At 39.2% G+C, this 133102-nt stretch overlaps 4 protein-coding genes across 5 annotated transcripts; 1 reads left to right on the top strand and 3 right to left on the bottom strand.

Annotated features, from left to right (window-relative positions):
• Window positions 1-1486: 1486 nt before the first annotated feature.
• On the bottom strand, window positions 1487-18458 carry agpat3 (1-acylglycerol-3-phosphate O-acyltransferase 3). Its single transcript, XM_018682025.2, has 10 exons — window positions 18249-18458; window positions 9303-9360; window positions 8834-9066; window positions 8221-8390; window positions 7890-8051; window positions 6656-6809; window positions 6460-6562; window positions 5237-5312; window positions 4833-5031; window positions 1487-4652 (listed from the first exon to the last, which is right to left on the bottom strand). The coding sequence occupies exons 4-10, from the start codon at window positions 8380-8382 to the stop codon at window positions 4561-4563; spliced, it is 948 nt and encodes a 315-aa protein (XP_018537541.2). The 5' UTR covers window positions 8383-8390; window positions 8834-9066; window positions 9303-9360; window positions 18249-18458; the 3' UTR covers window positions 1487-4560.
• A 1584-nt stretch (window positions 18459-20042) lies between these two features.
• Window positions 20043-28219, bottom strand: LOC108886902 (pyridoxal kinase). Its single transcript, XM_018682024.2, has 11 exons — window positions 27946-28219; window positions 25764-25818; window positions 23672-23776; window positions 23207-23290; window positions 23092-23126; window positions 22851-22936; window positions 22724-22769; window positions 22523-22634; window positions 22069-22205; window positions 21887-21953; window positions 20043-21485 (listed from the first exon to the last, which is right to left on the bottom strand). The coding sequence occupies exons 1-11, from the start codon at window positions 28024-28026 to the stop codon at window positions 21358-21360; spliced, it is 936 nt and encodes a 311-aa protein (XP_018537540.1). The 5' UTR covers window positions 28027-28219; the 3' UTR covers window positions 20043-21357.
• Window positions 28220-31229: 3010 nt separating this feature from the next.
• chpfa (chondroitin polymerizing factor a) lies at window positions 31230-38935 on the top strand. The gene is made up of 4 exons (XM_018682020.2): window positions 31230-31741; window positions 33101-33665; window positions 35290-35472; window positions 35635-38935. Exons 1-4 carry the CDS (start codon window positions 31452-31454, stop codon window positions 36895-36897), a joined length of 2301 nt encoding a protein of 766 aa, XP_018537536.1. The 5' UTR covers window positions 31230-31451; the 3' UTR covers window positions 36898-38935.
• A 1674-nt stretch (window positions 38936-40609) lies between these two features.
• On the bottom strand, window positions 40610-109560 carry asic4a (acid-sensing (proton-gated) ion channel family member 4a). 2 transcript variants are annotated; one of them, XM_018682021.2, is made up of 10 exons: window positions 108649-109560; window positions 53946-54090; window positions 53423-53550; window positions 53159-53312; window positions 49800-49853; window positions 47674-47827; window positions 46113-46204; window positions 45874-45953; window positions 45161-45271; window positions 40610-44558 (listed from the first exon to the last, which is right to left on the bottom strand). In XM_018682021.2, the coding sequence occupies exons 1-10, from the start codon at window positions 109222-109224 to the stop codon at window positions 44439-44441; spliced, it is 1614 nt and encodes a 537-aa protein (XP_018537537.1). In that variant the 5' UTR covers window positions 109225-109560; the 3' UTR covers window positions 40610-44438. The 2 variants fall into 2 exon arrangements, with proteins under 2 accessions (XP_018537537.1, XP_018537538.1); XM_018682022.2 differs by having other exon boundaries at window positions 40610-44555.
• Between the last annotated feature and the right edge of the window lie 23542 nt (window positions 109561-133102).

Raw genomic sequence — 133102 nt, 5'->3', positions numbered from 1 at the left:
AAGTTCAGTGTATTACCAAAACAATAGAACCATTTACTGGTTATTTAAGGCACTTAAAACCATGTTTTCTCAGTCAGCCTCTTACTATGAATGCCGCCATTTTTAGCAGTTAGCCCTGGTCCCTATGACCTCTTATGCTTGGTAGTAACCCCTGTTTTGTGCTACAATCCAAGAAACATTTCAGCATCACTTTTTGTTGTGTCCTGTTCTCTCTAATTGAGGCTGCACAGAGTTCATTAAACAGCTGCCTGTGTTTACTGCTTATGAAGCTTTAGTGAATTATTCACATTCTAGGTGTTGAGCCTTGACCCTGTGAGGTGAGGAAAGGTCAGTGACAATATTGAGTAAATCTTTCACCTGTTATTTCGTTGCACCTCACATTTCTGTTCTGTAATAAGCAATCCTATCTGACACCTTCACAGTTCAAATAAAAGTCATTTGGTATTAATTTCTTCTAAATCCTTCATCCTACAGCACTAACAAAAACAAGAATCACACTCTTTCAGCTTCCTCAGAAAGCTTTTTTATTCAGATTGAAATTCAGAGTTAATGCCACAGCTGTTGCATTGCCAGTCTTTAAAAGAGTCCCTGAGTCAGAATTAACTCGATTCAGTGACTGTGCAATAATGCACATCATGCAAAAAGTAATGACTACAGTAAGAAACCATGATTAATTACAAAGTCTGAAAAATGCTTTGTAAGCATCATCTGTGACTACAGCCTTCTGTCTGTGGCTTTAATTAGAAGAGAGGCGTTGCTGAAGGTATTTACAGCTCCAAACCTGGTAGGTGAGATAGTGTTGGGTATAATGACGTCTGCAGATAATTTTGTAAACTGCACCTGTGAGGCCAGCTCAGTTCAACTCTTGCTCTGCTGTAGCTTTTCATCATTGGTACATTTGGTTGTAGCCTGAATGCATGGCCCTGTCATTCAAAAGAGCTATTGCAAAAGAACAGAAGAGCAACTCGGCCATTTCTAAAACTGTATGTCATAGTCATCATTTACATTATGTACACATTTATACAGTCTCTCAACACCGTGTCACATTCTTGTGACTTATATACCTAAAATGTCCTGTTGGGCATCTGATGGAAAATTGGTTTGTCTCATTCAAAAGGTCCACTGCAAAAGAACAGCTAAATACATCTCTACAATTTCTAAAAGTGAATGTGACATTCATCATTTACTTTATGTACATATTTTTCACTTTACAGTCTCTACATACTGTCACACTTGTGTGACTTTATGCTGTATCTCAATGGAACATTGTGGCTGTGTCATGATGAAAGGAGGATGGATGCCAGTGTGTCTCTGAAAATGGCTGCTGATGAAGGAGAAAAAACATGGAAAGAGGAAAACATATTTTGTGTGGATTGAGCTACCCCTGTCCCTGTTCCTGCATTGTGCTACAATCCTTTTTATCCAAACTGCAGTGCAACCAGAGAAACTCACACAAATCCAAATAAGTCAAAAGAGTAAGAGTTGCTTTGTGATTAAATCCTTTAATATTCTCAAGTGTTTTAATTGAAGAAAACATAAAAATAGCCTTAGAAAACAAAAGCTAACGCAAGAGGTGCCACTGACTGAATTATCTTTGTGATTTAAAAAAGTCATTAAATGGTGTCAATTTGAAAAGTTATTCGATTCCAGTAGAGAATTCAGAAAAGAAAAAAAGCAGCCACAGGTTAGTTATATTTCTTTACTGAATATAAAACATCCAGTGTAAAAAAAATGCTCTAAATACTGATTTGAACTTCTCTGAATCCTTTCTGCTTTGGAAAATGATTTTTACCGAGTGACAGGATGGATTGGAGTGCATTTTTATCTAAAGGAAAAATGGATCTCTTGAAGGAAATGCTAATGGGCTAAAATCCTAACGCTTTTCACAAATATCTGAGGTAATGCAACTCCAAGAATCTTTGTGTAAAAAGAGTGTGGATTAATTACGGACTGGACTTTCTCAGTTCTCCATTTTCAGTTCTCTTTATTTCTTTATGCTAAAACTCTAGAACAAGTCACTTGACAGCTAATCCCAGCAACTTGCTTGCCATACTGGAGGACATTTTCAACATTTCGATCCTTCACTACAACAGGGGCTCAGTTAGCGATCTACATTTTCACACAAAATTTAAGCAGCGCTGTCTATTAAGGCTTGCATGAAATCTGTCTGGATTGAGAAAACTCTACAGAAGGTACACAACATATTGCTGCTGAGGAGTGATGATCTCAAAAAATTAAACCAATGAAACAAAATATGAGATTTAAACTATGTGTGGCACGTGAGGGGAGAGGGGAGGAGAGAGCAGGACACAAAATATTCCCTCCATATCTTGCTACCACTTTTTGTTTTTGGGGACCAGGAAATGTGGCTCGTCACACTGGGAGAGATCATCTCATGTACTGCAGCAGCAACATTTAGTCTGAGACAATTAAAAACAACCAACTTAGGGACGACCAATTCTAAAATTGGTAAATATGTGTCACTGAAAGCGCACCAACAATGGTCAAGTGTTGCTGTGCTGACATCCAAAAAAACAAAGCTGCCCTGCAGATGACGCGTTAGCAGCTTTCTTTGACTAATGACAATCTACGCAGACGCCTTTAATTAAAACCAACACCTTCCTAACTTTCCACTTTAAAGACTAATAATGGTTTTCAATTACTCATTCATTTTGGTGATCAAACCAAATGAATGTGCGCTACTCCACCATGCACTGTTGTAATGGGAGGAGGAGAGGGTGAAAATTCAAACATAAGAGAGGTAAAAGGAGGGTGCTGTTTTAAAGGGCTGGCGAATAAAGCAATCCCTTGCCTGAGCAAGCTTGATTTAAGGCAAAGGTTAAAACATCACTACTACAGCCTATATCAGGAAAGCAAAACAATATGCTAACAGCTGTGAGGCTACATGAAGACAGTTGGTGACCTTTTTCTGGAATCTGTGTCCACTGCCATTCAACAGCAGAACAGTCACGTCAACCCGAGCAGTTTGAGCTGCACTTTAACTGGCATCAGAGGGGGAGTGGTGTGTTGGACTGCTTCAGTGTTCAGACTGGGATTGCTGGTTGAACTAAAAATCACATTTAGGGTTTCAGGGATGGTCCAGCTACGTTTAAAAACAAAAATAAAGATAATAACATGTATGCAAATTCCTATTTGTGTAAAGCAGGTGAAAATAGGAATAGAGAACTGAAATGATTTTGAATGAATCTGTGGTTGTTGGTGCTGCGGGCTACAAATGAGACCTGTAACAGATGGTAGGTATCCTTGATAAGGACATTTTTCACATGTAGAGCCCTTGATATAGTTTAACAGACACCAGCATCTCCAAACCAGGACGTTAACGGGTCTCTTCACCAAGATCAGGAGATTAAAGTAAAAAAATGATCTTCCCCACTTTACCCTTGCGATATCTAGCCCTGAAGATGATGTGAGATTTATATTTTGAGGTCTCTGCCTTGAGTCTTCTGCTCATAACCTAATACAATTGAGGTGAACTGGATGTCACTGGTGGTGCTCAAATTACATAAAATGGTATTTGGAAAACTCAAGAGTAATGTCACTTCACAGAAACAATCTGCTAACTACTTGGATAATTCAGCGATGTCAATGTGGACAGTTTCCACTATTCTTTACATTCATGAAAACTGTCAGTAATTATCCAAGTAACTCAGACACTGTTTCTGGGAAGACGCTCTGCTGTCAAGTTTTTCCAATATACTGTACTTTTACAATGATCTGAGCACCATGAACAAAACTATACTCACCTCCATTTTTTGGTATGGTAGTGGAAACCTCAGTGGCAGTTATCTTAGACCTTGAGCATATAAAAACCAAAACTATCTGCATTGCTAGATACAAAGAAGTTAAATGGTACATTTTTTATTTTTTGTGATTTAGGTGAATTGACCCTTTAAGATTAATGAAACCAGGCTGGGCCTCAAGGCACCGGTTCCCATTACAAGTCCCACTTAGTGAAAAAAGGGAGGGAGACGCCCTGTCTAGTACAGATTGCTGTTGCAGTAACGCACTGCCCCTGGATGGAGGTTAAGATTACAAAAAGAACAGTTATGGATCGGTTTGTGTTCTGCGGGCAAAAAAGAAAGAGCATGCCCCCACTCCCTGATCAGCTGATGACTGTGACAGGAGGCGTGAGGGAGGTAGTGCAGAGCAGAAAATGGGTGGACTAGCTGTCCATGTGACCTCAGACAGGTTAGGAACTTGACTTCTGGTGTTACCAGGATTTAAAAGGGGCTGGGATGGGGACTAAGTGGATTAAGAAAAATGCAGCAGAATACGGTTACCTCATCTCCCCCTCCTTTTGTTCTGTGTTACACCAGAGAGCTTGAACCCCCAGACCTTCCATGCTCTCTCTCTCTCACTCTAGTGCTATTTGTATTTCTAACTCTGGTCTCTTTTATGTTTTCACAGCTGGGTCTCCTCCCCAGCCTACCAACTGACTCAACAGTAGGAGGAGAATGGAGTTGGGTAGGGGTGAGACACCGCAGGTGCCACACAGAAACGGCCGTACACAGGTGGTGGGGGGTGGGGGTGTGACACACTTTAGTTTTGTTTCTTGGCCTCTTGGTTTCCGTAACTGGAGCCTGTTTTCTTCACTTCGGTGACCCCTATGAGGCGGCGGATAGCTATGGAGGCTGAGGAGAGAACAAAGGCCAAAAAAAAAAAGAAGAAGAAAAAGAAGTGGAGTGAATGAGGACAGCAATTCAAATATTAAATACCACTGAGCTGTCCATGAGCTTCAAATCTAATCTCTTTTTTTCAGGTAAGTCACTGAGAGCCACTGTCTCCTGCGTCACTGGTGCAGAGTTCCCTACCTATGATGAGGAATATGATGAAGCCAATGATGAGGAGAGGGGAGCCACTGACGGCCACACCACAAGCAAAGTTGATCAGGGGAGAGAGCAGCAGGGTGGCCCAAAACAGGAAGTTCAGCAGCGTCCATGGTCGGCGACTTGGGATTACTGTGGGTCCGGGGAATTTGCCTTCCTTGTTGTAGAGTTCCTGTAAAGCATCCTGAGAGGGACAGGAAGAAGAACTGGTTTGCACTTCATTAAGGGAAAAAACACTAAACTTCTCCATATTGACATTACATTACTGTACAGAACATCATAAATGATGAAATGTATAGCTTCTTCATGTACAAAAGACCTGTCAATTTAAGAGCGATATGTGCTCCACTCTGTATTGTGCCTTTAATGGCAGCTTTCATCTGTTTTACCTTCTCCTGGTAGAGCTTGTGCAGCCAGCTGGCGCACTCCTTTTCATCATCTGGTATGTCCTCCACAGGGAACCGCCTGGATGGGAAAGAGTAAATAATTATATAGGACTAAATACGCAGTGTCATTTACAATTTTAGCCTTGACGGTCATAAATGAGCACATAATGAATGACTGAGAAAAATACAAAAGGACAACACACTGGATGGAGGTCGCCTACAGTTAGAGCACAGTCACTAAGCAACCACCTAAATCCTGTGGGAGGACAAATTCAAAAGCACAGAAATGTCCATCACAAACAATCTGACTTGCTAATTTATGCTGCAATTTGTGTGGAAGCAGCAAAGAAAAAAGGCAAACATGAAATATTTAGATGAGGTGGTGTATACACAGAGATAATCTAAATTATGCATAGAGAGCTGATGTTAAGTGACCTTTGTAAGAGTGATGTGAACTTAAGGTGATGTGGGCTCTGCACTGAAACTTTTCCTCATTATTTCTCCCGCTCACACGTTACACTGGATTCTAGTAGTGAAAAATCCTGATGTGAGTAAGAGACTGCGACCGGGATAGAAGAATATATAAACACCACACCGAACAGCATCGGTGTGTTGACCTGTCAGGATGCGAGAGAAAATGTTTTGTAATAACACCGTGCATCACATGTGGCCTGTAATGGCAGTTTCTCACCACCAGAGGACTCCCTCACCTAAAACTCACTTCCATTCTGCCTCATTGATTATCTCTTTTTCTGCTCTTCTAAGTCTATGTTTAACTGACTCTGGTCTGTTCAACCATGTTCCCACAAAAGTAAGTATCCACCAGTATTCTCCTTTTCCGGTTTATTCGAGTAAACCCAAAAAACACTATTTTTCTGATTTGTTTATGCTGTCCAGATTAAAAAAATGGAATGAATTGCCTTTCCCAGTCCTCTCAGTGGGAGTCGTCCCAATCTGTTTCCATCTCCTGACCAGTTCTTTGCTCAGTAGGAGAGCCCTACCCATTAGAGTTATTGTTCTGAAACCATAAACATGCTGGGAAACTAGCCAACACTCTTGAGTGCTCTCACTGTCTCTTTCCTTGTTATGGGAGAAGGAGGCCAAAAGGTCTAAAATACATACATCATCTTCCACTTGAAGAGACCCAGTACAGCTGGCAGGGTAATGCATCATTATTACAAAAACTGATTATACAGAAGTGAATGGAAGGTATCAGTGGCACTCACCTTACGCTCATGTCAGCCTTGTATTTCTTTCCGTTGACGATGCCCAGCAGGGTGGGAGTTTGGTTGTCTTTGAAGTTGAGAGTCACATCATACACAGCAGTTACTGTAAGACAGAAAACAAAGAAGATTAAGAACACAAAAACATGTGTGTTTTGAACACTTTGTGTGTGTGTGTATGTGTGTTTGTTTACACCACCTGTGCCCTTAAGACACTGCAGTGTTGTGGTGAATCCTTTGGTTCGGGGTAGTAGGTGGTATTTGAGCTTGGGTAGGCCTTTACTCTCTGCAACCTGCATACTGATTTGGTGCTTCTGCTCTGTGAAGCGGGTGCCCTCGCAATACAGAAGAAACTGCGAAGAGAGAAGAGCTGTGTTAACATACACACACACCTATAAAAAAAGAAGCGCTGCACAGACTTGAGGTGACCTCCTTTCTCCTGTCCCATCCCCTATCCCTCTTCTGCTTGGCTGAATCACATATCAAGTTAACCCCAGTGTAACAAAAAATGAAGTCACTATCTTCTCTCACTGGTATTAATGCAGGCAGGTGGATGACAGCTCTGCCAAAGACTGCTTAATTTGTTTATGTGAATGCAAAAAGCTATGCCATTAGCAGTGGCGTGATGCTTAACTTAAGGGGTAATTAGATCAACTGCTGATCTGCCTAATCTCAGCAGGCAAACTGGTTGAGTCACTATGAAAATCAAGTTGCTTTACACCTCCAGCAAAGATCTTACAACAAACGGCTGGCCCTACTGCCACCAGGTAAGACGGCTCGAATGTAAGCCACTTGTTTATTTAAACAGAACAGAGCTGCTTTGCATCACCAATATGACAGGATATTGAAAGGGTGTATTTAGTTTATTTTATATAAACACTGAATAACTACTTAATATAATGTAATAAATAAGTAAAATGTTAATATTGTCATTTATTATCTGTATACTGCTAAAACTAAGAGAATTAGACCCATAAAAGTGGAATTTCCCTTTAAATAAATGAAACAACCTATCCACATTGTGCAATTAGAATCCTAAATGGAAACAATCACACCTACACTTCACTGAAATAATGCACTCAGGCAGCTACATGTCTGTCTATTTCTAAGATGTCAATGCTGAGAAGATATTTCAGAAACTTGATTGTGCAACCAGGCTAGAGTTCACTAGCTTCTAAAATACCTGGTGGTATTGTTCAGACATGGTTCACTCTTTCCCCATACCATTTTCTTAGCAGCCCTCCCAAGCAACCAAACAAAAAAAATAAACACACAAACACAAAAGTCAAATACTATGGTATTTATGCAAATGGATATGTAGAAGCATGAAAATAAATAAATAAAACTCCTAACTTGCTTTTTCTTTTTTTTTTTTACACTTAAACTCATACACACATCAGAGGATAAACACAGTATGTCTGACGTGTACCTACCCACATATACTCAGGGTAGTCTTTGAGCCTGCTCAGTCCTTTGAAGACAGTCTTTCGGTCTTCCTCCCACTTTCTTTTGCAGAAGACTATTTCTAGGAAGTACCAGGTCCAGCCAATCAGAGGAACCTTCAGCAGCTCATGTTTGGCTAGAACTTTTGAACTCTACAAAGAGAGGACACGTGTATGGTTTTAATAATGATGCATGGGTTTCTCATAACATTGGACTGCATATGATGTTGACAAACGTTAATACAGAGGCATAAAGACATGTGTTTGAGCATCTTTTTTGAAGCATAAAATTCACCAAGTCATATTTTGCAACAGCACTAACCCCTAAGACGCCAAATCTTTCACACATGGTCCAGCCACAGAGGAAGTCGATTTCGAAATTGTGGTTGAGGATAACGATGACATGCTCTTTGCCAAACTTGTCCACCGTAGCCTGGTCGGTGTATAGGGTGCATTCTGTGCCCGACCACCACTCCAGCAGCATCACCAGCTCTGTGTAGAGATGATAGCACATCATGTGCATCAGGAAGGTATTTAATGAAATCTAAAATAAGGTCTACAAGCAAATTATTAGCAACCTCTGCAGCTATATGAGTGTTTCAGCTTTTTAGATCATTATTTTAGTGCCAATGTAACGTCTAATTGATCCTCAGCTGCTCTCATTATTCCACACAGGGAGCCATTTGCGGCAAAAAGCTCTGATAAACACACGGTACACTCAATGCCCAGCATGAAATGGCAGATAGATTAAGTTAGTTGGGACCTGGTGGGATAGTGCATTTATCTCAGAGGAGGAGATTGTATATTAGAAAGGTGGCCAGCCAAGTGTGACAAGACAAGAAAGCATGGTGTCTTTTCTTGTTAATGTAACTTTGTATTTGCATTCAAGAAAAATCTATCTTACAGGAACAACATATTAGGTATCATCTACTCACGACTCCAGAGGGAGTAGGAGAGCCGGCAGTTGATTCTGCGGTAGAGCTGTTTGTTGATCGGCCAGAGGATGCAGGTGCAGAGCTGGTATGAAGTTTATGATGAGGCCGCTCACCACAAACACAAAGCCCATCAGCAACTGCAGGATAAATAGGCTCTTCAGGTAAGGCCAGCAGAGCCATGGCTGAGGAGCCTGGAGAGCTGAGTAGGCTCCTCTCTATACACCACGACCAACCTGAGAGGGGGCAGAAACCGCAGAGGCAGTGCCACAGCAATGAGAACAACTTCGTTGAGAGATGTGGACACAGAACGAAAGAATACGGAGGGAGGGAGGGGGACAGCAAAATAATGGGTGGGTATTAAACAAGAGGTTCATTAGAACACTGTAGACAAAAGGATGTGGCCTGTTTAAGACTGTTATTTGGGCGAACATGCTTTCATAAATTCATAAAACACAGCAGTGTTTCTTACCACGGTGGGATCCTTTTACAAGCCGCGTTTACACGGTCCTTCGGCCAGTACTACAGACCTGGGAAAGACAGCAGAACAGAGGTTGAGGTAACAGTGGCAGTAATGACACAAGACATAAGACATAAAAGGCTACAGTTTAGCGTTATTACAGTAGAATTTGATAACATATGCTGTTGTGTCTTTCATCAAACAGGTTAACTTGTGTTAGCTAGGAGAACAGAAACAGCCTCTATCATTCTTAGTGTGGGTGACAAGGTAAACAAGATGTAAACTCTGCGACAGATGGTTCATATTGGAGCACATGCATTATCAGACCAACATGATTTTTAAACTACAGCCTCTTTGCAGCTGTCCTGGTATTGACGTCAGCAGCACTGTGACTCCAGTGGTTAGCACTGCTGTAGATTTGTCTACAGATCTTAAGAAATTAGAAAAGTTATTTAACAAGATGGAGATTAAACAGAAAAACTCTGCACAGTTCAGCTCCAGGGTGCACATTTGGTCACTGCAGTATTTCAAATGTTAAAATCTACAGTTTTTCCTAATTTTAATTCTTAAATTCTTAATTAAAATTGGCTTCGGATTGAAGGTCAAACTGAATGACTCACATAAGGACATCACTTTGACTCTGACAGACTAGGGACCCATCTAGGGTGTTTTCATATTCAAGCACAGTATGTTGGGGCAGGCTGAACAAGAATGAGCAGATATAGAGAATGAATGGATGGCGGGGGTGGGGGGATCTGTATCATGCAAACACCTATCAAAGACAAAATGTTTACTAAGTTTGTGTGCTGTCAAAAGACAAGGAGCTCACATTACATGATGTTCTGACCAGAGACACCAATTCTTTAACCAGTATCACCATAAGACTTTCAAGCATATGAAGTATTTTTGGTAGAAGTGACAATTACTATGAATGAGCACCCATCAAGATGACTGCAGGCCAACTGGCCTTGAATGGACTGTTCCCACATCTGCACCAAAGCCCATTAAAGTGTAGGTCAAGCCAGTTTAAAGCTGTTCTCAGAAACATTTCTAATCTGCTCCATGAGAAGTTGTTCCCTTGCAGATCTGTGTAGAAATCTGTGGTTGACGGGGCCTTCACCTGCTTAGTTTAACATTATAACTTTCTCTGTTTTTTAGTGACAGTATCAACTGTCGAGATAGTAGAATATGGCTAAAATCATGTGCTGATATGCTATAAATGTCTTTGAATTTGGTCTAAAAAAAATTTTAAATAAAGGTTTACTAAAGAAAAACAAGCTAATTTCATTAAATCAAGTCTTTGTTCACATGAAATCAGTGTCTTCTTATATATAAACATCTAATAAATCAATAAATGAATTAAAAAAGAGACAATTTTAATACTGACTGAAGCAAATGCCTGTGGTTAATCAGACAATTTACCTGTAAACAGGGGGCACTTGATTTGATTCACCACAACAAGAATTTAATACTTTAATTCAATTCATTCTGGAAGCTAAGACTTGTTTGCTTCTGACTGTTATACGATTAACTGTGCAGTGCCAGCACCATCAGCATATGTACAGTCACCTGCATTCACTGCTATAACTGTGTCAGCAAATCAGTTTAAAAAAAAAGAGGCTTTCTGGTGTTTGCTTTTAAGAACAACAGCCTGCAAAGCTAGACAACAAAGGAGAGACAGAAACATTATGTGCCTGTGCATCATTCTGACATAATGGTCATCAACCACAGACACTGTCTTGTTTGCAGGACATCTGTGATGATTACTCCAGCCTCGTCTAGTAACTACAGAGGACTGTTAAAAACTGTTATTTAATGTGCTTTATCTATCCTAAGAAATTACAGACCACCAGAGATCCAAGAAGCCTCACTGTAATTTTGAATCAATCTAAATATATTTACAGCCACTTTTCCTTCTTATACTCCTTAAAGAACTAGCTCAGTGAAAGTCAAACCAACTGACCTAAAATTAAAGCACATAGTTGACACAATTCCAAGTCATTGTGGGGAGGCAACAGGCCTTGTCCAGTGCAATCAATCCCCCACACAACTCTGCAACACAATACACAGAATAACAAGGTGGCCTGGGTGTGAAGAGAAGGAAATCTTAGATGCAACCCCACAGAACTTCAGATCAGTCTCTTGGGCCAACGAAGACAAAAATGTTGTCAACAAAGTGCTGAAATACAGTCTCGTCTGCATGCGTGTCATGTGTCGCCTGATAGTTCTGACTATGAGTCCAAACATCCACAGCTGCCTCTGTGTTATGTTAGAGACGTGACCTTTGTTCCTACTTGGAAAGGGAAAGTTACACTATTGCACATTTCACTTGTGGCTCCAGTGGGCAAGCTACAACACAGAGAATCAAAGAGGCCAGTGTATATTAAATACTCAGTACATCAAAGTGTGTTCTCTGTGTAATGGAAGAAGGTATAGGGGGGAAATATTTAATAATCAATTTCTACAAAGTCTTTCAACCTCATAGTTCCTCTATATTTTTCTATACTAACACTGCTCGTCAGAATAATCTATATAGGCTTAAACCTTTGCCCCAGTTCCTCAGCTCCATTATCAAATTAGGGGTAGGGTTTTTTTTTTAGAAATACTCATATATCCCCTCACAACTTCAAACTGTCTAACTCTTGGTATTTTGTTTCCAAAGTGGTTGACAAATTTCCTAAGTACTGTTACTCTTGGTTCCTACTGTGCGATGTTGGGGTTGGATTAACCAGCAATGTCCAGAAGGTAAACACACTTCACACGTCATATGTGAGAATTACTGTAAACTAACTCTTTGTATTAGGCTACGCTTATTCACCATTAACTAGTTGCTTATTAGCATGCATACTGGCTCATATTAGTCATTGTAAAACACTTATTAATCTCTTATTCTGCCTAATCATATTCTACAGCTACTAGGACATTAACTAGGAGTTTTCCCTCAGTAACCTCCTAATAACTGCTTATTGATATTAAGTAAGTTAGTTGTTGTACATGAATTATGATCTTACTATGCTTTACTTTGTAGTAACACTAGAAAAGTAATTCTCCCTTATTGAATATGGTCTATTATTTCATAAAACACAAAACTACAAAGGTTAATGATGTCCTAATAAGTTTAAAGTAAGTTCTGTAACTCAGAATATGTTCCCTTTTCTAAAGTGAGGTCTTGATTATAAATAATTTGTTAGTACGTTGACACTTATTAACCCACTCGGGATCTCTATTCTAAGAACTAATGTGCGTGCTAAAAAAAATTAGTTAATGGTGAATAAGTGTAGCCTAATATAAGGTGTTACCAAAAATATTAACCAGATTTGGAGGAACAGATAAATTATTTTAGGGCTAAACTTATTTCTGAATGTTTGCCTTTCCTGTCAGCTGCTGGTTTTAGTTCACATCACTACTGTATCAAATTAACTTGGAGACTTGAAACTTGCTAGAGACAAGACACAAGACATGTTGCCTTTTTTTGGGTTAAAAAAGACAACAGGAACAAGTTCCTCGGCCAACTTTTGCTGTGACAACAAGCAGAAACTCTGTGTGTGACAGCTCACACAAACATGCCGTGAACTTTGCTCTCATTTTCCTTCTCACTCCTCTTTCTGCTCCCATCTCTGGAGCCATGCAACTTTGAAAAACCACATATTTTATCTCAAGCTGAAATAGAATCTTCTTCACAGAGTAAAATATGTCCTTCCACAGACTTTGTGCATATTCATGCCACCCGTAAATGTAACTTCAGCTTGCAAAATGCAACTAAGCAGGAGCACTTAATATACTTGCTGTGAGAACTGGTATTAAGTAGCAAACTAAATGTTAACTAAAGTGTTAATCCAACCAAGTTCATGCATTTTTAAATTCATCTTCATTAGTACATCTTATATTTAAACAATGTGACTGTTTGCATTTGAGAATAAAAGGTGTATGTACATTGCTAACATTAAAAATGGACTTCCCTTTACATGACAGCTTTATCCTTCAAGTATCTTAACTATACTGAGGTTTAAAACACTGTATTTTTGAGGCTGATAAAATACACGCTTACATAAAATTAACATATGTGATAAGGACTCCTTAAGTTTGGTTACAGTGGTAGCCAGCATATGTGCAAAGCGGAATGTTCTCTGGTGACAATATTTCAAACTTTTGTCAAACACTACAATTTCTTTTACTTATTTTTTGACAGATGCAGCCATAGTGACTTATATGCAATAAGAAAATATCAGCCAATAAAATATGCTTGCTCTTATACAGACAGATGGAGACTGCTACACATCTACATAAACATTACAAAAGCTTTTATTTGCTTTTCAACTTTTTCTACAGAATATATGGTGACTACTACAATGTACAAACAAACAAATAACCATGCCAAGCTAAATCTCAAATGTAACTGATTGGATCAGTGCTCCATTTCAGCTATTCAGGTTAGTAGTTCAGTATTAAGAGTGAGCATTAAAAACACCCTTTTTAAACAGAATATTCACTCAGAACATCATCAATACTGAGCTTTAAAACACCATGACTTCATCACGCCATCTCACAAATCAAACAAATCAACACTGCCTGCAGCGTGGTGGTTTAACTGACTTTACACAAACCACATTTGTCTTGAATTGAAATACAAACAGTGCAGAAAAACATAAACATGGTTTGTCATAGAAGTCGTGTTTGAGTAACAAATATTGGGTTTGACTGAGAAGGCGTGCCTCCCTGAGGGTGCAGGGTCCACCTGTGACCCCACTAGGCCTGAAGAAGAGGAGAAGATTAGAGATGCTGACTGAGTTAAAGCTACTTAAGGCCGGACAGCTGCTTCTGCTTTGAATCACCTGAATACAGCTTCTGTGCCAACAAATAAACATGGGTTGCTATGCAATCCTTGTTGGGAGAGGACTGTTGAAATCTACCTTAACAGATGCCAGTTAAACACTGGCAATGCTCAGCCACATCTTGAAAGGTACCACACCCATGTTAAGTTGTTTTAATTCTGAAAATTTCATTTGACTTGCAAAAGTCTGCAGCTCATTTCCCCTCAATGTGATGAGAAAACCAAGTCATCCTTCTGGTATATCATTACTCTTACCACTGTGACAAGCTGAGTTATGTCCTGGGGTGTTAAGCTGACTTCCATCTCTTTTATAAATGCTAATTAATCTAGTAGGACCCATCCTAGCCTGCTGTGGCCACAGGCCAAACCATCTCTCTTGCGTTTAACTTACCAGTAGACGTAATAGGCCATTGCCATGACCACCAACGCCCCACAAATCCCAGTGAAGATCATCACAGCGCTCTGGTTCAGCATTTTGGCTTCTGGTATCTCACCAAATCAAAGCCAGAATAAAAACATACAGAAAGGCCTGCAGAGAACAGCGTATAGTCACAGGCTGTCCTGCTTCATAGCCATGATAATCCCACAGAAGGAAAGGGAGAGATTATGATGATGACAGCAAGATCCCAGATCTTGCTGGAGGAACTGCCTAATCAGCGCAACAGTTTACTGAGGACCAAAGAATTTCCTACCACCAGAAAAATTACCAAGAGGAGTGGATGTCCATTGAGAACAAATGCAAAAAGAATACACTAAAAACTCCTCAAGACTGCAGTGGATTCTTACTAAAGCCCAATGATGAATGCTAGATAGACTGAAAGATGTCTCACTTCTGGAAGAAAGGAGTCACACATGTACTGTAAGCAGTGTCTTACATGCATTCCCATCCTCTAATCCAGTGGATAAGATTAGTGCTGATTAGCAGGCTATGGGTACCCTGGAAGTGTCACATTTAATTAACATTAACAAAGAACAAGGCTAGGCTCTGCCCAAACAAGGTGGAGTTAGCAGAATGGCATCTGTTGCGCTAGAGGAACCAATGATAATGTAGAATTTCCTGCCTCACCTTGCCATTGGCCACCTGTAACACACTGCATTAGACAGACATCCACTTCTTGTGTGTTACCAAGCTTTGTTTTTCATTGGTCATGTGTAATTAGGAATTAATTAACGCAACACCTGGAAAGATGTTCTTCCTGCATCCTCACTCCCTCCTGTCTTCCTGACAGTACCTCAGGTACTGGAATTTATTTACAAGAGATCTATATTACTTAGCCACACAAAGATGACAAACAGGGCTAGACAACAAAAGCCTCTGGGTTCTAGACACAGAGCAGATGTCCACTGTGGTTCACACAAGCTGGCAGAGAGACGCAGAAATAAACTGTCAAGCATTTACTGAAGCAAATAGGTCAAAAGTTAGAGTACAGTCCTGGGGGCTTGCCACTGGGCATTAAAGCCAAATATAAATAGAGATAAAAATACATTGTGATAGCTAGACAATGAAGGTCATTCATGTTTCAATGCACATAGTGCTCCCAATCCTGCATATAGCCCAACACTTGATAGCAACTTGTGACACCAAACCACTTACAACCACTGCAGGCAAAAATTACATCTGGTGTTACACTTTGCAGGAAAAACTACAGGTATAAGATAAACTGAAATGATCACTGTCATGTTAAAGCAATTCATGGCAATAATACAACCAATATGCAGAATATACAGAATACTGTTGATTCAAATTCATATAGAAAAAAAGTGGGATTTGATATCGAGGAAAACATCCCACCCAAAACCTCTACACAAGAGTTTATCTCAGAGAGGACAAAGTACTTAATATGCAAGGTAAAGAGCAGGACTTGTATCACTTAAACACAGTTAGACATAGTTCAAAGTTCCCTCTGGGATCTGGGTGTGGCCAAAGAGAGAAGTGATGACTGATAAGAACTGAGGATATATAAGATACTCATTGCTGAAGTCAGCTAAAAAAATGGACCAGTAACAGAAAGAGGGGAAGTAGGTGACAGGTAAAATTGGCAGATTGACTGAACCGCTAGTTTGAGTATGACCAGTCAAAGTTACTTTGCAGTAAGTCACAAAAAAGATGAAGATGGTTCACAAATTCATATATTGCTAGTGTGAGATTACAGTCCAAGATGGAACTGCCCAGATAAAGGCTTATCTACAGACATGTCCACACGTTATATGTCTCAAAGTCCTAGAGGGCAATACTTTGGCTTGATTAACAGATAAAGGAGTTAAATAGTTTACTACAAGTAAACAGACATGTCACTGGACTTTACACCAACAGTGCATTTGGATGCTATGCATAAAGTTATACAACCTCAGAAGATTTGAGGTCAATGTTTCAATTTGGGCACCAATGCAACAAATGCACTGTCTTACTAAACAGTCATTTCTGTTTGCACTTTGGATTAGGAGGTCCAAATGTATTGTGGTCCTCCTGCAAGAGAAATCACAATAAAATAGAACAGACTTGGCTTATTCTTGAGAAGAAACTAAATAACCACAGCGCAATAGAATTGGGTGTTTAAAGTAAATATCACAGTTGCTGAGCTGTTGTTCGAGAGATTCTTACCAGATTGAAAGCTGAAATGTTAACATGTTTCCAGCTGTCTCCACTTACTATGTATTATAGTTATAATTAGTGTTTGTTACACATATTATCTAATTAATTGAAGGGATGGCCATTAGGACTCCCTGTGGTCAGCAGGAAGAACTCATCATTACCACCATGGTGAAAACATTAGACAGTAAAGTGGTAATTATCTCAACAGAAAATTAACAGAATGCAATTTAGATAACTGGCTATTTCTGTTAGTAATTTATCGGATAACCCAAATCCATAAACATAGACACTCCTAGTAATAACTGATGACTTCTTACAAATAATCATTTAAAATAAGTAATGGCCAGCACTACAGCAGTCTACACATCTCCCTGTCAAGGTCTTCTGCATTCAGACAGTCTTAACATGTGGCTCTACAATGCTTGTGTGCAACCAATGTTCCAATAAGTATTTTCCTATTTAATATGTATTATTGCTTTTTCCATCAAGCAAAATGCTGTATCAATGGACTAACCATATACAGCTGTAGTCTACGTGGGAAGCACTGTGGGACCACTGCTGCCTCTTGCACAGAGCATGTACAGTCACAGCATTACTGTGATTACTGGTAAACATCAGAAAATAGCTCACAACACTGCTAGCAAAATGTCAGGAATGATCACGGTAACACTACTTGCCTGTCTCGTACTGCCTGGCCCCGCCGGTTAAAAATGAGGTTCAAGCCTAAGGTTAGCACTGGCTTTAGAGAGCCGCAGACTTGAATGAACTCCAGTAACCTTACGTCTGGTGTGTGTGGTACGACGCAGGTCAACTCGGAGCCAGCTGGCGCACATGACGTACAGTGGGGCTACAGGGCAGAGACGCCTTGCAGTGTAAAAGCACTTTTTTTTTTTTTTTTTTTTTTTGCAATGAACCCACTGACACTTTTGCTAGCAACTCTAGCATACCACTCTGTGCCACTTCATTATCTACCTGTGCTAGTTTTGCAGCCTCGTGGCCTCGCACTGAAAATGCTACGAGTGGATTGCATGCACCAGTGCGGCATGGCTAGCGTACTAAGGGCTCAATATCCACATATTCAGCTAGGTGCAGTGACTGGGCTTATCTTTTGATACACAAGTCGTAAGCTAGTTGTCCCGTGAACTCTAAGTTACAAGCACACATTCTACAACTCATACATGAGAAAAGAAAACTAACCAGCCTGTCTAACTATTGCTTTTAGAGTTAACGCTAGCTGACACCTGACGTTGGACGTCTGGAACTCAACCTAGCCGCACGAGAAGGACAGAACCAGCTGCTAAGTTAGCTAGCATGCTAACTTAGCAAAAAACAGTGCAGCTAGGGAATAAATTGTAAACGGGGAGGAGTATAGAGTCGGATAGTTGGACTGTCCAGTTGACACATGAGTGCCAGATTTCCCCACATATGTCACATGTTGGTAGTGAACCGACCTGTGCCGCTTGCTAACGTTATGCTAGGCTAGTTAGCCAGCTAATGGTAGCGGTCAGTGTGAGTAACGGTACTCTGGACTTACCTGAAAATTATTCACTTGGGAGTCGGTAGATTTTGTTGTACTTTTTCCGCTGCTTTCTGGCCTTCGGGGGCGTAAATTGCGTCTTTTAAGAAGCCCTTTTCACTTCGTCTGTTTCCCAAAACGCAAAAAAATGACTTGAGGTAATGCGATTTGCAGGAGCGCTATTGTTTGTCGGTTAAAGCCCCACATTTCCTCAAAGCCCATCTGAGGATAGTGTGCCATACATCCGGTCCGGCCCCTCATTCATTCTCAGAGAAATAAATAAAATACACAATCTATATCTTATTTATTCAGTGGGACTTTACAGCCCCACACGTGTCAATCCAAATACAACAAGTTCAGGGTATAAATAATAGTAGAATCAGTATTTTTACTATAATAAACGTATACTGTCCTATATTACTGATTTCCTGTGAATAGTTAGCATCTTGCTTTAACTAGAGAATTTCTCTCCTATTTAAATTTATGTAATGGAAAGAATAATTTTGAATAAAAACTGTATTTACAGTATTCAAAACATGTGCAATATGAACTGCATGTTATCTACATGTGATATTCTCTTTACATTATCTGCAACATGGTAGTCTATTAGATAAATACTGACAGTCACCCGTACCTGTGGCAGAGGTTGTTCTGCTGGTGTAAATCTAATTATTCTAAACCATTTAACCTTTAATTGCACCTGTTATTTTACAGCCAGTGTCTGGTGTCTACCCTTTCATGCCTTTACATGTCAAGTGGTGCACAAGGCATACACTTTTTACCCCCTGAATGATAACCATGCACACCGTAGTTATGACTAGTCCCTTCACTCCCTGAGTAGGTGTGCATGTTTGATTAACTTTAGTGCTCTTTAGCCCTCTGCTGGTGAATATGCATCGCTGCAGCTTAAGTTGGTCTTGAAGGGAGCTATGGGAAGAGTCTTGTTGTACACATATACCCCCATGTGGCCTTTTGTGTGACAAATCTGGCATGTCTGTTGATAACATATGGCATCTCGTCCTTCTGAACTATAAGTTACAAACCACTATCTTTAACAAATTCGTTCCTTCTCCTTTACAACAAAATCTGGAGTTTCTCATTCATATATTACTGTATAGATACTGGTCAATACAAACAATACACCTTCTTCTCTAGTATATCCAGGTTGCAGGTGGGCAGACACACTGGCCTGTCTGGTTATTTGGGTTAATGCTGGCTATTCATACTGTGGATTAGTGTTGGCAAAACAGAGCCTGTGTCACCTGTCCCTAATCACACAATGTAGTAAGCACCTGGCAAGACAAAACTTGCAGACTTGTTTGTCCTTTATTCTTTCCAGTGCGTTTATTTTACTCTTTTCCAAATAAAAAGCACAAAATTTAATGATCTTTTCTTTTTTACAATTTAGTCATAATTTAAGTTTATAAATTCAATTGTTCCCATGTAACTGGGTTAAGTATTTTTGGTACATTTAGTGTAGACATAATCACACATGTTTTATTTCTTTTTGATTGCAGATAAATGTTTTTTTTTCCTCTTCCCCTGTCATCATTACCACTATTCAAAGAGAGCTTCATTTGAGGATTATAAATCTGCATTTTTCAAACTTACTAAAGAGTTGTCATTTGATACAGTCAGTTGACCTCAGGGAACAATCAGCTCGATCATGTGAACACTGCGTACATCTCTGTTGAATTCTAGTACACTGCTTTAAACAGACATAATGGTCCTAAAAGCAAAAAGGTATCAATAAAAAGAAATACCACCCCTAACAATGATTAGATAATAAAAATAACATCAACATCATCACAGTTTTAGTAAAAGATTAATAATTTATTATTTCTGTTCTTATATTGATCTATTTCAGACCAGCAGCTCAAGGTTTGGCACTTGACTCTCTAGCGTTATGTGTGAAGATCTACTATTACATTGGTACACAAAAACATTCACAACCAATGTTTTTTCTTCCTAACCCCGTTAAGGCTATTATACAGCATGGTCTCTCATAACCAACTCTTTTCTTGAGATATGACAAAAGTCAAAAATGAAAAAATGAAAACAATGACCATTAGTAAATATATTAAAGATTATCTGTGCAAATACCTCAATTTGAGATGTTTAAGACATGGATCTAACATGTTACACATCTGCTTGTTCAAGAAATCATTGCATAATTAAAAAAGGAGGTGAAAGACATCTTCAATCTTTTTTTAAAAGAACAGTTTTAAACATTAGCTACTTTCATGATTATCAGTAAAGTTACAATTTCTCTAAAACAAAACAAGGTCAAATAAATTGGTGTGATGAAACTGTATGGACTACATACTATCTGCTTTAGATGGGAGCTACCTTATATATCTAAGCACTTATAATGCATCCAATCTGATTGTGTAAGGTTACTTACTTTTACTTAAAGTGCGTGAATAAACACCCAAGTGCAATATAAGCACACTGCATGCATTCATATCTTTATATTATAATCATTTCAGAAAAGTCACAATGCAATAAAATACTCTTTGAATCTGATTTAACTGTTATGAAATCTTAACCAGATGCCATTTACACCCTTGCTTTGGCATTATGTGTTACTTCTGGCCTAACACATTATGTTTTTGATAATATTATAGACAGTATACAGATGTGCTTATAATGCAAACTCACTTTAAGTACACGTGATGAGGTCAGACCTACAGTGTTATCAAAGCCAAAACAAGTAGAGGCATGGTCATGCATGCATCACTGGCTTTTGTGTATTTTCTACTCATCTTAACTGAGATGAAATGTTTTATAGCAGGTAATAATTTTCACCATAGTAAGTACAATTCAAGTACACTTATTCTATCTTTAAACCTAAACACTATTGGCTAATGTCCTTTTTTCTTTTGAAGGGCAGATGATGTCTACCCCGGCCATAGTACAGACACATGGCAGTGATTCCAGTATGTTTGAGAGCAGAATGTACATACAACAAATCCTGCTGACCTCTCTTGAAAACATAGTTGAGCAGAGACAGAGACATGTGACAGTCTTTGATGTGAAAATCCTACATGTGTCTGGCGGACTGCCCAGATCTGAAACTGATTTGTACCAGCGCGACATGAATGTTCCCGGAAACATCACTGTGCCATCAGTGTGAGGACTTTTGTAAAACCTTAGCTTCCACTACAACTGCAGGATTCTCAATGTCGGCCTTGCTCTGAACCATCCTCAGCTCCAGTTGTGCAGGACTGGGCCTTTTTCCGGGACCAGCAATCTCTGAAAGAAAGAAGAGGGGGAGATCAGATGGAGGAAATGAAGGCTGCTGTTCATCTTGTGGATTTTTACATGCAGTTATTAGTTTGTAGAGAAACAGTTATGACATTACTTGTTCCCTCCTTCTAAATGTAATTTACTTGTACTCAATAATAATAATAAAAAAAACTGAGATGGCAAACAATGTAGAGCATTATAATCAACTGAGATGTGTGTCTTGCCTGTCAGTTTTCTAAAGATAATACAAGCAGCCACTACGTAATGCACACTAGCGATTACCAATGACTGTGTTCATACCGTATTTAAAGCAAAAGGGAGTAAACCATTTATGTCTGGTAAACAATAATCATAATGATAATAATAATGATAGTGTAGATAGATGATGCAGAGAGAGAGCAGTCTACCATTGGCATAAGTAATTGTCCTCTTTATGACGTGGTGCATCACTGACACAGTCTTTTCACAGGCAGCCTGTGAAAAACAAAACGGAGACTAGGTTACATCGAACATTTATTCATTACGTAGAGTAGCAAGAATGATTTGATTCCTTCATCTCTTTGATTGAAGAGGTTAGTGTGTTGCTGACCTTTAGGTCCTTAGGGTGATGGTGAGTCCAGGCTAGCAGCATAGCAGCAAACAGGTCTCCTGTCCCCACAAATACAGCATCCACTTTGGGGATGTCCATGCAGATTTTCTGACTGGTGTTGGTCCCATCTGGTTTTACTACAGTGAGAAAATAGTAGTATAAAAAGGGGCAGGGACAATAGTTAAAACTGCACTGAGCACTATGTTTGTGTGCATGGCTTTTTTTTAAGTAGTTGAACTTAATATGTGTTATTAGGCTAAAAGAGAATCCCATCCCCATTAATTACAATACCACAGTTTTATCCTGTTTACCCAAAGACTGGCATCAGGTATGCACAAAGACATTCTGACCCAAGAGATTAAAAGTCCAAATCGAGTTGCTGTAAATCCCAACATGTATCCTTAACAGCTGTAAGAAAGAGTTCTGTCAGGAGAAAGCTGGCCTGACACTTTACCTATTTTTTGGCTCCCAAGGGCCACCAGGAACTGGTCCCCCTGCTTTGAGGGCAGGTCTGTACTAGTGAGGACCACAGTCTCTGGACCCATTTTATGAAGTAAGTCCATCACCTGGAGAACACACAGGGTCCCATTTTCTCAAACTAGTGTCACAAACTAAATCCAAATACAACAAAACAGGAAATTCTCATGTTGCTCACCTCAACAGCATCTTCCTCTGTGTTAATTTTCTTCCCAGTTAATAGCCTGGGAAAAAAAGACAGTATAAAAAAACTGTATTGCATTGTTAATTATTTCTTCAGGGATGATGATTACAGATGCACTCACTCTGCTTCAAACTGGTTGGGAGTGAGGATGTCGGCCAAAGGCACTACTTTGTCCTTGTAGACTGGCAGCAGGTTCTCTGGTACGTACTGAAACAGGTAGCAAATTAAGCATTTTATTTTGCAGAATCATTGGTAGTAATCATAGTGTTTTGAAAGTTTTTTGAATAATGTGCATCAAAAGAACAAAAAGAAAACACAGTGTTATAAATCAACAGCTGTATGGTGTGGAAGAAGAGGTTTACCATAGCACCGTGGTCTCCCATGACAGGATCACAAACTGTGGAGAAGAAAAGTTATATTCAATAAAACAACATTCTTCTTTTTCTTTTAAATTGAAATACCCAGTCTTCCTCTTACCATATACCAGGCTAGGATTGGCTTTCTTTAGTTCCTGAATAATGTCAACCACCATCTCTAAGAAGGAAGTGTCTCTGCTGTAACCTTGAGGAAGAAAGCACAACAACAATAAAATAAATTATTATTATTATTATTATTATATAATAATAATAATAATGATAATAATAATAATAATACTAACTACTACATTACTGTGTTTAATACATTTGTTAAACCATATCTAAATGCCATCTCTATCATCATGAAACAAAATCCTTAAATCCAGTAAGTTGCAGCAGTAAAGTGACGTGTTTTTAAAATGTAATTTCAGCACCATAGAGGACAACTTTTTAATTTAGTGAAAACCTTTAATAAAGTGAGAAACAGTCAGAGAAATACAGTGTAAAACCAAGCGCTCATAAAGAGTAGCTGATCATGATCAGTGTCACATCTGAGTATCCCCTTCTTCACATTTCTTTGACTCACCTGTGAGGATGTAGTCATAGTGATTCACCTTATTGAGCTTGATACCCTCATACAGCACATTCAGCTCCTCTGCTGTCAGTACTTGTCCCTTCCAGTGGGCGTAGCCTAGGATACAAGAGACACATTGGGAAACAGGACTTTTTGAAGCTCTTAATGTTGCTCAGATTTCATTCAAAACAAAAAGCTGTGAATGTGCAAAAGTATCAACTAATGATGTGACTGGGACAAATGTAGATTTATAGTTTCGGGCTTTTTCTGATATGTCAAAGACATTTTTTACTTTAAATTCGGAACACTAAAACCACAAGAATGTTTTCAGACTTTGAAGATAAGTGAGGGACTGTGAAACAAACTTTTCATACTACTTCAACTAATCAAAACACTGCTACATTGTATAAGCCCAGCTGTGTTTTCATCTAATAAGAAGACACTCCCCTTCTTTGCTCTGTCTTTCCATCCCCCCTCTTTCCCTCTGCTGAGGTCCCTCTCCTCTTTGTGGCGTTCAGGGCCAAATGGGGCCTCCACACTGACTGAATGGGATGCTTGTATCCTGGCTGCCAGCTTTCCCCTTTCTTTGTCCCCTTTTCCCCATTAACCCAGAATAAACCCTGAAAAGCTGTTCCTACAGCAAAAGAACCCCCGAGTTCACATGAAGCCAAATCTTGACCCTGAGCCAATGAGAACACCTCCTGCAGTCCTCTTGCAGTGAGGCCTTAACAGCCAGCTCACAGCAAATTCGAGGCATGTGCTGTGGTTAGAGGGGAAAGTGTATATTAATGCCTCCAGTGAAAGTGGAAAATTCTGAATATTAGTGCTGTTTACACATACTAGTATAAAATAGAAGTAGGATTACAGTCTAGACTATTGCATAATTTTATCCAAGCGCTCAAAACTGTCCAGTTTCCTCGGTCAGAGGAGCAGATGTTTATATTGATTCAAGTGCTTTCTGCCCCTGTGGTGAAAACACATTCTTTCGCATACTTCGGCACATGAACCCCAGGTAATAATCCTATCATCTCTGCTAGTTGAACCAACAAGTTTCAACTTAAGAAATCAAGCTTCAAGTTGTTTTTTTCCCCCGTAATGGAGCAATGAGTAACATTTTTATTGGCCAACAGCACAAAATGACTGTAAAAAAAAGTATATGTGTGGGATGGTGATACAGCTGCTGATTGATATATTAGGACTAACAGACCAGAGGTAAAGATTTCTGGCTTTCATCAACCTTTACATGTGAGCACAGGATATTGCAACATTAACAGAAATTACCTCCACCTATTCAAATGTCATAGTTCCTTGCATGATCATACTTGGCAATGAATGAGTGAATACCCAGTAATACAAGATGTTTTTCAATCAAGGTTGGTGCTTTTTTTCAAGTCCAGACCACCATATGTAAACTGATTCAGTATACTTATGATAATATTCATTGTGTATTGTTTGTTAAATATCTGCATTTGAATAATTTTACTGCATTTACATTCTTACACATTCTTTTGACAGGTTAATTATTAAAAACCGTGTTTATATTATACAACATACTTCAGAGGAGCTGCACTGTTTAAGTCTGGAGTTATCTCTCTGGTATGTAAACTGAAAAGAGAGGTTGTTTTTAGAAAACATTAACTCTGTACATTAATCACAGTGCTCTTGTTTAAAACACACTGATGACCACATGTATTTCAGAAAAAACATGCAGAGCTCATCCAGAGACAAGGCAAAGTACAAGGACAGTGATTAAAGTTTGCCCTCACACCTAAAACCATCTCATTAAAAGGTACACAGTGAACACTTCCAGTAAACAAACAGTTGTGTGTGTCCTTTAAGCCTATCATTATGTTAGATGTGCATCTGTTTGTCAAAGCAGATTTTCAGAATGCTAATAGTATTTTTCTTCTGCTGTTTTACTGGTGCTGGTGCTAATTACCACCAACAGCTGAAAATTCATAGTGCTGTCTGAAAGCGATTTGGTAGTTATCGTCCCCTTTATTTGGTAAATATGACCAGACTTTCAGGAAGGTGGAAAATGAGCTTATCTACTTTGTGAAACTCAATAAAAAAGAAAAGGGAAATTTAAAATCACTCAGCCAACCTGTGTGATTGGAGAACTGGACAGAGTTGATAGAGTCCACTTCAAAGCCCAGCACCTGAAAAAAGAGCAACGATGCAGCTGTTAAAATATAGAACAGTGACATCAATACAGGACCAAGTCTAAATGAGAGTCTGAATTCAGTGATACTCTGTGAATTACTATGAGAGCTGTTTCATAAAGTTTCAGTTGTGGGCCTTTTTGATCATTTAAAAATGGACCATACCTATGTTTTTGCATGTTTTAGTCAGTTTCACATAAATAACATATACTTTCAACAGTGTTACACACTCACCAAACACTTAATTAAGAACACCATACTAACACTGGGCAGGGCCTACCTTTGCTCTCAAAACAGTTGAGATCTTTTGACATGGAATATTTTTTGGAGATTCTGCTCCATGATTTCTGCAGATTTGTCAGCTGCACATTCATGCTGCCAATCCCTATTCCATTAGATTCAGATTTGGTCACTGGGGAGGTCAGTGAAGTACATTGAATTCACCAGACAACTTTAGTGTGACGGTGCCTTATCCTGCTGGAGGTAGTCATTAGGAGATGAGTACATTTGGCCATAAAGGGATGTACACAGTCAGCAAATATACTCAGGCAGGCTGTGGCACTGAAACGATGGGTGGTTGGTATTAATGGAGCCAAAAACCATTCATGCTGCTGATGCCAAATTCTTACCCTATCATCTGATGCTTCAGCAGTATTCATCAGAGCAGGCTACATGTTTCCAGTCTTGAGCCTGTGCCCACTCCAGCCTCAGATTTCTGTTCTTGGATAACTGTTGTAACCTGTCCACCTCAGGGTTCAATATGTTGCAAATTCTAAGATGCCTTTCTGCTCAACACAGTTGTTAAGAGTGGTTATCTGAGTTACTGTAGCCTTTCTGTCAGCTACAACCAGTCTGTCTTTCTCTGACCTCCCTCCTCGACAAGGCGTTTACATCCACAGAACTGCTGCTCATGTTTTTTGTGTTTAGCATCAATCTGTGTAAACTCTTAAGACTGTTGTGTGTGATAATCCCAGGAGATCAGAAGTTTCAGAAATACTAAAACTGGCCTGTCAGGCACCAGCAAACATGCCAAGGTCAAAGTCATTTTTCCCCAATCTGATGTTTTATGTGAACATTAACTGAAGCTCCTGACTTGTGTCTGCATGGTTTTATGCATTGCAGTGTTGCCACATGATTGGCTCATTGTACAACTGCAATAATAAGGTGTAAAGGGGTTCCTAATAAAGTGTTTTGTGAGTGTATAATTCTTTGTTTCCAAATACTTTCTCTTGCACTCAAACCAGCCATTTCTGTGGACAATTTGTAAACTAACCTGCAGAGTTATAAAACCTGTTTGAGATAACAACTACAAAACACATTATCATGTAGGTTTTTATTGTCATCTTTGCGTGGTTGGTGCACATGTATCTATCAATTCCATCACAGGAAGCGACAATGATATAACTTGCATAACAATACACAGCCTACATGCATACATGTGTAAAGGATTTACTACCTCATGCTTGTTCTGAGTCGCAAAACTTTTATTTAATATGCAAATGAAAATAGTCAATTTGCCTAAAGTGGCAAATTAGACCCAAAAATCTTGAAACAACAGTATGCTTTTTAAAACTGTCAGCTACAATGAAACATCTGCACCACTTTAAACCTTTTCGTGATTCATAATGGACTCAATACAACAAGCAACATTTCACTAAACCTACAACTCTTTGAGTAGGTTTCTGCTACCTGTAGCTACCCTGTACACCGAGTTGAGAAAGAGAGAAAATAGTAATGGACAACCTGACGCTAAACCATGCTGAAATTTCTGACTGATAAATGCCCTTTGCACTGTTTTGTAACGGCACGTTTTCGTTCTTTCTTTCTCTCTTTTTTTTAAATTGAGAATGGGGATATATTCGCATTATTATTTTACAGCCACCGTCTAGCCACCTAGATGATTAAAACTATAAGCTGGAAAACGGCCTATGATGTTTCGGCAGGACAGTAAAGGTTGCTTCATATTACGTTACAGTACATTCAGGACTGCTCTCACAATTCAGGAAGTCGAACTTCCATGTTTCCATGTTGATTTCTTTGCCAGTTTTATACATTGTTTCTCTTTCTTGATACCCAAGCTGAGACGTTTTATGTAGCCACCCGAAGGTGTGACCCAGGTCTTACCTGCAGCGGGAATGTTGCCGACTTGTTCCCAACGTATCCCCTGACAACATGACTCTGAATGGACAACACACGACACTCCATCACCACAGCTTCACTAACTGCGTTTAAGACCACCGGACAAAGACAACAGACGTGAAACTACGGCGTGAAAACGTGCACTGGCTCTGACACGTGGAAACTTAGCATGTGACGAATAACTCAAACATTAAAGGACAGAAGGCGCGCCGCTGCTCGTGACATTTACTGTTTTTTTCCTCAGGCAAGTGTAAGGACACCTAAACCGGTGCATTCACAGGTTCACGATAAACGTGGGAGACTCCAACATCCTCCCATGAATGAGGTTGATTATTCTTTCTGACCCAAGAACAAGAACTGTGCGGCTCATACATGGGATACATGTACAATACAGTGAATAAATGATTTAATTAACGATTTTTTTGTGTTATACCTACTGCTAACTATATCAAGTCACCACAAATTAATATATACCATATCCAGAATACAGCACGTGCACTTTCAGACAATATAGCCTGTCACTAAAATGATTCAGGCACATTTGACTATCTATGTGTCACTGTTTTACTGCACTGATTACCAAATGATTCACAGTGGATGTGAATATAATCTGTTTCACACTGACCCAGTGAAATTACTATTTGTTATCAACATTAAAACACACTTCTTCAGATTGATTTAAATGATGTCCAAATGCAAATTACTGTAAGAAATTGCTTATTCACTCATCTGTGACCCCTGATCTTTGATCCTGTTTAAGCAATCTGAATACCTCTACAACAGCCAACTTCAGATGAAGTGATGTAGGAATTTTGTTTACCACAAGAGGGCACACAACAACAGAGCATTGCTTTTTGCCAAATTAATTAAATAATAAACAAACAAAAAATGAACAAAAAAGGGGTTAATCACATAAAGAAAGTTTAATATAGTCAGATAGGCCTCTTTCCTGTGTGTATTTTAGAGGGTCTTTGTCTATTAAGGCATGTTCAAAAGCTAAGGCACCATATGTGCACAGCTGTGACTCCATGCATGGCATACAAAGAAAGTATCTCACCAGCTTCTAATACCTTGCAATATCTCTCACCAGCACAAAGACCATATTGATTCATTTCTTTTTATCTTCTTCAAACTGCCAATCACAAACCCTTCAATAAATTAATTCATGGGAAGACTGTAACTCTGCAAATGTATCAATCTGGACACCAGTAAGTGCATAATGAGGAGTTTTCTTATTCTGCTGCTGATGCTGCTCAGTCAGTGTAAGGTCAGGGGCTCAGGAGGAGGATGGAGATCTCAGTGAGCTGCATGAGGTCAAGGGCAGTGAGTTTAGAAAGAGGTCTCAAAAAGTTGTCTTTGAAGCATCTGCCCCTGACACCTGGGTGAATAACACAGAGGGTGAGTGTGGACCAGGTTGGTGAGTTGAAAGTTGTCACTGAAATGCACATACAGACTGCAAAACTGAAACTACATACAGCTGTTAACTTCCCTTGTTCTACACCCACAAACAGTTTAGTTCCCATTTTATTTTATTTTACTATGTGTGTGTAGATAGTATATATTTATATATAAGCCATCCATACTGTGTCTGCTGAACTTCTCTGGTACAGGATGAGTAAAGTTCTGGCTAATAAATACATAGGAAAAATGAATTATTAAGTATTAAGAGGTGCATCATAAAAGTGATAAAAACAATAGGAATAACGGCAGAGGACTGAGTTTGAGGTTTATGACAACAGTGCATCATAATAACGCTTGTCAGTTTCCAGTGTCATTGCCCAGCAGTTAGTGAGGAGTTATTGCAGGGTGATGCCAGTGGGTGAAAAGGTCTACTGTGGCGTTGGAGAGCACAGGTGCTCCTGTGTTTATCTACAAAAGGCATTAAAGTGCATGTCTTTCTCCAGTGGTGGAGAAAGTCTTCAGATCCTTTACTCAAGTACGAGTAGCAAAAGCAGATTGGAAAAGTTTTCCATTAAAGCCCTGCATTGAAAATGTTACCTAAGTAAAAGTACACAAGTATAGAAAAATGTACTATAAGTATTAAACCTTTATATATTATAGCCTATTATATAGATTATTATGACTGATGTATTAAGGTAAAATGCCCACCACCTTTCATCCACCCTTTAGACTCCTTCTACACTCTCCTCTGTGCCCCCACCCGTCCCGCCAACACCACCATCAAGTTTGTGGATGACACGATTGTGGTAGGACTTATGTATCTCTGGAGGAGACGAAACCAGCATACAGGGATGACGTCCAAAGACTGGCAATGTGGTGTTCAGGGAATAGTCTTGCACTGAGCTCTTCAAAAACAAAAGTACTCATAATAGTCTTCTGGAAAAACAGTGAAGACAACGGTCCATTATAAATCAACTGGGGACTGTGTGGAAAGGGTCCCACCAAAGACACCACAGCAGTGGTCAAGAAGGCACAGCAGTGACTCTACCTCAGGAGAAACAACCTACAGGAGAAGCTGTTGGTGTCTTGCTACTGCTGCTCCATCTAGAGTGTGCTGACATACTGTATCTCTGCCTGGTACGCCACCGCCCAGAGAATCTGACTCACTGTCCTCTTTGGAGGACTCAGTCAGCTCTCGTTGCCACAGCTGAGCAGCCAACAAGACCCATCCCACTCTATAAATCATCTGTTTAACCAGCGTCAAGTCCTTCATATTAAAGACAAACAGACTTAAGAACAGCCTCTGCTCCAGAGCAATACAAGAAGTGAACAGTAATATCCACACTACAATAGTTTACATTCCAAATGCACTCTTGTATGTACATACTGCAGCTACTACTGTATTTCAGCAATGTGCAATATCCTGAAATGCAATACCACAGCTGATTTTATAATGTAATTTTGATCTATATCTTATTGCTTTATTGGTTACAGCAAACATATGCATTTCATGTTTTATTAATGTACTTTGCACTTTAGTGTTCTGTAAAACACTCTTATTTTTAAATCTTGATTTTTATGAGTGAACTGCAACTCAGTTTCATTGAACTCTGCAATGACAATAAAGGAATGAAAAGTGTGGGTGAATGCAGTTTACTGACAAATTTGATGGTTTAATAACTTCTACGGTTTGTCCAATGAGGGAACCTTTACTTGTTACAAATCAGTAAATATAACAGCATAACTGTACAGAGGGTTGCGTTCTAGTTCGCATTTCTCCATTTGAAAGTCTTGTTGAATATCCCTCCGCTCTGCGCAGCCCTATATTCATCCACGCAGCCTGGAACTAGGCACTCCACTGTTACGCTTGTGTCTGGTCGGGGGGTGGAGCCAGGTAGCCGCTATACTGACACGTAAGAATCCTGCGTAAATTTTAAGGAAGAAGCTACATCTTTTCCTTAAGTGGAACGTGGATACGGCTGCTTCCTTTCAGACTTGATGTATAGTTGACCTGTCCCGGACCAGCGGCTTTTTTCGGACTCTGTAGGAGCGACGCGGGACTCTCCGAGAGAGAGGAACCGACGATCAAGATGAGATTTTCAGCGTTTATTTCTGTCCTGCGGTCGGTCGGCCCGGTGGTAATCGGTATTTCTTTAGGGTTCACGTTGAGTTTATTGAGTGTTAACTGGACGGAAGAAGCGTGCTATGTAGACGGTAAGGAGGGTGAGGATGTGACTTTAGGTCAGGATGGACTGCTCAAAGGAGCCCGAAAGCCCAACTCCATTTCGACCCTGAACGATGTGGAGTCCGAGGAGGATTTTGAACCAAGAATAGTCCCATATAAACAAGTCCAACAGAGTGCACCAAAGAAAGTTTTCAGGTAAGCTTTGTATTGTTCACTAACTGGTGAACACTTTCGGTTTGTTTTGAATACAGACCACAACGTTATAGATGTAGTTAGGGTACAGCAGGCCGCAGTATAGCTCATCCCCAGTAAATGATTACTGATAAATCTATCATTGCTTTTGTCCATATAATACCAGGTATACAGGTGTCACTGGCCATCATGTGGCCGTGAGATTTCAAAGATGGCAACATAATAAGTAACACTAATTAAACAAAACTAAATGGCAGGCATAACTTAAGTGTAATACAGAAGGGATTTTCCTCTCTATTATGTTATTGGCCTAGATCAAATTACTGCCCCACTTCCTCTACTGGTTTACTAACATGCTCTGCCATAGAGCTAAGTTTAACTCGGTTTAACCACATATTTTTGTGCCATGTCTTCATGCTGAAGGATATCTGAACATTTTCTTTGTAAACAAGCAAGATTTCCTGGATAGACCCCTTGTTTGAATGTTAGCCCTCACCCCCAAAGTGGTTGCATTTCATTACATTTCTGAGAAAGAGTCTTTTCCCAGTAGAAAAGTTCTGCTGAGGTTAGAGGTGTGAGCGGCAAAGCCCACAGGTTTCATGGGCAACTTGTGCCATGTAGCAGTTTGTACAATAAGATGTAGAGCTGAAACTAACTGCATTATCATTAATATATCTGATGATTGCTTTTTCAAATAACTGAGAAATTGTTTCCATTATGGAATGTGAAAAAGTAGTAAAAAGGCCAACAACAGCTATCCAGCCCAAACTGATACATTCACATTTGTTTGGTTCAACTCACAGTTCAAAACCACCAAAATATTTCCTTTAATATCATGAATGAAAAGCAACACACCACACCCTTGTGTTCTTGCTTAAAAAAAAAAAAAAAGACGTAATGATTAATGGTTTCTCTGATAGTCACAGATTGGTTTTCTTTCAAACTGCTAATAGTTGCCGCTCTAACAAGAGGCGTAATTGATGCCATTTACAGTGTAACAGAGAAATGGAAGTTAGGTTGGGTCATGATTGCAGTGGTGAATCACAGTGCAAGTTCTTTCATGTTTAGTCTTCCAAAGAGCTTATGGTTTTTCCTGTTTATTTGTGAGGACAGAACCACAGATTTGGTCTGGATCCAGATTTATGCCTTTTATAAACTACTTTTTTATTCCCATTGATTTAAGTGCCAGTTGATAAACTAAACCTGGATGTTACAGAAAAAAGTGGTCAAAATCATTTTTTTGGTGTGACCGTGAGTAAGAACATTGTGCAGTATTGGTGAAAGTTTGTCTTCTAATTCTTCTTAGTGCATTTTTTTATTCAAAGCACTATTCATTTAGCAGCTGCTTGGTGTCTTTTTCAGGGCTAAATACATAAGCACAGAGTTGGGGATGCGAGAGCGTCTGTTCGTTGGGGTCCTGACATCCAAAAACACCATTAACACCCTGGGTGTAGCTGTCAATCGCACCATTAGCCATCACCTGGACTCTGTAATCTTCTTCACCGGCATGCGCAACCGCAAAGTCCCTCACGGCATGTTTGTGGTCTCTCATGGAGACGAGCGACTGATATGGAACATGTTTCAGACCATCAGATACATCTTAGATCATTACATCAATGAATATGACTGGTTTTACTTTGTCCAAGATGACACCTACACAGAGGCTGACAGGATCAAAGCCCTGGTGGATCACCTGAGTATGGATCGAGAGCTTTACATGGGCAGTCCTGAAGAGTTCATAGGTGGGGAGATGGAAGGGAAGTATTGCTACGGAGGGTTTGGATACCTCCTGTCACGTACCTTGCTCCTGCGACTCCAGCCTTTCTTGGAAAACTGTAGGAATGACATCCTGAGTGCCAGGCCTGATGAGTGGCTCGGGAGATGCATCATTGATTATGCCAATACAAACTGTGTCAGTGAATATGAGGTAGGCTATTCTTCACCATACATCTCTCTTTTAATTAATACATATGTTGTTTTAATTTATAAAATGTCTTGGCTCCTCAATGTTTCATGCTTGAAAGAAGGAAAGGGTAGCTGTTCGTAGTTAAAAAGAACGAGGAGCTACAAAGGAAAACCGCTTTCAAGACTGTCATTCAGAACATCTGTGTGACAGGTTACAGCAGGGGTTCTCCGTCTCGACAGCAAAACAAAACTGTCATGGCAGAAATCATGCTTTGCCTCTGGGACAGCACTTAAAATTGACAGACAGCTATATAAAACTGTAATTACCATGCTAGCACAGAGGTGGTATTTATATTACAGAGTAGATTGCTAATACCCTGTAGCTTTTCTTTTTTTTTTTCCATGGCTCCAGCAGCAATGTGGAATAGGTAAACAGGCAAGCAGAGCACAGCTGAGTTCAGCCTTGCTTAGGTTCAATGGTGTGAAAATCCCCTGTGGGTCAACATGCTCTGCTGCTGTAATGTCATTAGCATCTAAGGTCAAACAAGCTCTATGGAGCCTTGATCTGTCCTAGTGCCCTTTGAGGTGATTTTTTTGCTGCATTCATCACAGTAAAAGTTTATACTCTTTTTCAATACAGGAAAATACATTGTTAAAGAAAACTAACACAAAATGTGAAAAAACTTTTCATACATTACACAAATGGGTCTAGATATTGTTGTTGACTTAGGTGTTGCAGTGTCTTTTGCTTCCATTTTCTCCTCCCTGGCCATGACCCAGAGCAGGAAACCATCTTGTTTCACAGTTGAGAGTGACTTGCATGGCTAACTAAAGTTCCCTGAGCCAGAAGAGCTCCAGCAGAGCCCCTCAGATAAGGCAGAGAAGCAGGGGAAAGTTAAACACCCTGGTGTGGGTGAGGAAAACAGCTGGAACACAGAGCCAGACATCAATTTTTCTGTTCAGAGAGAACATTGATGACAATTAGGCACGGACGATGCTTCACTAAGCGTACCATGACAGGCTGTAAGCTGTTGGCAAACATTTGCAGTGGCCTTGCCACTCAGTTAAGCAGCATCTCCATTCCTTGTTCTTTTAATAGCTTGATCAGATTGGATTCACTTTTTTTAAATCACTCAAGCTCCTTAGGTGGTTACTCTGTTTTCGTCTTAAATGATTGTGTCCTTAAGTGGGATTCTGGTGCCAGTGTCAGTCATTTGTATTATTAGGTTTCACCTTTAAATTCTTAACTGTTGCTTTTTAACCAGAGGCCACAGTGATCAGAGTTAATTAGATATAAAAAGTGGTGAAATTAATTAAGACAAAGTATTTCTTTAAACCTCATATTCTCAGAACAAATGTATTTCCCAAAAAAGACCAAAAAGTCTAACAGTACAAATCTGTAGTTGTATAACAATAGTATTCTGTTCTTACAAAATGAATCTCAGTCTTCCCTTCACTATGCAATTATGGTTGAAACCAGCCTGTTTGCAGTGGAAATGAGCCCAAGATGCTGCCTGGATAGCATGTAATGTTTGTTTGAATGGAAGTAGCGCAGCATAACAACTAAGCTTGGAATAACATTAGGCATGTTTTTGTCATGCCAGATTTAAGACATCTCATGAAAAGACCTCTTTGTTTCTTCCCAGGGGCTTCAGTACCACCATTATGAGTTGGGAAAAAATGCTGATCCAAGTAAGGAGCAGAGTGAACATTTCAAGAGAGCTCTGACCGTCCATCCAGTATCTGACCCCGATCAGATGTACCGGCTGCACAGATACTTTACTGAGATTGAACTCCAGAAGACTTACGATGAGATTGCTAAGCTGCAGGTAAGCTGATCTTCAAGTGTCACAAATCACCTGTGGTTCAAAAATAAAAACCTGGCCTGTGTTTGCTCCTGGTTTCCACTATTGTAGATTTTAGTGTAATATTAGTTATTTCCATGGCAGGATGAAACTGTGCAGGTCTGAAAACTTCTTGTGTTTCAACAGGTGGAAATAAAGAATGTGAGTGTGGCTGCTTTTGAAGGCAACCGAAGCGCCCAGTGGCCAGTGGGGATCAATCCACCTTTTGAGCCCAAATCTCGGTTTGAAGTTCTGAAATGGGAATACTTTACAGAGGAAGAGATATATTCATGTATTGATGGCTCTCCCAAATGTGAGCTGTGTGGAATTGACCGCATGGATGTGGCTGATGTCATTGACACGGCCATAGGGGAGCTAAACAAGAAATACAAGCCCATCTTACACCTGAAGAAGCAGCAGCTGATTAATGGCTACAGGCGTTTTGACCCCATTAGGGGCATGGAGTACACCTTGGACCTTCAGCTGGAGGTGGTTAACCAGAAGGGTCATAGCCGTTCCATCACCAAGAGGGTTCATCTGGTGCGACCTTTGAGCCAAATAGAGATAATTCCCATGCCTTATGTCACTGAAGCTACAAGGGTTCACATCATTATACCTCTTACTCTGCAGGACCGGAGCTATGTTGACCATTTCCTTGAAGTCTTTGCTTCAAATGCCTTTGAGACGAGTGAAAATACTATCCTAACATTTTTGTTTATTTATGACCCAGTGGAGGCACAGCAGGTTAACCAGAATGATATATTTGCCAGTGTGAAGAGTCAGATTAATACCTACGAACGCAAATACCCCACAGTGAAAATCCCATGGATAAGTGTCAAGACGGAAACACCATCCCAGATCAAGTTCATGGACATCATCTCAAAGAAGCACCCGGTTGACACACTGTTCTTCTTGGGTAGTGTCAACACAAATATCAATTCTGAATTTCTGAACCGCTGCCGCATGAATTCCATTAACAACTGGCAAGTGTTCTTCCCCATCCATTTCCAGGACTACAACCCTGATGTGGCCTATCACAACCAGCCACATCCCACCACAGTTGATCTGGTCAAGGATGCGGGCCATTTTGACCGCAGGTCATTTGAAGAGTCATGTTTTTACAACTCAGACTACATGGCAACACGTACGCGAATGGTGGCGGACGTTCAAGAGAATGAGGACATTCTAGAGACAATGGACATCTATGACATGTTTGTAAAGTATTCAGGTCTGCACGTATTCAGGGCAATAGAGCCAGCTTTGCACCAGCAGTACCGCTACCAAGCCTGCAACCCACGACTCAGTGAGGACATATATCATAGATGTGTTCAGAGCAACTTGGAAAGTCTCGGTTCTCGCTCCCAGCTTGCCATGCTGCTGTTTGAACAAGAACAAGGGAACAGCACTTGAAAATACCAGTGAAATGTCTGCTCCTGCACTTGTTAAATAGATGTTAACAGCTGTGTGTTTGTTGTGATAACATCGTGATGCAAGCTAGAATTTGGGGTGAACAAGAGAAATGAGCGTAGCATCACCTCTAAATGAACACTTACCCTTTGCCCTAAACACAACCCATGCTTGAAGCTGTGGTTACATACTGAATGTGACCCCATCTGACATTCTCCATCTTCCAGTGTGCATCAAGGGTTATTTGGTTTGTTAGAGTTTTTAGATAGTTTGGAAAAACAAATGCAGTACATTCCTTATGAAACCTTTCTTTTGTTAATGTTTACAATACTTGTCCATGCAGATGAGTACCTAGAACCAAATGCTTTTGCTACTCTGACGATTTTAAAAGTTGTATTGAGCAATTTTTTGACCACTAGAGAGCAGAAACAAAGCAGCAGTTGAGGTACTGTTGGCTTTTCTAATTCTCATGGTTAAGATGTCTACCAAACCTCCAGTGGACACAGAGATATGTTGACAATCCACTGGAGTCGTCTTCCTCTCCACATGTCCAGTGAAATTCTGATATTCACTGGGATTTTATCCTTGGTTTGGTCCACCAACTCCTGGAATAAATACCTTATAATTTTAATAGGCTTGGATGAACGTGTGTACACGGTACAGATGCTCATGTTTTTTTATAGGGGCTGGGGGGTTTCAAAATGGCAAAAAGCTTTAGTGGGTTGTTGCTTCTCAGTGAGATCAGAAGTATTAGCAGCAATGTTTTCACAATTATAGAATGTTGTGGATTTAATTTAATTTTGACGTCAAAGATATTTTTAAATGGAGCTTCGATGTGTAGCTCTAATAGATAAACATTAGTATATTGCACCACAGTTTGTTTGCCCTTTCACATGAGGGCATTGAAACATTGAGCTTTTTGATACTCGAGTATTTTTACCAGAGCATCTTTGTATATGTGCCTTGACACTGACTTTTCATATCCTGGCTGTTTTGAAATTATCTTATTACTCCTTCAGGTGTTGCACATCTGATATTTTTCACTTTTTGGTATTGTTACAAGAAGAATAAGGTTTGGATGGGTGGAAGATATTCTCTTTCACTGTAGATAAAGTCTGTTATACAGCTATGAGAAGTGAATGGGTCATTGGTCATCTTTTCCTTTTTTATAGGTGACTAAATATCACAATTCCAGTCATCAGGTTGTATATGTACCTCAAACCACAAAAAGGTTTCCTGGAAAGTATCTACTGTTGGCCTTCAGAGGTTTAGTTTTTCCTCCTGGAAACATTTTGATGTTGCAAAAAAAAAGAAAAAAGAAAAAAAAGGTACATGTAGAGGCAAAGAAAAATTACAAATAATGGGAAAAAATCACCTTGGTAAATGTCTGAAGTGATTGCCCAGGTGAGTCCTCATTGAAGTAAGTGGTACTATAAAACAGAATTTAATTAGTTTAGAAATGACTGAAGTTAAGAATGTACGAAAGAATTTTCCATGTCACCAAGTGTAGACCGTTTTTAGACATTAGAAGATGTTTAACTGTTCCAAAGTGTTTTTAACTGTATTGTTAAAATGTTGTAAGTTATTGAATGGTGTCACTGTCCTCCATTTACTGAACTGGAAGTTTTCTTCCAGTCACAGTACAATCCAGTGGGAGGCCTTTTCCACATTACTGAGTAGTGGTGGAGCAAGCGGTACTTGACACCAGACACTTACTAATCGATAATAATGTGCAATATTACAGATAACACACCTGGACAGATGTCTGATGGAGGACAGGACTTTTAATGTCAGAGACATTTGCTGCAAGTATAGCAGTTTGTTTTATCACATTACTGTTCATGACATCACATAAATTAAGACTCATACTTTCTGTTAAATGTTAAGTTAATACACTGTAATCTCTTTTGACAAGACCTTTAATATATTTTGCTGACACTAGACACTTTTTGTCATCAGATTTACTTTGAAATACATAGAAGTTAAGGCAACTCCTTTTATTTAACTTTAATTAAATTCAAAGTATATGTTGGAAACACTACATCCACAGTGGCGATCCTAAACAGTGTTTGCTGTATTTTCTGCCATGTGAACACAGACCACGGTCAGTTGTTACTGACATTTTGCATTCATTTTATAACGCATCTCTTTCTTGATGAGAGCAGTCTTTTACCGTGACCGTGCTCCCGCTGACTTTGTATGAATGTTCACCTTGATTCTTTGAAGAGTATGATGTTAATAATGTATGGAATTGGAAATCGAATCTTCCAAAAACCACTGTGAAAGATGGAGGGCTGAGATTACAATACGAAGTTGCTGAGGTGATCTGCATCGTCTTTGCCTTCTGTTAACATGAGAAGCCTAAAATTAAGGGAGTGTGGCAGATTAATCACCCACAGCCAACATTGCTGTGCAAAGTGTCCAAGTATTTTGTCCATAACTTATTTATCTTTCATTTCTCAATGAATTATGCAGATTCTAAATATTTCTGCACTAACAGAGGCGTTCATGACATTCTCTGTACATTTATAAATATTTTATAGACACTATTTTGTAACCCTTTTTTCTGCTTTATTTACACAGTAATTGATACTTTATTGTTTTTGTGATACCTTCAAATTATGTTGTATCTTATACTTTGTATTTTCTGTCACTTCACCATGAAGACAATGTAAAATGTGTGTATTTCATTTTCACTTTGAATCAACTAAATCATTTCAAAAAGTAGGCAAATATATAATCTCGTTTTTAATTTCCATTGATGTTTGGACCCATTGGTTTACATTATTTTATGCATATGGGTACTACTATAACCAAAGCAATACATTTTAATTAAGGCTTAGTATATTTAATTGTGTGCTGCAATTCCCAATGAACTGTGAATTATTGTAATTTTTTAATAAATATTATTTGAATATAAAAAATCCTATTGTTGTCTCTCTTTTTTTTAAGATGAGAAAAGGGCAGTTTCCATACGCAGTTCCAACTACAAAATCCAGTTTGTCCTTTAGGTGTCAGCAGAAGAGCATGTTTACTGCAGCACTGGTCACTGAGGAGAGGAGCATTACTTGAACAGTTAGAAATCATTTTGATTACAAACAATATGGTTATTACATTCATGTTCTCAGCATGTGCTCAGTAGAACTGCAGTTAAGATTCCTACTTCTGTCAGACCCGAGGTATTCCTGATGTCTGGTGTTGGGTAAAAACAGGGAAAACGTTGAAACCTTAATTACAGCTTTAGTTATTTCAGGGGTCCATATGCACTACCCCGAGGCATGCTGTAAAACCACATAACTACAGAGCAGCTGGGAGTTAATTGTAAGTCATTATTTTGTACTTCGTTTTACGTTCGATCCCAGGACTTTCTCCTCCCACATGGGGACACAGTTGTTTTAAGTCCTTTAGAAACTGATAGTAGAAAATGTAGCTTTTTTTCACAACAATTTGAGTTCACCTGGAGGGTATTTAACAAAGCAGAGCAAGGAAAGTGGTTAATAAATCACTTATTTTAAGTAGATAATGATACTTCTTCAAACACCCTGTATCAGTTGTCCCACGCTGTCTTCCCAAAACTCACCTCTGAGATGCCTTCAGTGTCCCTGTAACCTTGCAAGTCATTTGTTTTATATCACTGTGTTGAAGTGGAAAAACTGAAACACATTTTGACTGTTGTAAGAAAAAATAGACAACATGGAGTTACAAAGTGAACTGGGCTCTGAATTTAGGAGGCACCGGTTTTTATCTAAACTTTAATAGTCATTGTATTTACCATATTTAACATTTATAAAATGTGTTCTAACAGGAAATAATCACAAGATCACACTTTGTACAAAATGTAAGCGTTCCTTGTTGCTGCAGGCATGGTCCATTTCCATTTCTGTCAGATATGGGATGAAATTTCTTCATATGAATTCCTGACAGTTGCTTGCATCACCCTGCACTTATATTTTTCTCTTCAGGCCTCAGCTAAAAAATATTCAGCTGGAAAAAAAGGACAGAAAAGCAGATATTCAAAACTAAACATCGGTGGCTGATTGGATTAAACTGATTTTTATGGATAATGCAATAAGCACACACAAGCTGGATATCATGGAGCTATAAAAAGGTTGTTTTAAAGAGCTGTACAAGAAGGGAGATTAGAGTGGAGGCTTGAGGAATCTCAGGAATGTGAGCTACATGTTATCAAGCAGGGAAGTTGTCCCATCTGCTACAGTACAGACATGCTGCCCACTGCTCAGTCCCATGGAACTTCACACAGACTGCTGTTGTAACATCAGCTCTTTGTAATCAGACTTATCTGTGATTTTAAATGCTTTTGGATACAGAATTAACCAGGTTGTGCTTTACAGTGCAGCGAAACACAGCATCTCGAGGATTTCTACAACACCTCCGGGCTATACCATTCAAACAAAACTCTACAGTGATAATACAGCCCTGTATTCATCTCAACACCCCAGCCCCTGTGTGACTTGTCTGAGGATAGCAACAATTATTGATGACAGAGGAGAATATTGTTATGCATAGCCTGTACAGGAATGCCATCAGAGACTGTGATTGGGAACCTTTTGAAAATGTCAAAGTGACACATGATTATGAATATTAAACAGCCATGTATAGCCCATGATTACTTGACAGGAGGAGGGGATTTGACAGATGGAAAACTGTCAGAATCTCACTGTGAGCAAAAGGGATGTATAGCTATACAGTGGCAACAGATTGCACCAATCAGATTAACAGATAAATAATTATCTTATCATTCATAAACATGATATGCTATGATGTATAAGTATTTCATAAATCTACTGGACAAATGACTGTCTGCCACATTTTGACATTTAGTCCAACATTTTTTGTTCACACTGTGCACCAAATCAGACACATGATGTCTGACATGTGATGTCTGCTTTCAAACATACCATCCTGCCAAGACAAGCTCCTCCAAACCAACTCCAGTATGTTAGCAAATTAGCTGCCTGCGTGCTATGATCATGTCCATTAAAATGAAAGTATCTGTTTTGTGATTGAGCACATGTTGTCCCATATTACAACTGAATGTGTTAGTGGTTATGTTGGACTTCTCTTAAATCAAAAGAAATTAAAAAATACTAATAAAGCAACATGTTTAACATTTTGCAGGTCAGGTCATCAAAGGTCTCTCTCATGGTTCTCAGTGAAGATGAAGCTGAGCTAAGCATGCAACACTTGCAAAAGACAAGGCAAGTCTGACTGTACTGTAAGTAACTTAATAAGATTGAAGCCCAGTGATGATGACAAAAGGTAAAAGGGTATGAAAAAGAGCAATTAATTCATGCTACTAACATAAATACTGGTGTCAGGTAATGCGAGGTTAGCTGGTTTGGTTAGCTAGTCTTAAAATTTTCAGTACTGTACTGTAGAGTTCCTGGAACTAGATTTCAGCATTGCCCAGGAGGTGATGCTCAAAGTAAATTTGCCGAAAGTGATGCAGACTATAATTGATCAAGCAGATGTGTTGTAACATCACAAAAATAACCACAACAAACACAACAACAACAGCAACTGCCTTTTTTTTTTTTTTTTTTTTACTACTGCATCTATATGGAGCAGGGCAACTGAGAAACTGCAAAGTGGTTGAAAGCACTCTGTGCAATTTTGAGAAACTGGTCATGAAGAATCTTGAGCCAAATCCTCACAAGTTCTTAAAAGATCTGGTTATGGGGATCCCGATGTTACAGGTTGTTAAGTTCATGAGGTGTAAAATAGCTGGCAGAGAGCAAGCTGACCTTCCATCATGATGACAAATATTATTATGAATGAATTAATGTAAGGTTTCAATTTTTATTCCCACTTTGCAAACTTGTGCTTTTAAAATTTGTGGTGTCTTTGTCTGCCACTTTTAGTTTTAAGTAAACAAATAAGAATATTTCAGCCTTCAGAATAATGTTTACATTACACTCCTCCCTGAGGCTGTATATGGATTTTTTAGATAAAAACTTTACTACTGCAATAAAACTCTCCAAGCTTTCCAGCAAACTATTCTGATTCTAAACCCCCCTTTTTTCATGGATCAGCTCAGTCGAGCCGCGTCTGTCTAATGTGCTCAGTCATGTGTGCAAAATGTTAAAGTGCACATGCAAACAAACACATACACCTGCACGCACGCACGCACACACACACACACACACACACACACACACACACACACACTGTAAATAGCTGCTATGCTTTTACAGTGGTTCTGGCCCACAGCTGCAGGAGATGACTTGGCAAAAATTAGATTCTGTCTCTTATTGCTTATGTCAGCTTAAAGTTATGATGCTAACCAAAGTGAAGAGTGGATGGTGGACAGAAATGAATCAAATAAGTAAGAGTAATTTAAGGACAACCATGTCATAACTGAAAACATCATCCATTCCTCGTCCAAGAGGAATCAAGATTTGTGTGTTGTCTTGGAAAATGCTTTAACAGTTTGGTAAAAAGCAGGACATATAAAAGGAAATGATGGAGATAATAGTCGTGATCCATACAGTCCATTTTTGTTACCCCGACAAATGTATTGATGTGTGGCAGTCTAACATATCTGCAGATTTTAAGTGTACATTAATTGCTACAATCGTGATTGCTATTGTCATATAAAAGTATTTTCTAAAATGTATAAATAACTAAAATTAATATTATCTAAGTTATATATTAACTGAATATAAACACCAACAATTAAAACAGAACTTTTAGAACTTTCTCATTTTAAAGTTGGACTTTATGTACAAGTACAGTGCTACTCTCTAACACCTCAACCACAACCAGACAAAGTGTATCATGTGGAAAGATGCTGCTAGCACTTCTAAGCCAAGGTCATACATTTCAGCCTAAATAATTCCCCTCATACTTTGGATGAATGTAACATGAAGATTTGCTTACTCAAGTATGCTCATCTTTTATACAATATAGAACATATAGATAATAGTATCTCTTTAAATAATCACATAATTTATCATGTGTAATGGACTGATATGATACAGTGTTTTCCATGAAATAGAAGAAATAGTTTGAGGAGGGATAAATGGAAGGATACAGACAGAAAAAATCTGAGATGTTAGCTGAATAAATAAATTTGATTTTTCCTTTTCTGGAGTATAAACTGGATCAAGGTGACATGCAGTCCTCCATTTGTTCCCTTGAAGTGATCATGTACCAAAAATTGGTCCTGAAATCACAAATTGCCTGACTTCTCATGTGAAGCGGGGCAACGCTGAGAGGGGTCCCATCCAGAGAGAGAGAGAGAGAGGGGAGAGAGAGAGAGAGAGAGAGAGAAAGAGAGAAGAGAGAGAGAGAGAGAGAGAGAGAGAGAGAGAGAGAAAAGACAAAAGCTGTGTCCAATTTGTGCCTACACACTGCACGTACAAGTGGTTTGTTAGCAGCACAAGTTTGGTGTTTGACTTTGGCTGTAGCTTTTCACTGGTGACAGCAAAGGAACGACGGAAATGCCAAGGGTCTGTGACTGATCTCAACACAGACAGCTCATATCTTTTGTTGTCACCAGGATTGGAAACGATGGTTGGGCTCTAGCAAGCGAAGTCCTCAAACACCCCATGGTGTCCGGTGTGATGGTGGTGGTGGTTGGGGAGAATTGTGTTGGCGTACGCTCCCTCTGGGTGACTCCGTGTCATGTCATTAGGCTCCTGCTGGAAGGACAACATAATGTCACTTGACTCAAATAGATAAAAAAAAAATTTAATGAGTATTTTTTAATTAATATTTCAACATTTAAAGCCCCAGTTCAGATACTGAGGCTTTCTGCCCATACTCTGAACTAATTTGGTGTCTACTACTGAACTGAGTAGTGAAATGTTAGCCAAATTGTTAGCCAAAGTCTTACAGCATCCAAACTTAATCAGGACTGTAGTGAATGAATGGTAATAAAATAGATTTCTTTTTGGTTTCCCTGTCTGACTTGTTTAAAATTAAAAATCCTGTCATAGTTTTAGTTTGTAGTATGGAACTGAGACACAGTGATAGTAAGATGTTAGACAAGAGGTCTGACAGATGTAAGTGTCTACCAGATAAAGTTGTGCAATACAACTCTGAGCACCAGGGGAAATTAATTGGGAACATTACACTCTTCATTATTTTAGGGAGTGGAAAATATTCAAAATTAATTTGCTTTTCCCTAAATTGTTCTCTTGTCATTTTCTAATACAGTTAGAGCGCTGCAGGGAAAGCTGCAGCTACACTTGGCATGAAAACAGTGCAAGTGCCATTTGTTGCTGTACACTCTGTGCTGTACCTGTGCTTTCATTTCCTCCAGACCCACTGTTGCAACAGTGCTGGTCTGCTGCTTGCTCTTCTTCTCCTCTTTCTGCGGCCTCAGCAGGCGCTGTAGCCGGTGCTTGATCACCTGGTTTCACCCAAAGCACGGCAGTAGGGAGCGTGAAAGAGCAGAGATGAGGGAGGGGAGACAAGAGAGGCAGTGGAGTGAAGAGTTTATTCACCATGATGTCTGAATTAAAGTTCCTCCCTCTGACTTTGCTTTATTCATACGTGTTTGGCAGTCAGCAAGCAGCTGGCTAGAAAGCTTAAAGGGGATACAGCTGAGGCAGGAGTTCATTTCATGATCAGAGCTAGTTGCATGTCCTCAGCACAAACCTGAGTGGATATTAGTTCGTACTGCCTGGAAATCAAATGAAACTTCTCACATGCATAATAAGTGGTAACATTTGCACTGCAGACATAGTCATCTGATTTTCAGGTGATTATGTCTGGGAAGAACATTGATACATACTAACACCAGGTGGTTAACATTTGCAAACAAAAAAAGTCAGTATAGAGGAAAATTAAAAATAATGATGGAGCACTAATGTGTTTTGTAAACAGTGACTGTCAGTTGTGACAGAGAGCAGGACAATAGCTGTTAATTATTACTAATTACACCACAGCTACAGTAGGTTTAATTTCATATTGTGAGTTGCTGACATGCGTGGGCTCCCACAGACACTGTACCTCATAGATATAATCCAGTATTTCTAAGATTGTCAGGATGCTGGCTCCAATGAATAAGCCCATCTGTCCACCAATGTCACCTGAAAAGAAAAGAGTACTTAAGGAAAAGCACAGCTTTTCCTGTATGCTGCTAATGGCAATGAAAAGTGAGTGCTGCTGCTATAACAGCACCTTTCCCCCTGCACCGGCAAGTCTCTTTGATATTCTGAAAATGGAGAAAAATGTGACAGAAGTCTTACCTAATAAACCTGCAACATCGTAGGCTTTCTTTTGCTCAATTGTTTCATAGTTCAGAGCTTCAAAGAAGATATCTAAGACCAGGAAGTTGTCTCTGTGAATGGCATAGAAAACAAAGTGAAATACACTTGTGATGTTTTTAGAATTTGATACAATCCTAACAAATTTTGAAAAAATACCATACTGAGTCATCTTTACACTCACTGTAAATTGTCATGATGGGATTGTCAGGCCTACAGCTCTTTACACAGATCTAACCTACGACCGTAAGATAATGAGGTGTTGCAGGGTTTAACGAGACGAGCAGAGAAAGCACTGACAGCATGCTCCGTCACCACCATGTCTCTGATCTCTCTGGATTTACAGAGCCTATTTTATTAGGAGGCGTTGTGAGGCATCATGAGCTCTTTGGTTTAGGCATGTTTACCTTATACCTGATGATTAGGTACTGACAGAAGTAGAGTATAAGTACACTGTTGGTACACTGAATTCATTATAATCAAAATATTACGAAACGTCCCATAAAACATATTAAAAGTTAAAGCCCTGCCAGTGAAATTACAGTGTTCATTACACCTGACAATATAACGAACAAAATAATCTTAACACAGCATCATTGAGGCATGTACTGATTAGTACTGAGTAGATGGCAGATATTAAACAAGCGCCACAAAAAGAGAGGAAGTACAGACAGTGTGTTAAGATTATTGCATCAAACTATTTTAAAAGTGAAAGAGCACTTAAATGCTAAACATTTCAAAGATTGTGATATTCTCAGAACCTTGGTAGTGGTTTGTCCTAAAGGGGGCACTAAAGGAAAACCAAGAAAGGTCTAAAAAAAAAATCTGAAAATCTGCTTGAAGATTAATTATGTGATACTGTGTCAGAAAGTTGACATTTGAGTGTACAACATCAAAAGGTTCAACCTCTAGGGATCCGATTTGCATTAATTTAATTTCATAGCAATGTTTGTTTTCAGACATTGATTTTTTTAAAGGAAGTTTTTTCAGTGATGGTTGCACTACAAAGGTCACAGGGTCATTTACAACATTACAATTCATCCAGTGGGGGATCATATAATATCCTTGTGTTGGATATTTATAATCCCAATTTGATGAAAAATGATTGTTAGTTTTTAAAGCACAGAAGGTGTTTTTCAGAAGTAAATTCTCATGAATTTGAATGGAGTTAAGAGTAGATGACAAGATGTTTTTGACAGACTAAAAGATAAAAAAGATGCCAAGATGAGGAACTGGTGTTTATTCAGTGGCAAATGATCTAAATTACAGCAAAAAAACAATTCTGGCTTCACTACCAGAAGAGGCAAAAGAAGTATGAATCCTCCTCCTACCATTTTAAGATTAAATGAAAAAAAAAAAGGCTTCCCATTACTAGACAAGATATAAATTGATGCTTGAATGAACATATAATTGATTTTTGTTTATATTTATGGTTCTCTGGTCATGATCACAGATTGGAGGTCATAGTTTATAGTCCTTTTTATTGAGCATCACATCACTGCTCATAAGTGAGTTTAGTCTTGTTGAAGGTTCCCTGTCATACCTGATGTAGTCTTCTGACTTGTCATATTTCCTGGAGAGATAGCGGGCCGAGCCCTTGCTGGGGATTTTGACCATGGAGAGTTCTTTACCGTAGCGGGTGAGATTACAGGGTGTCTCGCATGGACACGTATCCCCACTGTTCTTCTGTAGCTGTGCTGCAACACAATGGAAACGGTGGTTTAACAGATATTGACTGAGCCAGTTTCTGTGCTGATTTGTTGGCAATCGCTCTACCAGAGAAACATAGCAGATACTACACAGAATCTAGTGTCAAAAACAACAACCTCCATCTGCAACAAAGAAAAGAGTGTGAAGAATAAGAAGAGAGTCCTGGAAGAGTGAGAGTGTCTTTTGGCCACTTGGGTGCAGCAGAACAAGCTGTAAACACAAAATCAACATATTATCAGATTAAAAAGTTGTTATGGCAACCTGGCCAATTTAAGTCCAACATTTACCTTCTTTGAGCTCTGTTTTCTTTTCTGCTGCTTCTGCACTTGCTAAATGTTTCAGTATGTTCATCAGCTAGCTGCGTGCAACAATTAGACACTAACATGTAGAGCTGAAGGCAGATGTAGTCGGGTGAAAAATATCTGTGGGTTTGTCACTATGTGAAACTCTTCACACTGCACATAATCATTTGAACTATTGTGAAAATAAAAATATTGATTGGCACAGCTTTAAAGTTAATATAGTTAATATAGTGTCGTTAGAGTTCACCCCGCAGACACAGATTCGTTGGCAGGAATCCATTAAAACTGAACAATACACAGGCCACTTCAAATATAGATCAAATCAAGAGTTCAACCATTTTTCTAAATCTATGTACAAGGTATTATTATAGTACAGGTAACGATGGCAACAGTCCCTGCACTCAGCATCATTAAATTATATTACTCGCATGCCCAGAAAATTACTTGTACTTAAATGTCTCTCCCAGTTGTACTGATAATTCATTCTAGCCTTCAAATCATGATTTAACAAAAGCATTTCATGGAGAAAATGTGCAACAAATTGTCAGGTTAGGTTTTATGGACTGCACTCCACTTTAGAAACTGACCACATTATATTAAAATAACAATATATAAACAAAAAGTGTTAGTCCAGCTGAATTAGTTACCAGACAATAACTGTAGCAATGGTGTTTACAATAATTCAGTCACAGCATTTGCTCTGAGAGTAAATGGTTTACAGTAAGTGCTAGTGAGGACTCTGCAAATGGTACCTGGGCTTACACCCAATTAATATGCAGGCATGAACTGCTTGCACAATAAGAAATACAAATACATAATCCTTACTCTAAAGCAACACTATGTACACAGGAGAGTAAATAGCTTTTTCCAATCTCTCTTTTCAAATTCTAAATGCATTCAGCCCAAACAAAAATGGGCAGAGGGAGCAATGAAAGCTGTAATTATAATTTGATGATTTATATATTTTATAACTCAAACAATTAGGTTATTTGTATGCAGGAGCACAGTGGTATATATTCTTTGTCCTGATGTAAGAACAAAACACCTTTACAATATAAATATATAAATTATATTTTAATTTATTACCTTTCATAAAGGGGGAATATATTCATGCAATTTGACTCAGTAATATAACCAACGTGAATATGATCCATTCTTGGAAGATATATCTAAGATTTCATTCAGTCATATTTTAAATGGGGTTTGAATTCAGCAAAGAGAGACATAATTAACTTTCTGGCTTATTTGCCTGAGAGATGATAATTGTACTTATATGTCTGCCATGGCCATAAAAATGCCTTTTTTTTTAGTGCAACTGTAATGCCTTTGAAACCAAGGCACCTTTGTTCAGCCACAATGTGTGGTGGAGGAGAATGAAGCAGGAGTGAAGGCTGATGGTGGGTGGGGTGGGGTGCAGATACGCAGGAATGGAGCGCCGGTTAAATATTAACAGTTCAACAATGGTGGCAGCACAGCCATCAAGCTCTAAAGTGACTAAATCACAATGAGGAAAAGTCATTTCAAAATATCCAGTCTACCTCCAGGTATTTGTATTACAGAAAAAAAAATCCTTATCATATTTACTGATTGTGTTTCCATTTCCCTTTGGGGGAATCTATTGTAATGAGAAAAGAAATGAAGGGAGATTGTTTCTTACCGAGTGCTTTGTCAACACAGTTGATTTTACTGGGAGGGCAGATATCTGCAGTTCCTGGAGAGGAGAACAGAAAATGAGTCTGATCAATCAGAAACAAAATGATCGGTGACCCATGTCTGCTGCAATGAGGAACCATGGCTGTGAACAACACTCCACAGCTTATCATTCATCTCCAAATGAAGGCAGGCACACAGAGGATGACTTCCATTCATAGAGCCTGGACCATCTTGGACGTCTGCCCTTGATTGCACTGAGAAATGGAGCACGGTGGCTCCACCCGTGAGGCATATTTAGAAAGTCTTTAAAAACCAATCAATGACTCACTTCCTTGCAGACAAACATATTGCCCAGGCCATTAATGACAGGTATTCATCAGCAGCACAATTAATTGGCAGAGGTGTGTTTGTCTGTTGTGAAATGTTCATGGGGTTAATGTTTTGTGGAAGACTGCTTCCCAGTCACTAAGAAATGTTAATTAATACACAGTGAAATAAAGTCTGATGACCTGAGGAATGAGTCTTTGCACACTTTCGGCTTTTTGTCAGAGTAGAAATGCATTGATTTGACACCAAATACGTCATCATTAAACATTATTGATTGGAAAAAAAAGACATTAAAATGCCCTGTGTTTTCTATTTTTAAATGTTTTGAGTGTGGAGGCAAAAACTACCCAGTGTCTGTGTATGCTGTCTACATATCAAGAGCAAGAACAACTTAATAGCTTTTTTTGGGTGGTCATCCAAATATAGAAATAGGATGGAACACTAAAATATTAATCTTAAACCAAAGGAGCCAAGAAAACACAGTTTTGCTTCTATGACTCACAGTGCAGGAGTTATGCGCGAAAACATGAAATGCTTTATTAATGGCCACATGGTGGTGCAACCCACCTACAAATGTAATCACTTGTTCCTTGGCCAAAGTTTCAAAGAAATTTTTAGAAATTTGAGAAGTTGTTTTTGTGATATCCAGCTAACTAACAATCACAGATGCATGAATATGTCACTGTAGACATCAACTAGATGGAGGAAATAAGAACAATGACATAAGAACAACATAAACAACAATATGAATCAATGACAAGAAACATTAACAAGAAAACAAGACAAATGTGTGGGATTATATGAACATAATTATGTTGGCATGTTAAGAAGATTGTAAACAGTTGCTGGATTATGTAAGTGAGTAACAGCCGACCAACATTGCTGCTGTGCCTACAGAGGTCTGCTAGAGGAAAAAAAAAAGAAAAACCAATACTGTAAATTGTGTAAGTCACACGTCTCTTTCTTTTCACTGATATAGCACCGTGTTGTCACATTGAGGCTATAAAACAATTTTCAATTCACGAGTTGGCCTCATGCTCCCTGGTGAGCTTTAGAGCCAATTGCTTTCTGGGACCTTCTGAAGTGGTTTCAGTGCACTTAATATGCAATGGTAAATTTTATTCACTATTGATAAGTGCAGTCAACTAATGCACGCTACCTGCAAGCTGCAATGGACAAATGGCCTGGAAAAGCTTACACATTTATTATATCTGATATAATAAATATCTGATTTAATACATCATCACAGAAGGCAAAGTGGTTCTGCTCGGCCTTGTACACCTCTGCTCTCTCAATGCTTATTTACTATCTATTAATTCTAAAGCTTCCTATTCTACAGACTTTTCTTTTTTTTTACTTGTCTCATTCAGTTGAATAATTGTTGCAGTTTTTGAAAGAGGTGCAGTTTCTCCAGACAGCTGGTTGGTGAGACATTACGTACTTTTTATAGGTTTGGATCTGATATGCTGGCTAGCTGAGTTTGCAGCTGCATGAGACTAAAAAGCAGTAAAATGTTTCCATACGTTGATATGGGAGTTAATGTCCATCTTAGCTACTTTCCCCAAAACCTTGAGCTCACTGGGTTACTGTAATGCTGAGGTAGGCTCTGTTCCCCTGCAGAGCACACGAACTGATTAGAAAATAGTCCACCCCAGAGCCTGCTGAGATCAAATGATTAGCTGTGATTTCTCTCTACAGATCAGACTACCACTTTGGTCCAGCCATTACAGCCTGCAAATAGAAGTTTGAAATGTGCGACTGATGTGCAAGTGTGTAACCTGAGAACCACATTATTTATATTTTATAGTCTGATGAAGAGATTTTCTTTGTCAAAACTCCACAATGCATCAAAGCAGTTACTGCAGTGTCGAGTTAAACTCATATTAAACTTTTTTGTACTGCAGATATCTCATACTGTGTTGTTTATTCATATAGTTCCTCATATATTTTTAGCTGCAAATGTCAGGTGCACTGTGGAAATATGGAAGTGATTCATGCATACGTTGTAAGTTTCCTGCCTTAACTTCAAATGCTATTGCTCCAAACATGCCTACCTGTTAGACACATTGGTCGAACAGCCTGCATTTAGTGATTCAACTCTCATTTCATGCACTCTGGCCATGATGATGCACACATTGAGTAAGCGCAATAATCTGACTATGTGTTTGTTGAACTCACCTCTATAACATGTCCAAAAGCTGGACAGAGAATCTGTGTAAAAGGAGGAATCACAGTTTCCTTGTGTATTAACCTCTGATATATTTGGGGTTTGTCACTGCTTCATTAATTTTTAGTTGTTAATGTTACTAGATAAATGTACTGCATTCTGCATTTATTTCAGTCTGTATTCAAGTGATACTGAAATCCATTTGCCCATTCATGCTGTTAGATTTTTGATATCGAACACTATCAATAAAGTGAAGTGGGCCTCTTTCTTTTGTCATTTCCTTACAACTGCAACAATCCTCAGTGATACTCACAATCCTCAACCAGTAGAAGCTAAACACGAAAACAAACAGAACCAATCATATCAGTCAATCATAATAATTAATAAAGGCCACAGAAGCACAACAGAGAGATTCCAAATCAGCTGAGATGTATGAGCAAAAGAATCCAAAACTCATTGAGACTTTAGTCTGATCTGATGCGTTACTGGCCAGAGAGCTGGCAGCGCTACTGAAGAGCATCCCACTCCAGATATCAAGCATCAAGGTCAGGCATGTGGCAGCCCAAATTATCTCTCTGCTGGAATTTTTCAAGTGTGCCAAAAATGATGACTTGTTTTGTTCAGTGGGTCACCTAATATCATGCAAATACAGGGCTGGCTGCTCAATTATGCTAGATCTAACAATTTTAAAAACGGTGGGAAATACTATATATATGTAATATAATATAATATAATATAATATAATATATAATATAATATATATAATAGCCAGCTGACTCCGATGGAGTATTTTTTGCCAGTGCCTGTGTATTTGCTATGTCATGACAAAAAACATGGAGAGGTAAATACAAGGTAGGGGGTGATCTTACCAGGCATATGCACCATCCTGCAGTTGCAAACTCGTAGGACCTCGTTAGTCTCACAGAGCAAGCGACAGGCACTGATGCTGTATGTGTCGTATCCTGGGAACTTCTCTTTGCTGGTGGAGCGGCAGTTCCCCCAGGGCTGGGGCAGATAGGTCAGCTAAGAACGCAGAGATTTATTAGACTCCAGTCTCAACCACCAGCGGATGGTTTCAGGGAGAACAGTGATCTGATTTGGGGGGTGTGGGTACTATGATGAAGAAGACCTACCCTCTGCTCCTGACATGAAACAAAGGTCTGAAAACCCGGGGAGACACCAAAGCCCAGCTGGTGGATGTAGGGAGGCTCATCTTGACTGTGGATCTGAACTCTGATGCCGGCCTCCAGGGACGTCTCATCTTCAGGATGAAACAGAGCACGAGCACAGAGGTTTACAAAGGGAGAATACAAGGGAATTTCAGACTGCTGCCTCATCTGACAGACTTAGTTTGACGCTAACTGAAACCAAAACCAGTCATACTTCAGTCATGTTACAAAAATCAGCCAGTAGGGATTAATATTATGTGACAACTACAATAAAGCACAAATCTGAGGAGGTATATGTTGTTCAGGGATTTCCTTTCACAAATCACCTTTTTCTGGTCATAGGAATGCAATCAAAAACCGCATTATTTACATGTATCGTGACCTCAAGAAATGAATGCAGGTTATTTTTTTATTTAAGCCCCGGCAGAGGTATCTCATACTGTAGCACAGGATAGGATTACAATGGACAAATAGTTTTGAGGCTTACTTGTCTCTCTCCAGATGGGCAGATACTCATCCTGCTGTATATCCAGCATGATCTCCAGCCCATTTCCCATTCCACCCTGCTTGGTTTTCCTGGATGTAGTCTTGTTGCCATTAAAAGTGTAGCATTTCCCATATCTGGTGTAAACCTAGAGGAGTATAAATTCATATCATGAACATCACCATAAACATGACAAAGTCCACATGCTGGATGTGACAAGCTTGTACCCGTGGTGAATTGGAATGAAGGCAGATATATTGAAACGAAAAATAAATAAACAAGCTGAGTCTCTGCAAGTTTCTGGATATTACCCACGAACCTCTGGCTGCAGTCTGCTGGCTCAGTCCCTCGTGGACTTTGATAAGCTGTATTTGAATGAATTCCCAGCACCCACCACACAAACCCTGCACAATGCTGCTCAATAGTACTACCATCCCACTGAAATATCGAATGGCATAAGAGATTCTTTAATCTTCCTTCAAGAGAAAACAAAAGACAATAAAAGAGAGGCTGCTTTAAATGAGCTATCACATCACCACCTATCAGAGGAGCTGTCTCTGTTGGGGACATATCATCTTTTTTTTATGCCTCTCGTTTAAACTGCTGCACTGCACAAAATATCCCTCTCACAAGTCATTTATCTATTATATCCTCTGAGTTTTAAAGGCACAATCCCTATGAACTGTGGTATCACCACCAAAATCCAAAACACAGGCTGGGAACTTGCCATAACTCCCAAAGTAACTGACAAGTCTTCTAACACACAGACTAATAGTAGAAAACAACAAAGTTATTAATGTCTCTACTCCTTCTTATGGTTTGATTCTATCACACACAAAATACTTATTTTTATTTTTACTATTCAATTAAATGTTGGCTAAACGTCTCCACTGGTGACACAGTGACGGTCCAATCATAGCTTAGCAACCGTAACCAGGCATGCAAGGTCTGTCAAGGTCTGGATTTCTCACCATGTTGAAGCAGTACATGTCAAGCTCTGGCAAGAGTGATACTCTGCATTTAAAGAGAGTTGAGGATAGTGTGTGTGTGTGTGTGTGTGTGTGTTTAGCCTTTTCAAAAAGAAAGAGGAGCAACAGTGTAAGAAATTGATTAAATTTATCTTCTTAAAGTAAGTTACATTCAGAAGAATGTCAAACTAACTAGCTTAGTACCTACAGCAACTGTTACTGTACAGCTACTGCCAAGGACTATGCTGTATCATTACTTAACCACATTAGTTTCTGGGGTTACAGATACAGAGTTTAGACTACATTTGCAGCACTGCTCTGCTTTTTATTGGATTTAGGGAAGTTTACACACCAGCAACTCCAGCCCAGTTTCCAAGGTTAGTTTTGTGTTTGCCAAACAGCATCAGAGTTGCAGTGTGAGCAATATGAGTAATGTGTTGGATTCCTTTTGTCCAAACATCAAATAATAGAGGATGGTGATGAAGGTATTAAAGCAGAGGAAATCACATGGCAGGAGAGGTCAACAGACAAGACGCTGGAGAAATGACAGTGAAATAACAATCGAGCTGAAGAGATGGCAGACATGTCATTAAGAAACACTGCGACGGTCCCAGCATTCCCCATAACATTGACGTTTGTGCTCTGACTTTGATATCAGCTTGATCCACCTAATGAGCACTCTGATGTCTAAATAAGGGACACTGGTGGAACAACACAAGCTCTCATTTACAGACCACAGGGTGTATTCACATCTGAGATGGTTGAACAACAAATCAAAGCCACTGTTGTGGGGTTCAGTCGAGTAATTCCCTGTAACAGTGGGCAATTTTGCAATGTCCACAACAGTGATTAGAGCAAGAAAGGAGCACTATTTACAAAAGCTGCTATTGAGATGTACAGCTGTTTTTTATGCAATAATAGACCCTGAGGCCTTTGATCTGGGAGTGTGTGCATGCATGTTTGTATTGAGTGTGTGTGTGTGTGTTTGAACGCATTACCAGTGGTAACCTTCAAAGTGAGTTTTCGTTGAGGATTCAGAGAAATGGCTGACATGATTACAGATCTCAGCTCAGGCCTTGATGCAGTACAAAAGTGTTTTCGTGGTGAAAACTGTTTCAGTTAGTTCTCATTGCCAATTTGCATTTTTTAGGGGGGTAAATTGCAGCATCTTTCCAACCAGTGTAATTAGAAAATGTGAGGTAGTAGAGTGTAGGTGAGGGGGGGGGGCTACAAGTATTCAAGTGTGACTTTTGACTGACATGTGCTATTAGGTTGAAATGGTTTAATCTCTATTTGGCTGGTGCGAAGCAGTTGAGAAGGTAAGCTGCACTTATCATTGATCCTCCCCTCCCCGTTCATTGACACACTTAAGCCTCGGCAGGCAGACTTTATCTGATGGAGGAGGCAACGGAGGCAAAAGAGGATTTCACTTTGGAAATGCTCAAAACACCCCGACCAACTGCACAGGTTCCGCTGTAAAACTTTGGGCTCTGGAGGGCGTTGGTGTGCTCACAAACGATGTCCCCAGAGAGTACAGGGAAGTTTTCCCATCATCTCACCAAGGAAATGCTTGTTGGCAGAGCTTCCACTGGTTTATTTCTCAGCTTCTGAGCCCCCCTCCATTTCCTCACTTTCTGCATCTGCAACGTGACTGATGGAGCATTTTTCTCTTGTTACATCTTGCACCAAGTTTAGTGAAGGTAACAGGACTGACTTGGGCAATTCCCAAGTGAGGACTTGGCACTGCTGTTGACAAGCTGAAACAGAGCAGCAGCATGGTGGTTACAAACCAAATGAAAAGAGCTATTGTAATCCTCTGAGTATCTCAAGTTGTATACAAGAGCTAATTATTGTGGCACTTAATGCAGCATTGTTTACTTTGTTGTCATTCGGAGCTCTATAATAAAACCATTCTGCGTGACAGACTTTTAGATGGTAATGGCAAACAGATCAAAACATGTGTTCCAGTTCTAATTTCAGTTTGAGCACAAACACTCTCACAAACCTGAAACCCTCCAATTTATTATTATTATCAATTATCTATTATTATTATTTATATATAATTTCCAACCAGCAAAGAAACTGCCACGGGGGCCCCAAAAACCTCAGGGGCTCCAAATGCCCCAGGTTTTATTATGTAGAAATTCCTTGATTCATTTGTTTGGTAATAATGCATGCAGCACTAAAACACAATACAAACTGAAAACAAAATGGGCTTTAGAGCAGCAATAATCAAAATGTTTATAGTAACGATGGATCACATGACTACTTGTATGTGATAGGTGTCACAGGGTCGCAGGTCCCTGAAACCAGAGCAGCTAAATGGAATGCAGCCATCAGTAACTTTATTGTTTACACCTGTGCTTTTTCTGCTGTGACATGTCAAAATGTTTTCTTTGAAAAAGGCCTACTGTTCAGCTTTTTTTTTTTACAGGCCTGCAATCCGTACTATTTTCAATCACATCACTCTCATAGCGCTGGTGTTGGCTGCAGCAAGGCAGCTGTTATCTCCAAAAACCCAGTGTGTATTACCCTGACATGGTTGGTGACGAGCTGGTGAACATAGAGGAATCTGTTCATGCCACTTTAAAGTAAATCCTGCATTTTTACCTCCTTTTTACTACATCTACTTACTACCTCTGTCTCACAGAGGAGTCCTCTGTCAAAATGTAGTTCTAACACCTTTATTGATTCAGTTGAGAGAAGGACAATATTTCCGAATAAGAGTAGTACTCGGTTTCGGGGTCTCTGGGCAAAATTTAATGAAGCTGCCATGTGCAGTCTGCTGTGCACGTTGTACATGATGGGAACTTACACACAATACACACAATGCAATGACAGAGGGAAGGGGATAGGGCCACTGACCTAATCCTGGAGGAAGATTGCTGTTTTTTTCTAAAGGTTTTTCTGTTAAAAGTTTTTTTGTGGAGTTTATTTTAATTCTAAACAACGGTCTAAGGACATAGGGTGTCTTCTTTTCAGACTGTAAAGTCCTTGAAGACAAATCCGTGATTCAGGGCCTCATAAATAGAATCATCTCAACTTAACTAGACTTTTCAGTGAAAGTAGAAATGCATTAAGATGAAGCCCTCATCTGCAGCAGCATCATACTTTGGAAAGATGATTGACTTCATAAAATTTGCACATGCTGTTACCAATTATAACAAAAGTGTCTTAAATGTCAATCCATTATGTGTCTTTTCCCAGTATTTTTTTTATTCTCAAGTGCCTTGCTTCATTATCTGTCTCTCCATGCTAAATGCATTAAGAGACCAACACCTCTCCATGTAATTCATAAGCCCTAGTGGGGTAAACCCTCAAACATCATCTTTATGACTGTGATCTGACGGTCCCATGGCACTTTTCCCCTTAAATAACCTGCAGGAATCACTTCAGTGCTTCTCCGGAGGACATCCATTTCCAAGCAGGCTGCGTGTCATCGGGCAGCTTTTCTGAGTATGAGGAAGGAGGATTTGAATTCATTTACGGGGGGGTGGGGGTGGGGGCGGTAGAATATACCAGAGCACTGATTGGCAGTTGGAAACCATTAAGGCTGGCTCATGCAGGTTTAAGGTTGAGACAGAGCATCCCTTGATTTAATGGCTTCATTACAACCTCCCAGCAGAAAGACTCGGATCACAAAGTGACATGAACTGAATATTTACATGATATTTCTGAATGTTTTCTTAGGACCAGTGGTGTATGCCACAGGGCTGTCAGTCAGAGAACTACACTGCAAAAACCTCCCTCTCACCCAGTTATCTAATCTATTATTAACCTCTTAAAACCAGATAAAATAGAGAATGTAATGACCCAATCTTCAACCATTCATTTAGTTTCAATTATTTGATATAAGGTCTTTTAAGCTCTAGCGCAATATTTATTCTGTTTTGTTTAAAGATACTCCTTTTTTCTTCATTCTTGTATAAATAACTACTTGTGACACATATGCAGGGTAGGAAAATGGCCATAATGTTATTTCAACACAAGCCGTGAGCATTAGGGAGCAGTATGACAGAGAACATTCCTTGCTTCCTGCCATAATGACACATTCACACTGCAGCTAAACATGTCCCCAGTTTACATTTTTCTCTCCCCACACAGATGCGCTGATGTTTTCAAATGGTCAAACAGAGAAAGAAAAAGAAAAAAAAAAAACATGGAGCCTCATTTTGTTTCATCTTAATCTCTACTGTTGATCCGTGCAGTTTGTATTTTGATGCTGAAATGTCCCTGTTAAACAACCAAACAAATAAATAAATCATCATTGCCCTGACAATACATAAATCTTACATAAGGCATCTGAGACAGTGTCATCATTTTTGCCCAACCTGCACTGGAGGACAAGACACAGACATAACAATGGAAAGAAAGCCACATGGCTGACTTGAAAAGTACTCAAGGAGACACCTCAGTTCAGTCAAAACAGTTGCTGCCAACAGGCATTAGAAGGCAGACACAAAAAGGATGTGATGTCTTAATCCTAGGGTTCCTTCTGAGCAGAAAAGAACAAAGAATGTGGGGAATGAATCTTAGGGAAAAAAGCAAAACAAATCTACAGAGTGAACATAACCTTTGCGTGCAGGAACAAAGTCTGTAACACATTTTACTGCATCCCATACGCTTCATTATGATAAGATGTGTTACAGAAGACATGGCACCTCCCTGTACTTTCTTTATCTATCAGGAATCTTCAGAAGTCATAAACAGGGCTAAAAGCGAGGCTGCAGAGATTCTAAACATTGTTTAGCTCAAGATTAGGGGAGAAAAATGATAGTGATGTGTTAACTCAGCGAACATGTCTGAGAAACTGACTCAAAGTGATAACAACTCGCTCCTAAATCTTTCATCTTCTCATGCATCATAGTTAAGCTGCATAATTCATAAATAATCCTCAATCAAATGTCAGGCTGATTACTTTTATCGTTGGTCAGCACTTTGAAATCTCCACATACATACAGTGGGGAGTAAACACAAATCTGGCTGACATCATAACCTCTCTAACCCCCCCTTCTTTCAGATATAATGAGAGAATATGAGTCTGACTTAATGGAGGAAAAGCTCAGACATGCAGAGTGGAATGTGAGGCACACATGTTTTGCACCATTAACCACCATCTCAATGTCGGCCCGTGAATACGGCACCAGGGACGGCGCTCTCGGATTGCCATTCGACACATTACAGTTATTGTGTTTCAATTCCAACCTTCATTACACAACTGAGTGCCAAGACCTCAATGTTAGTTTAATACAGTCATTCAAGTGAGGTAAATACTGTGCAATCAGCGGGGTGTCATCATGGTTTGTCTTACTCTGCTGCTGGGTGGAATAACATGTTTAATAAATAAGGGTGGTTTCCTCAAACTGTTATGAGACATGTAAATGAATGCTGGATGTAATGAGTGTTCCCAGCAGACCTTCTGATTAACAAGAAGAAAATATAACTTTTGCTGATTACCCTGCTGCTCTCACTATTAGAGTTTGAGGTAGGTTTACACTACAAGGTGATGAACTTACTTGACCATTTTAAGTAGATTTTAAGTAGTATGCCTTTATGTTTTGCTCTCTCGTTTGACTAAATGCCATACATTAAAATGATGATCTTACATGTAAACCTGCAAAACTTGTTTCAATCATTAGTGTAGGAGTTCTGACTCATCTCTGCTCTCCCCTTGCTGCCCTCTTTCTGGTTTCCTCCAACAGAGCATGAAAAATAAGTGGAGCACCAAATTCAGAACAATGCACTCAGCAAACCTCTCTCTCTTCAAATGTTAGTATTCCCATTTTTTTTCTGTCCCTTTTTCCTCCCATGCTGCTATTCCCTGCATATCCGACCGTATTCAGCTAATGGAGCAGTGAGAGATGCTCTTGAAAATGGACAGGCTCTCCAGCACAATACAGCAACACACAAATAGAATAGTCCACTACATTCAGCACTCTCAGAGATGTGAGTACAGCGTGCACTAACGCAACGGCCATGGGCCCATAAAGGACATGTTTTATAAATGTGATTAGAAACTACTGACATTCTGGGGATAATTCATTTGGATCACCATGGTGAGACAGGTCCCTAATCAGTCTTTATGTGTAATTGAGGTGAATCATTTCCAGCAGCTAGAGCTTGTGCCTGGGTCTAACCAAAACAGTAAGTAATTCTTGACCTCAAAGTCGAACAGAACATAGCCTATTAATTGTTCTCCGCTGGGGAAAATAGCAGCCATTATCCATCTCTCTATTAAAATGAGTCAACCTGGTTGGTGATTTTCGTGTCATAGTATCTTTAATCCCATAGAAACTTCATAATAGTCCTGGCATGTTCCTATCAAACTCTGGGCCATGTGAATCATTCAGGATCCTGTAGCTTTCCCTCTGGTAAAGCTATGGTTATTTTTTGGCCTGTGGTGGTTTGGGAACAATTTCAGGCTGTTTATTCCACTATACAGCTTGAGGTCATGGCTCAGAAGAGGGGAGTACAGTACAGACATGCTGAATGCAAAGTATAATGCTGCTGTCAAGATAGCAAAGGAGCATATTACCTGCTATACATGAGCCAAGTGTGCTCTACTTTTCCACCTCATCTAATGTTGCTCACAGTTCTGATCAGTCATTCTGTATGGTAGACACTGATATAGCCAAGGAGAAATCTGCCCTGGGCACTGCACCGGCAAACAGTCCCGCCTTAGGCATTTGTCTAACTGTCGACTTTGTTTTTCTGCGGTCATTTAGATATTCGGGTTTAATTAAGGTACCTCTGTCATTAACACAGGATTTCATTTCCTAAGCTCTCAATCTCGTACCACTCTCTGCTTCTCTCAGACTCTGGCACCCACTCCAAAACACAAACACTCCCACCCAACTGCCACTGAAGAAACGCCGTCACAGTTCCCTGGCCAACCTTTTATTTAGTATTCATCATAACCAAGACACCTGTGTTGTTGTTTTTCTTTGCCAGGGAACTCTGGGGAAATGATATCTGTTGGATTGAAGCCACATGTTAGGGTTGATGAAACTTCCGGAGAGGAAAAGTAGGATCTACTATCTCTTGACATGAATCATCAATATAAAATATGGTGTCCCTTCAGGGATATGAGAAAGATACAGATGCAAATAAATATCAGCTCCTAGCTCTTGTCATTTTGTGACAAGTTATTCATAACCCAGCACATGTATCTACAAATAAAAGTGCTTGCAATTTTAAGTATTTTAGAAAATGTGTCTGGTGCATGAGATTATAATTGACTATAATTTCTCCCCACTGTAACATCTTTATTGTCCTGGGACTCCTGATGACGTGCAACACTTGCTTTATTCACAAGATGGTGCAATAAGTGCACTTACTTACCCATTTACTGACTCACTAAATCCAAACCTTCCCCTTTTGGTGAGTGCAAAAGTAAAACAATATTTGCCTCTCAAGCGTGTAACATTTATGAGCATGGGGATTCATGTTTTTCATGCTACATAAATCATCCAAGTAAACAAGTCTGATTAGTGTTTTTGCTCATGCGAAAGAGCTTGTTTTGAGTCAAGAGTAGATCTCACAGTCCATTAGTCTAAGCTGGATCTAAAGCCAGAGCCTAAGGAAGTCTGGCAGACACAGGGGTTTAAACTGCACACCTAAACACACCCAGTTTAATTTGGCCTCTAATCACAATCCTCCCAAATGGCTGAGTTAAAAAAAAGGAGATAATGCAGCAATGCAACAAAGGACGGGCAGATCGAACAAGAATTGAAAATCCTGGACCACTGATCCTGTCCTTGACTGACTGATCAAAGTCACAGTAAGAAACATTTTTATAGGACAAAATGACCATATTTCTGCAGAGTGTATCTGCAGGGGACTGATAGAGTGGATGATTAATTTCACTGAATTAATAATTACATTTGAGGTGGTGGCATTTCATAAACTCACTTTCTGGTGCTCATTCTATTCTGGAACAAAAACTCCACAGGCCCATTCAGCCACCCACCCACACACACATTATGCACATACACACACATCCTTGTATTGTCGTACAAATGAGCGACTGGCATCACGTTGCAGTTATGAAGACTGAACACCCTTTCAAACAAAGCACAAATATAATTATTCCACTATTAATCAGTTTTTCAATAGAAATTTCTCTCAAATTGCTTGGTTTACTTGTCTCCCTCTCTCTTTGTGCCTCATCTGTCGCTATTGTTGCAACATCTACTGTTCGCCCATGGAGGTCGATAAAGATTATAGATGATTTGATGCCCCTTTAATACCGGGTTGTAAAGAGTGAGAGCAGAGGACCTCAGTAATCCCTCTCTGCACATCAAAGACAGGCCAGATATCTGGCCTGCTATTAGCCGAGTGGCTGGATGCCACCTGCCCAGATGTTTGGCATGTGGACTCCAGTTCTGCCAAATGGGGATCATGAGACCACAGGACACCTTCCAGGAAGCATCTGAAGCTCCAAAACTTCAAGGACAAGTCTGCGGTCATTTTTTCTTTATGTTTTACATTTTCAATAATAATCCGTCAATCCTTTTATAATTGCCATTTAAAGGTTTAATAAAACATTTGTCAAAAGATCAATTTCACACCATGCTAACATGGTTATTGCATCTGCTCCCGAAACTTTCAGAAGTTGATGACACAGCTGCCTCACTTTTAAATTTTAATTTTCCTTAAACATAATAGGCACTTTTGATATCCTGCATCAGAGGCTCAGTGCAGATTAGAAAGAGTTGACGTTAGACTCTGTATATCCCACAGTCGTGACAATCCCAGGCCTGTTGCCTGGGCTCTGACTGTCAGTTAAAGAACCTAGCTTGTGATAGGGCCTCAAAATATTGGAAGGCTTCCTGTGGTTACAGCCCTGACTGTCAATGTGCATTTGATCTCCTTGGAGTTTACCCACGCTGAAGTTGTTTGTTGTTATTTACAGCCAAAGCCGCAGAGTGAGTCTGTGCCATTGTACACTAGACTAAGCTTTGGTGGAGGTCGAGATGGTTGTCACCATCATGTGGCCTATTACTGAAATGCATTACTCACTGTCAAAATTACAACCAAGACCAACAGAAATGCTACACTGGTTGCCCATATTCTCACATGATTGTCATGTGACCTAACAACTCTCATGTGACAGTGTGACACTGTGGTCCAAATCACACACTGAAGTTAAATGTGTGTAAATATCTGCAACATTTCACAGAGGAAGTTATGAAACCCATGTATGCTAAACAATTTTATACAGACATTCAGGACCACAGAGGAGGAGTCTCTCTCTCTCTCTCTCTCTCTCTCTCTCTCTCTCTCTCTATCTCTCTATATATATATATATATATATATATATATATATATATATATATATATATATATATATATATATGTAAGCGAATAGTTAAAATATATTCTGTATATATTCATTTTTTCATCCGTAAGGCAACAGATAAATCATTTTTTGTCATAAACAGAGCAATTTTATGCGTCATCTGCAAGGCAGATGGAGGTATTTATACTGAATCTCCTCTATAGGTAAGGAGATGAATATATTATATATTTTTCTCTGTGTGTCACGGGTGACTATTGGCTTCAACATTTATAATATGAAAATATCAAAAGGCATGCATTTTTTAAACACACATTTGCTCCGTGTGGATCAATCTGTGTCAAATCAATTTCAAAGGTGGTAGCCTTGACTTTGACCTTGTCCCGAGCTGCTCAGATTGTGACTGAGTTCCATTAACACAACTCTAAGCAATTTCACTGCATGTAACGGACACAAAACCAACCTGAATGCTTCCAGTGACAAGCACTTTAGCAGGCAGAAATGAGATGACATAATGCAAACACTTCACATATCTATCAGCTCCAGGATTCACTGCATATAAATAGTAAAACTATTTGAATTTCAGGGCTTTGATAGATTTAAGGTGATGGCTGAAGACATACAATTAATTTATCTTTCGCACATTGATATTAGATCATCAAATATGCAGCAATATTTGTCTTGTTTCAAAGTCATTTGCCCCCCCCCCCCAAACACACACATACACACAATCAGTTCTATTACCTGAAGGGGAGGAAGCAGCTGCAGTGTGTTTCCCTCTCATATTCTGCCTCTAGAGCACGTGTTGTATAAGTCCGACTCCAGCCAGGCACTAAAAATGCATGATTTATCATAACAAAAAACAAAGCTGTAAACCAAGAAGAAGAATTGTGACTTCTGCAACTCTTCTCAGGATCTATAATTCACTTTGACAGATGTCAGAAACCGAGCATGTTTATTTTAGCCGCACTATGACAACAAGCTGCAAAATATACCACAGAAAACATCAGTCGTCTGAACATCCTGCAGCCTGTGAATTCTATGCTGTGCATTACTTATCATTAACGCGCAATGACACTATCAAGATGACTTAATCATGATTTCAGTGTCCCATGCATTAGAGTCTTTTCACTGTGACGGAAGACGAAACACCCAGCCGACTGTACACAAAGCTTTCTATGCATGTCTTTACCCTTCCAAAGCATTTTAAACATGAGCAGCTGACTGCAAGTGAATGACAGTAAGTGCAACAGAGAGGAGCAGACCTTACTGTTTGCACTCAGACACCCCTCAGCATAATCACACTGGTTGTCATCATGGCTTGAACAGTAAGACTTCTTTTCTAGAGTGACTCCGGCAACATTTCACAGACAGGAACGGTCAAAGCAGAATTTCTTCCTGGAAGTAACAGAATAAGAGGAAGATGGTGCTGCAGTGAAATGAAATGAATATGGCCTTTGACTCTCTGGGCTCAGTCTGATAAAATTCTGCTCACTGTCTTTCAGCTCCACCAAACAGCGGCAAACAGAATGTCTCTAACTGATCGGCATGGCGGTCAATACATCAGCATGTGCATTGGGATGAAGAAATCAATGTCAGTGCATTCCCATGGCGCTTCCATCTCTGCCAGCAAGCTCTAGTACAGGGATGGAAAGTCATCAACTGAACCTACCCAAAGGGGGTAGCTCACACCCAATATTGATGTTTGAAGGGCTGCCTTGGTGCCAAGAAAGCCCCTTGTAAAAGCCATGGTAAAGGATTACCCAAGCAAGCATGTCCTCCTTCAGCGCAGCTGAGAACACTAGTTTCCACCGTTGGTACCATTTTGAAGGGTCATTTTTAAACACAGCGAGGGATGAAACAAACAACAAGAGAAGCTAGGAGGGGCCATCCATCACTCCTACTTGGCTCTACCCTGCTGTTTGTTGAGTTGGAGATAAAGTTGGCCTTATCTTCAATTAAGTTTGATCAGACATTGTTAAGGCCCAATCTGTAATGCTAAACAAAACAAACAAAGAGGCACGCCTGGGATAAGGGACATTTTTCTCACAGAAGGTGAGATTCAAAAATGCATTAAATAAAAATAAGTTCTCACTTTGTAGTGGCAAAACAGAGAGCATAATATCTGCTGTATTTCTGTTGGTCATGTGTCAGCTGAGAGGGTTTTGTTGAGGTTTGGGATTATTGCATGCAGCTGAGCAGATAAGATTGATGTGCCACTGCTCTGCCAAACAGACAATGTAATTAAAGTCATGCAACCATGGTTTGCACCATAACCGAGGCTCATGTAGCCATGTCCTCCTGCGACCTCTCCTATAGTTAATCTATCGAGTGCAGTGATGTAGATTCTGAATTGTTTTGCTTCTACAAGAAGACACTTATTGTTTAAAACTGACAGCCTGGTAAATCTGGAAATACATAGCTCAACCTTTACAACCAAATATCATCAAAACATTGAAGTACATGGACACCCAATGTTTTGATTTATTAAACAAATAGTTAATCAACTAAATAATTTGAAATAAACAGTGCAGAAAGTTTCAAATTTTAAGATTCATGCAACGTACCTCATCAAGAAATCTATAAGACCAAACTCAATGAAACCTGTAGTGGGGAAACACTGTGTGTGTGGTAAGAGTGTGTGGTAACACAGGAAATTACTGATTGGGATCACTGGTTGTAACTGTGATGTAAAACAAACCTCAGGCTAAATCCTTGTGTTGTAAATACTGCCAGCAAATGTTTTTCATTGAGAGGAAATGACAAATAACAAGACACACACCCCAAAGTGATAGCAGCTTTAGCCTGCCCAAACAATATCTGGCTCTATAGCTGCTAAATGCTGCACTATGTTCACCAGCTAGTTGCTAAGTTAGTCTGTTGTTTGATGCTGGGCAGGTAGTTTAATAGTGGGTTTGTAAGCACTGCCTGCTGTGCCTGGAAACAAGGTTGTTGATAGTGGTGAAAATCAACCAAAACTGAAATGTTCCCTAGATCTGAGGAGAATTGCAGAGCTCTGTGGGTTTGTCACAACAAATGACACCTTTCATGTCACACATAGTCATTTCTTCCCATTGTTAATATAAAAGTATTGATCAGAGTGACTGAATGTAATCTGGGGTTTTGCAGAGTTGTCTGACATCATGGTTGAATGTAAACACTTCATGTAGATTCACAGAGAAATGAAAATTATAAGTTAGGAGCAGAACTACAGGAAAATGCAATAAATCACTTGAAATCATGCACACGGATCATAAATATCCACACCAAACTGCATCTGTCGGACTTCATTCTACGTCATCAAACCTCAGCAATTCACATGACATTGTTGTGTTTAGTTTCCACCACCAGTAGGACAAAAAACCTAAAATCAAAACTTGCAGTTGTATTCCTCAAAACAGGAAGTATAATATTAGTCAGATACAACACAGAAAAACAACATCTCACATCCTTTGTACACTGCCTGCAAACCAGTCTGCAATAAAGCCCAAGACCGCAAACAATTTGTAGATTGGTACAGCAGCAATAACGACAGATTCCTGCTGGTGTAGTTCATTTTGTAGGGCAAACAAAGCTTGGTGAACCAGACTTGCTCTTAATCTGACATATGAGGTGACGACATTAAATGTGGTAATAATTAAGGAGCAAACAGCACATTTTCCACAGTTAAAAGATCCTTTCAATTCTTTAAAGAAGAAAAATAATAGAACTTTGCCCCCCCCCCCCCCACCCCCCACTACTGCAAAACATTTTTATGACCTTATCATTTTGGTTTATTGTAACACATAAATCATCTCTGTATCATACTTGTGAACACCCACATGTTTGTTTTACCCATGAGCTGTGACCTCAATACACCAAACAGTCTTTACAGAAGACCAAACCATGAGTATAAACAGATAAATATGAGAAGTTGACCCTACTGGAATCCCCAGTTTAATTAATGCCAGGTCCCCTCTCTGTAATTTGAAGTCTCCTTTATTAGAAATTTTAAAAGTGCTCTCCCCAGGGATCCTCTGAGTCACAGGGAAATTGTGGCACAATATGTTTTTAATTTCCCAAGAGGTCATGGCACAGCAACTATTTAACGACGGAGCAGCTTTGCTGAATGAAACTAAAAGGTATGCTTTTTTTCTTTTGTCATTATGACTGGCCCTGACATGAAATATTCTGCCTATTTGCATGGTCCTCAGTTGCTCCTCTTCAAAGCTGTGTACTACTTACTTTTATTTCCCTTCCACTGGGACATGCAGTGGAGCGCTGTTGGATCAAACTACAATGCCTCAACTTCAACCATGTGGAAAAACACATGTAACAGTCTGTTTTTATCTCTGAAATTCTGCATTTTGATAACTTCATTCTCACTTCTGTGCTTTTTAATTGTGTGATAAGTGGGTTTTTCGAATCTAAAACACAACTGACATGAGAAACTGACTTTAGCTTTTTTGGACGTTATGAATAAAACATTAAATCACACAAAACTACAAAAATGTCCAACAGTTATTTCCATCCTAGAACTGTAGTCGTGAGCTGGTTTTGTTGTAGTTTACTACATTATTAAAACTTAAAGGTTCTATGTGTAATATCCTAATGCTTGTTATTAATGACACAGTGACATGACTTGAATTTTCAAACTGCTTTTTTACAACATAGGCTCTTGGGGTTCAAACCCAACACAACTTGTTCTGAGAGTCTGTATTTTGTCTTCCTTCTGGGACATACAGCCCAGACCTTCAAACCATTAACATATAGACTAGTCAAATCAACATAAAACCAGAAAATTGCAATACAAATATTTTTCAAAGTTTCAAAAATGTTTTAAACATTGGGTGAAATCTGTTCTAGCCAGAAAAAAGTAGGTGGCTGAAAAAGAGTCAAGGTTAGTCAGATCACTGCTTTCCAGTCAATTTGGTACTCAGCTGTCATTTTCAGTGGCACCATAGTTATTCTTCTATCAGAAAAACAGTAATACAGTAAGTTACTTTAAGCCATTTTTGATATCATTATTGAAGAGGCAATTCCTAAAATAAATTATTTCCAAACTTAAGTGAAAAAAAGATTTAGCACCTAGCTTTGTCTCCCTTTAATGACATGTCAGATTGACAGTGGAGTGACCACAGCTGTAATCAGGCTGTTCCCCACACTGAGTCTGTTCCTCTGCTACATTTTCATTTGGGTCAAAGCTAAAGAAGTCACCTCACACAAGACGTTAGATCCACAGGATAAGGATTCGTTAAGGTCTGAACACTGTGATAATGTCTTGTCTTGTATGTTTCATCTTTAGCCCAGAGTCCGAGGACACATCCATCATCTGTTCCTGCAGTCTGGTAGGCAGCCTGCTGCTCTCAGTCCTACTGAAAGGGTTCCTCACTCAGTCCAGTTAAACAGATGTCCTGTCAATATCACTCAATCATGAGTAAATGTTGAGCTCAGAGACACATATCTTGACCATTTTCACCACAGGAGCACTGTCTTTTGGAGACTGTGGGTATCACACAATATGAAACTGCGAACATGTCCGTCCTCACATCTCCTCTCCTGCTGTCTGACCTTGCTTTAAAACCATTAACCTCATAGGATTTCTTTACCTTGTAGTGACATGTTCAGTTCGTTAGGTGACAACATCAACAACCCACAGTGGGTCAACATGGTTCAGGTACTCATTAAGGAAAGCACATATATCCGACAGCCACGATGAAGCAGCAGCTGGGGATCAGCTCTGATTCCAACGTCTTGACAAAGACTTTCAATCAGTCTGTGATTCACAGGCCTGAACTGGATGATGTCAGTCATTTCACTGCATTGGTCACCCTTTTTTTTTCTGTTCTGTTTTTTTTTTTTCTTTTGGCAAAATAAAATATGCAAGCCAATTGATGTTTGGATTTTGACCTTTTTTGACCCCTTTTTTTATCTACATGTGTTCTGTGTTTGAAATCATGCTGTATTATTTCTACCACTTGGAGTGGCAGCAGCATGTCAATCATACTTGTGTATTAATCAAAATTAGCATATGGGCTTGTCTACTTGCAATGTGTGTGTTCAGGATAAGGAGTAGTGGTGTTACAAATCAATTGCAAGCCACTGGGACACTGCCGGAGGGACATGACCCGTGAAGTAATGCTGGGCTATGAGTTTTATAATCAATCGGCTGAAGATCAACTTCTCATGATTTATTTATGTCTGTGATTTTATTTCATCCCCTCTCACAACTATGAAAACACACACACATCCTATTTTTATATTAACTTGTTTTTCTTTTCTTTGTTTTTCACTCTCACAGTAGAATCTGCTGGTGTGTGCTGTGATAGTGCCCATTTAAAAGCTGCAGGAAATGCTGGGATAATAAGGATAGAAATTATTTCACTTTGCTGGACACTGACCATGCCACAGTTGGCTATTTTTACTCCAGTTCAGCATCTGTGCTGGTGTGACATACAGGAGAGTGTCAACACACTGCAGAGTCAACACACTGTCAGGCCTTGTGGTTTTTGCTCCCCAGTGGGAGACTTTATGCAGACAAAGCACCGAGGACTGCTCCAGTTAGAGCACTGGTCACTGCAATGCCAGTCCCCTCCCGCCATATGCTGTTGTTGAAGTTTCCTCAAATCTTGTGATCTGCAGTTCTATAAAGTTACTCCCTGAACACAGAAGTCTTCAGTCCTTGCTAGCATACACAAAGATTTTTTGTTTGTGGCTTTGATGTTAGTTCTCTAATGAGAACACAGTACTACACACCTGTTGGGAAGAAACACATTCAGCAAATCAGTAAAGCTGCTAAGCAGCTGTTTGAAGTATCTCTGCCTGTTCCCTTTGCTTCACATTTTAATGTGGAGAGATACTGTCTTCTAATGTGCTTGTAATATACTGCATGTTCCTCACGATGACACAAATCAATAGATATACTAATCCTGGTGTATCCAGTGGGGCATTCTCTTATCCTCCTGGATTTTCACACACTAACTTAAAAATCCGGTGAGTGGTCTTCAGGGCAAGTTTCTTATTCCTGTCAGAAGTAAGAGGGATTATGTACGATACTTAAAGCTTCACCCACTTAGAGTTTAACTTTTTTCCACATCAGGCAAAAAGACCAACTAAAAAAAAAGACCAGTTTTACATTTGCTGACATTGTGGGAGGTGATAAACAAACCTAAAAAAAACCAGGGGCTGTGCAAAGATTGCCCCATCAAACTGGCAGATAAAACGTCTCCTGTTTTCTTTGGTTGCTGACATTTTCCAAACTCAGTGGTGAAGATGGAAGAGATTCTTTGAATGTAAAACTGAACCCAGTACAGTCGATTTGAACAAAAATAAATAAACAAATAAATAAATAAGAAGGAATGGGGTGCAGTGGTGTTGGGTGGCGGGGGAGGCGGTTGGGGTTGTATTTTAACCGTGCAGCTACACTCTATTCACTGTGAGAACTGGTTACAACAACATCTGCAGCTCTGCCAGTGACACAGCTGTGCACGGCTGCTAAAACCATATTTCAAGCATTCATTAGTAAGCAGCCTGAGCACACCTGGGCAAGGCATAGCATGCAGCAGCCAATCAGTGACCTCAAACAGGTTTAGAAGACTGTGACTATTGTCTGTTTAATTACTGTGTGAAAAGTATAATGTGCCATCCGATGTGTGGGCGAGTGCTTAAAGTTAAAATTACAACTTCCCTCTGAGTTTGACACGTTACTATTTGCGTCACTGTGAGCAATCAGTGTTCATTTTCTTGTCCAAAGAGCAAGAATGTGATGTGAATGTGAATTTCCAACACTGCTCATAGTTTTCTTGGTCAAAAGCTGCTTCTTGAAGGACTAGTGATTATACTTATAACAGAATATATTTGACTTTAATCCACTCCTGTGTTCGCCTCAGTGATCCTCTTACCAGAACTTATTCCACATTAAGGATGTTTAGAGTTGACATATTCCTGCCTGCTCCCTCCTTCCATCAATCTACAACTCCAACGCTGCTGTTTGTAGCTATTTTGAGTGCATCCAAAGAGGATAAAATGAAGCACCTGACTGATGGTAAATTATTCCCCCAATCCTTGAACTGTGCGTCAAAGCTTAGATTTATGACTCAACTCACATCTAAGAGAGCTTGAGATCCGACATTGTCACAGAGTAAAGAGTTAGCGTGTAATTGAATTGAAAAGCACAAAGCTAGTGGTAGGTCGCACTGGAATTTCCCAAAGCCTAAAGATTTGAAACCAAGTCACGACCCTGGTAGCCATAAGTGCCATCCAAGTCAAATCCCAGTTGCTTGCATGTGTCTCTCTCTGTCACACAGAATCCAAATTCCCCCATCAATCGTGGCGGTGGGCGACACGATCCCTGACAACTTTTCACATCAGTCTGGGGATTAGAGGCATAAGGTTTACGCTGGCCTTGCCAGAATCCAGGATAACATTTTTTGATTCAGCAATTTAAACTAATTTCAAGGCTGGCTCTGCAGCAATTTTCTGGATCAATGGAATGTCATAGCTCACTTGGTCACTAGCCCTCTTATCGCAGGTACCTAACGCAGAGGGATGCTATGCTAATTGCCCGGCTTGGAGCACTGACTATCTACATTTCCTTCATCTTAGCCTGACGTGTGATGGCCAGAACTAAACATTTGATATGACTGATGATAGTTGTTTCTTACTAAACAAAAGCCCATAGGTGCAAATGTTGTGCTGTTTTTTTTTTTTTCAGTGAATAGTCACATCACAGATAACTGAATCCTGCTCCGAGATGTTATCCTGAACAAAAACTAAAAATATGGATAGATTAGAAAATGTATAAAAGTAGATGTAGTGTAACAATAACACAAATATGGTGTAGTTTTGATATAATTGGAATTTAAGCCTTGGGCAAATGTATTCATCTCTGAATGGATACCAACTGAGGCAACATTGGGTAATACAATTTATGGAAATATATACCATTCCATTTTAGTGAACTCGTTAAACATATATATTTTTTTGATTGCTTCCCAATAACCATGAAGTCTGAGAACAGGACAGATTGTTGGAAGCGTGGCCGTAACACTAGCACACAAAATAAATAAATATCTGCAAATCATTTCCGTAGTGTCGCTTCAGGGTGCTTCCCTTATTTTGAACATGAATAACTCAAATGTTGCAAATTAATCTTCAAGTTATTAAATCTGGCAAGCACAAAGAAAGGAGGTAGTAGAAAAACTAAAAAAAAATGACCAAAATTGCTGTAATCTGTTACATATTCAGCAGGGTTTCCTTTTCTCCTTATTTCTGCAGACGTGCTATTTCAAGTCTGGTTTGGGACGAGACCAGAAAGCATTTTGGGGGGAAACAGTTTTTTTTTTCTTCCCAAGCAGGGTGTGCTCCATTTTCTTATGTTTCAATTGGCAAGGACAGAGTGAAGCCACATAGGGTTAAAAAGCAATTTCCCACATCATGACAACTGTACAAATGTATGGTGGCAAATGTTGGAGGAGAAAAGGGGGAGGTGGGTATAGATAAGGGGGTGAAAGACACCGTGGTGGCAGTGGTGGAGTAGAGAGGTTAATCCTGCTGTTTAATCTGTGGAGGTATGGGGGGGCCTTATCTCTGCTGCCTGCTGCCGTTGCGTTCTCCTTCAGCATCCAGCATCCCTGACTGTCTGACATCACTCAGTGCTGGGTGGTGGTGATGGGGCGGGTTGAAGGGGTAGAGGAAGACAAGCTAGTTGCGGCTACATTAAGTGCCAATGTTACCCCTGGCACACGCACTACCTCCCACATACCCCGCTGTGCAGCTTTGTGACAACCGCAGAGACTCCGATGCTGCTGATTCTGTTCAACATCCTGTGGGACGCAGCACTGACAACCTTCATTTCCATATTTGTTTTGGAGAAACTGTGGTAAGGGAAGAGACCAGCGAAGAAATGCTGAAACTTATTGGCCTGCTATCTGACAAGACTGTTGGCAAACCGAACAGCTGTCAACTACCCTCAGGCAGCAAAGAAACAAGAAAATCCCACATGGGCATAAATTTTAGCTAGCATGTCTATTCGAAAAAAAAAAAAAAAAAAAAAACTGAAACAAGGATATTCGTATTCATCAAGAACCCCCATCTCACTGCAGTTTAGTCTGGGGCTCTAATTAGTAACAGTGTAACATGCAGCTAGTACTACAGGCCTGCAGCAACCTCAACTCAACTGTTTAAAAAAAAAAAAAACTGACCCGCCTAAAGGAAGAGGTACAAGAACGCAGATCTCAAAATCATTTAATGATGACTTCAACTTGACCTTACAACCACCATTTAGGTTTCAGCCTAGAATCCAACAAAACTTTCCTTGGAGGGTGGTGGGGGGGACTTTTTGTAAGAAATAGGAGTGTGGATGACTGGAAATGTAGAGAGGTATTACTGTATTTACTGACTCAGAGCTCTGTCTATGTGGTCCATGGTCTTTTTGCATTTGCTTTTTTGATTTTCATTGAGATTTTTTTCACCACCCTTTTTTTTACTTTCAGTATGATTCTCACAAATCACACATTGTCAGTGAACTATTTCCATAACTTCAAAACTAATGTCAGACCAGACAAATTAAATAAACCACATCATGGTTTATTTTAATTTGTGGTGGAGAGTTTAAAAAGCGACATATACTGCAGCAAGTTATATACAGATGGTCATAATGTTCTGCCAAGTTAAGGGGGGAAGTTCCTCAAACCTTGATAACAACACTGCCAGAAATCATTTTAAATTCATAACTGACAGCATGTTTTAGCAATTTTATATTTACAGCAACTGCAATGCTACAAAATTTTAAGCAACTCAGTGAGGGCTGGATATTCAGACAATCTCATTTTGCTTATCAATTTCTGACACAAGAGGAAGAGTTACGAATGTTGGAAGGCAAGATGTCCTGTTTTGGACTTTAGTACCTAATTAAAATGGCCTGGCACCCATGCTTTTCAAACAGTATATTCATGCAGAAAATGGGCAACTCTTAGCTATGATACTGAAAGAAATAAACAGGCCAACAAAACAAATCCGCATCCTGAGCCTCAGGCAACAAAAACAATTACCAGAAAATCCATTTATACATATACAGCTTCCTATTCTTTTAATGACTCTATTAATGATAACACTCCATTGACTGGGACAGGGTCTCAAACTCTATTGTCCATTTTGTTTATTCCTTCATAGCAAAATGAGAGAAAACGTTGTTTTGACTGAAACTGCCTGTTGTCTTTACAGAGAAAATCTGCAATAAAAACAGTAGTTATGCATCACATCGTCTGTGATTTTGGACGGCCCCATCAATACTGTTTTTATTTACACTGGCAACTTCGTCCAAATACCAGAGAACTGAGCTCTTAGCGCTTGTATCAAACTACACTGTCTGGATACACTGACAAATGTTGGTTGGGCAGATTTAACAGGATCAGAGTCCCTGAGCCTCTTCATAAAAATAAGATTTGTAGATATGAAAATATGTCCACAGTCCTGAAAAATTCCCTTTAGTACTGCAGGTGTCCATAAATAGCCATTCTGAAACAGACAGTTCTAGGAAATATAAGCTCCAGGAACTAATTTAGGGACCAACTGCTCCTGTGGTGCATTAGCTTTTCTCGTTCCACTGCAGCTGCAAAACTGTGAAAATGAGACTGTTCTTAGATTAAAAAGCGACTCTATGGGTGGTTTGAGACACATTTTTTGTACCTGACGAGACAACAATGGAGTCATCAAGATGTTCTCTGGACAGGAGATGTGCAATGATAGAAAGGGAGATTAAAAAGCCAAATAGCTGTCTGCAAAGGAGACTGTCCTTATCAGAGAAATTACAGCATGGCTCATTCATTCAAATGTTTTAAAGCAGCAAAAACAGAAGCTGAGTGATGTATTTATATAAATGTAAAACTTCTCTTGGTGGTCAAGGTGTGGCGGCTGGGTTTTCAAAATGTGAGACATCAACACCATAGAGCACAGTCTCAATCTTCTACTGACAAAGATACTCTTTCCCTAACTTTCACTTTGTAGATTTACTTTCCTAAACTTGACCAAATCTTAACCTTAGAGGAGACAGATCACCAAATGATACATTTTGATAAAAATGGAACTAATTTTAAAAGGCAATAATAAAATACATTATTCCATTTATTATTCCAATTAATCCATTTAAACATCAAAAATATAAAATGAAAAATCCCATCCCTAGTCCTAATGCTGATACTAGTGTTACAGTATGCAGTGGTGTATTCTGGATGAATGCATGTTGTAGCAGTGGTGAGGTTTGCTTTGCGTTTTCCTTTTTTAAGCGTAAAGACAGAACTGTGTTCACAAATGTTGGTTGCCAAAAATGATATGTTCAGCAGACTGAATATGAAATAACTCTTTTTCATTCATGTTCTGAACACAGCACTTAACGGTGAATTAATGACCAGACAAATTGGCAAAATGTGGGACTGTTTTTTCAGTTTCTAATTGTGACAAGACTGTATTTCTTCTCTGTGGTAAACTCCAGCTAGCAGTGTTAATGCACAGTTGATGACTAATGACAGGTGTATTAAGTGATCATGAGATTTTAATGGCCACTTATCCTTGGCTGTCAGAGGCAGACTCTATAGAAAGCTGCTGGGAGCTGTCTGTCTGCCAAATAGACAGCTCTCTGCTCACAGCCTCTCAGTTTCTCCAAAGTTTCATTTTGACTTTATTCTCTTCAACCAACTGAAAACCTACACATTTAACTCTACAGAGCATTTGAGCCATTGTTCACAAGGGCCCTCTGTAATTTTTCTATCAAAGCAGTTTCAACAAGCCTGACATTCTTTCTTTCTTGAACCCTAAATGAGAAGACAATGAGGATTGATGCACACATATTCATAACATGCAGTGAAGAATAATGTCTATTAGTTTATCACTGAGCTAATGAAATCCATTAATCCCTCTTTCTGCTCTTATCAAGGGTTATCTGATTCAGACCCTGCAACCTGCTGATAACAGTAGCTTTTAATAATTAAGAGTGACTGCTAATATAATCAGCCATCAGCGTATTTACATTTAAATAACAAAAGGTCTATCAGAGCAAAACAAAGCTTATTTCAAATAACAAAACCTGATGCAAGCATGCCTTTAGGAAACATACATTTGAAAAATAAATGATCTTGCAGGGCACAGTATACTGTATACTGGTTTTACCTAAAGAAAGAAACTAAAGCAATGTTTTATTTTTGTGTTTTGGCATGTGAAGAATATTATTTGGTCTAAAATCATGAGGTGGTGAGGTAAGGAGGCAGTTCACCTTTGAACCATGCATCTAAGAGAAAAGAGGTAAGAATGCATTTTCTCTCTCCCTTTCCTTCGGCAAAGAACATTTCTCACCGTGATTCTCATGGGGAACCTTCTAAAACACATCCAACACCCACATAACTTCGATTTAAGATCTGTACCTCAGCTAGTAACATCACAGACTAACACTTCACAGTATCCTGCCCTGATGCTTTGTCTTTTGCTCCTGCTGGTGTTACACTATGTGCTTGTGATTACCCCTGGGGCATCAGCCCTCTGTGAGCTCTTGGCTGGAGTCCCCTATGGCAATATTTGGCACCAGGTCCTCTTGACATAGTGTTGGTCAGGCAATGGTACGCTACAGGTCACTCAGCCCATGTTTGACTCACAGCTCCCTCTGAGAGTACACACAATACCAGCGAGTGATGTCTATCTATTGATACGTGTGTATCAATTTATTCTTTTGATCAATGTATTCTTTTTTTCATGTTAACTTCACACATCCCATCAAGCCACATTTGAAATGCCAGTGGTTTTATTGATTTCCATTAGTGCAGTTCACATCTCCTGGGTGAGGCTCTGCTGGTCAGGATATTTAAATCTTCAGGTTGTTTAACACGTTCCAGTGTCTTGATGGATCACATAGTCTTATGGTGCACTTCAATGTTCCTTTCTTCAACTGAACTGAACTGAACTGATAAATATATATAAAATCTGTGACATGTGTTTGACATTCATTCACACTTTTTCACCAACCCAACTACCTGAGGAGCAGCTCTATAGTGTTCCTGCAGCCTCAGTGCAAAACCTTTGGAAAACCATCCCTGTAGGATAGTGGAGGGAACCAGAGAGCTGGGCATCTTCAGAAGGCACACAGCACTAAGAACCATTCAGGGGACCAGGGGATATACTTGAATGTCATGTTGGATCACATCACACATTCTGGGAATAAGGTCAGCATCAAAAAGTGTGGAGGAGCTCAGTGGCTACAAGGACAAACCTGAATCAAGATGTATGTGGGGTGTGGGCGGTTATTAGACAATCACAGCAGCTGCCTCCAAAGGACAAGACAGTTTGACTTAAAAACAAAATTTCTCTGCTTCCGCAACTCAGTAACTGTCAGAACAGACAAGGTGCAAATACAATTACACCACACAATACTGCAAATAGAAAAGCTGTCAGACCTACAGTCAAATGTTTCTACTATATCCATTTCACATAATGGGAGATACTTTCCCTGGCAATAATCTCTATGGCAACAGCCAAATAGGACTGTATTATCAATTCTACACTGGGTTTAAAATTGGATCAGTACAATCACTGGATCTCTGGACATTTTTTAGGACCTAAGATAAAGCTCTACAAATTATTATATAATAATCAATGAAGGAAAAATGTCTACAAGGGTTTTTGAGCTATTACCTATATCACACTGTATGTACTGTATTAGTTACCTTTCAGAGGGTTCAAAGACCGGTGACCTTTTTATTTTGGGGACATTATTTTTGGGCTTTTGGATAATGATGGTGTCGGGTAACGGGGTTATTGTAGATACCTACACTGGATACACTGGGTCTTTGCAAAAAGACAATATAAGTATATGAATATACAACAGGTTCATAAAAATCACTGTCATTTTTTCCTGACTGAGCTTTTGTATCTGATGTCAGGAGGAACCTCTGTTATCTCTGAGGTGGACAACATTGACAGTTATTAATTATAGATCTGGTATTACTGTGACAAAACTAAATAATATGCATAGTGTTGACTGGCATAGTGCTGTATTTTTATGTAAATGAATTAAAATGTACTGGCTACAACTATGGCTCTACTATACACATTAAATATACATCAAAACAATAAAGACTCTTTTGCAGCTTTATCCATCCTGCCAAGAGCGTGATCATTAAAGTCATTCATAAAAATGCTAAATCAACACAAAATCCCAGCAGGGTGCTTCTGTGTCACCTGGTTTGTTCTTCTCACCGCTTATGTGATGATCATGCCTCTAAGCTGCAAAGTTCAAGCGAAGAACTATACGTGCCTCACCTAGCAAGAGCATTACTGGGGATGCTTTTGTCAGCAACATGTTAGCACTTTCACAAAATGTCAGCTAACAAGGCTAAAGGAAAAAGAAGTGCACACACACACAAGCTCATTAAGACGTACTATGATCCTCCTGGCCTCCAGCTGTATCACTAGGTAGTTGTAAAGAAAATTTAGCCCGGGAGAAAGTCAATGAAGTGATGATGGAAATGAGGCCCCCTGATGCAGCTGATTGATTTTTTTCTGTGAAAAATGGCAGGTGCGTAGGGAGTACTTGTCGGCACTACACAAATCGCAGAGGGTATGGGGAATCGTTTTTACTTGGTATTCTCACACTACCTGAATTTATCTCAGAGTGAGGGGATACTGCATGCCTTGAGATGCAGAAGTGTTGTGACCTTGACTGAAACATCTGAACCAATCATAGATTAGAAAACTCCCTCTGGATTTATTTTTTTAGAGTTTATCCTTGCTTACCATTAAAAAAATGGGAGAAAGAAAAAAAAAAAACTCTGAAAATCTTTTTGGTGTGACAGATCAGAGAAAATGTATTTAAGGCGAAAAGATCCAGACAGCTCACAGTGCTTTAGCCGGCATTCAGAGACCAGCAAATATTTAGACACTAAATCAATACTGGTACAACAACCTAAGTAAGGGTTAACAGACGCCTGAGTAAATACAACACCAATAGAGGACTGAGATGATATTTGCAGTCATCTAGAGCTGCCACCTGCATGATTTTGCAACATCAAGACCTAAACCTCAGTTGGTGTCAGTTTTAAACAAGGTGAAAAGGAGTGCTTTTCACATCATTCAGCAACGTGCAGCCGAGTCAGGTGCCTCTCAGATCAAGGAGAGTAAACTTCTGAGGGAAGAAGAGACTGGAGCACATTCATTGATTTGCAGCTTTTGCTTGTGAAAACAGACTCCACTACTGTGTCTTCATCATCAAAATGCACAATAAGGAAAAACAAGGAAGAATTAATTTCCTGTGTGTTTGAGTGTAAATTATTATTATTATACTATTAGGACCACAAACAGACTGAGTTGCATACTGTTGCTTCCAATGACCTCTGTATTCCAGACACTAAACCTTAGTCTAAAAATGTTGGATCGTACCTCCAGTTTGTTATACAAACCTTCTGTGAAAAAAACAAACAAAAAACCAGTTAAAAACGAGTATACCATGATGACATCACAATGACATCATCAGGGTTATTTTTCCCAGACATGATATGGCTCCCTCTAGTGCCACAGGAGACATTACACTGCTGTTTTCTTGGGCTAATTAGTACTTCCTGTGATGGGTAAAGTAAACTTATGGTGTAAAATCTGTGCCTCTACAGTACAGTAAACAGAATTTGCTTATCTCGAGGGCTGAATGTGATAAATATATGTTTCTGGAGCACTGAAAAAGTGACATAAGTGACACATTTCACATGATGACGCACCTCAAGATTGTTGCTGGTGTGTGGGTTTATGCAGAAAACAACAGGTGGCTGAACATCTCAATAGCTAAAACTGCCAAACTGACAAGGAATGCTGTATGATTTTCACTGTCCAAACAATTCCTAGTTATGATTCCTGATAATGATCATGTAACCACTTTATATCTTTACCACCACCACTTGTCAGGCTGTAAAATCATCAGCACATTGCACATTTGAACTTGGCCACTTCCTACAGTCTTGACGGAGTGAAAAAAAAAGAGAGAGCATCTCTAATAGCTACATCTATGAGTATCTTTCCAGCTGAGACAAGAAGGGGGTGGGTGGTGAGCAGAGAGGGGAGGAGTGGGAGGTGAGACGGTGGGGAGAGTATGAACAGATGAACTGATGGCCTTTTGCTGTGTTTTACAGGACTACAGCCTGGCCAGGATTGTTCTCTGCCTCCCAGAAGACACCGGTCAGCTGGCTAATGTTAATTAGTGTCTGTCAGCAGAGCAGCCTTTAAAAACGGGTCAGAGAAAAGGTCAATGCGCTATATTATAATTATTTTACATGTTAGCTAGCAACTAGAGTCTGTTTTTCTCTCAGAAATCTGACACTAAAATGATCTAATGATCCTTTTTCCAGAGTGGTATTTGTCTGTCTACATAATGGAGAGGGGAGTTTCACCCACACTCACTGTTTATATCTGTGATCCATTATCTAAAACTGAAGAGTCTGAAAAGCAATTTACTGTACTTGACTGACTGTTGACTCGTGCAACCTTCGTGATGGATGATGTTTAAAAAATGTGTAAATTATTAGCTGTGTACTGAGGGAATTTATCATTTATTATTTCACTGATGGAAATTATTATTTATCATTTTATGACACTGTCCTCATTTGAAAAACAACAGCATTTGTCATTTGTTTGGAGAAAAGGGGTGTAGTATCCTGGCATCATTACAGAGCAACAAAACCTCAACAGACACTGATTATTGGACGAATCTGCAAAACCAGAATGCATTCAGTGACAACATTTTTCATGTCCGGTCCCAGTTGTTTCATACTTTTAGTTAAAGAGATAGTGACATTTTGCAGAAATTTGTGTTGTTGCTGAAACTCACGTCTGATGTTGAAAATGAAGCTAAAGCGAACAGCTGATGCACTTAGCTTAGCATGTAAAAAAAAAATAAATAAATAAAAACAACACAAAAACAAAATGTTGTGGTTTTACGGGAGGCTATGTGCTGGACTATTTTTTGTCTGGGAACATCATCCCCGTGCGGTTGCTAAGCAACCAGCGAAGACTTTGGGCGAGAGAGCAAATATCTCAATTAAGTTGAACTAGTCCTTCAAGGAAACATCGTGGCTTTTGGTCAACAAAAGTACTTGGATAAAATCACAGTCAAAGGCTTCATTCTTGTAATTTATTTTCATAATTTTTAGGATCTCTAGGAGTTACGTTCATACTTGCCCGGTGACAACGTTTAGCACCAACACAGGAATAAGTTGTGTACATCAGAGGCATGCAGAGAAGAGGAAGGGGTTCAGCCTTGTTTCATAGATGTCTCTGTTGTGGACTGAGCCGATGGCAACATCAATCGCAGGCTGTTAACCCACAATACATCAGGTGACACCTGCCTGTCCTGTGCTGACCTTCCCATTTTGTCCTCGACCCGTTCCTGTCTATCCTCCCTGCCAGTGTCAGACAGAAATCTCCCAGGGCCAAACTGTGCCATGTCCATTCACTGCTTCCACCCCGTCAACCAGCAAACATCTTCAGATTGGATTACCTGACCAAACCCCCATTCCCTCACCCCCACCCCGCCGGCTAAATAGATTGCCCCCCTCCCCCTCTCAGCAGACAGGTGGAGACAGGTAGAAATGTGTGTCTGTCTCTGCTGGACATTCATCACACCTGCTTCCCCTCTTGTATCCACTAAACAATGTAGCAGAGATAATACAGCATTAGAGTCCTCACCTTCATCATGCTGACATTTGCTACGCCTCGGCAGAGCCGCTGTTTGATCCAGCGCATGTTTCAACATCACATCTTTAATCTGTGTAAACAAGTCAAAGGCCAGCGTGGCTTAGGAGGCAGAAGATGGAGAAACATTATTCAGGCTGAGGCACGTAGCACGTGGGGTGAACCCTATCAGAGATTAGAGTGTATAGTCATGTCATGAGGAGTCACGTCCTCAGTGTGTGCGCATGCACGATTGTGGCTCTAGCAGGTGTTTTCTCTGTGACATTCGAGCAAACAGTCCTTGTCCAGATTCCTGTGTGCATTCCCAACCCCGGGCTGTATATCACAGAGCAGAGTGTGATGTTTGAAATTGACATTTTTAATCTGCAGTGCTTCTCTCCATGATGTGATCTACTGTACTGTCGACAAGGACTGAGAGGTGGGGAAGACATTAATCTAAGAAACACATTTATTTTAAAAACATCATAAAACATTTTTTTCCCCAAAGTCTATGTAACTGATAATAAATATTAGTTAATTCACTACCTCTGGGAATAAGATGGCAAGCAATTACATGTCAAAAGTAACATAATGTTTAAAAACATTTAGAGTTCATATGCAGATCACATATCAAACCATATTTATACAAAAGAGGCCATTATGGAAATTACCTGTCAGCATCTCTTGAGAATTTCAACACTAAAGGGTTTAATTAGGCAGAGACAGACTAACAAAACACTCAGAGGTTTGGTTGGAAGAGGAATATAGATACATTGTTCAACACACTGTTGTTTCCATATCTCTAATGCCTGTTGCCAGCAACAGTGAACATTTGTCTGTGATGACTAATGACTGGGATGTTGAGGCATCATAACAACCCGCAATGCATATGGACTGTTATGCTGTATTTGTTGTTGTTATTTGTTGTTCTGGCAATTTTATTAGTTACAAGATGATGCAATCCTGATTATTAATCAAAAAAGTCTGAAGTCAGTGCTGATTTACCAGAGAGCTATTTTATTGGCAGATCAATTGAAAACTGTATCTAATTCATCCCATTTGGTAACACATTTGTTGGGTGGTCTCAGCAGGACATTTTGCTTCTTAAAACAGATGCACAGATTGTTAAAGCCTTGAGTTCTCTGCAGCAAAGGGAAACACTGTGCAGCTGAGGTTTAAAAAAAAAAAAAAAAAAAAAAAAAAAAAAAAACTCCACTCCACAATTTTTCACTGACCAGAGTGAAAGCATCTCTCACTGAGCAGCAGTTAGATGAGAGCATCAGTCAAAGCAGAGTTTCTGTTTGAGGATGCCAATTTGCACAAAGTAAATAACAAGCTCACACTGCCAGTTCCAGCATTTAATGTGCTGCATCTTCAGTGCAAGGTGGATCCATCCCTACATTGAACATGGAAGCACTTTAAACAAATACGAAAGACTCAGGGAAAATGAAATAAATATTTTAGAAATGCCTCATTTTCTAAAATGAATTTGGTGGGTGGGTCCAACACTTTGCTCTGGACTTAAATATCTCGACACCTTTTGGATCGACAGCCATGAAATTTTGATTGATTTTGGTGCTGAATTCAGTTTGTGTTTAAAAATTACTAGTAGTATTTACGTTATTCTGAACCTTTCCTGCATGCTGATATGATTTTCTCACTGCAATTTAAAACATGATTTGGCAAATTATGTCAGAATAAAAAAAATGTGTATATTTCCTTATATAATTTAAGGGTTTGACTCAAAGAATTTAAATTAATGGAAAACCCAAACATTTAAATAAGCATTTTGTCTGTTTCTCAGCTTAAGACAACTGAAAATATAAGCTTTTTTTTACACTAACAACGTGAGAAATGAATCATAAAATGTATTTTGTTATTGTGTAGTGTTAGTCCTTTTATTAAAAGAGCTGTCAATTTGAAAATGTTAACAGGGTTTTAATTTGGTTTTAATTTCAGTTCCAGGGGTGTTTTGTTTACATCTGACTGGACTTTTATTGCAATTTCCAGCGAAAATAGTACAGAAATAATCAAATGTCATCTCTGGAAAGGACATACTAATCCATACATATGTAATGGTTTACATCAATTCCAAAGAGATGAAAGATTTAAAAACCGTCTGGAAACTTCACTTGATGCAAAGGTTTAATGCAATACTGCCCTGAAAACATGAACATCAAGCCAGAGCAAGACAGTTTTATGCTTTGTTAGTAAAGGTCAGACTGGCACATTGATGATGTGCCTATTATCTGTCTCAGCGGCAATCTGTTTAAAATTACCTCATTATGTTGATGACCAAATCAAGTGCACCCCTGGGCCCTATGCACTCCTCCTTAGATACTGCTTATGCCAAGTCACGGGCTACCGGTGCCGTCATGTTAGACCTGATGAGGGCTGCAGGGCATCTAATACTACATGTATGCCAGCTAAGCCATGAAATGTTATTAATTAAGTTAAAGCCCTTCTTGTCAGGCTGCCTGATCTCATTAGGATCACAAACAGGTGAGGCTTCAGTCTCCTTCATGATGAGTGCAGTCTGTGCAATGTCCTAACATACTGAAAAAATCCAAACATGTTAGGGATGGGGAAAAAAATTATTCAAGTACAAATCACAACGACATTTTTGGCATTTTTCATTTTGACAAAATTATTGTCGATCCATATTTTTGTATAAATTTTGTCAATTTTTGTCTAATTTGTCTAATTTAATAATTGTTTTGGTGTGTGTGTTTGTTTAAAACTGTTTAAACACAGAGAGTCGTGGGGTGCAACAACAAAAAGTGCAAGTGAGGTGGATAGGAAAAACAAGCATGAGGCGTAACAATATGCCAATGGAATATAACCTGAAGCAGAAGCTTATAGCATCCAAGTTCAAGCATGACTTTGGTTTTCACAGTTTAAAAGACAAGCAAGCTGTGAATTCATTGCAAGGTTTTCTTGTAGGTTATAATTTTATATATATGCTAAATCAGTTGCTGTGAACTGTGCTGAAGAAGAAGAAGAAGAGGCAACCAGCTACTTTCCCCTACAACAGACTATAGGAATGTACCTGCTCCGATTATTTAGAATAATACTGTATAAGGAGCACTCGACATACCTTCTTACCTGTCAGTAACACCTGGAATTATTGATGTGCAAAGATTGTTGTTTAGCCTGAAGAAAAACTCACGTCAAAATCACATCAAAAGCTTTCAAGAAGTACTGAATTAGTATTCTTATCACTTTTTCACCTACAGTAGCTCCATTGTTTTTTCACTATTCATTTCACTCAATTTCCTCCGTGCTTTGTTTGCAAGGAACTGTACCAGAATGAATGCTTTCATGCAGAACATGTAAGTGGCCACCCAAGTTCTTATTGATTAGGCTATGGCACAGTGAAAGACCAGGCGCTCACAGTCTTTTGACAGAAATCAAAAGCTGTCAAACCTTGACACTTAACCCACTGGGATCTGTGCTGTTAAACAGCTCTGTGTGATGGGTTGATAATACTACATAAACACAAAAAAGTCAAATAAATGAACCATTTGACAGTAGGCCTAAATATATGACCAAGATTTCAATAAATATCAAAAACTAGTCCCATATCCACAGACATGAACACAACAGGACATCCAGAAGATGGGCAAAAGTGTGTCTACAACCTATAATCACACAGCAACCATATTAAAAGCAGGTTTTTGAAAAGGCAGCATTGAGAACCACCCAGGCAATTCTGACCATCATTAACCTCTAGCTGACCCTAATTCAGCTTCACAATCCTCTGGATTCTGAGGATTAATGCTACATTTAAATAATTAGGGGTCAGCAATGGACAAACACCACATATATAAAACCGGAGTTGACATGACCGCTATTGAATTTAATAAGACTGTGCAGCTGCAATGAGCTGTCATCTTATATGGAACTGGTGAATAAAAATGTGTTGGCTGAATGCCATTCATATACAAATGCATGTTAAAATGAGCACAATCTTAAAGTCACTAGTTGGTATGGATGATAAGAAAAAATCTCATTTATCAGACAACCTCTGCCAAAAAATCCAAGCAAAAGCATTAGTGCCCGTCATTACAGTATGTAAGAATAAGTTAAAAATCTCTGAACATCAAAGTGTAGGATGTAACTTAGACACTTTCCTAAAGATCTGGTGATAATAACAGCTAACAACAACAACATCTAACCCTGACAGCAGCTGTAAAAGTAAATGACACAAGACGTGTGGAGAACTGCAAAGCAACCAGTCCAGCAAAGCTTATATCTTGTCAGCCCAGACTGTTTCATAAAGCTACTCTAATCAATAATTGAACATTCAGAAAAAGAAATCAAATAAATACATGTGTATGAAAAGGTATTGCTCACAGTGACAAACCCATAGAGAGTTATCATTTGACTGCAGTTCTCTTCAGCTCTATGAAGTGTTTTAGAGCCTTTCAGTGTGTCTTTTCAGATGCAGCAGGCAGATGTTTTCACTGACATTAACTGTTCAGCACCAAGAGCCAGATATTTCTCTCAGGAGCTGGTAGAGAGGAAAACGGGGCTAAAAGGAGAGTAAATATTGGGTATTAGAGCATTCATAATGACTGCCAATGTTATATACTATGGAGCATTATCTTGTTTGCGTCTCATGCACTTGCACAAGGAACACCTGGGTGGTTGACAGGTGGTGGCAATAACATGCTAGGAAATGCTGCAAAGCACCCATACCAGCAAGTAAGACAAAGACTGCTAGCGAGCAAACAAGGATGTAAACAAAAACTCTCCATAGGGTACTGCTACCATTTATAGTATTAAACAAATAAAAAAAATCAAGACAGAATATTTGACTGTCATACAAGTTTAAACCCCTCTTTATGTAACCCCCCCACCCCCGTAACACGAGGAGTTGTTTCCACATTCATTAACCCGCTAGCCTTCCTAGCACTGAATCTCATTTAACACCTGCTGCTGGTATTCTGGATCAGTGTGATGCATTAATGCAGTTTAAATGTAATGTGCTTTGCTGCTAATCTGCATTACACAGTGTTAAGTATGAGCCACATCCTGCACCTCAAAATCAATGTGAAATTATTCTGAGTTGCCTTTTTTAAAAGACTATGGTGCACCTTCCAGCCAATGTTACCCAGCTACTGTAGCACAAGTAAGATGACACTTCAAACATCTTATTGATCCACTCATTGGAAAATATAATCTGAAAATCTGACAAATACTTTAGGCTGCTTTAGAAGTGCTAATTAAGGATATTGATCCCATATAATAATGTTTAAGAACAGGGAGCCCATCCCTCACCATGTAATCTACTGTGAGACAGAGTGTGCCAGCTCTCCACTTTTGTGAAGGGCATTTCTCCCTGAAAGCTTTGATGGTAAAATGTTTTGTGTGTGTGTGTGTGGATGATTAGGGGGAGAGTAAGAGGTTGGTAAACATTTCTCCTCTCTTGTGTTTTCTTTCTTTCTGCCCTCCCCTTTTTAGTCACAGCTACCGTCTTTCCAACTATTTGAGGTTAAGATCAGCATTGCCTTGAGCTGTAATGGCCAAGTGAGTGACAGGTCAGTGACAGGAAACAAACGTGAGCCTTCATCACACTGGGCATCCACATAAACACTCGGCAACCCCAGGGCCACGCTCTGAATTGCTAATTTGTTTGTGATGAGGACGACGGGGAATGTGTTTTTGGGGGGGGGGCGGAACCATGGGAGTCACAAAGTCTACCCCAGCTTCCATTTACAAAGTCATCAATTCAGTGTGTTTTTCACTTCCCCCACCGCTGCAAGACAGAATGGACAGTTTTCTGTTTTCAACAACATTGATCAGCCTCTGAGCTGCCAGGACTGGGGATATTAGAGGGAAAATGATCAGCTAGCTGGAGAAATGGCTCACCGCTGGGAGGCTTTGATTGACTTCCCCTGGGGAGGACACTGCCTTAGATCTACTTCGAGGTCTCTGTTGATATACTAGTCCACAATGCAGCTAAGAGGATGGCAGGTATGTGTGTGTTTGTGATGTTGAAGAACAAGTGTAACAAAAGGCCAACACAAGAGAAGATAGGATGTCTGGCCCACTCCGTGTGGGATGTAAACTACTTGTTTTCTATTCTGGGTGGAGAGAGCTAGCTCCAACGTGAGAAGTAAAAACGTTGCAGGGAAATAGTAAAAGGGTTGAGATAGAAGTGCATGCAGGGTGAGGAGATGACAGACACCATGTGTACAAAGATTAAGATCCAATGTGATCAACAACCAATATGCCACAGTGTTTATTTAGTCAATCTAATGCATTTTAACTCTCTTTTAAATTCTTCTACTTGTTTTAAATGTGGGAATACTATAATACAAGGGTTCTTAAAACTGTAAGTTGCAATGTGAGTGAGGTGAAAGGGATAAGGTTTTTGGAAAACTACGGGAAGTTAATTATTGTAGTTTAACTCATTGATTTGGTCTGCTTATCAACACAGTCAGCAGTGGCTGTGACACACATCTACATCTCATGCTCCGCAGAAACCCTTACACCTGATTGCTGAAATTCTCCTTTCCTTAATGGAAGCACCGGACCAGCACTCAACTCAATTAACATAAGGACAGTGATGGTATTACTTAATACAATAATCTGCTACCATCTCTTAAAAATAACTGCCCTTTTTGCTTCTTTTCCATCTTTGACTGAAAATAATAATAATAAGTCACACACAACCTGAGGATCTCTTCATCCATGCAAATAACCAGAAAGTCACCCTTTCTGTTATGATCACACGTCATTAACACAACATTAACAGTCTACCAGTCATTTTTCTATGTTTTACATTACATACATTTTTATTACTACATCACTGACTTCAATTTGATTCAGACAAATAACCAAAAAACTAAGTAAAAGTCCTGTCTCCATTCATTAACTGTCATTTTTACCACCTATTTTATAGAATAAACCCACTAAGGAAAATTAATGTTCAAAATGTTTCCATCACCAGATGTCAATGCCTGCCAGATGTGTCTCAGGTTGTGAAGGTTTGAAATGTGCCATTAGCCTCTCTGTTTACTGAATGGTGGTACAGCCGTTTCCTTCAAGGAGCAATACAGAAAATGCTATATAAATAGCATCTGCACATAGTAAACAGTTGACAAGTGGAGTCTGGGAGGTGCACTGCAAAAAAAAAAAAAAAAAACCAACAACAAAACAAAAAACACTACAGCACAATGAGCTCTTAGCAACAGGGATACTTCGATTGAACTCGTGATATTCATTATAATTGACTCAATCCACAGACCTTACATTGACAGACCAGAAAAATATATTCATAAGATAGGTGAGGCAAATAAATGAACCTCACTCAAATAGTATATTTATTGCCGGATCTATCAAGGCCACCACGCAGGCATCTGTGTTAGTTTATGTTCCTGTCTAGCTCTACACTGCTTCGAATGACACTGTTGAAAGTGAAGGGACTCCAAATGCAGTGAGGCAGGGAGTGTCTTTGGGCTGCCAGTGCCTATCGAACACTCCATTGCAGCATGGTAGGAGCTAATGGAGCAAAAAGATCATTTCCAAACTTTTATCAAAATGAATGAAATTTTTATTTTTATTTTTTATTTTTTGAGGATAATTTGTACTCTGGACCTTACAATGTTGTGCTATTCTTTTCTTTAATCTAAAACCCTATGAGAAAATGTCACCTCTTAGTTGTTAAAATTGTTGAATGCAGACTGTGCGTCAACCAAGCACTAGTTCAAACCTGTTTATGTCAATCAACCAACTTAAATAGTGCTCACTCTACCTCAGTACAACCATAGGAGTGTATCACTTGTTGAGTAAAAAAAAAAAGTATAATTTACAGAACTAAGACACAACAAAATGTAACTATAGGTCGTAATATACTGCTGTCACAGCGGACCTTTAACCTCGTTTTTTTTTTTTTTTAACAGGATAGTCTCTTTTATTCACAAAAATGACTTACCCAAATCACACACTACTACAAAACAGCAAGTTGCTGGATGCAAAAAACAGTAATGAAAGAAGCACACATATCTTTTTTGCACTAAATATAAATAATCTGCAAAGGAGACAAGTGTTCAGATGTTTTGTTCATTCACCATGAAAATGAAAAATCTGGATATCCTTCTTAGCCTCACTCCTACTCTGTGTCCACTAACTGAGGCTTGTAAGCTTCTTTTCTACACTTTTGAAGAAAACCGATAACAAAACGTTGATTTTACATGGATTTTATACCCCTAGCAAAAAATAAATTGCAGAGTAGATTATCAGTTCAAATGAATGATTTATTTCTCTTAAACTACTGCTTTTCACTAATTAGGAAGCTTCTCATCCCTATTTTAAAAATGTGATCTGTGACAATTTAAGGCTGCTATGACTCAGTGGATGGGAAGGATTCAGTGGTTGTACAAGATAGCTGTTAGTCAGTACATAAGTCATAGATACTTCATGGCCAGATTTAAATTGAATCAATGTTGAGTCACACTGTGCTGACTGACTTAAACGTCATAAAAAAATCTTAGAATGATTTTGTGTTGTTGGTAAATGATGTGACTTTGTTCAAACTACATTCACAATCTATATGTCTGCCAAACAATGTCACGCATCTGCTTACTTTCTTGGTGCTTGGTCAAAATATTGAATGAAATCAACAATGTAAGTGATTGGACACATTTTTCTTGATCCAAAGCACCATCATGTCTGTAAATCAGCCAATTTCCATTCTACACCAGCTCCCTCATTCTAGACTAATGGCAAAGGATCCCTTGTGGTGCAGCATCTTTTTCCATCTCACTGCCAATTGTACAGGACATCTTTCACATTCTGTCTCTTCTTTGACATTGTCCCTTTTGGGTTGCCAAAGCAAGCAAGGAATACACAATACGTAGGAGGATCTTCAAGCTAGTATCTGACTGAAATACTTATTAAAAACATGGTGTAAATATAAAATATATTTCTCAAATTTTTCTGGCATGCAATTTTGTACTTGAACATGTTCATTTACATATTCTTTGGAATCATCATACACTATCTGGGAAATCCTGGGGCCGCTATACAGAGAAAACATAGCCTTAAATCACTGTGAACTCATTATAAGTGAGGATTACAGGGCTGTGGCCAGCCTCTGCACCAGCAGTTGAAATGCAGGTACCTGAAAATGAAGTATAAAGCCACATTCAACAGATTCTGAAAGGAATTTTAAGTATCCTCATGCAACTGCTTGCATGGTGCAGGGAACTGAACAGAAAGCAAAAATAATCAAACATCCACTCCCTCTCACTCTAATCTCCATGACTTTCTGCACTATGGCTGATAAAGTCTATTAGAGTAAAGTTAATATATCGAGACTTGACACATTTGGCCCCCGAAGTTAAGGCACCGCATTTCACCCCACACATCACCAGCGAGTTGATGGCAAGAATAATGTGCAGCACATATGGGAGCAGTCCAGTGCATGACTACAGTAAACAGGCTCAGTGCATGATTCTGAACAAGAGGTGTCTGTGAGGGGTATAGTGGGGGCCCTGTCTCATGTGACTAACTGAAATACTTACACAAACATACTGCAATGACAGAATGTGTACACAACCATTTTGCTCTGTAATACAGGCAGTGGAATATTTACATTAATATACCATGAAGATTTAACTGTGAGGAGTCCAGATCCTGCAGAATTCAAAAGAAGCTTCCTCCCAGTAGACTGCACCTTATGTCAAGTACAGCCTTGGTTAACATTCAAATCATGAACCTCTTGGCTAGTTTTAAAAAAGAAATGTCAGGTCATTATAGATCGCAATTTTTGCTGGGGTAAAACGAATACATGAAACCTTTATTACCCACAAGGCACGACAGCAACAGAGGAAAGACACCTTCAGAATAATTCCTTTCTTCTGCTGGTTTACTGGTCAGATCTGACACCCCCCCCGCTTCTTTTACAAGTTCTTGGGCCAGTCATGTCAGGGTCACTGCCTAATCACATTAGGGCTTGATCAAAGTTGCAGGAGCAAGAGAGAGAGAGCAAGAGAACCTCATTTCTCACAGTATGGGGATTAAACCTCCAGCAACATCTCAGAATCATCGGCGCTGAGCCACGTCCCACAGGCCCCACATAAGGCTTCAGCTGAATGGTGGGCGGTGGACAGGCTGCTGAACCTGTTGTAATCTGGAAGACTGAATACAGGGGGCAAATCCAGGCTCCATGTGCCAGGCTGAGATAGATGATCGGCTGGATGAAATATAAAATAAAATACAGGGATGCTGTGGATGTCTCTGAGGTGGGTGATCAAATGATCTTAGCTTTCCAGCATGGGGAGACTGTTCGAGTAGTAGTTCCCAGACACACTTATCAATATTTCACACACTGTTTGACTCATGTTTTACATCAGCAGCAGCAAATCAAGTACCTACATTTACAGCATTCTCATGATTGAGCTGATGAACAGGGGATTTTGTGACATTATGTGGTTGAAAAAAAAGGGAAAAAGGAATTTATTCAAAGTACAATTCCCACCTAATAACGAATAAGGGCAAAATTTGTTAGTACGCACAATTTAAAAAAAAAGAAAAAAAGATTGACATCCAATGTTATTTCTAACAATTTCATTACATTATATTATCAAATTTATGCAGTTTTTTTATATAACACATTTAAACATCTTTTCTGTTGTTTCCGTTTCTGCTCTTTTATCAGAAACACAACTCTGTTTAATACAGCTCATTGTTTAAAAAAAACAGAAAAAGAGAAGAGAACGAGACTGTAATGGATGGATGTGATAATAAAGAAAGTAATATTTCATATTTGCATTCCTCTGTTCACTTACTGCCCTACCAGCCTCCACACACTCTTCGCTAGTTATATCAAAGAAAAACAATGGTTCCGGATAGCTTTCCATTATTCAGTCTGCACAAAGCTGTAGCATTTAAACTTCTGTTTTTCCACTGCCTAGTGTCACCGAGCCACTGCAGCTTTTTGGTTTCAGTTTTGTTCTGTTTGATAATTTTTCTCTGTGCCTATGAATCTAAAACAGAAATTAAATGACTGGCCTCAGGAGAGGGTAATAGTGCTTCCCACTACTTTTTCATTCTATGATCATGCCCTTTTCTCTTCTTTTTAGATTATGACAATAATAGATTTCCCAGATAAAATGATCTTTACTAACGCTAGCTGTGTACACAAGCAACAAGAACTCCATCATCCTCTACACCTCTGATGATATTGGTTTAAATCCAGAGTAACAAGTAGGAGGTTGGGATGACAATAATATCCTGTTTTACACATGGTATGGTCAGATAGTTTGATTTGGTCCTCCAAATTTAATGACACAATTAGTCACTGCCTTCCAAAACAACCCTCATGAGATTTTTTTTTGGCCCTTTTACAAATGATTATTACAAAAATGGTTCATATGGTTGGTTATGTTTTGGTTGTTGGTAGGATGGAGGATGTGAACTGCAGTCTTCCAAGTCCATTTGTGGCCTCCATTAATAACACCTATGACCAGCCATTTCTTTGTGAGCTCAGTGGTGATGACCACAGAAAAAAAGCACAGAGCACAGACCTGCTGTCACTCACCAAAATAAACCTTGTTTTGATTTCCCCCTTCAGGTAGTGATGGTGCAGGATGACAAGTCACCAAAACTGTCCAATGAATGAGGTACCTGTCAGTCCTGGTGACTTTATGTTTAGCTCACTTGGTTCCTAATACGTCACAGTGTCCCCAAAATGGACATGACTCAAGCACAGTAATGTATTTTGTTGTTGCTCTAGACTAAAGGAACCGAACAAATAAGCTTGTGCCTCCTTTACTGTGGGGAGAGTGGGTGGTGTGGTGTTCACCTAATGCATGTTTAAATCTATTTCCCTGAAGAAAAAAAAACCCAACCAAAGTTTAACAGGTCACATTTTAGCTGTATTTTTAAACAGGAAAAACTCTGCTCTTGTGCCTTTTTATTTCTCTCTTTGCTATTAATATGTTAAAAGGAAACTAATGTCAAACATAATGGTTGCACATGGTCCATTTCTGCTAGTTGTTTTTGTGTTTCTGTGCCATGTTTGCCCTTTTGTATCAGCTTCAAAAACCTTTAACAGACTGTTCACTATGTGCCTGGACAAAACCCTTTCTAACCTTTCAGCAAGAAGAGAGGAATATTTCTTGCAGTGAAATCAACTCATGAGACCTTTCAAAACAACTGAAAGCCAACTGTTCAGTAAACTATTAATTACAACTGTCTTGATAGTAATGTTAATGTTATCTCCCTATTCCACATATTATACATAATAGGTCTGTAATATTAAAAGATTATAGCAAAATCAGTGACTAAACAAATGAATATGTGTGTGAGTATTAAAACTCATGCACATAAAGTACCTGATACTAGGTGTAGGTTATATATTTCTCTGGAAAAAAAAAAATTTTGGGCTGATAAGGGGTGGGATTCTTGGCGGGTAACTTTTTTAGTTTACAGCCCTTGGCAAGGAACTAAAAAGTTAATTTCAGACACTACCTACATGTCATGATGACAACGCAAGCAAGGTATTTTAACTTCAGAAAAATTCACAGTATGATTTCCTGCACTTCTCATAGTGACATGAAGATTTTTTATGATAGTGTCACACACTAACGAGGAACAGTCCTCAGAGTTGGAAAGAGATTATGGGACTATCAACAGCCGGAGGTAAACACAGTGCTGCCATTTCAATCAAAATCCAGACTGCAGCCTCCATTTAGGGCATCTATACACTACAGATATCATTTCACCTTAGATATAGAAATATATGTTTCACAGTCCATATGGGAATAACAGCGCTCTAGCTGAATGCACCATACATCACACCTGAAAATGGCATTTCCATACCAACATTAACCTTCTTTTTAAACTTTGTTCCATGCAAGTCTGCAGCATTAACCCAGCCATCTGATGCTGCTCAATGGCTAAATTGAGGTGGTGGTGTGGGAAAGTGCAGGCTGTCCAGGCAATCCAGGCATTTCATATTTCATTCATATCGGTCAGGTATAGTAGATCTTCCAGAGACATCTAGGAAATCAGTGTGGATATAAAGGTTTTTTGCTTCATATTCTGGAGCCATGCAGGAAGAACAAACTGACATCTTGGTTTTATCTTAATAAATAGATACTCCACAGAGGATCACATGTTTACTGCAGACTGGCAATCTGAATATCTAAAACCTTCAGAATGTCTCTAAATTAGAGTTTAGATTTGTCTCCTCAGGCAGATTATTACTACTGTCTTTTGGGCTCTTGTCTTTTGTAGTTTACTGCTCTGCTGAATGTGTTTACTTATCTGTGGGGAGCACAATCAAGGGGAAATTGCATGTTCATGGCACAGATAACACAGACTGGCCACCAGCAGGAGACACTTTTGCTGAGGCCAATTTATCTCAGAAGCAGACTGTCACCAAGTTTTTCAGTGCAAGTATTCTCTAGATTACACTGTCTTCCTGGGTGCAAGGATTTTAGCAATTATCTAACACTTTAAAGTATCACAAGGGTGAATTTTGCTTCTGTGAAATTGTTTGTACCTCCAACTAACGTCTCTGCCACAGTATTCTGTAATGATGCAGCTTGTGTAACAGAGCAGGTGATCATGCCTCATAACAAGCTTGCGGTATCCACAGAAAAGCTTTTTGAAAATAAGGCTGCACTCTCTGCATTTATAAAAGAAACTCACCAGGGAATGGAAAAATCTAAGTCTCTTCCACATACAGGAAAAGGACCTAACACAGTCCCTCTTTTGCTCCATTTCTCACTCCTTTGTCCACAAACCACAAGCGCAAGAACTGTCTAATGAGATGCTAATCCTGGCATCTTACGCGGGTGTTTGGAAGGGTGAGGGTTTTATTTATTCAGTGGCACCTACTCTGTACACAGGCGATGTCTGTTGAGATCAGGCCATAGTCTTGCATAACCTGCATTAGAAAGAGGCACGGTTAAAGGTGACCTCTTCTGAGTATCATCATAAGCTCTGCAAGGATCAGCTCTGATTTGTTTTCCGCATCATAACTGAACTCTGAGAGTGGTTAAGTTCAATTATTCAAAGGCATATGAATGAAAACTGGCTTTGTTGTAGTCATATCCAAGAGGAAATTGGAAGAGTAAAATTCATATTGACACTTTGCTCTTATTGATATGCTGGCTAAAATTCATTCTCATATACTAATTATTTGGAATGTATTGGTTGAGGAAGTGTGACTCTTCCCTGTTATCATTGGATTTGCTTTAGATGTTTTTCTAAGCAGGGAGATGTCACGCTATAGGGGCCAGCAGCTGACTTACTTGCAAGCTGAGTTAGACAGCAAGGAAATGAAGCAAATAATGGCTTGATTTGGAACACTTGAGCAGCATACGGCAGGTGGAAACAAGGGGGGAGGCTCTAATTTTGTTCTTGAGCCAGCTGGTCCTAAAGCGGGGCTGCAGCCAATCCCACTGACCGCTCCGTTTCCCACTGAGCTTTTTCAGCTGAAGGAACCGTGCCAAGAGGTGTGGCACCTCTCTTCAAATCACCTTTCTCCGGGCTTTACAAGGCTCTCTCCAGTGTATAATCGTAACATAATCATGCCCACTACATCTATTGATCTGTTCACAGTACACTTCCACTGGAGCAGCCAAATGGTATCCTTAAGCGAAGCTCTTGCCAAGAGAGATATGATGACACCAATTAGATTACACTGACATTCAAACACACAATGGATTTATGTGGGCTGCAGTCTCAAGCTTATTTGGCTTATATAGAAGCTTACTAATGTATCCAGTTGTCACACTGTCCGAGAAGTTACTCAATGTCATTCTAATTAATTATTTATCATTACCCAAACACACTAATTAATTGTCAGTTTAAGGGCATGCTTTTATGGAAGACATATTCAATCTGTCTCTAGGGATCACTTTCATCATATGATACATACCAATTATTTATTAATATAATGCTAATTCTCTTAGAGTAGACATAGTGAAGGTCAGAGAAGAAGAAAAAACACAGTGATTTGTGAGTGAAGCCCACTGACATTTATCCCTTCCCGTGGACTTTCAAGATCTGTTTAGAGGGATGCCATTACCCCCTTTCCTTATTCTCAAAGTGAATGTCAAGGACACGCGTAAACAGCAATGCCATACCTCATTACTGGTCATATTTATTCTAAGGAGATGCCCTTATCACAGTGTTTATAATTAAATGGATGAGACCGCAATTTTGAAAAGATCTGTCATTTTCTCTCTCTGAGTTCCTGGGGGGGATGTTTAACGGATGAGCTATTTGTCTTCTCCAGCCATGATGCATGTTATATGCTTTTCATTTTGTTGTAAGATCAGACAATCACATTTTGAGTGGGTCTAATTATAGCAGCCTCCCATGAGTTGGCATTAAACTACAGCAGCACACAGACATCTGGTATTCAAATAATTGGCACACTTAGAAAGGGTCTGTGGCATTTTACAGATGTTCTTGTGCACTGTTTAAAACGTGTCAGGACACCCATTAGCTAGTTCTGAGATGACACCCAAAGTGCAAGAAACTGTAACTAGGAATACAAACCCTGTGACATCAAATGCTCAGTCTGGTGTTAAGGGCACCTCAAATGCCACATCTTCAAGATCTTCAAAAGTAGCTATGAAATCAACAACAAGAAATATTCTCATGGGGGTTTACTCATTGGCAGATGAGTTAGAAAATGGTATTCATTTAGCACACACATGGTGACACAGATGGAAAAAGATGAAAAAGATCTGAGGATAGGCATCTTCAAAAAGAGAGGAATAAAGACAATAAGTTATGACCTTATTATCTGAAATATTTTCATGCCACAATGTGCAGACACACATGACAATGACTAGAAAATGCCTGAACTTTACTATAAGGTTTTACACTGCTTTTACATTTACAACATCAATTGCTAGCTTTACATTTGAGGTCAATTTCTAACTGACATTGTGACTATGGCTGTTTTATTATAAGTGCAGTTTAGATTTTGCTCTGTGATCCAAAGAAATCATTGCAGCACAGAACATTCTGTGACCTATGTTACATTAACAGATTAAAAATGGTGAGGCTAAAGTATACCTGGAAAAGAAATACACTATGATCAACAAGAAAAAAAAAGTTGGTACCATTCAACTACGTCCATGAAGCTTACCCTATGTGTCTCATAAATAAAAGCATTTTATGTGGTCTAAGTAAAATCTAGGACAGTGGGCTATTAATGGCCGAGGTACTCCTCTCCTGGGGCAACAGTGTTAATCGGAGCAATAGGTCTCCTTCCTGCTGGATCAATGTCAGCACAAATTTCAGATTGCTTTCCTGATGCGCGCCAAGTTATCTGTGATTCAGCTTTAATAGGTTATTGAACGGAGCCAGCATTTAGGGAGCAGGGCCGTATTTCACGTTATTGACAATCAAATGCACACAACTTTCTCATTAGCATGCATTAGGAAAACATGGAATTAATCTTGACAACAGCATTGGGGAACATGACTACATTTACACGCTTGTTTAAACAAACACGCCTAACAGTAACTTGGTGATCACGTGAGAAGGGGACATTAGGAATGTAGGTAAATACAGTTTGACAGATCTTACGCCAGACAAAAGGCCACTGCGCTAACTGAAAAAGAAGGCGGAAACTAAGCAAAAAAAGGGATGGGCAGAGGCAACAGTGTATTTTCTAAATATAAATTAAACATTGCATTATACATGCATAATGAGAAAGTAATCCACAATATCATCTTTAATGTTTCAATACCTCAGTGCGTCATGGCTTTCCTCACTGTCATTTTGGATAAAAAACATGGTTTTCTACGTCAATGCTACTTCAGAGATTTGTAATCTAGTATCTCTGTCATGCAGCACAAAAGCCATGTGATGTATTTTTTATCTTTTTTCTTTACAATTATACTGATGCAGAGACAAAGATATCCAGTAACAGCTTTGTAAATGCTATGTCCAAATGATATCACAACTCCTCATGCGCGTGATTCTCCTCCTTTACGCAAGATCATTACACTTTAATGCATTTGCTCTGACACTTCTTAACCAAAATGACATACTTGGATGACAAAATAAGTGGTGGCAATTCCAGCTGGGTGTGCTAAATCAGACAACATTTCGCTGCACCTGAAGATCAAGCGTTTTGTTAGCATGGACAGAGCCTGGCAAAATAGGTGAAAAGATTTACTGTCCACATGTTATCCAAACAAGACATGAAAATAACGTGTCTGAGAGGAAGGAAAAAGCTGGCGTATGGGAGGTTGTTGTGTGTAGAGAGGAAAAACATACAGTATATCTATCTATCTATCTATCTATCTATCTATCTCTCTCTCTCTCTCTCTCATATATATATATATATATATATATATATATATATATATATATATATATCTATTTGCATTGCGGTGAAAGTATGTATGCAGAGTCTTAGAATATAGGTGTGGAGAATTTAATACTCTGTAATTCAGGTCTGAATCAGTTTGTGTTAATGTGCAACAGAGCAAACACAATTCAGTTATTGTAAAGATAGACACAATACATTGTGCATCTCTGCATTGTGATAATAACCAGAGTAATTAAGTAATCTCACAAGCTGTAACAAGTGGAAATCTAAACTGATCTCCCTGGTGCCATGGTAACTGTTGCCACAACCCTTTTTTAGATTTTAGATTAGCAACTAGCAGCTAAGTTGACCTGTTGAGTGTAGAAGAACAGAATTGCTGGAATCTCCCAGTTAAAATTATCTTTGTTTTATCACCTTAAAAAGTTCTGAATCTGGATCTTTAGGATTCAGAGCTGTGAAACAGACTCTCCTGTCAGTCTGTGAGGCTAATGTTAGCTCAAGCAGGTGCAAAGCAGTGCTGTCAACATGCTTGTCAGCCCATATGAAAACACTGCTGTGACTTTCCAGCAGTTTGTCATGGCCATATGTGGTCAACCATACAGCTGTTATCACTAAATATAAAGCTACTTCAATATCATGAGTAATTTTAAAAATAATTTTAAGTATATAACAAATGAATGTGAGCTAAACTGTTTTTTTTTTTTTTAAACAGAACACGTGACAATCTCAACAACAGTGGCAATAGTGTTTTATCAGATTCTATCCATGAGGGGAAAAAAAATTGGAATAGTGCTTGGTATAAATCTAACTTTTTTAATGCTATGCACACCACAAACACAGATCTGTAGTTTAGAAAATAATCACAGTTTGGATCAAAATCATAGTATTGGCCAGAAAAATTGCATATTTTCTCAAACCATTCAGCCCAATAAGAACTGTGGCCCACTGAACGACCAGGAAGCCTTGGTCTGGATAAATTCTTCGAATTTATTGGGTTACATTGTAATTAAAATAGCTCTGACTGATGTAAAGCATTATCTGCAATGGTGCAGTGGCTCTTGAACAGCAACAGTGAAAAGGTGACCTAAATTCAATTTTGATGGAAATGTTTAATCCATCATTGATTCGTCTAAGCTTTACAAAACAGTATAAAGACATGACCAAGGTCCCTTCACAGCAAATGGCCTCAAAGATGGCCAGCAGGAGCTACTGACATTAGGAGGGCAATAGCTTGAATTATTCAGCATTTTCTGTCATAGCGTGTTGTTCCATAAGCTCTGTGTACATTATTAAGTAATATACAATGTCAGGGATTTTCAGGCAGCATGAACATTATGCAGGAGAAAAAAATGCATTTGGTGCATTTGCTGCTGACCTAACCTCGAAGCCATTTGACAAATCATTGCATGCATCTCCCGAGAGGAAACTACAAGGTTTGCCAAACATCATCACGATGAAGGCCTGTTCAGGTGGCTTACACCACAAAGCCATATAGATTCAGACAAAATATCACACCTGTCATGACACCTTAGTGTTTATGTACTCTAGTTCAAACCTTGTTTGCTTTAACTGTACCCAACAGTAATGTGCCCAGGGAGGGAAAAGAGACAGAGAAATGATGTTAAAAAGCATGCTTGTTGAGACAACATTATGTGAAATGTGTGTGGTTACAAGCTTGAAAAAGCAGCAAGGGCCATGGCCAAGAGTGTGACATTAGACATAATTCAGAATAAAGGCCAAGTGTCCAGCCAAGCGGACAGACGAGGCCCTCATGTTCAGACTATGCCAGGGGTAAATATTCACTATGACATTTGTGCTGTATGCTATTTCCATGGGCTGAATTGTAGCTGGCTGACATTTTCATCCAAGTCACACTGGCCATGATTTCTACATTTCAAATCTATTTAAAGTATCAGATATACAGGGGGTGAACACAACGAATGGGAACACCAGACAATAAATTGTGCTGTGCTCTTGATGCATCTTGCAGTGCGACTACAGCCTCAGAAATATCCACAGAGGTGATTTAAAATGTCCCTGACAAAGTCTTTTCACCATTTCTATTTGACTTTCTCTGGCTTGTTTCAATTAACTTTTATCTGAAATGTCTTTTACTTTGTAGTTTTTCCACTTACTAGTTTCTTACTAGTTTTACTTCAATTTGGAAGTAAAAATAAACCCACTACACCACTCGACATTATAAACTATGGGTCAATCTTGGCTCAGTATACCATTAGAAGGTGACTGTAGACATGATTTAACATATTAACCTACAATCGTTTCTTCTTCTCTCTTCATCTCTGCAGACTATCCACCACAGCAACTTTATTGAAGCTGTGATGTTATACTGTTGGCTAACCGCTTACCACTTGTATTCCCTTAACATCTTATCAACAGTTGGGGTGTGTTCCGAATTTTTTTTTTCATCTTAGTTGAAATTCATAAATGGCTGCAAGAAGACATTAAGCACATAATGTAATTTTGATGCTTTCTGGATTATACTCAAAATGATCCCACACATTACTCGCTTGAAACCTCTAATCTCCCGTCCATGATTTCAAATGTCCACTCCCTCTGTGAGTTATTTCTGTGCAGTTGGACATTGGACAAACAAACAAACAAAAACTAAGACAGGGAATTTTCTTTCTATGAGTCCATTTTACTACTTTAATGCTGTTTCCATTTAAATGAACAAATCAGATTATTCTGAACTGCAGTTTTCAGTAATGAACATATCACTGCTGTGTAGAACTGAATTACACTGCAAGGTGTTTCTATTTTTTTGTCCACCTCCTGCATGCACTATCTCTCGCAAAGTAATTAAACCTCACGAGTGAGAGGAATGAAGAAGCACGAACCCATTATGTGGCGGTGGCCTAAAAGCAAGCTTGGTTAATTTTTCAGAGGAATTTCCACTAATGTATTCTGAGACTGGGAAACATGACAAAATAAAAAGCTCACATTGACAGCTAAGAAGAAAAGTGTGCATTTAAAGTGTGCTTGGCCAAAGGCTTTCATAATCATAGTCATCTGCACAGTGAATGCTCTTCATCATCACTATAAATTGTCAGAAAAAAAAAGCTTATTATGATAGTGGAGCAGGAGTGCAGGAATACTTAATTATCCAAAATGAAATTTGAGGCAACCATATTTTTAAGAAAAATGCACACTCACAACTAAAATCATTTATTAGCTTTACTCTAGCAGAGTTCAAAAGCTTTTCCTAAATCCACTGGTTAATGAGTCCTATTCAAAACAATCCTGGGGAATGACACTGGTATTGTGGGCAGTGGATTTAGCTGTGATGTGGTGTACTTGTTTGATGGGGGTCACTGAAGCAGAGTAGCTGCAACTGAAACCTTTCAAACTGGTAATATGGGGGGACCCAACTTTAAAATACCTGTTAATGTGGAGAACATCTGCAATATGGAAATCGAGAGAAAAGCAAAAACCCACACAGTCCTGCAACATGTAGACACACACTTTTCATTGGAAAGAACTAATTCAACTTTGGGTTTTTTAAATTTCTGAGTAATCTAATCAGGCCCAAGGGCACAATCTCCATCAATTCCCTTTTGCTCTTTATTAGGTGGATGCTAATTCAGGCGGGGATGTTTTGGGGAAGGCGTAACTTTCTCACATTGCAGGACATCGATCAACCTCATATGAGAAACCTCTACTTTTGACTTTTGGATTTGGCTTCAAATTTTATTTCACTTTATCAAAGCGCTCATTCCTCCCCATCCCCACACAGTCTGAGGCGTGAGTCATCTCGTATTGCTCGATAATTTCAGCGCCCTTTAGGGAAAAGGTAGACAGTGTATATTGATTGATTTGGGCTAGATATACGCTAAAACAAACAGATATCTTGTTCTAAAGATCAAATTCTTCACCAACTCTGGCGGCATTAACAAATGCAGCTGAGACTGGGCCCAAAACACAGGCACAGGATAATTAGTCACACCAGGCTTGGAGTAGGAAGGGCAGGGAAGCAATCTGACTGAAGGATGTATTGATCCTCCTGAGAGGGAGGGGCACCCAGTCAGGAGTCATGATCAATCTTGCAAGCCAGCTCTCTCAATCTGTGATGAAACCTGTATGTCTGTATGAGGAAGCATTCTATCTACACTATACACACTCTAAATACATGTGTGTGTGTGTGTGTGTGTGCGCATGTGTGCAGCCACATTAACCCTACCAACAGCTTGGTGTATGACTTGTCAGAAAGAGACAAATGTCTGTGTGAGTAAAAGACTCCCAGGGGTTAGAGGAGGGGGGTTTAGCAGTGCCACAACATTGGAAGCCTTTATCGTTGAGTTAAAAGCTGTCCGCTACCCATAGATTCTCCTCATCAAACCGAGCGCTCTAAACCGTGGCACAGTGAGAGGTTTTAAAACCAGCTCAGGGAGCAATAGAAAAGGTAAATCTTTCCAAATATAAACTGTTTGCATATTGGTGTTATCCAGTGGCTGGTCACAGGTGGGTTTTATCTGATTAGACAGCAGTGATGCATATCAGGAGGAGCAGCCGACCAACTGCACTGTAATTCATCTTCCTCTGATACGCTGGAGGAGGAGGAGAAGGTGGGGAAGGAGTAGAGTGGGACTGAAGTGGGCTGTGAATGCAGCAGTCCTCCTTTAGCCCTCATTGTGGGGCGAAATGTGGGATGGGTGTTCAGCTGTTTCTTTTGCATTTTGGAGGAAGGGTAAAAAGAGGGGGAAAGCACAAGAAAACACAGAGAGTATTTGTTTATGTATGGGGCTGGGGGGGCTCCAGGGTTTGGTGTGTGGATCAGATATCCGACAGCATGCTAAGCTGCAGGGACACCCACAGCAGTGGAACTGTAGATGGCTAATTGACAGGCTGTCGGAGATGCAGCAAGTCCAGATAGCCAGTCACTTTCACGCTCCCACACTCCTCGCTTTCCACCAGGGGGTTGGTGTGTGCACGAGTGTGTATTTGTGCGCGAGTGTTTGGGTCCGTGCTCCCTTAAGGGATGTGCAGGCTTTGGGGAAGTGGAAGTCACACTCACCGTGATCTGCGCGCACACACACACACACACACACACACACACACACACATACATATATATATATATATATATATATATATATATATATATATATATATATATACAAAACTGAGAATGAGTTTCTCACAGAGAACGCCAATGGTAGGGGCTGTATTTCTTTCGGGTGTGACCCTGCACCTTGTACCCTTGTGCATGCTTCAACACGCCTGGCAGAAATGAAGCTGGTGACTGTACTGGACATGTTGTAGTTGTATTCTATCTTCCTCCCACAAACCACACAAGGGCAATACCTATTTATTGAGATCAACTCACAGTAATGTCTCTTTTGTGCCATTTCTTTACAGTATTGATTTACATTAACGTGGTTTAAGATTTCATTCCACCATGAAAGATTGGGGGGGCACGGTGAACATCATCTGTGGCCTATACTATTAAACATTCAATTATCTATAAAACACACAATAGGGGCTTCAGTCAGTGTAATGACAGATTGCATGCGGAGAGCTTTTCATTGTTGTCCCCGTTAACCCAGGTTTTTATATATCACCTTGCATGCCGCCCTATAGCTGTTTAGTTATCTCCATGAATATATGCAGAAGGGATCTGTCCTTGCTGAGAGCAAAATCTGATAATGCAGCAGCAAACACAGCTGAGAGTCAAAGCAAACCAATTCAGAGCTCTGTTTAAAAAAAAGCCAAAGGGCTCACTGCTCATCTCTGCGACAGCACCACACAATAGATGAACAATTATTCAGAGTTAGACTGGGAGAAAAATATTAATCTATTTATTCATGGCTTGTTGAATCAGCTTTATCTTCTGTGATTAATCCAAGTCAATAATGTAATCTTTAATTATAAAGAATAGCCTTATTACCTAAGCCAAATAATCAGGCTGGTCCACGATGCTGGAAAGAGGAAAACAAATTTCACTGCTACGTGATTATGTATTTCCTGACATAAATTAGAGCAGCCAGACAATTTTGTTTTGGCCCTGAGACTTGTATTTATTTAGGTCTTTTAAGCAGTGAGTGAATGCATGGAAGCAATAAACTAATAACTTAAAATGGAACTACAAAATTTCTCAAGATGTAATTATTCAAAACACATTTCAGATACTGAATTTTGACAAAATTTATCATTAAAATGAAATTATTGATGAAATTTCAAGCAATTATCTAGAAGTGGAATACAGCAAAATTAGTTTATTGCACAGAACATGTTTCATTTACAGAAAACCTATGATATATGTCTATAATGTTGCAATTATATTTCATCAAGCAATTTTCCCGAGAGCCCCACATCCACGTAGCTATTACCAAAATAAAACATCTGGAGCTCCCAGAATGATCAATCGAAGGAAAACACATTACAAGAAGCCGATCCTGAAGGAGGGCCCTCTGAGAGGAAGAATAATGAGCGATGTGCGCAGGAGACTTTTGTATGTGTGTGTATGTGGGTTTGTGCATGCTTGCATGTGATTAATAGCACATCACCTGTAATAATGGCTTCCTATGCTGTAACAAATAATGTGCAATTTGTAGTTACAAAACACACCCTTGCACAAACACGAACGGAGGTGCATGTGACTGAGTTTCATTTGTACTGTCCCTTTTACATTGTGCCTGTCCCCACAACTCCCAGTCCTTCTTCCCCACCTCTCTCTGCACTCCCAGTAGTGTTCCCCACCAGGACTCAGAGTAAGTGATTTGTCATGCGTGGAGGCTGCAAGTAGCCTGTGACAAATCTAACTGACAGCCCCCGAAAATGCAGATCACATAGCCGACAGAGAGGAAACAGCAGCTTAGGGAACTTTCAACGGGATCTTAATCTGTGATGAAGTCACCCAGTGTCCAAAGAGAGCTACGGGACGTTTCATCGACTGACACGGGACAGACATTTCCTGGATGTCAGAGCTGTCTGCTAATTAATGTACTCAGGGAGGACTGAGTGTCAAAGTGTCAGAGGACATTGCTGTCAAACGTGGTAGAAGCACATTATAAACTTTTAGAGTCATGTTGTTGCTTCAAACTGAATTTTGTCAAAGTTTTCAGCCCCCCCGAGGAGCATGACATTTTCTTTTGCCTGACAGAACAACTGAGAAAAATTTCTTGCAGGGGGGATCCATTTGCATGTCACAGGTAATTTTATGTCTCCATGTGAGAGGCTGCCTTAAAAGCCTACAAAGAAAAATAACTACCTTGGTACACTGTTAGACAAACCAAACGAGAAGCAGTGAAATGTCATTATTTCTTTGGTGCAATTTGGCACATCAGAGGAAATGTAGTGCCATCCCCATGATAAGACAGAATCTTTAGGTCTCAGGAAGGTGAGCATATCAATGTTCAACATACCCTATTAAGACTTGACACCCACACTTTATCATCACTAAAGCAATTGCATATTCCTATTCCTGCAGGAGAGATGGGGAAATCCATCTCCTGCAAGGACAGTGCCTTTAATAAATAGTGCACAGAACACAGGCACAAACTCTCCCTCCTTCACCTGATCCCCCACTCTCTCTTTCTCTCTCTCCCTTTCTCTCTCTCTCTCACACACACACACACAAACACTTTCCCTCTCATGGAAATTGTTTCATTCCTTTTAGTCAATCTGGCTAATGCAAAAATCATGTATGTCTGTCTTTAAATATTTAATCTTAACAGGAGCAAGATTGAAATACAACGTTGAAGAAGCATTACTCCCTCCCTCCTGAAAGGTACAAGAGCTCAGAGAGAGAGAGAGTGAGAGGGAGAGAGGCAGCTGCTCTGCAATGTCAGAAAGAGAGAGAGGGAGAGCGACGGGGAGAGATGGAAAAGAGGGGAAGAAGAGACTCGGCTGTTTTCGATGACAATTTTGTTGCCATGCACTCTAAGCTACTGGAGTTGCAGGCAGCATTAAAGCACAGTTTGCCTTGGAAAAGTATACAACCACATACGACAACTCTCTGTTTTTCTTCTTCGGGAGCAGCCTTTGTTCTTTGACATAATGGATTCTGGTACAGACTGAAACACTCGGCTAGAGAGAAACACTGTTGCTGCTCAGAACTTAGCAAGAAGACATACATCTCAATGCCTGAGCCAAAGCCATGAATCTTGCATGCAGAAATGTATCGTGGGAACCACATGGCCCCTGGAGATGAGTACAAGCACGAAGAGAATTTCAATTCCTCTTACCCTAAAGTGTCCATTTTACTTTCATCCTCATCAGTAGTTTCGTATGAACATAATAAGCCTTGCAAAGTTATGCACATGTGATTCCTCAGAATGTTTAAAATGTGATCATGAATTTTATTTTTACAAGACTTGTTTTACTGAAAAAGTTTTGACGAAGCCAATAAATCACAATGAAGTAATGTAATATGTTATGTTATAAGAGTGAGATGAAGGCAGAACTTTGAGAAACTTTTTCACTCACCACAGAGAAGTCCTCGACTGAGCAGTTCTGTCCACTGAAATTGCAGCTCATGAGCATCTCTTCTAACTGATGTCCTGTCCTGTTGAAGATGTCCTGCATGTCAGGTGCAGGATACATTAAATCAGTAGGTTTGTGCCCATCCCTGTTTTTGGGGGGCAGACCTGTTAAGTTAGCCAGGTGGTAGATGTCAGCATCGGTGAGAGCGGAGAAGCGAAAGCGGTTGATGTTGCAGATGGTCACAGCGGGGAAAACCATCTCGGGGGTCGCCTCTTCATTCAGAGCTGTGACATGAGGATGCTCCAGGTAAGAGATGGCACACTTAGCTGCTTGGTACAGAAACAGCGCCAGTGAAGTCAAAAAGGCAAGAGCCCAGAGAGTCTGCCGGATGCCCAGGCGACCAGAGACAAAGATGTGGTTAATCCCATGAAGGGAGCAGGAGTTAGCAAACCCGGCCAAGTCCTTGGCTGGAGGCGTGCAGCTCTCCTCGATCAGGCTCTCCTTGTCCCCATCCTGCTTGCTCTTCTGCTTCTCATCCTCCTCTGCAAATTTGATTTTGCAAACAAATTCGATAGGCATGGGGGCAGCCAGGTCTGCGTTTTGGTTTTGTTTTTGATGGCAGCTATCAGCCCTGGATCACTTCCCTCCTACTTCCTTGGCTTTTGTCCTCTGAGCAGGAAACAACTCCACAAAGAAGAGAAAAAGACAGGAGAGAGTTTGTTGCTGCTGCTGCCGCTGCTGCCTGCGCTGTGACTGATAGTGCTGCTGCTGCTTCTGCCGCCACGGCTCCTAGTGACTAGAGCGCTGCTGCTGCTGTGCTGCTACTGCTCTGAACGCTTGTCTCACTACTTGATCAGCTCACACAGTCTCGCTTATCAGCAGTAATACAGCTGTCAAAAAAAACACCCTTCCACACTGCCCAGACCCACAGATGAAAATGCAGCATTTGAGTCGGGCTAAAATAAGCACAGGGTACTTAATAATTCATGAGAAGGTAACATTGTGATTATTTCCTCTTCACTGGCGCGAGTCACAACTTCCTCCGGTCATCCACATGCTTCCCGCAGACAGCCCTCCTCCTGCTTAATCCACTTGTTTGGATGGCGCTCTCACTTCTTGACCTGAATAAAGTTGGTGTCAAAGGTTTTCTACCAAACATCCGGTGTTTGATGTAAATCGCAGGGGGTCACTGCTTTTTAATGCCACCCCCAGCGGGGCCCTGGAGAATGCCTAATTGAAACAATAATGAGGAGTGTGAGAAGTGGAATTGAGCACGGGGCAACTCCTGGCAATCAATCTTGTCTTTGCAACAAAAAAGTAAAAGACTATTGATTGAGAAACGTGTCTGTCAGAGATTAAGTGAGGCAGTACAACGGTGTTCTCTTATCAGGAACTAATGGTAGCATCACAGAACTCCTGCACGAATTTGAATTACTGAATGCCTCCTGATCTGGACCCTAATGCTGCTTAAGATGTTGAAATAAAGTATTGATCTGCCTCCATCCATACCCCTTACAATGTGCATCTTAGTGCTGTTAATGGCCCCTTTCCAAGTTGCCAAACAAAATTATGCAAATGCAAGACAGAAAAGTGAGAGCCCTAATGCATGTTATTCCCCTTTAAATGGAATTAGTCATGCGGGTCACATCACAAGGGGCTGGGACCTCTAGAGAAAAGGCATATTTAAAAGTGAATTGAACCGCTCTAAACACACGTGCCAAGTCAAGTCCCAGAGAGCTTCAGAAATGTTAAATTACTCAAAAATGCAGAGTGAGTAAGGATACAACAGAAATCTGCTTTTTCTTGTCCATTCAAACATCACTTCTCAAATATCTCTCTTGATAATTCTGATGCAGTGCGAAATACAATATTTTTGGTTGGAAATAAAGGACAGATTTCAGTATAATCAAACACTACATGTTAATAATCTGATCTAAATCAGGCTGGTTAATAAACACCATCTCTTTAAGTGACAAAATAATGTAAAGACAGAATTTCCCAAACGCTGCCTTTTTTCCTTCATGTTTTTTGTCATGGTTGTCCCTCAACATCTGCTTTTTATCCTTTTTTTCAAGCAGGATTGTCTTTTGATGGTGTGTTGTTCTGCTAGATAAACAGAGATATCTAGGATATTGCCTTTACTTGATAGAAGTGAAGCATCCAGGGTTTAGCTATTCCTCTGGCAGGCACTGAGGTCTGCTAACCACAGAGTGTTTTATGTAGTCACTCCCAGAGGATGCTGGGCTTATTTACAGTCTCACAGAGGGAATGAAAGCTCACAGTCCACGCCATGACTAAATACCAAATGTGAATAAAAAACATGCAGGCACATCTGGCACATGAAAACCATTCAAGGAGTGGATGGCATTATATTTGTTTGTCAGAGCCAATTACACTCCAAATCCTGGGCCTGTGCTGTGTTTGATGCCCTAAAAATTAGATACAATGGATTAAATGTCACTGACCTTCAGGTTATTTTTGACATTGTGAATAATATCTAATTTTTCGGGAACATTGAAATGTACAAGCAGGGGCTTTTGTGTGCCCTCATGGCCACTTCTCACACATTGATAAATTGCATGAGTAACAACTTTGTTGAATGGAACAACTCAAGAGGATGTCCTTCTTTTCAAAAACAAGGTTCAGCTGTGAATGAAAATGTAAAAATCATTAAGAGGGCTTACATTTTTGGTCTTTTTATTGAGAAATAAAAGTAGTTCATAAAGCTGATAAAAGCAGAGGAATGGTGTCTTCTGGTGAAAAAAAAAAAAAAAAAAAAAAAAAGACAGGCTTACAGTTTTATCATCTCCTCCAAAAGCTCCATCTATTGGACAACTCTGTGGTCAACTGCTTTGATGTCAATTGCAGTATGGCAAAGACATGCTAAGCTCACTTTCTAAAATTTTCATTGGGTTGGTGTAGAGCAGACATGCACCCATCGTAACCAAAAGGAATGGTTTTATTTGTTTGTAGATATTTTTCCATTATAAAATTCAACATATTCTAAACCAGGTTCTAAGTTCTTGAATTACTGAGTAAAAACACCACAGGGTTGAGCTGAACAAATGATGAAGACTACAAAGCTTATAATTTGAAGATATTTGGCAATAAACAGATAACTACTGAGCTTTAAAAAATCTGGCGCTGCATACAGTAGAACTGGCACTGATAAAGTGAAAACCTCAAGGGAGCACTCTAATTCTGACTTTCTATGCATTTCTGACAAAATGCTGCCTTTTTAACTAAATAAGTACCATAGTACCACAGTAAGAGTCAGAATCTAAATCGGGAACATTAAAGTGTGTTGCCACTGCATCCACTGTAACAACAAATAAAGGATTCATAGATGACAGCTTTGTTTGATAGACAATTTCACCAATCAACAAAAATCACAGTCACATTCTTCTTTTTAATTGTGTTGTTTTTTCTTGTTCACTCACTACCCGTCTCATCTGCCCCTCTGTCTCTCATTCATGCACTCTCTATATTGCACTCCCAGGCAGGTCAGGAAGCAGACAACCTACAACTCTGATTTTAACATCAGTAAAAATGATGAAAAATGTCCACCCCTCACACTAAATATACTACTGGCAACCAGCGTTTGGTTCCTGTGGTGAAAACAGGCTATTATGCCGGTCTCCTGCCTACAGGTTTGTGTTTTCCACAGGGCTATCTAAGAGACTATATAGTACATTGAAATATTGATCAAAATCAATACAGCATTTTGTTTACTTTGGATTGTAAGCAAAAGTAATTTAGAGCAGTAAAAAACAATGAAAAAGGAAAAACTTTCTGAAGATGATTTGAGTGCGTTTGCTTTGGTTAAAAGACTACTTCAGTTTACATCATGGAGTTTTAATATTGTTAATAAATCAGCTCAGTGGGGCCAGTTTCTTAGAAAAGGGTAGCAGTCATGCGACCTTTACATACATGATACTGTAGCTACATTGTGGTTTGAACCCCTCCTTTTACCTTCAAGAGGCAGCTTTGTAAAATCTACAATTTGCTGAAGAGAAGACAAATTAGCCAAACACTATATACTTATGTGGGCTGGATAATCTGGTGTTGTCAGAAATAAACATTGAAAATGACAGTATTTGTTCAGACAGTGACTGTACTGACAACTATTACTTTTAGACTTGTAGATTCTTTGAGAGGAGGCAGAAGCATCTACACATAATGAAATGTGTTCACAGTGTTTAAATTAAATGGCAAACTTTAAGTTAAAAGAGGGAAAAGACAAATTCAGCCTTCAGTATCTATGGAATAATGAAAAACGTAACAGTCTGACATTGCTCTCCACATCTATCAATTAAGAGTCAAAGCTGTAACCTATTTCCTGTTGGTTACATTTTTACAATTTGACAGGAAGGGAGGATTGTGGCAACATTTTGACAGATTTTTGTGAATGTGAAAACTTTAGGAGAGTTGTAAACTTTCCATTTTTTCTAGTTTTAACAAACACAGCTTCTCACTCTGCCAGCGAGCACACCAGTAATTTTTTAAGACCCAAAGTTTAAAGCCTTGCTAACAGCCCCTGGAGTCAACAATGTTCATTAAACCCATAAAGGAGTCTTTAAAATGTTTTTTTTTATACAAACAAACAGTTGTATAAAAGATGTTCAACATTTTTTTGGACACAAGTACAAATTCAGAGTATTAGTAGTCCATAAATATAGTTTCTAAGTTAATGATGCTTGAGTAAATGCTGCAGATTTTTTATTGTCATGGCTTCCAAGAATCAGCCTACCCAGGATTTCTTCATTCTTTTGTTGGATTGTTTTTCTAATAGGTTTTTCTTGGAAGTTATTTTTTACCTTCACCAAGGTTAAGATTTTTTTTTCCTTTTTCTTTCTTTTTTTTGTAGTCAAAGCTAAAACCTCTAATGGCTGCTGATAAGCTGTACCAGTGTTCGCTGATGGGATAAAAGGGTCTAGCTCTGTCCATTAAGACATGATTTTGTGATAAAAGGCAAAAAATGAACCTAAATCAGTTTAGCATTAAGCTTCATCCTTGACCTTGGACACAGCCATATGACAAACAAATCCCAAGGGTCACTAACTATTTTTTTTTTTTTTTTCAGCTTTCAACTGCATCTGAGCTCAACTCCATCTGTTGAGGATGACCATGAGATCCTGCTGAAAGTCCTGGGAAAAAAGCTAGAGAGTAAACGTCAACTTAAGATGTTTTTAAATCAAACCTGAATTAAATTGATACATTTTTAATCAGTTGAAAAAAAATACATGTAAATTTCACCTGAACCTGAACAGAAAAACTGCAAATTATAAAACCAAACTGAATTAGTGAGTTTTTCCTCCAACAAAACTTTACCATGTTGTTATTTTTGATTGTCTTTTGAAATGTATATACTTCTAAAGGCAGTTATTTACTGGATTACACACAAACAAAACACTGTTGTTGTGAAATATCACAAATCCATCTTTAATCTGACACATTATTTTGTGATAATCTATTGATTATGAATGCCTGTTGTGTAATGTCTCTCTATGATTAATCGATGGAAAATATGAAGATATGTAAACTATGGTCAAGATTTACTTGTTTACTGGTTTTGCAAATGTCATTGAAAAAGCTGCTGGTGAGAGTATTTTAAATCATTAGACGACTGAACACTGCAATTTCTAATTTGACAATAAAAAAACAAAAATTAAATTAAAAATGGCAGCAATTATCAATCAATTAACAAATTTTATCGATTGGTTTGTATTTATTTTTTGCCAGTGCTCTGATGTCAAACAGGAAAATGCCAGCCATGCATTTACATGTATATAAACTTGTGCTCTTAAGACACAGTGAAATTGGTGTTCTGTATGTTAGTACTATGCTGTATCTTTGCCTCAATCTTTTTATGACATAGCTGAGTAAAAAAAAAAATAATGCTAGCTAGGCACTGCAATTCAATTCCCAAGGTGCAGCCACAAGATATGCCTGTACAGTGATAGATTTGACACACACCTCACACAGATTTGGTACACAAGCAGCTCAACTTTTAGACTTGCATATATGTAATTTCTATTTGACAGGAATTAATTTGTTGATAACAAATAATGAAGACTCAATGCAACAGAGGCTGCTGCTACCTCAGCAGTAACACAGGCAGGTATCTGTGGTCAACAGAGAACATGGCTCTGTGGAGCCGGCAGGGGAAATGTCAAATTTGCATAAAAGCCACAAAATATTGTATTTCTTGTTTTTCTCTACGTTTCATATTCAAAGGTGTGGAATTAGCAGCAGACAGTGGGCTGATATTTGCTCTTTTTTTCTTTGAACAAACATGAGAGATCTCAGTTCAATGAGAGGACAATTTTGACTTCACTGTTACAATTTAATGAGGAAATGTACTGAAGGGTGCTTAACATAATTAAGTTACTAATGTCTGTGCTCACAAAGCCTCCCATTGTAGTGTTTTCCTTTTTCTGTAGCCCTATCTGATATCCAGTTGTGCCCACTTCAGCCCATTATATGATTTATCTTTAGGCTTAAAAACTTCTGTTTACACTATTCTCTGTATCATATGCACCTTAAAATTTACTAAATATTTTCATTAAAATCAAAGTCATAGCTTTTGCTTGGAATTACCTACTCAGTCTATTACATGGGTAGAGATTTGTACACTAAGGTCTATTCAGTATAATTATACTGTGATGGAAATTCCTGTGTCTTGCTGGAGGCTTAATCTACAAGCAAAGAGTTTTTCTCTTGTTCACACAGAAATTATGCACACCATGATGTAGCACAAACAAGCCATGATTAAGGGCACTGCAGATTCAGAGAGCTATCTTCATCACCATGTGAGCAGAGGGGTGAATACACAGAGGATGACATCCATGCCCTCTAAAGCCCATTTATGTGATCAGGCTGCTCTGATGTGCACAAATGACATGGTAACAGCACACTGCCTTTCCTGACACCCTCCCACTCCCCTCAGCGGTCTGTTTGATGGTCATGTCTGGTGCATGCAAAATCTCAAAAAGATCTGATTTTCAGTGATGATGATAGCCACTCTCAATGCAAAACTGCACAGTCACATTTCAAAGGATCATATTGACAGGTTGACAAGTCACGGTCATGTCATGGTCAGTTCAAGCAAAGTCATGGTATGTGAACTGCTGTATTGGTCTTGTTATATGGAACTATTTCCTTTTTCACTGTGCCTGTTCTGGGTTGTCATCACAAACTGAGCACGGTCCCCAAAATTTCACATACAGCTGACAAAATGTTCAGTCACCCCACTCCTGATTTTTTTTTAAACTCTCCTCCTGTGCCCCACCACAGACACCATTCGCAGTTGTTACAGACTCTGACCACCTGCCGTACTGCCACTTTACTCTCCTTTCCTCCATCTGAAAATGCAGGACAATCAGGCAGCAGAGGGCTTGCTTCAGCAAAACCTTTGTTCCCTCTGTTTTACATGCACCACACTGCACTGTCCTTTGTACAATCAATGTCCATAACTACAGTCACTCAACTACCTATATCCAGGTACTGCATGTCTGTCAGAGTGTGTCCTTTTGGCGTGCACAGGGTGTTATTGTGTATGTGTTGTATGTATGTGCTCTGTGTCCTACTGCAGTTTATCTACGCATGTATTAATACAAAGCAATAATTGGAGGTAGCTTGTGTGGCAAACTGAGTGCAAATTTAATATGCATAGCTGCTATTACAAATGAATATTAAATTAACATTTAAATTACAAGACATGACAATGATGGGTTTCATTTTGCAATCAACACAACTTGGCTGCTTTCCCCTCCATGCCAACAGTTAGTGATAAGCCAGCTATAGCTTTCTATTCTGGTCACAGTGTAAACTTGCCGTTTCAAGAGACTGAACTTATTGTTTTAAGACTGAACATATTGTTTGAGATTATATTCATCTGTGAAACACTATCATTTAAAGCCATTCTTAGAGTACCAAAAAACAAAATGTCGCAGAAAGGAGTGCATCCTGCTCAGTTCACACAGACTGAAAAGTATAAAATTAAATTACCTGGAAATTTCCTGTTATTAGAAAAAGATATGATATATATATATATATATATATATAATATATATATATATATTACACATATATACATATATACATAAAAATAAATAAACAAACAAACAAACAATAAAACTACAGATGGCTTTGGGTGTGTTCCAGTGGTCCTAATTGTGTTCACAGGAGGAAAATCGTATAGGGCTCTGGTTCTTGTTGTTGCAGTAAGAACTGCAGCTGCTTGATCCAGCACCTGCACAGTGGGTGTGGACCTGGGGGAATGTGTGAGCCTTTCATTTATTACACTTTCCCTGTAATGCCACGTTCATGTCAAATGAAATGGATGGTAGACACAGAGCAAAATACAGGGGGTCTTGGGGGTCTCGGTGGGGGCGGCACATGGACTTAAGTTAGGATGATGGTCATTTTTTTTCAATATCAAATTATTAACCTATCATCAGTGATAGAATGTTTACAATGCACTTATACAGTGGTTTCTTTTTCTTTTCTTGTTTCTGGCAAAAACACCCAAAGAGCCTCTGAGTCAAGAATTTAACCATTACAATTACATCAAAACTGTATAAGATGGCCTTTAGCACATTAGCACATCTTACAGAGGCTTGCATCAAATAGTCAGTTCGACTGTATGCAGAACAATGAATGCATGTCTGCACAGTGTTACCTTTTCAGGGTTGCCAAGGCCTGTGGTAGTGGGGTGGTGGGGTGGTGGGGCCCAATCTCTTGTCTGTTTATGGTCCCCAAAATCCCTGGCAGTGGCCCTGGCCTAACACCTATAACCTTCCCAGCGAAGTCAAGATAATATTTTGGGGCGAGGCCTCAAAACGAAGTTGATTATTTTCTATTAATCTCCATTTGTAAAATATATTTAATGTTTTAATACTGAAAGACGAGCAGCAACAAAGAAAATGGGTCTGACAGTGACCAGGCAGCTGATGTAGCATTTATTGGTGCTGTAGCTGCTAGCATGGATCCAGGGTCTAGTTGTAAATCTGCAAACTATGTCAACTATAGGTGTAACAATACATTCTGAAGCCTGCAGTTCTGCTCCTCTGCTCTACATTTAAAAAGACATATGTCATATGTCCCTGTTTATAAAAGTTCTTGAAAATTTCATAAATCTGGAAACAAAATAATTAAACATGGAGTTTGAACATCTGCAGATATTCTACAAATTATCTCAATAAATAACGCCATCACTAGTGCCAAAGGAAAAACACACTCTTTTAAGAAGACAGGGAGGATTTGCAAGTTTTACTTTTTTGTCCTGTGAATTTCTCACTAGAAAAGTAGTGCTTTGCAATAGCACAATCGGAGGGTGAAGCGAGGAACATAAGCAGTTTTGTGTGTTGCCAATATTTACAATGAGCAAAATGCCCAAAGCACATGAAGCACAACAGCCCAACAATTAGTTCACTTTAAAGGCTGAAGGAAAGAAGCAAGTAGGATGAAAATAATGTCCAGTCCCTAACTTAAGCTTGAAATTTTGTTTATATCAAATGATGATGAAGGCCTGGTGAAATGGCATTACTACACACACTGAGAGACAGGATGATCAAAATAAAGCACAGTAGTTCTCATAGGAGCCCACACCATCTAAATATCTATTCATTTGTGATTCTGGATGAGGATGATTCTACTGTGAGACTGCAAAGGGAAATTCGGAGGCATTCACTCACCACTTCATTGCAAATTCAGAACACTTGAGTTTTACTGTAGCTTTCATCTGTATGAAAATGCTGAAATGACTGGTGTAGCTTGCTAGGTAACATATCAGCTTGCATTAATGCTGAGATTGGACATGGTGTGGTTCAGTAGCTTAGTTCAGCCTTTGCGAGCACAAATTCTGCTACCATGTTGTAATTGTAGATGAAAGTCAGAGGTTCCATTGCCTAATGAGATCTCTCATTATTAAAGTTGTACTATCTTCTGAAGGACCATATGGGTACTCATTTTTCTGTATACGTAAGAACACACTGCCCAAAGGGAAGAGAACAAAATATGGGAAGCTTGTGCAGTGGACTGAGGAATTGCCATGCTTTGCACATGAGCGCAAAGAGCAGAGTTCAGTGATTTTCTTTATAGCCCTGAGGATCACTTCTCTTCAAGCCCACACTCAGCACGCTACTGTAAGCAGCAATACAACATATTACACACAAACACCCTCAATATTTATATGCAAAAGGAAAAATAAGTTAAACAATGAACGTGACAACTGTGCTATCTTCTGGAGGTCAAAGACTCTGTGCATATGGTATTACATTCTCCAGAGGCTTGAAAGACTCTGGACTCTTTTTTTTCTGTCACCAGATGAATGTAAATTAATTCTCATATGGCAGCTACCAACATGAGAGCAAAAGAAATGGAGGTAAATGTAAAATTATTGATCTAAACCACTGAAATAGTAAAAGTTGGCTGTTGACAAAGGGCACCCAATAATCGACTTGCAAAATAGCAGGGAACTGCTTTTATAGCTGAAGGTCACCACAGCAAAGCAGGTAACGGAGGCAAGCCTTTGCTTCCTCCTTCTAAAGTGCATTTTTTAGTTCTCTAAACTGACCCCTGCATAAAAAATGAAAGAAAACTTCTCTTTCCCATGAGCAAGTGGAACAAAAGCTAAATGTCACCAGTTGAATCTTTTCTGACCAAAAAAACCATTCATGCGAAACATCCACAATATATGTAGTTTATAATAAATAATAAATGGCCTTACTTTCGAACAGCCTCTTGATAAAAAAAAAAAAAAAAAAAAAAAAAAAAAAAAAAAAAAAAAAGCACTCTCATTCCTTTTCTCAGAGTTCACAGTGTCAGGTTTTCTGAGCAGGTTGTGGTATGATCAGGAGATATTGTCAAAGAGGGAAAGAGGGAAAACAGCTGCTCATCAATTTTAAACTGAGTTGGCTGAAGCAGGGAACAAACCTGAAGACTATTAGAAACCTTCAAGATGATACCACACAGAGATTATAGGACTTTGACGACACAGACAGATTTTCCTCTGTCTTGTAGTCAGACAGGAGGCTGTGAATTAAGGCTAATATTGGCATAGTTGTTTTCCCATGCAACCCGTGCTGTGGTCCCAGAACGTAGCAGATGGATATAGATGGATATATATATATATAGTTTCAGCAGTCCTATGGAACCACAAATTGTTTTTAGATTTGTGTTACATTGAGCTTCTGCAGTAGCTAGGCTAGCCGTTTCCCCTTGTTTCCAGTCTTGGCACTAAGCTCAGCTAAATTGTATCTTCTCTGCTTTCTGGATTCTCTCTTACTACTACATACTTTCTACCATGAGTGTGGTAACAATCTTCTCATCCCAATAAGTGTATATCTTAAAATGCTAATCACTTATTCAAACTTTGGAACAGCAGACCAATGTGGTAGGTATACTTGTACAACACTCATGCTGCCAGTTCTATTACAGATATAATTTCTCACCAGAAACAGTGTGACGGAAGACAATCCTATAATGACAGAATATAGTGGATTGCACAGATCTTAAGTGATGGCAGGTTTTCAAAAAAATATATTAGCTTTGCCATGTTTTTTTTCCAGTCAAGTAATGTAGCACATATATAGCTAGTAATTTCTTCTTTGGAGAGGAGTATGTAATTATAGTGACTGAACTGACGAGGCTACATTGTTATCGTGATCTAACATTTGATATCTTGTTGCTGAGCGTTGGCTCTCATTACTGGGCAGATGCTGAGTTGTTATTCTGCTCACAGCCTGTCAGCACAGGACAGATGGGACGGGGGGACGGAATGGGAAGCCTGGGAGGTACCGCTGACCCTCCTCCCCTCCCCATTAGCTGCACCAACAACATGCCACACGCATCATGGGCCCGACCCATCCTTGACTCTAACGGAAGCTCACCTGCCCTCCAGCCCCCCAGAACAACAGGGCGCGCTCCCCTGCCAGCTGTGTCGAACAGCCTGTGCTACCGGCCCACTGAAGCCTGAACAAATTCTGTGCTCACCACTGGGAGACTTCTTGTTCATTAGAGCTGTGACATTTTATAAACTATGCCATAAATAACTGTTGTTGGGAAAAATTATCAGAAGTCTGTGAGGAAAATAAAGTCTTAAGAGTATAGTGTAGTAACTGTAGTGTAAATATACTCACTATATTGTATGCTGACATTAAATCAGAGCTTAATTTCTTTCCTTTGCTATCATCTTCATATCACTTGCTTGTCCTGAGCAGAAAACACTTGAATGTAGTATGCCTGTAGTTCAGGCAGGCATGGAAGTCATTTTATTGTCACATGTTTGTCCCTTATATATGTCCCTCTATTAAGTAGGGGGACACACAAAACAGACTTTAAATAATTGTCAGAATTGTAGAGTAAATAATGCAGCTTTATCAAGACTTAGTCTCCAGCATGGGAAAAGCTCCAAAAACATGCCAGGCAACATTTACCACAATGCAACACTGAAATTTGGAAAACTTTGGAAGTATGGGGAAAACTAAACGTTTAAGAATTGGAGTTTGGAAGGCTCTAAAAAGGAGCCTATCTTTATGTCAACCTCTGATATAAGTGCAGTGTCAAATGTAAAATGTGTGTTTAAGAAGTGTGTTTGCTGTAGTGTGCAGGGTTACAGGGAGGTGACTGAGAGTCAGGACATAAAAGGTAAACTGATGAAGGTCATGGGCTAAAATGTTTACACTTGTGTCAGCTGCTCTTTAAACTGACTGAGAAGCCATTGGCATCATATGGTTACTTTTTTGGTTGAGTGTAAACCTGAAACTATTTACTGCTGGCTGTGCAGAACAGCCTGCTAAACTGCCCCGCTGACACCTGAACAGATTCTCTTCTTACCACTGGGAGACAGTTCGCCTGTGAATTTATGTTCATTAGGTTTGTGAGATTTTGTAAACAAATGGCATAAGAACTCAAAGTAAAGCATGTAGTGAGTATGTCTAATGCATCAAAAAATAGTTTTTCCAACTGATGAATACTAATACATTATTTTGAGAGGCAAGATTGTCTTGTTTTGGTCTTGTTTTTGAGAAATGGAAAACTGCTTATTTGATTGCTTTAAATCTTCCATCTGCAGAATGCAAATTATGTTGCTGTTTGGTAAACTCAGAAAGAGAAAGGAAAAACTGTTGTCTATTGGCAACCTATTAAGTAGAGAAAGCACCACTTTTCAAACGGTGCTGTTTTTATTTAAAAAGTCAGCCTCACTACTAAGCGGAGACTGTCACTGCCTCTGCTCAGTGTGTAAACAGGGTCTGATACTTGGATGGATGATGAAAGTACACTGGACCTAGACAGTCAAATCCCAGAGGTCAGTCCTGACGCAAGATATTAGAACTTGAATAAATCATGTAATGTTGCTGTATCATCCCTACCCTGATCAATCTCACCCGATCAATACATCAGTCTTCAGGCATGATATCTGAGGGACAGTAGAGCTGGCACCTGCTCATTAGCATCAGGTGAATGATTGGCTGACAAAGAAGCTCTGTGGGGGCAGGGTGGGCAATTATAGCAAGGGCAACAAGGGGTGAAAAGCATAAATACTGCAAAATGGTCACCCGATAATGGAAGTCTTGCAATCGCAAATAGAGACAGATCAATTTTACACTATTTGGTAAGCTTTTGCATCAGCCATCTGCTGTGTGTAAACTCTGGAGATGGGTACTGTTTATTTTTTCTTCGAATAACACCCTACTCTAGGTCAGTTGTACATAACAAAATCTGGCTATTCACAGCATGATGTTCAGTTATCTGACAACACCTCATATTGTTCAGTCAGCTTATGAATGCATGTCGATTCTTATTTTGTTCTGCAGAGCAAAGATAAAGAAAGCAATAATCCTCTGTATTAAAAGTACTGCCATGGCTCCCTCAGTTCATCAAAGCACCCTGTGAAATAACAACATACTGTGCTACTAGTTGGTGATTAATTCATGTTACACTTGCTCACAGCAGGAACAAAGAGTCTCACTCTACAATCTTACCAGGACTTGTTTCCTTATTTTCCTCATTAGGGAACATTTTAACTTTACTGCATGTTATTTTATTTTTACCTTACACAAACTGAATATTTTACACACTTTAGATGCAGTATCACAAAGAGATGTTGATGTACTGGTTGTTTGTTTTTCTAATTTGCTAATTGTTTGGTTATTCGAGTCTAATTAACCAGTCAACTTCAATCCAAACTTGTTAAGTTGGCACATCAGTCATCACTTGTGAAATTTTGCTGTTTACAAAATAGATTTCTCTATGGTTTCCGGTGTTTTTCACAGAAGACACACTGACCTGTCACAGCAGGAAAATCAAAGTGTAAATGATAAGAAGAACAATGGCTGGATTCCATTTAGCTGCTTCAGTTTCAGGGTCCTGGTATCGTGCGTATCGTGGTTCACTGTCACACTGCATGACACACTGGGGCCCTTGAATAGCACTGTGGATAATTTTCTAGCCCCATCCAAACTCATAATACCACTTTGTGATAGTGAGTCGTTGTAGTGTAGAGACTGCCCTCAGTCCAACATAAGAGGATGAGGAAGGAGTGCAGAGTCTTGTCTTGTAAACATGTCAGTGCTAGTACTGGTTTTGTAGCGATACCAAAAACTTACACAGAGTACCTATAAGCAGCCTGGAAACATGAATTCACCACCAAGTGAAAGCAACTCTTTCAGCTGGCACAAGGAAAATATAACTTCCAAATTTAGGACAAAACAAATGAAAAAAAAAAGAAAAGAAAAATTACATTTCTCACACACACTGAACAGTTTGGGTAAAATATTAGAAATATTTGGTATTGCTTTAAGCTCCCCAGTGACAGTAAGGCTATAAAAATGTCTATATAACCACTGACCAACATTAAATTTATCAAGATTCATCATCAAAGAGTTTGCCTCATAGCTCTTACACTTGGGTTATTTCTTTGAAATATCCAGTTTAGAAGTGTTTTTGATATGAAAATGTGCCTGTGTAGCTCAGTGAAAAAGTGAATGAGGACTACGCTAATTGCAAGGGTGATCTAATTACTAAGATTAAAAGGATGATTTTTGATAAAGGCATTCACAAATAGTATATGATAAGGAAGAATGTAAGGCCTGCAAAAACCTTGCTTTAATTAACTAATAAATAGAACACTCAAGAACACTCTTGACATACTCTTGCAATAGCCATTCAATGGTCATTCCATTGGTCATTTTAAGCTGTTTCAACAATGACTAACGATGTTTTTTTTTTTCTTCTGAAGGTTGCCTCACAATCTGAAACTGGTTAGTTATCTTTCTTTTACTGAGATTTTTAATATTTATTAAATGGATTAAATAGTACTATAATAGCATATATGCACACGCACACACACACACACACACACACACACACACACACACACACACACACAAGATAATGAAAATAAAGATAATCAATTGTGATTGTAGGATTTTGCTCAGTTGTTTGAGTGGTCTGATGTTTGTGCGTTCTGCTTTGTTGACATTTACTGCACAAATTTTTACCACGCAGCTGGATGGCTGTAAGCAGCCAATCTAGCATGAAAACTAAATGAAATAAACAGCTGCAGGCTTTTAATTTGAGCCATATATTTCATTCAGAGGTTTTGTAATCCAGTGCTATATTGCTCTTAATCAAAATAAGATATAGTTCTTATGTTTTTTTTTTTCAAAGCCTAAGGCTAAGCAAATTAATAATAATAATAATAATAATAATGATCTAAAGCAAACTTTAATACTGGTGAAACCAACTCAATCAATCATGTTTAATTTTTTCATTACGCCTAAATTAAAGCGCCTAAATTAAAGAGGAGGGCAGGAATCTTTGCATATAGTGCCACATATACCAAGAAGGCTACTGAGCATCACAACTAATTAGTGCCTCTTGTATTATAGGTGTTAATCAGTGAAATCACATAGTCATATTGTTAGAATGAAACACAGACTCAGCACACAGTGGAACACGTTTGGCTATTTCTGGTGAGTTTGAAAGAGGAAATTAATCACATTTCATGTATCAGTGGGGATTTATGATGGCTGATTTCTATATCTATATATATATCTATATATATACACATACATACACACACACACACACACACACACACACACACCCATATATATCTATCTATATATCTATATATCTATATATATCTATATCTATATATATCTATATATATATATATATATATATAGAGAGAGAGAGAGAGAGAGAGAGGAGAGAGAGAGAGAGAGAGAGAGAGAGAGGTAAGTGGATATAAAAGCCAGAATAGAAGAGGGCTGCCTCTTTTATTAAAAGGTCAGAAATCACAGAATAAAAATCTAATTTCCACACCTAGATAAGAAAAATCAAAGGAAAAGGGAATATTTTTAATCTAGGAAATATTTTGCCTATGAATTAATGGTAGGTCTTTTGACAGACTGCAGCACTAATAGGATCAGCATTATGCATAATGGCATGTGACCTTTTACAGTGCTTTTGGCTTCACCTCCAGATTGGAACATTTAGCTGTCGCTGTGGCCAATTATTTCTCAGGTACCTCCTGTTGTGCAGGATAATAACACTTAATTAGCCAGAGAATGCAGGGCAGGCTCTCTCTTTTTACTCTCATCTGCCATTCCCTCTGTCACTCTGTCTTCCTCTGTTGGAACGCAGCACTCCGACTGGGCTTTCAGTGAGAGTCAATCATGTCCACTCTACTGCCTCAACATTCACCTGCACAGTGAGGGGTCGTGGGCCTGTGCAGTCTGGCCTGGCCATAATCAGGGTATTCACAGGTATCATGCTTTCAAGGGATGTGAAGGTCAGACCAGCGGCAGGCAGGAGGGAGGATGAGGGCCCATCTGCTTCTCTAGCCCCAAAGCTACTCTCATCATCATCATCATCATCATCATCCAACAGCACTGTAATGTCAGAGGAAAGATTAGCCAACAGCCCTGAAATGATATATGGACCCTGTTCTTTAAAACTGTGTTGACTCTGAGGTCACATTTAAGAATCTGGATGAACTAAAGAGGAGATGTACTTCAGGATGAAAGAAAAGAGAAGCAAAGACATTGTACCTTAATGGCAAAGCCTTACAGATTTGGATCTTGAATACGGTCCCAGTAATTGCACAGAATAAAGCCAAGATTTGAAAGAAATTCTTACAGGAACTTCAATCTTCATGACCATGGCCAAAATAATAAAGACCTCAGAATAGTCTAGGGTTGAGATATCAGAAAATACAACTGTATCCTACTTGAACAGTAATTGTGACAGGAAACTGGCTGATTTTCTCAGTTGGAAGTTTGTAATTATGGTTCAGGAGAAAACAAAGACTGTTAAGAATTTCACCTCATTAGACTTTAACAGACATAACTTCAGTTCACTTCAGTTAAACTAATGTCACCTCCACTGGTTATGTGACGTAAAATCCAAACCCGAAATATAACTCCTTCTCGGATGAGACGAGAAACATCATCAACACAGCTACTGACAGACTGATCTTCTAATGTTCTCTGGTTCACACTTAAAACAACAAATTGGTCAGGACAAAAAGGAGCTGGGACAATGGACAGTGTGTAGAATTAGCTCTGATTACAGTAGCCAGCTGCCTGACACACCTGAAAACCAAACTTTTACAGCTTATGTTATAATAATTTGTGGCTACAATGGAATCAAGACTAGTAAACCAGAAAAACACTTGAGCATGAGCCAATAATAGCTTAGAAAATGTGTGCGGACACAGGAACTCACACTGCTTAGACAACTGCAATGTCCACTGAACACAGAGCCCTTGACAAACCTTCACTATAATGTAATAATTCTAAGCTTTTCTCTCATATAATTGTAGTATTTTAGTGTTCTTATACAGTGGTGGCTCTGCCCCTGAAGAGATAAAGGGAAGAGATGTGTACATGTCCATGTATCTGTATGTGTATTGCTTATGTATAAGTAGTAAGTAAATCTGTTGTCTAAATATGATCCTGTGGTTCACTATAATCAAATGTTGTATGTGGTATATGCTTCCCCATCATGTAATGGTGTTTCAAAGTTGAAGAGGTTCATTTAATATCAGCAGGCTGTAACATCCAACTTCACGTGACATGATTTTCTCACAAATGTTTCTTGTGCCACACTGTGTCTAAACTGAACACTTTTAGTTTCAGGGTTAATTTAAGTGTCCTCTTGAAAAGAACAGCTGGTCCCAGTCTGACACCTGTGTAGTCTAAACTGGCCACAAACAACTCTCTACACCATGTGAATGTGATTGTGAGTTTCTTATGAGTCACTTTTACTTGTCTCACAATTAATTTTTACGACACAAAAAGCACAGCCAAGACAATGATCTTCTAGGAATATTACAAGGAATGATGCCAGCATAAATTGTAGTTTTCATCTGTGCCTCTCCAGGGTTTAAAATTTGACAACCTTATCAGATGGTTCAACTAACATATTACTGAATCACTTTGAGTGTTACAGCCTAGTGCGTGTTTAGCCATTAACCTTGTCCATGATGGTATCATGAGAAGCTTTTTTGAGATTTGTAATACCACTGCAGTGCAGACCTGCTATAATACGTACTTTCTACTAAAAGTACTTCCATCTGCCAAAAAAAATGTTTCTGTTAAAAAGGCCACAAGAATCAGAATCCGCTCCATCAATTATATTTTAAAGGTCAAGCATACCCATATGTAGGGTATGGCCCTTTAATGTTTGGTACCACTTTTCTTCTGTATGTATCTGATGATTTTCACCAACATAGAGAAATTCAACATTCATCACATCTTTTCAGCCAACCCTGGGCTAAAAATAGGACAGATATCATAAATTGCTAAATGGAACATCCTATTTCCCTTTTGACGCGGCCACAGTGAAAGTCAAAGCCTCAGCAAACCAGCTGATGTCTGTGGTCTTGGTTAATCATTGAGAAAATGGCAGACAGCAAGGGGCTGAGATCAGAACAATAGCACAGACAGTCAGTAAAAGACTTCAGTCAGTCATCAATTACCCAGAAGACTATGTGGGAAATACAAAAGCCACCTAATTACATTTAATCTCAAGTCTAGATGTAAAACAGGAGGTTAACATAATATCACTTAACCATCTTCATGGTTCAGTGATGCCAAATGACTATGCTAATGAAAGCCAGTCTGCCTCACTAACACCCTCTGACCGGCCATTTTTTGTGAGACAAGGCACTCTTGAAAATCCAATTTTCTGTGTGCTTGGTTTCTTTTTTATGTCTATTCACTTGTCATGTCTTCCGTCAAAGAGATTCCTTTTTTTTCTTGCAGTTTTTCTGCCTCTCTCTAAATCTATCATTTACAACAGGTACAATACTTGGATAGGGCAAATCCTTTCTGCATGAGCTCCTCTTCTGTGTCAAGGACTTGAAAGGGGATGGAAACTGTTGAGCAGAATGGAATGAGTTCTGGGGTTTTGAATATGTCATTGGCTTTATAATCTCAGGAGTTAAGACCACAGTACGGTGAAAAACAGTAACATTAAGATTTCAAGTCATTTGGGGATCAAGTGGGAAAACCCTCTACAAACTGCGCTTTAAGAGAGAAAATAAACAAAGGTTTAAAACCCACATCGGGAATATATACATAGGCATAAACCTAACATGCCTGAATGGGACTCGTGTGTCTGACTGGTTGCCACATCACAGTCATAGATCATGGGGAGTTATTACACTTGTAGCTTGTAATGGGTCTGTACAGGTAATGGGAGAATGGGCTGAATGTGACAGACAAATGGCCAATTTTCTCCCCAACCTCAGAAGGCCTCTAATACTCCCCCATATGCTTTGTACTCTCATAAGACACATTGCAGGACTCTGAGGTTCTCATTTTAGGCAGCACATTTCTAGTAAAAAGAACTATATGAAGGAAGACCTATCACAAAAAATGGCAAGTGAAAAATGAATAAAAAGAGAGAGAGAGAGACCAGTACAGGCTTTGTGACAAAGGATAAATTGATGTTGCTGCAAGCCCTGTCATATTCAGACAATTACCCCACAGTGTTTACAGAGACGCACCCAAAGCATCGAAGCAAACTTTTAAGTAATCCATTCAACACTGATTTATACAATAAAGCATACACACACACACACACACACACTCTTAAAATGTAACCTATTGTAAACATGTTTACGAATAAGTGACTCGCCCTGAGGCTGACATTGACAGCAGCCAGTGTACAGATCCTAATGAATCTCAATTAGGTTTTTAGGGCTACGTGAGGCTGATTTTGACCCTTTCAAAGACACCACTGTGTAATCAAGAAGAGCCCAGCAATAAAACAACATTACAGCATCCTTATCTGATTAACACAGAACTAACATTGGAATATGGCATCATCAATATGGCAACATCTTGACATGGCTTTTATATGACTAGAAGCTTTAGTCTTGTAAATGTTGACTAAGCGCTAGTCAATGCTTGTTGAAGGAATAGTTTGATATTTTGGGAAGTATGTTTTATTAAACATACTTATCTATCTATCTTACAGCCAGCCACTGGCCCCAATTATACCTTACCATATCATTTTATATTTTCTTTGTTTGCAGATCAAATAAATAAATAACATCCATCCATCCATTATCTATACCGCTTATCTGTTAAGGGTCGCAGAGGGGATGGAACCTATCCCAGCTGTCAACGGGCGAGAGGCGGGGTACACCCTGTACGGATCACAAATAAATAACATGTAACATATAAATTGGTGAGCTTTACAGGTGCTTGATATCTTTGTACAGAGCCAAACTAGCCATTTCCACCTGTTTACAATGCTAAGCTAACCCGCTATCTGTAGCTTTATATTTACCAAAATGATTTGACAGTGGTGTCAATCTGTAACTTTCAGCAAGAAAGTGAAAAAGCGTGTTTCCCAAATTGTAAAACTATTCCTTTAGGAATCAGAAAAGCTTTTCTGACTTCACACTTTGTATCTCTTAATCATCGGTATGAACTTGTCAAGTCAATCTGGGCTAATAAAATTAACCTCGTCGTGATATAAAACTGTCTCTTTCCTTAAACCTCATCCACCTTTGTCCATTTTTCCTCTGATAACTTGAGTAATGGACCAAAAAGAAAAAGATAAGAAACAGAAAGCAGGGTCCCTGCAGGCACCTTCTTCCAATACTCTACACCAGCTGCAGGCTACTTTAAGCCTCTGGGGTTAATCTGCTATTTAGAAGCAAACAAGAACACACTGAGTGGATTTCCACTCAACACAGTCCTCTGCAAGAAATGTTCTACTGGACCCTGATTATGCTCAAGGGCTTACACTTATGCTTTAACAAAAGGGTGTCTCATGCCAAGACTATGCTGATTTTCATTCAAAGCATTATGCTATCACTGGCATGAGCACGATTGCTCCTGCCCTTTGAGTTCTGTGTGCCAAAGCCCCCCCGCCCCCGCCCTTTTTTAAAACCCTCATTCACCTAGCATATGCTTGTGCCCAACTGGGACGCCAACACGCTTAATTTTTACCCTAATGTCACAGCAGAAGGGAACTCAAGTGGGCCAAATGACCCTAACCTAACCCAACTGCAGTTTTCGTTTTCTTTTTACCCCTTCCTAACAGTGAGGTTGTGCATGCCACAGATTGGCAGTGTGTGACTAAACATAATTTGATAGTGTGTCTTTTTTTCTGAGTTTCTTTACTGTAATGTGAAAGTATCACTGATACAAGAAAGGTGTGATGACTTGTTAACACCATGCAGACCTTAAACACAGAATATAATCAAAGACTGAAAAACATGTTATCATTTTAAACTTAAACCTAGATTTCTTTGGCCCAGTAACAGAATAAAACATGCACTCTAGATATATCTTTCAGTTGTTTGTAAGTAACAGTAACCTGCACCTACAAATAATTGCCACCAACAGTTTTGTGGCCTTGTCAGCCTTGTGCCGTTATATACTGTACAACAAGTTGTGTTTACTGTTGCTTAATCTTTCCCTCATCATTAGTTGTGCCACATTATTGATGGAAAATAAAAGATTAATGTGTTCCATGGCCATAGCTTCAGCATAAACCTCTCCCCTGATTCAATGTCCATTGCTTACAGGCCATTGTGCATGTGAGCAGAATACTAATGCTACGCTAAGACCTGGTGGCTTTGAAGTGTGCTGAGAAACTGGAAAAAGAGCAAAAGGGTTCATTTAAGACTCAAACAGACCACAGACACATTTTTTTACAGTGTAAAATATTTTTAAAAAAGAAATAAACAATCTCTTTTAATAATACATATATAATTTTAATCTCACACTTGAATCTGCCTTCACTGTCAAGTGCAAGAACATCCTAACATACTTTGTGGATTAAAGCTATCTATTTTAAATCTCCAAAATGGACTAAATATTATTTTTCCATGAATTCTACATTCATAGTTGAATGCTTTTTGAAACATCCAAACTTCTTCAACATATTTTTAAAATCAAGGCCACCACGTAAAACTTCAAAACATGAAAAAGCCATTTAGAGTTACTCTGAAAAAGGTCACAGTTTCAGCTTTCTACTATGACCTCCATATAAACTCAGTCATCTTTTACTTTAGGAAGGTTTAGTGTCTCTCTTATTACCTTATTATCATATAGTTTTTAATGTAAATCCTTCTGTCCTGTAATGTCTGGATTTATTACATTACTCTTCAATGTTATAAATTGATCAAAAAGACTTTTAAAATTGTCATATTTACAAAGCAATACTCAACATTTAATACTATGTGTTTCTAGTACACAATTCTGCATTTATTGATTAACAAGTGATTACATCCACCATTTATAAGATATTAAATACTTTATGTATATTAGTTGTTGCTGGTAGGTGGCACAGTGGTGCAATGGTTAGCACTGTCACCTCACAGCAAGATAGTTCTGGGGTTCGAACCCCGGTTTGCCTGAGGCTTTTCTGGGTAGAGATAATGGATAGATAGTTCTTGCTGGTACTTGTTAGACATGACAGCTTTGATGAAAGGTAAAATGTTGCTGAGTTTAATAGCAGGATTTACTGATTCAAATACCATTAGCACTCACACAGCCAATGAAGAAGCTGTACTATGGCTAGAGCATAATGGGATCATACCTAATGCAGGTGATGAGTGAGATGGCCGACTGTCACATGGAACTGCAGGATCAAGAGCTTGCTACCCTCAGTGACATGAGAGCTGGGGGCTATGATGGCAGAGGGCTGTTTTAGGTTTTATATTGCATTGTTCTCAATGTCACAAGGTTCAATAATGGATATGCCATGTCATATCAAAAGAGGAGAGGCAAAAAAAAAGATGGTTTAGAATGTTTGCAAGACACAAAAGAAAATATATGTTTACCCAGTGAAAAATAACTGATCATATATTTTCTCTGCTCCTGAATCACGTTGCTTTACATTTACAGTCTGCTATTGAATGCTATTTATTTGTCTAAACAGGACCAGGATGTACTACAGACATATATGTGATCATCCGACCCATCTGGACGTCAGTCTGACCCAAAAACTGCTACTGGATGCAATATTGTCAAGAAAGCTAATGAGTCTTTGCTTGCTATGCAGCAGGTCCTGTATCATCCAATACCAACCAGCACAGCGCCCCCAGGGAGAAGACGCCGCAAGCGCTGTGGGTCAGCCTGCATGTTATGCTAAGAGATAGCCCATTAAGACCAGCATTATCCAATGTATCTCACTCTAACACCTGCTCACTGGAGAATAAACTGGACTACTTCTACTGATGACGTAGTGACGTAGTAGAGAATTGCTGCATTTTCATTTTCACCAAGATGTGGCTCCATAAACTCATCCCATTATAGTTAAAAAGTGACAACAATGTGACTTGAAACAGTAACAAAGTAATCAACCGAAAATGTTCAACGTCCAGCCAGCCAGCCAACAGCCAGCACTCATGGAAAATCCTGTACTACACCATCTTATGTTATTTTTCTTCTTAAAGGCCTCTACAAAGGTATCCAATATTTTACCAATATGTTCAGTATGAGCATTTTGCAATACGCAGATACTTTCATTAAAAACTGATGGGAATTTTCAGATACAATGTGATGGAGAACTGTGTGCATTGCATTTCCTCTCAATGGAGAGATTGTAGGAGAGATTGTAGCATTCTTCAGTAGGCCACACATGCACTGGATGGTTTTGAGAATGTGAAATCAGTGTTACAGCACAGATCAACTGATGTAGTGCTGAATAACAACTGTTGTGAGCAAAGGCACTGCTCTAGGTAAAATGCCAAGCTGAACTGGACCTGTGCTAAATATAGTGCAACATCATTTCATGGCAATATTATTTACAAGATACCTCAGGTTCTAGTTTTTCCTCAATCATAAAAACAGAATATTCCAGGAAACACAATGTCTTTTATATGTTTTTTTTCCTTTCTCTCGCTCTCTCTTTTTTAAACTGTATGTAACATCTGGACTGACGCCTTGAACACACAATTGATATACGACACACT

The sequence above is a fragment of the Lates calcarifer genome, linkage group LG1 (assembly GCF_001640805.2).
Source record: "Lates calcarifer isolate ASB-BC8 linkage group LG1, TLL_Latcal_v3, whole genome shotgun sequence".
NCBI lineage: Eukaryota > Metazoa > Chordata > Actinopteri > Centropomidae > Lates > Lates calcarifer.
Note: the sequence above shows the minus strand (reverse complement) of the source record. Positions and strands in the feature narration are given on the sequence as shown.

Excerpts from the sequence above, each read along its gene's own strand:
- agpat3 (XM_018682025.2), bottom strand. The coding sequence starts at position 8,382 with ATGCTGCTGGAGTGGTGGTCGGGCACAGAATGCACCCTATACACCGAC. Across the intron at positions 6,563-6,655 it reads GCAGTGTCTTAAGGGCACAG|TAACTGCTGTGTATGATGTG; the intron begins GTGGTGTAAACA and ends TCTGTCTTACAG. Across the intron at positions 5,313-6,459 it reads AAGGCTGACATGAGCGTAAG|GCGGTTCCCTGTGGAGGACA; the intron begins GTGAGTGCCACT and ends TTTCCCATCCAG.
- LOC108886902 (XM_018682024.2), bottom strand. The coding sequence starts at position 28,026 with ATGGAGTGTCGTGTGTTGTCCATTCAGAGTCATGTTGTCAGGGGATAC. Across the intron at positions 23,127-23,206 it reads CAATCCTAGCCTGGTATATG|TTTGTGATCCTGTCATGGGA; the intron begins GTAAGAGGAAGA and ends TCTTCTCCACAG. Across the intron at positions 22,206-22,522 it reads CCTTGGGAGCCAAAAAATAG|TAAAACCAGATGGGACCAAC; the intron begins GTAAAGTGTCAG and ends TTCTCACTGTAG.
- chpfa (XM_018682020.2), top strand. The coding sequence starts at position 31,452 with ATGAGATTTTCAGCGTTTATTTCTGTCCTGCGGTCGGTCGGCCCGGTG. Across the intron at positions 31,742-33,100 it reads GCACCAAAGAAAGTTTTCAG|GGCTAAATACATAAGCACAG; the intron begins GTAAGCTTTGTA and ends TGTCTTTTTCAG. Across the intron at positions 35,473-35,634 it reads ATGAGATTGCTAAGCTGCAG|GTGGAAATAAAGAATGTGAG; the intron begins GTAAGCTGATCT and ends GTGTTTCAACAG.
- asic4a (XM_018682021.2), bottom strand. The coding sequence starts at position 109,224 with ATGCCTATCGAATTTGTTTGCAAAATCAAATTTGCAGAGGAGGATGAG. Across the intron at positions 47,828-49,799 it reads CTGTGTTGACAAAGCACTCG|CACAGCTACAGAAGAACAGT; the intron begins GTAAGAAACAAT and ends ATTGTGTTGCAG. Across the intron at positions 44,559-45,160 it reads TGGAGGAAATGAAAGCACAG|CAGGAGCCTAATGACATGAC; the intron begins GTACAGCACAGA and ends TTGTCCTTCCAG.